General features: G+C 44.4%; 2 protein-coding genes across 10 annotated transcripts; one reads left to right on the top strand and one right to left on the bottom strand.

The window, feature by feature from the left end:
* Positions 1-21,961: 21,961 nt before the first annotated feature.
* Positions 21,962-82,544, top strand: CCDC73 (coiled-coil domain containing 73). Of its 9 annotated transcripts, XM_075567351.1 has the most exons (19): positions 23,180-23,280; positions 25,390-25,428; positions 29,295-29,441; positions 54,163-54,234; positions 55,938-56,009; positions 56,767-56,802; positions 57,751-57,825; positions 59,145-59,183; positions 63,125-63,260; positions 64,680-64,759; positions 69,474-69,602; positions 69,787-69,846; positions 70,236-70,340; positions 73,834-73,944; positions 75,195-75,335; positions 75,835-76,042; positions 76,898-78,457; positions 79,568-79,698; positions 81,536-82,544. In XM_075567351.1, the coding sequence occupies exons 3-19, from the start codon at positions 29,307-29,309 to the stop codon at positions 81,830-81,832; spliced, it is 3,387 nt and encodes a 1,128-aa protein (XP_075423466.1). In that variant the 5' UTR covers positions 23,180-23,280; positions 25,390-25,428; positions 29,295-29,306; the 3' UTR covers positions 81,833-82,544. The 9 variants fall into 9 exon arrangements, with proteins under 9 accessions (XP_075423465.1, XP_075423472.1, XP_075423464.1 ...); XM_075567350.1 differs by lacking the exons at positions 23,180-23,280; positions 25,390-25,428 and adding an exon at positions 21,962-22,009; XM_075567357.1 differs by lacking the exons at positions 23,180-23,280; positions 25,390-25,428 and adding an exon at positions 21,993-22,009 and having other exon boundaries at positions 29,295-29,355.
* EIF3M (eukaryotic translation initiation factor 3 subunit M) lies at positions 82,185-94,142 on the bottom strand. The gene is made up of 11 exons (XM_075567359.1): positions 94,014-94,142; positions 92,425-92,557; positions 91,952-92,090; positions 91,343-91,466; positions 90,041-90,135; positions 87,965-88,048; positions 87,168-87,267; positions 86,868-86,949; positions 83,524-83,667; positions 82,976-83,036; positions 82,185-82,517 (listed from the first exon to the last, which is right to left on the bottom strand). Exons 1-11 carry the CDS (start codon positions 94,053-94,055, stop codon positions 82,397-82,399), a joined length of 1,125 nt encoding a protein of 374 aa, XP_075423474.1. The 5' UTR covers positions 94,056-94,142; the 3' UTR covers positions 82,185-82,396.
* Positions 94,143-128,027: the final 33,885 nt, after the last annotated feature.

Below are 128,027 nucleotides of genomic sequence, written 5' to 3'. Positions count from 1 at the left end.
CCGTTCTGTGGCTAACGAAATGCTTTTATTTGTGTGAGCTCTCGAGATATACTGATCTCTTCTTCCGGCGATGTTACAATGAATGAAGCAAAAGGTATACTTAAAAACAGTGTCTCTTGGAATGTTATCTGTGCTGTTCCTTCCCCCAGTGTGGATGTGTTTTATGGCTAGAGGTGTTAAATGGTTACTGAAAGCAAGTGAAGAAAGAGTGTGTTTGTGTATCAGTGTGAATGAAAATGAATGGAGAGCCCACAGTATATACAGTGCTTTACACAAGGTGTGTGTGGAGTGGGACTGGATATAAATGGTGTGGGTGGGTGTGGAAATGTGAGAGTTTGTAGCACAACTAAAAGTGGGTGTGGATACTTAGTGGTCCCTATTGGTGTATAGGGATGGAAAATAAGGAGTATTAGTATGTGTGAGAGACAGCTGTGTGTGCATACATATAGCACAGTATGTACAGACATGGCCTTTAGCGCTCATGGGAAGAGAGTTCGCTAGTGTCAGTAATGACTCATAAAATTTCGATCTCTGTTTAGGACACTGCTAAGTGTCCCGAACAGTTGCATAAATTTGTATTCATGCAACCGTCTCTCTTTCGGGGTTTTAAGATTACCTTTGAGTATGGCAACCCTCAGATCGTTTATCTTATGGCCAGAGTCAGAGAAATGTTCGCCAACAGGACTGTCTCTTGTACCGCGTGTGATGCTGTGGCGATGCAGGTTCATTCTCTTGTTTAGCCCCTGCCCTGTCTCACCTATGTAGTAGCAGCCCCCTGGGCATTTCATGCACATGATGAGGTACCTCATCAGGTACCTCATCATGTGCATGAAATGCCCAGGGGGCTGCTACTACATAGGTGAGACAGGGCAGGGGCTAAACAAGAGAATGATCCTGCATTGCCACAGCATCACACGCGGTACAAGAGACAGGCCTGTTGGCGAACATTTCTCTGACTCTGGCCATAAGATGAACGATCTGAGGGTTGCCATACTCAAAGGTAATCTTAAAACCCCGAAAGAGAGACGGTTGCATGAATACAAATTTATGCAACTGTTCGGGACACTTAGCAGTGGCCTAAACAGAGATCGAAATTTTATGAGTCATTACTGACAGTAGTGAACTCTCGTCCCATAAGCGCTAAAGGCCATGTCTGTACATACTGTGCTATATGTATGCACACACAGCTGTCTCTCACACATACTAATACTCCTTGTTTTTACATCCCTATACACCAATAGGGACCACTAAGTATCCACACCCACTTTTAGTTGTGCTACAAACTCTCACATTTCCACACCCACCCACACCATTTATATCCAGTCCCACTCCACACACACCTTGTGTAAAGCACTGTATATACTGTGGGCTCTCCATTCATTTTCATTCACACTGATACACATACACACTCTTTCTTCACTTGCTTTCAGTAACCATTTAACACCTCTAGCCATAAAACACATCCACACTGGGGGAAGGAACAGCACAGATAACATTCCAAGAGACACTGTTTTTAAGTATACCTTTTGCTTCATTCATTGTAACATTGCCGGAAGAAGAGATCAGTGTATCTCGAAAGCTCGCACAAATAAAAGCATTTCGTTAGCCACAGAACGGTATCATCTATTTATTTTTTGATTATTGAAGCTCGGCTAACACGGTAGTGATACCTCTATATGTGTGTGTGTGTGTGTGTGTGTGTGTGTGTGTGTGTATATATTCAGACTAACAAATTTTTTATTCGGACTAACAAATTATGTCATAGGACAAACTTTCGAGAGTTCTCTCTTCCTCAGGAGATCCTTCGAAAACTTGTCCTATGACATAAATACTAATTTAAGTACTCATAAGTACTCATTTAGCCTGCACATACATTATGTATATATATATAATCTGAAAGTAACTATGCACTTGTATCTCAGAAGATAAGTGTGTTCGTCACAGACTAACCTTAACCATCCGATCCTCTGTGCGTCTCGCTATGTCGTCAATGAGTTTTGCGTATGGCTACGCTCCATCAGGAGATGTTCCCATTCCTCTGTTTGTGTTCCTTTCTACTTCTGTCTTAGAGCGGTGTCGGTTTCTGTGACTGGGACTTTGCAGAATCCTCTTCAAATAATCCTGGTGTAGGCAGGTTGTTTTTCAAAGCATTGCTTTTGAGCTCATTACGGAATGGTCACAGGCCTGGTCCTTGCTATGCAGAAGGATCTGTATGAAAGTTTCCCGGTTGAAACACTGCAGCCAAAATAAAGCATCAGATTATATCAAGGCAAAAAATCCCATTGTCTTGTATGTAGTAACAACGGAGGGAGAGGGAGTAGGGGGTGTGATACCTTTTTATAGGACCAACAAGTAGTTTATATGTTAAAAGCTTTCAGACCTCTCGGAGTCCTACCCTACCCTGAGAGAAACAAAAGCTTGTAACGTGTCACCTACTTGTAGGTCCAATAAAAGGTATGATACCTACTACTCCCTCTCCCTCCTTTGTTACTACATGGAAGAAAGGACCAACACGGCCCCCCGCCCTTCTTTGTTACTATTCTAGTGTATGGGACCTTTTTTATTCTGCGAGAGCTGGTGCCATTTCTTTGTTCCAGTTTTGCAGCTGGGAGACTTTCATACATAACTCCCATTGTAATGTATTCTTATTTATACAGCACCAACCATGTACACAGAGGTAATAAGGTAAGTGTCCCATGGGGTCCAAAAACGGAACACAGCAGCATAAGAAATGGGGGCCAAAAACCAGCAGAAATAGTTAAAAAAGTTTATAAAATAACAAGTGGGGGGAACAGGGCCACTCTGACGCGTTTCGGGAACAAGTCCCTTTGGCCCCCATTTCTTATGCTGCTGTGCTCCGTTTTTGGACCCCATGGGACACTTACCTGATCTACACTGCTGGCGTGATGCACGCACCACCACAGGATGAGCTGCTACATTTAAGTGAGTACTTACCTGTTTACTCCATCATGTAACATGCATAACAAACATGCAGTTTGTTTCTCTGAGTAGGTGTACATGACCCTTATGCAATATATATAGGTCTGCCACCCTCTCTGGGACATTCAATCACTGCCTACATATGTATCTATTGACAGGAGTTCCATATATACAGGTGCTCATTAAGTCTCACGTAGCTTGGATTTTAGCTCTATTTTCCTGTGTGTGATTTCCATTTATGGACTTTATTCATGTGCATGTCATGACTATTACTGAGCCCTGATATTGGGACTAGTTCCCTAGAACTCTATGCACCGAGGTAATAATATATGATTGAAGCCAAAATACAGGCGATAATTAGACAAATAGGTTCACAATACATAAAACAGAACACTGGGTGATTTCACTCCCCTACAGAGCTTACAAACTAACTGTAACAGGGGTCTTATCCCTGTTCAGAAATGTGCCTCTAATCCAGCAGTGTGGTGGTTAACTGCTAGTAGACAATTAACCAACACCACCTGGCTGATTACAGGTGTCAAAAAAGCCTGACTCAGAGACAGGAAGGGAGATTTTCCTCAGTACACAAGGGTGCTGACAAGAGGAAAGAGGTCTTGAGCAGAAAGGCTCTGCTGAAATCAAGACACCCAAAGACCTATATTCCTGGGCACAGGGGACCCAGGAACCTACCAGAGACTGACATGAAGGGCCACCTGCTTTAAGGTATCTCTTGAGACTTTGGGGAATAAGGTGGCAATGGGATTTTCCCTCCAGCCCTGGAGAAAGGGACTGGGGAAGTAAGTTAGCCCTTAAACAGGTCTAGGCGTTTGTTGTTTTCATATGTTTTGCGGTGTTAAAAGGGACAGGCGCAATAAAGCCTTATTTTAATTTCACCTTAAAAACGGTCTCCATTGCATACCTCTGCACACATCTCTTACACTAACGCTGTAGGAAATGACACTGCTCACACTATCGGACACACGCGGGCAGCTGTACTTGACATAGGACTGCAGTTATGCCAGCTGCAGAGAGAGGGCACCTGTCCATGGCGCTATGGCATAATAGCTACATCACATGCGCCCCTGTGGAGCGCTGAACGCAATCTGGCCGTCTGAGGAAAGGAAGAGAACTTCTACCCTTCCATCATCAGCAATGCCGTGATCGCGTGACGCTCACCCGAGGATCGTAAAGTGCTGGAGGGGCTGCGGCACTCGAAGGGTTAAGCCAGGTTACTAAGGACATGGTTAATCGCAATGAAAGGGAAGTCCCACCTGGGTGAAAGTGAGGCAGGAACAGTGGCATGTTGTAATAGATCAGGGGTGGCCAACTCCAGTCCTCAAGGGCCGCCAACAGGTCAGGTTTTAAGGATATCCCTGCTTCCGCTCAATCAGTTGCTCAGAATGATTGAGCCACCTGTGCTGAAGCAGGGATATCTAATATCTGGCCTGTTGGTGGCCCTTGGGGACTGGAGTTGGCCACCCCTGTAATAGGTTAGATGTCGCCGTCTTCCCCCTTTCAAAAGAACCAGGCAGGTGTTTTTTTTACAAATTTTCCAGGTTAAACCAAAACTTTGGCCTTTATTTTTCAATCTTTAAATGCTTTTTGGTGATATGATTTTCACTCTCCAAAACTATAGGTGAATTGTTTTTATTTTGTCCATTGTTTGTATAGTAATTATGAACCCAGTATTTGTCAAACAGATAAACAAAAGACCCGAGGAAAATATGTATTCCACTTTTCACAGGATACAGATTGCGTTACAGGAAAGGTGATTTGAATCTTTCTAAGGCTTGTTATATGTGCGTGCGCTGACGTGCGCATGCGTGTCAATGATAACTAACTGGGAGGCTGACATTGATACAGTTGAGATGCGCGTGTGTACGGCCGTGAGCGGTGGCAGATCAGAGTAAATACAAGAAATTTGTATTTTCGCGCTGCTGCCGCGCCACGTGACGCGGCAAGCCAATCACAGCGCGGCCTACCGCTGTGACATCAGAGCCATGCCCCCTAGCCTCGTGCATCACAGCTTGCAACATATAAATAAACGCGCCCACCGCTGTGCATGCGCACTAGTGCGCTTTATATTACAGCCCTTAGGAAGCAGACTACGCTGATAATTTGTCTAAAATACGTTGTTGTTTTTTTACCTGCTACGTGGCACTGTTCTATTAATTGTTTGACAAACAAAGCATAAGTATGCACAAGTAAAGGTTTGGTGTTCTGAGAAATAGCCATTTAATTCTTATCGTTCACTTCTAAATAATCCATTTCTGACTCTTTGTACGATTTCCAATGAAGTATGATTCATTTGTTTTTGGCTTTGATAGGAAGCCAAAATGAAGAATGAGGCCAGCCTAAAACCACAAAATATTATCCCCATAAAATATTAGGTAAACAACATAGTTGACAAATGTTACTCACACATTCTACAATAAATGCTGCAATTTGTCATCATTGAGCGAGAAACTGAACTGAACAGGATTAGCCACTTGTAGCTAGATCTTTTCCATAGTTATTTGTCTGGGAACCAGACATATGTATCAGAGAGGATTCTGGGTATCCTTACTTTATCCTAATCCGACCACTACTGACCAGGGAAAAATAGGCTGCAAATCCCAAAAGGTCAGTTCTCAAAAAATGCCCACGGTTTATGAGAAACAACTTAAGAGACTGATGCTGAAAAAAAATCAATATTATAATGCAATAAAATATGTAAGTCATGGGAAAAAATCATTTTGAAGATGAAATGTGGTGAGTGAACAGGTCTGACATTCGTTCAAACGCAGAGATGTAAGTCAGCTGTGAGCATATAGCAGGGGGTGTAACTAAGCTGAAAAGCCAGGACCCGCTGTTTAACCAACAAGCCCTGGGTTAATAGCCAGTACCCCTGAAATGCTGCTCTGGACCACTGGATGAGCCTTTTGAAAGGAGCTTATCTTCAAAGAATAAGGCATACAGTATATGAGTCCAGTATACAAAGAATCAGATCACTGTATTTACACTCAATCCTTGCACCGGAGGACATCGAGAGTGCACGTCCAGCCGTGAAGTTAATAGACCGGAGAAAGCGGAGCACTGTGGAATCAAAAGCTGGGAATGTATCCAAAATGTAAAAATATGTCTTTAACACCTGCGATGAGAGAGAGGTGGAGACAAATCACTAACGCGTTTCGCGCCTGCAAATGGCGCTTTGTCAAAGAACAAATACTGATAAAATCAGCGGTTAAATAGCACACCCATCCTGCAAGTTCCGCTCCTTGGGCATGCGCTAACACTGCATACCTGGCCAGGTAAGGGATAATGCATAAGCAAAGACCTGTAATCACATTCAGGAGGGGAGGCGCCAATAGCTGAACAAAGAATACAACGTGTAGCAGGATAAAACCCAATGTAGATACACAAATGTATGAATGATACAATGTTGCACCTTAACTATAGTCATTTAATGACATCTCCAATGCATTGTGTGTAACAATGTCACCAACAATAATAAATGTAAAAAAGAACAATGATTATGTTTGCTGTACTGACATAACGGGATCACAAAAAAAAGGATCCCTTTGGACATCAAAACAAAAAAGGGGGTCGTGAATATGTGTAATATGTCTAAAAATCAAAGCGGAAAATAGAGCGATATTGTGAGAACATGAGCAATGATATTGTATGGCCAAGTATAGAGTAACGCAGCGGTGCGCAAAGTGGGGGGCAAGAGATTTTTCTAGGGGGGGGGGGCGCGGCGTTGCAGGGGCCCTGCGCTCTTATTCCCCCCCCCCCCACGCCCCAAGGCATTTTAATTAAATGCCGGGGGACCGCGTGAGGAACCTGCAACTCTAAACTTACCTTCACTCTACCGGTGTCAGGACTCGTGTCCATGGCAACCCAGCGTCAAATGATGCCGCGTGGTCAGGTGACGTGATGTCGCGGGTCACGTGACGTCACATGACCCCGCTGCGACATTTGACGCCACGCAAGGTAAGGAGGGGGGAGGCGGGCGCACCACCGAAGCAGAACAGGCAGAGGGTTTGGGCGTCCCTGGAGTAATGTATTCAAAGGATACCAATGAGGAATTGTATTCCAAATAAAAAATGAATATGTATTAATTAGCATTGAAAAAAACTAAAGTATAGAATGTCTATCAACAAAATAAACATGATAAAGGACATTAATAATTTAAGGTAATTCGTAATATTTGTTTTGATGTCCAAAGGGAACCTTTTTTGTGATCCTGTTATGTCAGTACAGCTATCAGGATCATTATTCTTTAGTTCAGTTCTTTAGTAAAAAAGACTGAGCCTCTGATTGAGCCACCTGTGCTGAAGCAGGAATATCCTGAAAACCTGACCTGTTGGGTAGGGCTTGAGTACTGGAGTTGAGCCCTGCAGTACTAATCTTATATACCTCCATCTTTCCAGCTGTCAGAAAATATATCTTTCATTTGTTTTGGTGTACAAGATGTCATTTCTATCTACCAAAAAATATTTCTATGCGCCCCAAAATAGAAACAAAAGTGCATAAAGTATACGCCAACTTCAAGATGTGTAAACCCTAAAAAAATGGTGTAAATAGTGTTAGCGCAGAATTAAGTTGCTATGTATAAACTCAGAAATATATTTGACACAACACGATGTTTCATCCTATGTCATATATCAATTGTATTATTCTCACAATATGACTATTACAAATATTACACAAATCCTTTATATTTATTAATAACCCACAATTCTGTTTTTAATTTAAATGGTTTCTTTCAGGTATTCGACATGAGGGATGCGTCAAATCATTTCAAACAAAGGATGAGGCAGAAGAACGAAGTCTGAAAAAGTAAGAAATTAGCACATACATGTAACGGTTTTTCCAGGCCCACCCAATCTCACATTGGCCCTTGTGGTCTAACTGGTCCCCATTACATGTACGTATGTTGTGGTGCACCTGCTGGCTTACAGGACTCCTGAGTCTCCCCCTGGGTTGGTATGGAGATATCAGCATGACAGGCATCTGAGGTAGTGTGCTTAGAGTCTCCACCATCAGGATCTCTGCGGCCGCAGGGGGATGTATCTGATGAGGACCTCCTCTGTGGTGCCTCCTTCTATGCAATGACTCCACACATAAAAAGCAAGGGTCTGTTGAATCTGGGCATCTTTATTGTCATCATTCTAGCAGCCTGCCCCTCACAGCAGTCGTACTCAGCCGCTCATTCTTTTGCTGCACACCCCTTTCAGAAGATCTTCCCTCCCAATGGAGTTGGGTCACCTCTCCTCTCAGGGAGATCACCACCTGTGTCAGGTACCTGATCACAGTGCAGATACTATTGCTTATATCTGACAGCCTTAACTGCTGCAGACCTCCAGAACTGGACCATAACAGATCCCTAGCTTAACACTCTCCAATCACTACGGAACACTTGATTAACACTAACTTTAGGCAGTTCTGTGTCTTATATAGACTCAGAAAACAGCCACACCTCTTGTGTCACTAATAGTGGACACAGAGCATGTTACCACTCCCCTTGTGTACATATAACACCTCACCAGGGTGTGAGGGCAAACCTCCATGATTGATGCTGGCAACCCTGCATACTTACCAGGTTTTACTGCCAGCATGAGAAAGAGATGTACACCATTTTTATACATGGCTACATACATTTAACCCTTGGATTCCCAGAAGGGGCAGCGGCACCAGCGTGACCACAGACTGTCCGGCAAACCGCAGTCACGTGACCATGGCGTCCCTTAGCCTTGAAACAATGATCGTTAAAACAAAATTATTTATTTTTCGTGTACCAATAGGTGTTGCAGGCCCTCCTGGCAGTGAAATGGTTAAAGTACGTTGCAAGCTGTAAACCGGGGCGGATTGGCCGCTGGGAAACAGGGCAAATGGCCGGTGGGTCCATGGGCCGGTGCCGGCTTGTGGAGCTTGCTGGCGGCACCGGTTTGCGAGCCTTGATGAAAGTTACATACGCCGCCGCGCTCTTCCCTTACAACAATTAAACTGATTGCCAGGAGCCTCTGTAAGTGCGTCTTGCCTGAGCGGCATCTCTTCCTGCTGCTGTGCGGTGAGGCGTTTGTCACGTGGCGCCGCGTCATAGGAGGAGGGCCGGTGAGACAGAGAACGCCCGGAGACAATATCTGTCTCCAATCCGTCCTGAACGTAAATATGTAATATAATATTGTGCGAGTCTGGGAGCCTTCGGCTAGATGGCAGCAGAGGGGTTTTATTGTGTACGTTACATTACAAGCTTTATATCAATGTCTCTATGTATTTGTGCTTGTCTTTTCATTTAGTGCTGTTTGGGTTAGGAAAAATGTGTCTGTTACTAGTATTATTGTTATTACTATTATTACTACTGTTGTTTAATTGTAAAGTGCCAACCTCTACAGCGTGGTACAGACAATTAGCAACACGGACAATTAAATAATTACTGAGAAAACACACACTAAACGTCGGGTGACGTTGTGTACAAATATTTGCCGACTCTCCTACCTACACACACAGCCCCTATAAGCTCAGAACCGAAATGCACATCATGCATAATGTGTCAAAAGGATCCATTCACAGGTACTTAGCAAGAACAGCCAGTAAATGTCCCTTGCTCATGAGAAGATAAACAGATAGGTATATAACTATATCATTTGTGAAGTTGTAGATGTAGCACAGGGGATTTTTGTCTTTCGTTCGACTCTTCTAGCTATCTGGTTTAGGCCAGGTCCCCGCTGCCTGCTGCGGCGCTCGCTATGTCGTGTGCTGCAGGGACAAGAACCACCTCTCTTTGCGGCCGGGCCCACTACCTGTCTGGGCCGCCACGCGACCAGATTTTTCTGAAGACTGTAAAACTGTCTGCAGAACTGGCGACGGAGCGCTGGCCACGCCCCCCAGCGGTTCAACCAATGAGGGCGAACATGCTAGGTGACGTCACGGATGCGCCCCCAGCCATGTCCCCCCCCCCCCCTGTCTTTTCCCCTGCTGCTCTGCACAAACCGGGGATCAAAGCTGTACACGCCTCCCCTTGTAATTATATACCTTTTGAAAGTATATCCGTTCTAATTACAGTTCAAATCAGTGAATCTTCCACTTATTTCATTTCTCCATCACTATACAAGTGCTCCCTTATGTACACAGATGAATTCTAAGGTATTAATTAGTGCAGACTTTTTTAGAAACACATGTTTTTTATTAAGAGTTAATGATGCGGGGTATATTAAGATACAGAGGAGTAGGGGGCGGTACACTCCTGAGGAAGCCACGCACCGTATTGGCGAAACGCGTAGAGTGGTAGCCGCCCAGAGGAGGAGAGAAGCAGTGTCAGAGATTGCAGACCCAGGACCGGAAGTGACGGATCGCGGCCAACCGGAAGTGACATATCGGAGCTAACCGGAGGGGACAGGACAGCACGCCTTAGAGGGAGCTCCAGGGACAGAACAGAGCGGCGTCCAACTCAAGGACCGGAGCTGACGGGACCAGTACACCCCACAGGGATCTCAGGAGGTGGAGAGTCCAGCGTAGCGTCGTCCCACGCAGGGTCCACAAACCGGAGGTGGTGGGTGAGCCAGAAGTCAACAGCAAACTCTCTTCGGTCACAGTATTGTGATACATGCATTATTTAAAAGTTTTTATTGTAAGTGTTCAATTATAAAACCCCATAAAGTTACGTTTTTTATGATTGGTCTGCACTATGGATATCTTTTCTCTTCTATATACACCGCTGCTTTGCTGAGAGTGGAGGTCTCCATTATTCATTGGAATAGAAGTCCTTCCCGCAAAGACCACTGTGCTTTATTGCCCGTTTTTGACCTGCATCTTGTGAGTAGGCCACACATACTGTATGAGCCAAGACAAATCACTGAATTAACCCATAAGTTATCAAACTGTCTACACTTAGATTGTATTTTGTTTTATCTCCCTTATATGCTCCCCCTGGATTGCAAATAAAAAAAAATGAAATGCATGCTTGCTAATGCAAGAAGCCTAAGGCCCAGGACATAGTGAACTCAGCGTCGATGAGCTGTGCTGAACAGATGCACAAAGCCCCTGCATCTGTTATCAGCGCGGCTATAGTTTCTCCCTCCGCATGCGTGCTGATGCGTGCGGAGGCTGAGAAAATTCCCCGAGACAGGCAAATTTGAAATTTGCCGCTCGGGGAAGCGGAGGAGCTCCCATCCAATGGGTCTGCAGCCGGTCCGGCATTGTAACTACCAGACAAGACAGAGGCAGCAAAGAGGTGTATGTGTATGTATGTATGTATGTGTGTGTGATGTGTGCATGTGTGTGCGCGCGCGTGAATATATTTATCAAAGTTGCACAATGTTAATAAATAATTTATTCTCACATGTCTTTTTTTTTCATTTTTAAAATATTATATAATACACACACACATATACACACACACACACAGGTTCCCCAGTGACACACAAACACACAGACCACTTCAAAGTGACACACACACTGACAGCTACCAAGTGACACACACACAGTGATACCCGCCTCCCAAGCGCGCTTGCTGTCTCCTCTGCCAGGACAGCAAAAAGCTCCTGGTAGAGCAAGCAGCAGCAAGCAAGAGCGAGCAGCAGCACCTAAGCGCTTACTATGTCCCAGGCCTAACAGATAAAATGGGGGAGCTTGAATTAATAGCTGCAAGGGAGCAGTATGATATAATAGGCATTAATGAAACATGGTGGGATGAAACTCATGACTGGGCAGTTAATTTAGAGGGTCATTCCCTTTTTCGGAAGGATCCAGCAAATAGAAGAGGAGGTGGAGTTTGTTTTTAAGATAAACCGGATCTAAAACCTATAATAATGGAAGATGTTTATGAAGGGAATTATGAAAATGTAGAGACCTTGTGGATAGAAATTAGCAGTGGAGGTAAAAGTATTAAGAAAATGTTTGTAGGGATATGCTATAAGCCACCAAATATCTGTGAGATTAAGGAAGCTAAAATACTTTTGCAAATGGGTCAAAACTGGGTCATGTTTGATTTTAATTATCCAGACATAGACTGGAGCAATGAGATTAGCATTACAACAAAAGGAAACAGGTTTTTGGGGGTGCTTAAAGACAATTATATGACCCAAATTATTGAGGAACCAACCAGGAGGGGGGCAATAATGGATTTGATCATATCAAACACTGTAGAATGTAATTATGGAGGTAACTAAGAATTTTAATCAGTTAGTGTTAGGACCTGCGATATTTGGTCATGCCTTGGTGTGGCTCGCAAGCTTAAAATGCTTTGGCCATGTTAGGGTTTAACTAAATTACCCTTTTTCAAGAGATATACAGGTATTTCACTGTGTATTTTTGTCATATTGGATGTAGCTCTGGGCTTCTTTGTTTTTTGTTGCATACATTTTGGCAAGTCCAGTATCACTCCTTTTGAGGTGTGTGTGTGTGTGTGTGTGTGTGTGTGTGTGTGTGTGTGTGTGTGTGTGTGTGTGTGTGTGTGTGTGTGTGTGTGTGTGTGTGTGTGTGGAGGTATCAGTACCGTGTTAGCCGAGCTTCAATAATCAAAAAATAAATAGAAAAATAAATAAATAAACGGTATCATCTATTTATTTTTTGATTATATATATATATATATATATATATTATTTTTATTTTTTTTTAAACAAAAAGAACGATTCCTGCGCTCCTACCAATTAGGCTAAAATAAAATAATCTCATGAAAAAGGGTATTTTGTTAAACCCTTTGGCCAAAGCATTTGTAAGCCTGCACGCCACATCAAGGCATATAAACATTATGAGGTATTTGTTGGGGTTCATCAGAGCTTGCTGGGTATATGTGTGTTTATACTCTGGTGCAGGAGACAGGAGAGGGCGACCGGGGGGGCGTGGCCGTGAGTGGCTCGCCCTCATTGGCTAAACCGCTCACGTGCCACTGATGTCACGCGACGAACGCTGAAGAAGTAAAAATCCTTTGACTTCCAGCGATCGCAACGACGTGACTTCAGGCCATTATGGGCACCCACGACGGACTTCATGTACTTGCTATGGCGCTGCGCAACGTCGCAGTCACCATAGCCAGTACTATAAACGCAGCCTAAGGCTTTGGTTCTGTGTGCCGCGCGGCAGCGGGCCACCAGCCCCTTTCCTCCAGTCTGGAGGTCCCCGCTGGCTCCTGCAGACTTGGCTGACTGCGTGCTGTGATGCGTCAGTCAGCCGATGCTGCAAGCTCCTTGTGATTTGCAGCTCTGACGCGTCACGTGGTGCGGCAGTCAGCCAATGAGGAAGGAGGGGAGGGAAGGAGCTGTGGGAGGGATGCGGCCTGTTGAGCTGTGTGTGTCTGTGTCATTTTTTTTTTAACGTTTGGTCGGCTTCATTCGGGAGGAGGGAGCTGGGAGGAGGGAGGAGGGAGGAGGGAGGAGGGAGGAGGGAGCTGGGAGGAGGGAGCTGGGAGGAGGGAGGCGGGAGGAGGGAGGCGGGAGGAGGGAGGCGAGAGGAGGGAGCTGGGAGCTGGGAGGAGGGAGGGAAGGAGGAGGGAGGAGGAAGCTGGGAGGAGGGAGCTGGGAGGAGGGAGCTGGGAGGAGGGAGGAGGGAGGGGGGAGCTTCCTACCTATGGCTGCGATTCTTTAACATGGGAAGCCTGAAACGCTGGAAGGTGAAAAAAAGACGTGGTCTGGCCATAAAATACAGTACAGGGTCACTTTTATGTAAGTTTGCCAAAAGGGACAAAAAACAGGACGATTTCAAACTGTGACACAGGATAGAAGCATATTAAAAAAATCTTTGTTCCTCCTCCATTGTGCTGTCATGTTACTTAGCTTTATAGAAATTGCAAACAGGAGCACCCGACCTCTTTGTTTCCACCTGTCCCACCTAATTAATTAAGCGAGGAAGTTACCTTACATTTTTCTGTGCTATTTGCTTTTAGATGTGGAGTCACTGTAGCATTCATATCTCAAACCACGTACCCCCCGCCCCCGCTCCCTCTCCCTACAGACCGCAGATAGCGGTCAAGGGCGTCTCCACGCGCCGCCTGTCTGCAGTGCGGGCGCGTGGTCTGAGGCAGTGGGGCCTTAGCCTTATGATGACAAATACATGGTTACAAATACATTGTTACATTAAGTGAGCAAGGTTACACATTACATACAAGACATGGTGGTGATGTATTCACAGATTTCCCCAGCATACATATACAGTAGGGCCCAGCTTCTCGATGCCCCCGCTTTCCGGTGATCCACCGATATGGCGGAACCGAGAAGGGGGCCGCCATGTCTGCGCATGCACAGAACGGGGCCGTCCGAGGTGGCGCTTGCGCAGAACAGGGGGTGCGGATGTTGCGCATGCGCAGAACGGAGGTTGCGCATGCGCAGAACGGGGGAATTGCAGGTCTGCGCATGTGTAGATGCTGAAAATTGCCGGTTCCACTTTCTGGCGAAAATAGAACTGAACCCCTCCACATGAGCGGGGCCCTGCCTGTAAGTAATAACTTTATCCTTTACCTAGTGTTTCCTGGCGTCTCTTTTTGTATGCACCTTATGTTCAGTGGGGATTATAAGGTGTATATATAAATATATATTAATATATATCGCAATATTAAGGACATTGTGGTTACCCCATATCTAAGTTCATCACGTGGTACTGAACCTGTTGCTCTGTTATCAATTGTGAATCAACTATTTTTGTCTCCAATGGTGAGCATTGTCTTTTTTTTTTTTTTATACAGATTTAAAGAATATCAAGTTTTTTTTATTAATACATTTAGTGTGCGCTTTATATTTTTTCTTTTTAAACGTGTTAATATATGTAGCCTATTTTTGGGGGTGGGAAGTGAGTTACGGCAGCTTGTTTTTTGTTGTTTTTTCTTTTTTTTAAGGGTTCAACAAGAAGCCCCGCATTATAGTAATTTGGCAATGACTAAGAATGGGTCTGACATACTACCTGAGAGAGGCTAAAGGCTTTCTCTACATTTCTTTATTTCAATTATTTATTGTAGTTTAAATATAAATGAATTTCATTTCCTTTGGGATCCGGCACCTCTTTTCCCTACAACAAACGCGTGGATGCAGTCCTTTTTGCTGCTGGTTCTACAATTGCTGTTAGAAGCTACTCGCGTCGCCCTGCTGCTGCTATGCTGTGACAGTAAGGACTTGAGTCCTGCATTTTATGTACACATGCATTCAGCTGTTGTGACAAATGCTTGCGTGTCATGTGATTAAATGCATATTAGTGTTTGCCCAAGGCATTTGATTATTACCATCTTTACTTCATTACCACATCACACTCTGCGGCCATATATTTTATAGGATAATACCGACATCACTTTGCTGCTGATAGGAATTATTCTGTTCTCTGGTTGGTGTCCTTTAATTTTGCCTTTCATGGATTATAAAACTAGTTAATATCTGCTGAAGTGAATCACTGGAGAAGCGAATAAAGACGCTGGCCCTCGGGTCACCGTGTCATTTGTGATACTGGGGAATTTAACGGGCTCATTTCTCCGTGCACATGATTGATAACGCTATGGGTTAAATGGAGAAAGCTTGGCTTCCATTAAAGAATCATCATGATGAAGCCCTCCCACTTGAAAGTCAGGCGTGATGGGAACACAAGGAATTATCTACAGGTCAAATTAAATACCTTAAATAATTTAAGTGGAATGACAGTGTCATTTGTTTGTGCTGCGTTACGACTCTGACCCCTGTTGTGCAGTATAGACTAACTTCTCGATATACAGCAGTCTCCCACATAGACAAACAAATGTGTTTTAAACAATTTATCGGTGTAATTGGCTTCCTTGGGAAGATTCAGCTCCTTCTAAAGCAACATTTTGACCCATTTGCTTCTTGCGAAAAAGAATCAGTCATTTTCTATTTTCTCCAGGTCTGTTTAATGTGGGTGGTATCAGGAAATTATTACTCTTTATCTTTAATCTCTATAAACAAATTATGCAGCCATCATTCCTCCCCCCCACCCCCACAAAGAAAACCATGAAAGGGGAGAGGCGCAAGATGAGCAATCTCCCCGCGTATACAAAGGTTGGCAAATGAGATTGGGTAAAGAAGGTAAAAATGCTACAAAGCATCACAAGTTTAAAGGAATATTTAGTAAATACAAATACCACAAGGTCTGCAAACCTGCCTTTCCCCATTATCTCTTGGCATACAATAGTTCCACTGCAGCCAGGGATTCTGGGTAATGACATGCAAATGAGCACACAGAGTCACCTTTTGCTTCTTACCCATTTTAACATGGACCCCTCCCTCCAAATTTATGCACAGCCTGGGTTAAAGAAGTGTATGTCCAGTAAACCTACTCACTGACGGCTGTTTCGATATTTTGGGTCTCATCAATTGGTTGCGGACTATGCAAAGGAATATTTAATACTTCTACTTTGCTGTATAACAAAGGTGTTGATTACCTGTATTTACCTAGTGAACATTTCACTGCTATTAGTGCACTTCAGTCCCAGAATCAATTGCTACTTGAACTCATTTGCTTCCAATGGGACAATAGTAGCAGTAGGAAACAGTGCTGAATACAAATGAGAAGGATCTCAAAGGTAAAAACATTGTGGGACAGTGAGATAGGGACGGTTCCCAGCGCTCAGAGCAGATCAATGGAATAAATATGAACTCTCACAAAGTCAGTTGTAGCAAAAATAGAAAGTTTATACATGTGATGAAAGATACCCCCCAAAAAGTACATAGGAACAAGTGTAAAAATCACATCTTTGTGGAAATCTAAGTCAAAGTATCACTATAATCTTAGGTAAAGCACATTGACACCAGAAGGAAAAATATGTACAAGAGATATACAAAAATATACACAAATATGTACATACAACAGATATTTATCCACCATGTAGACTCAGGGAGATGGTGAAATGTACAATTGAAGTGAGATGAGGGTACTATAAGAATTGATAAAGTGTGAACCGGATAGGGAGTTAACCGAAAAAATCCCCCTCCCCCCCCCGCAATGAGGGAAAACGAGGGAGAAAAGAGAGTAAGGGAGAAAAACTGGTGACAATAGGAGAAAAAATTATTAACCATTATGGGACAGTATATCAGGTGCCAAACCAAAGTGATATGCATGTAAAGCATTATTCAACGTTTTCGCATATGGACCAGTATCTGAATCTAACAAATTTTGCTCAGCTCAGATATATGGAAATGGTTTTATGGAGTCAGGCAGGAAGGGGTCTGCTAATGTCATAATTATATAGGACTAGCTGAGAGACCCGGCGTTGCCCGGGATGTGAAGCGTGAATAAGTATGTGTAAATGTTGTATTTGAAAGTTGTAATGTCATGTGAATGTTATGTAATATTATTGAAAATTGTGTTTGTAAAGCAACAGCAGTAGAAAGAACATGTATATGAGGGCAATTTAGCGAAGTGTATGTTATTTGTTACGGTTGTTAGTTTATAAAATGTTATTATTGGAAAGGCTTGTTGAAATATGGTTATGTCCATTGTTGAGAGTAGTGTATTTAATGTCGATGTAAGTATAAGACTGGTTTTGGGGGGGGGGGGGAGGTCATGGTGTGTGTAGGTGTTGTGGGCTCAGGAGGAGCTGCGTGCGTTGTCGGGTGGTTATGTAAGTATGATAGTGGTCTCGGGAGGGGGGGGGAGGTTAATGGTGTGTGTGTGGTTTTGGCGGCCTTCGGAGGAGCTGCGTGCGTTGTCCTGTGGTTATGTAAGTATGATAGTGGTATCGGGAGGGGGGGGGGGGGAGAGGTTAATGGTGTGTGTGGTTTTTGCAGCCTCCGGAGGAGTTGCGTGTGTTGACTGTTCGGGTGGGGGGGGGGGGGGGGTGAAGGGCTGCGGAGGAGCAGCGTGTGTTGGCTGTTTGAGTGGGGGGGGGGGGTGAGGGGCTGCGGAGGAGCAGCGTGCGTTGGCTGTTTGGGTGGGGGGGGGGTGAGGGGCTGCGGAGGAGCAGCGTGCGTTGGCTGTTCGGGTGGGGGGGGTTAGGGGCTGCGGAGGAGCGGCGTGCGTTGGCTGTTCGGGTGGGGGGGGTTGAGGGGCTGCGGAGGAGCAGCGTGCGTTGGCTGTTCGGGTGGGGGGGGGGTGGGTGAGGGGCTGCGGAGTAGCAGCGTGCGTTGGCTGTTCGGGTGGGGGGGGGGGTGAGGGGCTGCCGAGGAGCAGTGTGCGTTGGCTGTTCGGGTGGGGGGGGTGTGAGGGGCTGCGGTAGCGGGAGAGCTGTGGCGTGCGTTAGTGGTGTGCATGAGGTTGTGTGGTTTTTGTGGCCTCGGGAGGAGCAGCGTGCGTTGGTTGTTCGGGTGGGGGGGGGGTGTGAGGGTCTGCGGTAGCGGGAGAGCTGTGGCGTGCGTTCGTGGTGTGCATGAGGTTGTGTGGTTTTTGCGGCCTCGGGAGGAGCAGCGTGCGTTGGCTGTTCGGGTGGGGGGGGGGGGTGAGGGGCTGCGGTAGCGGGAGAGCTGTGGCGTGCGTTCGTGGTGTGCATGAGGTTGTGTGGTTTTTGCGGCCTCTGGAGGAGCAGCGTGCGTTGGTTGTTCGGGTGGGGGGGGGGGGTGTGAGGGTCTGCGGTAGCGGGAGAGCTGTGGCGTGCGTTCGTGGTGTGCATGAGGTTGTGTGGTTTTTGCGGCCTCGGGAGGAGCAGCGTGCGTTGGCTGTTCGGGTGGGGGGGGGGTGTGTGAGGGGCTGCGGTAGCGTGAGAGCTGTGGCGTGCGTTCGTGGTGTGCATGAGGTTGTGTGGTTTTTGCGGCCTCCGGAGGAGCAGCGTGCGTTGGCTGTTCGGGTGGGGGGGGGGGGGTGAGGGGCTGCGGTAGCGGGACAGCTGTGGCGTGCGTTCGTGGTGTGCATGAGGTTGGGGGGTGGTGGTCGAGGGGGGTGTTTTTAAGAGGCATTGTCCGTCGGTATGCGCTGCGTGTTCGTGCGGTGTGTGGAGGTGATCGTGCGGTGTTGTGTGAGCGTGTGTAATGTTGGAGTGCTGAAAGCAATGTTTATATAGTTCAGATTCTGTACCTGATCTGTGGTAGCAGGCGGTGAGGGTTTTGTGGGTTGAGAGGTGGCCCCAGAGCAGTGAGGATTCGTTGCTTTGAAGCGTGGTCCCAGAGCAGTGAGGATTAGGTGCTGTGTAGCGTTCCCAAATCTCCCAGAGCAGTGAGTGTTAGGTGCTTTGAAGCGTTCCCAAAGGTCAGTGAGGGGTGGGACAGTGTGGCAGTGGTGTTGGCCGCAGGCCAATGAGAGTCAGTGAGGGGTGGGACAGTGTGTCAGTGGTGTTGGCCGCAGGCCAATGAGAGTCAGTGAGGGGTGGGACAGTGTGTCAGTGGTGTTGGCCGCAGGCCAATGAGAGGTGTGTGGGGGCGGGCATGGCCTGAGGCTGAGTAACAGGCCAAAGGTGCAATGTGATTGGCCCTAGGGACACAGGCCATGCAGACAAACATACAGTGCTTTCAGAAATATATAGTAGATGTATGTATGTATGTATACATTACTTTGGCTCATCTCCAATCTTGCAAAATGGACATGTTCTAATGGACCAGCAGGAGTTTGTAATAGTATAATATAGTGCAGTGTTTCAACTGGGGTTCCTAGGAACTCTTGGGTTCCCCGAGCACCCCTAATGGGTTCCCTGTAATTTTCACATAATTTGAAAAATGTACCAAATACAGAAGAATTTGCAAATGCATCTGATCTCAGACGCGCTATTAGAGCGGGTTGGGGTTGCTTACAATGCATCTGATCTTAGACACGCTATTAGAGAGGGTTGGGGTTGCTTACAATGCATCTGATCTCAGACGCGCTATTAGAGAGGGTTGGGGGTTCCTTACAATTAATCTGATCTCAGACACGCTACTAGAGAAGGTTGGGGTTCCTTACAATGCATCGGATCCCAGACACGCTATTAGAGATGGGGTTCCTTACAATTAATCTGATCTCAGACACGCTATTAGAGAGGGTTGGGGTTCCTTACAATGCATCTGATCTCAGACACGCTATTAGAGAGGGTTGGGGTTCCTTATAATGTATCTGATCTCAGACATGGTATTAGAGAGGGTTGGGGTTCCTTACAATGTATCTGATCTCAGACATGGTATTAGAGAGGGTTGGGGTTCCTTACAATGTATCTGATCTCAGACATGCTATTAGAGTGGGTTGGGGTTTCTCAGAATTTCACAACATAATTATAGGGTTCCTTAACCAAAAGAATGGTTCAAAAACCACTGATGTAGTGTATACCGGGCTTTTCAAACCTGGACACTGACGGCAGGCGCGTGCCATTTGGCCCATCTAATTTGCCCGTTCTATTTGTTACAAAATTACAGATTAAATCAGATGACGTTTCCTATTCGCTTAGGACTTTGTTTCCTATGTATCCCTAGTAGGGACAGGGCGTGGATGGAGGAGGTCCAGTGTAAATGCAAAACGAACTCGCTCTATTTATTGGGGCTACTGATTTAGGACGCCGGGATCAGTGGTGGGACTGAGCACTAGAGGAAACGTGGCTTTATAATTACTTGTGAGTATTGGGAGAGCATACAGAATACCCACAATCTCATATTGAAACCCCAAAATAACCACAACATATATATAAGCGTATAAGTGTCACAGAGGAGTGCTACTGAGCATGGCAATATACATTTGAAACCAGAGACGAACATGAAACACAGACAGAGCTCAATGCACATCCAGCAAAACTTTATACACGGTACAGTGTCTAAATATATATGTATAGATATCTATTAAATAAAATGGTCTTTTAGTTTAACATTTTGGCCAAAGTGTTGTAAGCCCCTGAGCCACTACACGGCAGACCACATCTCAAGGATCCCTAACACTAATATAAATTCTTAATAACCTGTGCATTACCAGGTAAAGACCATTTTATTTAATAGATATCTATACATATATATTTAGGCACTGTACCGTGTATAGGTTTCACTGGATGTGCACTGAGCTCTGTCTGTGTTTCATGTTCTGTATATATATATATATTATATATGTAATTTGCAGTGGGAGATAGTATCTAACTATGTTGCCATACATCCACTGCTACACTAGTTCTCCTGAATAGTAAATATAAGGATCCCAGGCAATTGGAATTCCCCTAGATAGGGGATGTAATAATCCCAAGTATATTGGTATAGGGCGTATTTAACGTTTATATGTTGTCATTTTGAGTTCATTATTGCCTTTATTTTAAATATATTTTTCAATAAGATATATTTTTTAATTGTTCATACCACAAAATGGTCCACACTGCACAATTCTAGCCTCTATCAAGAATACAAATAAGGGATTCGGTGCTCTGAAGCTGGCACCTTTTTCTTTTCCCGTTGCTAATTCTGATTATCTCGTTAAGCACCTCCCTGTTCATATCTATATTAAGGCTGGGGCCATAGAAGGGGTAGCAGGGCTGGACCGCGCTGACGCTCGCCTGTTGAAATCTGCGCGATTTCATGCCCATGCAGGCCAGCGGGCGCGATCGGGAGGCGAGACTGAGGTAGGCGGGGCAGTGACGTCGCTGGGCCAATCGCCCGCGACGCACCCACGTCAACGTCACGGCGCCGACACGCTGACGCTGCTCTGCGCTGATTGGATGTTTTCAGCTGACAGCGCTCTGAAAAACAGTTTGGCTGTCGGCTGAAAAATCCAGCGCCTCAGCACGCCTGCGGACGCTCGCGAGAGCCCCCTCTAAAGACATTCTCATGGAGGATGCAGGGGCTCAGCGCGGAGCGTCCGCACGGCTCAGCGCTGCTTGTCCTTCTATGGACTCAGCCTTATGCAGAACGAGGGGACATATAATATATATACGACACACAAATCAATTTTGTATTAGGTTTTATATATTTAGCACACACACATACACACTAAATATATAATACTCTGAGCATTAAAAATAACAGGTAGAAGAATCTATTTTAGGGCCTGTAGCAATGACTGGATAATAATGGCTCATTGTAATGGCACAGCTCCCTGCTTCACTGCAACCCTGGCTGGAGGTGTGAAAGACGTCAAAGGCAGCACGCGTGACTTCCGGGGCCGCCTCTCATCGGTCCCGCCCACCAGATCATTCCCCTATCGCCGCCGTGCTTCGGAGCGTTTGGGCGGGAAAACACCGTTGACGGAAGTGACGTAGCCGCATTGGAGAAGTTGCCAGCGCCATTTTGAGGTGCGAAGTAAAAATGAACTGCAGCTTGTGGTGGGCGGTGTTATAGGCCGAGGCGGTGTCGGGGAAACTCTTTTAATTACTTTGTCTTAGTGCTGGTGGGGGAGAGGGTCTGGCGGCCCCTCCATAACATGATACCTAAAATACCAGCAGAATTCTACATGTATGTGAACTGTAACGGCTAAATAACTACTATAGTTAATGGCACACAGTGAGAAATGTAATAAAAATTAACGTGACCACAGACCCTCCAACACTGTGCACTGTCAATGTGATATTCAGGAGTTTACAAGCAAGTGGGCAGCTTCTGTGGAGGCTTTGTAACACGTGCAAGTTATTATACACAGAATTTAGCAAACATTAGACGAGAAACCCAAAGACAGGAATTAGAATACCTTAGATATGAAGGCACTCGGGGTATATAACCAGAATTTGCTGCAGTCCAAATGTTTTTGCATGAGAAAAAGTCAGTGTATAAAAACAGCATAAAATCGCACACGCACCGAGTGGCAATGAATAATGATAATATAGCACATACCTCAATTGTTTAGTACGCCAGTATTCCAGTCCTGGAATAACTTAACGTACGTAGTACCCGGGTACACAATGGACTCAATCTAAGAGACGCCTAATAACACAAAATATATAAGAACAAGGTGTGCAATATTACCCATAGCCTAAGAAATATATCATCTGTAAATGAAGCGGCTGCAAGACCTGGCATTAAGAATTTTAAAAACAAGGGGGGATAGGGAGTGATCAACTTAAATCTTGCTAAATAACTTAAACAGTCATTCGATAATTATGAGTGGGTGCAAACTGTGAACTGAAAGTGAATCAGTAAAAAAGGGGACACAAAATAATTGTGTACCAAGGAAAATTCACTTAAATGCACACCTCTCTATTCCATAAAATTTAACCTTTATTGCTATTAATTTAAAACATATTATCGAGTGTTCGTGTAAGTGTAATAAAAATATATTAAACAAAATTAAACAGCAGTGACAATCCCTGAGATATATACTGCCACTCATATGCTTAATTAGCAATGAGATGGTAGGTAGGATGACCACCTGTCCCCCTTTTGCCGGGACAGTCCTGGTTTTTCGAGAGCTGTCCCGGGTTTCCTGTGTGTCCCGGAAATGTCCCGGGTTTTCCTCAATGTGTCCCCGTTTTTTTTTTGTCGCCGGCGGTGCGCGAGTAAGCTGCGGTGCGCTGTGCGCGGTGCACGAGTCTGCGGCGGCGCGGAGGAGGAGACTGCAGCAGCCCGGCTGGTAAGTATTTTTTTTTTTAATGCCAGGGGTTGGGCTTGTGTTACGTGGGAAATGGGTCTTGCTGATTTTATGCGGCCTGGCATTGTACAAAGCCCCCCCCCCCCGGCAGTTTCCTACCTTGTTGGCCAATCCCCTGCGTCCCGGCATTAAGCCCCGCCCCCGGCATCATCCTTCGCCAAGGCCCGGCATGTGGGAATGGATAGAAAGAAGGGTGCCGTGAGGGGGTTGGCAGGGCCAGGGTGCTTGAGGGGCGGGGGGCAGGGCCAGCGTGCCTGGGGGGGGTCGAGACCAGGGGGTGGGGCTTCCGCTTCCTGCGGCAGAGCACACGTGGTGTGTGTCTCTGCCCGCTCCTGGCTCCTCTGCGCGGTGTCTCCCCCCCTCTGCCCGCCCGGGGTGATATGAGGTGGGTTTTTAGTGCCTTTGCCTCCTGTCCTGGCGCTCTCTTCCCCTGCGGTCCCCTTGGTGCGGGAGATGGGCGCGGGGGCGGGCAGTGGTGTCTGCGCGGTGTCCCCCCATTCTGCCCCGGGAACCCGTGGCTGCCTGCCGGGGGAGGGGGGCGGCAGTTTGTACCTTTGCGTCCCGGCGCTCCCATCCCCCTCCTCCCCCCCTTGGTGCGGGAGATGGGGGTGGGTGCAGGGGGAGGCGGGGAGCCGCCTGCTCGTGGCTGCCTCTGTCTGTACTCCAGTGTGTGTGTACCTGTGTGTGTGTGTGTGTGTACCAGTGTGTGTGTGTACCTGTGTGTGTGTGTGTACCAGTGTGTGTGTGTGTACCACTGTGTGTGTGTGTACGTACCAGTGTGTGTGTGTGTGTCTCCCTGTATCCCCCTCTCTCCCTCTCCGTCTCCCCCTCTCTCCCTCCCCGTCTCCCCCTGTCTCCCCCTCTCTCCCTCCCCGTCTCCCCCTCCCTGTCTCCCCCTCCCCGTCTCCCTCTCTCTCTCTCCCCGTCTCTCCCTCCCCGTCTCCCCCTCTCTCCCTCCCCGTCTCCCCCTCTCTCCCTCCCCGTCTCCCCCTCTCTCCCTCCCCGTCTCCCCCTCTCTCCCTCCCCGTCTCCCCCTCTCTCCCTCCCCGTCTCTCTCTGTCTCTCTCACCCTCTCTATGTCTGTCTCTCTCTCACCCTCTCTATGTCTGTCTCTCTCTCATCCTCTCTCCCACCCTCTCTCTCACCCTCTCTCTCTCACCCTCTCTCTTCCTGTCTCTCTCTCCCTGTCTCCCTCACCCTCTCTCTCTCTGTCTCTCTCACCCTCTCTCTCCCTGTCTCTCACCCTCTCTCTCTCTGTCTCTCCTTGTCTCTCTCCCTCTCTCTCTCCCTCTCTCTCTCACCCTCGCTCTCCCTGTCTCTCTCTCCCTCTCTCACCCTCTCTCTCCCTGTCTCTCTCACCCTCTCTCTCTGTCTCCCCGTCTCTCTCTCCCCGTCTCTCTCTCCCTGTCTCTCTCTCCCTGTCTCTCTATCCCTGTCTCTCTCTCCCTGTCTCTCACCCTCTCTCTCCCTGTCTCTCACCCTCTCTCTCCCTGTCTCTCACCCTCTCTCTCCCTGTCTCTCTCCCTCTCTCTCTCTCCCTCTCTCTCCCTGTCTCTCACCCTCTCTCACCCTCTCTGTCTCTCTCACCCTCTCTCTCTGTCTCTCTCACCTGTTCTGTCTCTCTCACCCGCTCTGTCTCTCTCACCCGCTCTGTCTCTCTCACCCGCTCTCTCTCTGCCTCTCTCACCCTCTCTCACCCTCTCTCTGTCTCTCTCACCCTCTCTCTGTCTCTCTCACCCTCTCTCTGTCTCTCTCACCCGCGCTCTCTGTCTCTCTCACCCGCTCTCTCTCTGTCTCTCTCACCCTCTCTGTCTCTCTCACCCTCTCTATCTCTCTCACCCTCTCTCTCTGTCTCTCTCACCCTCTCTCTGTCTCTCTCACCCGCTCTCTCTGTCTCTCTCACCCTCTCTCTCTGTCTCTCTCACCCTCTCTCTGTCTCTCTCACCCGCTCTTTCTCTGTCTCTCTCACCCTCTCTCTCTCTCTCTCTCTCTGTCTCTCTCACCCTCTCTCTCTCTGTCTCTCTCACCCTCCCTGTCTTATCTTATCTGCCGTATACCTACACCGAAGTAACCTACCCTGCTTTCTTCCAGATCTGACTCAAGTTTCACGCGGGAGACCTCGGAAGACAGGTAGGGAACACCTCCCCTCCAGTATAGTACCTTGAGGGACTGCGGATCAGGTAAGATCCCAGGCGGGATTGCTGCTTTAGAAATTGTGAAGAGGCGGCATCCTGACACTGGTTAAGGGGTTCAGAATCATTCACATCTGTTTTTTTTTGTTCGATTAGTGAGGTCAACACACACACACACACACAACTATGTAACAAGGACTAATGGTAGTAAAGTATAAGTGTACTACAATAAATAAACTGTTATGTAAAAAAAAAAAAATGTTCCGGTTTTTCATTTTCAAAATCTGGTCACCCTAATGGTAGGGATAGAGACTGCAGATCAGCGAGGTGGAAATAACCACCAATATCAACAGTTGAACACAGTTTGATGAGGAAGAGCCAAATTGATCAAATAACTCTCAAAGTACATACTATGAACACATATTAAGGATCCTTGCTGCATTATATGCTGTGGTACTCCATTAGAAGTATATATTTATACATCAACCATTCACACACAGCGTGGTGTGGCCAATGCAACATCTTAGCATTGTGCCTTATTAATACTGTATTGAACATTAATATGTGTTCATAGTTTGTACTTTGAGAGTTGTTATTTGATCAATTTGGCTCTCCCTCATCAAACTGTTCAACTGTTGATATTGGTGGTTATTTCCACCTCGCTGATCTGCAGTCTCTATCCCTACCATCTCATTGCTAATTAAGTATAGGAGTGGCAATATATATCTCAGGGATTGTCACTGCTCTGTTTAATTTTGTTTAATATATTTTTATTACACTTACACGAACACTCGATAATATATGTTTTAAGTTAATAGCAATAAAGGTTACATTTTATGGAATAGAGAGGTGTGCATTTAAGTGAATTTTCCTTGGTACACAATTATTTTGTGTCCCCTTTTTTACTGATTAAGAATTTTACCAATAAAAATTTGATTTATTTGCATATACGTATATATTCATTAAATAGGGGGTAGTATTAGCTTCCTTTTAATAATCCGCTAAACATATATCAAATCATTCATTGATCTGCAAAGTGCTGTAATTAGCTGAAGGCGTCAAACAATGGCGGGAATCCAAGAAATAGATACAAAAGGTTCACCTGGTTTTAATAGGTACAAGACTTTAAAAAAATAGCGATAGTTTGGTTGGAGTGCGGCAGACATTTAATTGACAATACTGCTTATTGATCGGGACACTGTCTAATATTTGGGGCGCAATGTGAAGTTTTTACTTCCCTGTAAATAGAAGTTCCCACATGACATTGCAAGTTAAATGCCCATATTTAATAATCTTCCCTTTGCTGGAGAAGAGACCAGCTCCATTTCAATGAATGGGACCCAAATCTTCTCCGGCATGGGGAAAGCGACTTATTGTAAACAGGCCAGTAAAGAATCGTTCAGTTTACTCCCCAATCGGTTTCGTTCCTCCATCAGGACATGGGGTTCCCAATGAGGCAGACTTGGCTGTGCTCCGTGTCTACATCAAACAGATAACTCTGTCCTGTATTAAGGTTGATGTCCTCCGTAATGCCGGGAATTTTTTTATACATTGAAATAAATAAACTGCAGAAAGAAAAAAAGTTACAAGCGCAGTCAAAAAGGGGTAGTGGTAAACTAAACACTTTTAATTTTTAATCATGTCCTTAAGATCACAATCAAGGACAACAGCAAATTCACAATATAAATAACCAAAAACAATGTTGAAATAAATGATGATGTGCAAATGAAGCTGCTTAGCAATCTTCACTCAATGGGTCTCCAAAGGGTTAAAAGCGGGAGAATCCCGGTGGAAAGTCAGGGTCCTGAAAAACGTTCACTGCCCGGGCAACTGTCGGTATAGAGGGGTACCCCAGGGCTGAGCCAATACTCAATGTGCTCACCCTGAATCCACTGCTGGTCCGTGGGGGTCCGATGGCTCTCTCCAATCCCGCAGCTCACTCCGGTCACGCTGACCAGGTAAATGGCACCGCACAGCCCTCCGGGTGTCCGGGTCTGACGTCACTTCCGGCTATGATGCACAGACCCTTCCCGGTTGTCTCTGGGCTGTGTCTGGCCCACTCCGATCCTCCTCCACAGTAGTATTGGCCGATATACAGGCAAACAAGCCTAGAGCAGGTGCTGCTGCCAGGAGCCCAATTCGTGGTGTTGCTTGCTCCGCTCCACTGCACCAAATGAAAGCATAAACCCTATGCTCCTCCTACGCGTTTCACCATTAGATGGCTTCGTCAGGGATATCACAGCACCAGTCCAATGATGATTTATAGCCTTGCTAATTGCAAATTCTCAAATTGATCCTCATTAAACTTGATGACATTGATTAATTGATCCTAATATTGATACATATAATTGAAGTATATGTGGATAAAAAGTATGCTAGACAGATAAAAACACTTGTTTTACTATGTATACATATATAAACACCATAAACACTTATAGTTTAAACAAATGGAATGAGGATCGGAGTGGGCCAGAGTGAGGTGCGGGATTGGAGAGAGCCATCGGACCCCCACGGACCAGCAGTGGATTCAGGGTGAGCACATTGAGTATTGGCTCAGCCCTGGGGTACCCCTCTATACCGACAGTTGCCCGGGCAGTGAATGTTTTTCAGGACCCTGACTTTCCACCGGGATTCTCCCGCTTTTAACCCTTTGGAGACCCATTGAGTGAAAATTGCTAAGCAGCTTCATTTGCACATCATCATTTATTTCAACATTGTTTTTGGTTATTTATATTGTGAATTTGCTGTTGCCCTTGATTGTGATCTTAAGGACATGATTAAAAATTAAAAGTGTTTAGTTTACCACTACTAAGGCAGATCGGTTCATGTAAAAAGGATCCGGGCTCCCGTCCTCCTCTCTCTACCCCTCAATGAGAGCAGAACGCAACTTCCATGGTGGATCAATTCACCCCTTTCCCTATCTGTAATGTTCAGCGGTAGTCAGAAGTAAGATGTATCATATAGCTTTAACGATCATTTATTTATGGGATAAATGTTCATGTTAAATACCTTCCAGATTGTTATTTTTTTTTTTTTTTAGCATGAATTTAAGAAGTTAATGTCTTTTCCCTATTGTCAACAAAGAATCCCCAATGCATATCCAACACGACAACTTATTTAGTTAATTTCTATAGGGTTTTTTCTTCTCACAAGTGTAGGTCATCTAGTTCAGTCTTTTGGCCAAAACATTTAGTGAAAGAATTGAACACTAATACTCGTTAGTTAACCCTTTGAGTGCCCTAGGATGTAGCTATTATGTCATGGGGTCTTGCACGCTGGGTCCCCCATAACCTAGTAGCTATGTCCCACCAAAAAGGTTTGTTTTCTTAAGGGAGATCGCATCCGGCGCTCAGGACACGATCTGCCCTGATGACGAAACAGAAGGGGGATGACTGCTCCCCCTTCCGTTTCAATATCAGTGACGTAGCGATCACGGTACTGGTTATGTGATCGTGAGTGACGGAATGCCCCGAGACACTAGCCTTGCAGCCCCACTGGTTAAAGTGGCAGTCTCATGCAGCAGGCAACAAAAAGCACATCAAATTCAAGTACTCTTAAAAATATACGTCACCGCGTTTTTATTTATTTTCTTCTTTTCCATCATCAATAGTGATGCTAAAATAAGCATGTGTCACTCAAGCTTCATCCTGTTGACACGTATGGGGAAAATGGCAGCCATAGTCTGTGATTTTGGAGGCTGATATCTCTGAACTGCAACATCATCTTAAAAATAAAATGGCTGCATTTAAAATAAATTAAAAAAAGATAAGTACCCGGGACTGCACCTTTAATGCAGCCATTTAGGCAAACCTTGAGTAAATTATATACAGTAAATCACAGTTACTACTGCATTGTGTTTTGCAGATCATTAACAAAATGGATGAAGATGGTATAAAAACAGAGACGACTTCTTACACCTTCCAAGGTTCTTTTGAAACCGTGCTCTCCTTCCAGCTGTTAGAGTTTAAAACAAGTTTATTTGAAGCTGTAGAAGAACTACGTATGGGACGGGTAGGAGCGGCAGTTTAATTGCTGGAATTTTTTTGTCCCATGTATCCGCACCTTTTAATCTGCTTATGAATGAAAGATGTCTTAGTTATTTCATGTGTAAGAGGAAATGACGCAGCAGCACTCTGAATATAAAGCAAAGAACAAATAAATGTATTACTCGCGCAACAAAAATGCCAACATTTCAACCCCCTCTCTCGGGGTCTTGCTCAGCGCTGCTGCACTCTTGGGCTAGGCTTATAGTGCCAGTGACGGCGACGAAAGGCTACGGTCGCTGTATAAATCAAATTGAGATGACTTCCAGCGATTGCATCCAAGCCATCGCGCTTACTATAAGCGCACGCGACAGCAGCAATGCATTTGTTTTGACGCAACGTCGCGTCGCTTTCGCTAGCACTATAAGCGCAGCCTTACACATACATTTTAAGGGATTTGGGCAATCCCTGTGCAGAACTAGGACCCAACATTTGAATTTTCTTTTATTTTGATTGTCAAAGCTAAGCTCATTTAAACGGCTTCTGGGGGTAAGACACCAGTGACCTGCACTCTGAAACCCCCTGTAGTTTATGCAATGTAAAATTAATATATAGATTGAGTTGGTATAGCTAGCTAAATATGCATCATTGTGTTGGTTATATAATATTTGTTATGGGCACTGGAAGCTAAGATAAATGAATCTAACATTAATCGTGTTGCAGTATGTATACAGTAGGCCTACATATCCATTTGATAACTAACGAGAATAGAAATCCGTGAAGAAACTCAAGATTCTTTACAGATTGTAGAAACCTTTTATTAGACAAACGGGAAAACAATAAGCGTACAAGACTAGATAAACGATTTTCATAATACATTAATAATATAACTAATATGTATGTGTGGTTATAAGGGTAATCCAGTAAAAGCAATCACAACCTGCACAGAATTACATATCCGCTTAGACCTGTCAAATTCCAAGTAATTTTAATGTTCTAAGTTACGGCTGAAAATAAACAACTTTAAAGTGGAATGTTTATGTGAGCTATAAATCTGTGCTGTAAATAACTTTCTTTGTTACATGGGGAAAGTTGTTATATGTGGGTATCCATTTTATAGAGAGTATCTCCGTAATATATGAAACAGCCAGAGAGTGAAAGAAGGATATGATTAAGTAGTATGAGAAATAAGTTATTTTGTAGGAGGTAGAAGTTTTTTTTTTTTTTTTTTTTCTTCAAAAACACAAAAAGTAGCAATCAGCAGTTCTGGTTTTGTGAACATAAGCCATCTGTATTCTGTCCCTAAATCAGTTCAGGGTCAACAATTAAGGGGCCTGACCAATCCTCTGCCCAGCTTGTAAAACTACAGCCTGAAGCAAACATTTTAAAGAAGACTTGACACTTTGTAAAGGTTAGAACGGGTAAATAAACCATCAAATGACTCCTCTTTTATTGTTATGATAGTGTTTTTATAAAAACACTTAAATGCTTGTAGTCCTAAGGCATGTAATAAAAAATAAACACCATAAAGGTCTTCTATTCCCTGTTACTTTATTCTCAGCTTCCCCCGATTTTTTTTTTTTTTTGTAATGTAGTTTGGAAGTTTTTTTTCTTTACACGTCATCTTGCAGAGAAAAAACTTCTGAAGTTTAGAATACATGCATAATTTAACACAAGCAATAAAATCAGTTATTTGCATCAATCATGTAAAGTAAAATTATGTATTAAAGAGTAAACTTCCCGGATAAATGTGGACGTGTAAAATAACGCCGGGGATTCTTGATTATCTAAATTGCCTCTTTCATATATGAGGCTAAAGGGTCAAATGATGCCGCGGGGTCATGTAATGTCATGTCACGTGACCCGCAGCGTCATTTGACGCGTGTCACGTCACATGGCCCCGTGGCGTCGTTTGATGCCGCGTTGCGATGGACATGAGTGATGCTGGCAGAATCAAGGTAAGTATAGTGTTGCAGAGGCCTCACGCGATCCCCCAGCATTTCATTGAAAAGATTGGTTATGTTTGTATTGTTCTACTACTGCAGAGCTGTATATCATGTCACGAGTGTGTAATAATGAATTTAAAGTAAGACATTTGAAAAATAACCTCTGCTTTGTTAAATTGATTAATTATTTTTCCATGTATAATTTGTCTTCTTTGCATAAATGTGACTAATACTAGTAGCACATTTTAATAACATTTGGAAACAGATAAGATTCTACTCCCCCTCCCATTGAAAGTTAAAAGGCAGACAATATAATAAGCTTTGGTCATCTATGTAGTAAAAAAATTAAGATGCTTTCTGATTCAATGTTTGCACATCAACTTGCAATATTGCCCCCTCCCTCCACCCCAGGAAAAAAACAACAAAAAAGGAATTACCCGTCTTTTTCCCACAAATATAACTATATTCATTAACATTAATATAGCCAGAAATTCAGTGCAGTAATACAAATAATTTTCCTATAAATTGACATAAAACATTGCAAAAAATATTGCGGCACATTTATCTCTTGAGTTAAAATGTTATTAAAACCTTACATGAATGGTACGTAATAAGATTTCTTACAAAACCCTGACAAAAGTGCTATCTTTTATGTTTAAAAAGAGTGCAAGCATTTCACCTCGGAAGAGGTTATGGAGGTAATCAATAATTTGAAACCCTCTAAGGCCCCGGGTCCTGACGGATTCTCTAATCTTTACTATAAAAAATATAAACAACAATTGACACCTCATCTACTACGCATGTTTAACCAAGTATTGGAGGGAACCCCCTTCCCTCGACATATGCTTCAAGCGTCCATCTCAGTAATACCCAAACCGGGAAAAGACCTGCAGGATTGTGGTAGTTATAGACCAATTTCCCTGATTAATTCGGACATTAAAATCTATGCTAAATTATTGGCCAACCGTTTGAGTCTAGTCCTTCCCAGGCTGGTGCACCCAGATCAAGTCGGGTTTATCACGGGCAGGCAGGCAGCGGATAATACCAGACGAATCATTGATCTGTTAGAAATAGCCAATACAAGATCAATTCCAGTTATGGCGCTCAGCCTGGATGCAGAAAAGGCATTTGATAGGATAGACTGGCCATACTTAGAGGCTACGCTTGGAGCGTTTGGACTGGGGGAGAGGGTGACGAGAGCTATTTTGGCCCTATATTCAGATCCGTCAGCGAGGGTGACCCACCGAGGATTCGTCTCGGATCCCTTTTCAATTAGAAGCGGCACGAGACAAGGCTGCCCGCTCTCCCCACTTCTCTTTGCTTTGTGCATGGAACCCCTGGCTGCTCAGATTAGAGACAGTAGAGACATCTCAGGTATTGTCATTGGAAGCCAGTCGCATAAGGTGGCACTATATGCGGATGATGTATTCCTGAAAATCGCTAAACCCCTTACCTCTCTGCCAAACCTATTTGGCTTACTCGGGAGGTTTAACAGGATCTCTGGTTTCAAAATCAATCAGGCTAAATCAGAGGCTATGAACATAAATTTGCCAAAACCATTGGAGAAGCTGATCACCCTCAACTTTAATTTTGCATGGCAACAGAATCAAATTAAATATTTGGGAATCAACGTCACAAAGACAGCCAAGCTGCTATACCAGGCCAATTACCCTAAATTAATAAGCACCCTGAAAGGGGACATACGGCGATGGGCTACTCATAAAATCTCTTGGATCGGAAAGATCCACTGCATTAAGATGAACCTGCTTCCCCGCCTTCTTTATCTGTACCAAACCCTACCGGTGCCGATACGATTGAAGGAAACCCTCGCGCTTCAATCAGAAATAGATAAATTTATCTGGGGAGGTAAGAAGGCGAGAGTAGGCAAGCAGATAATGCGTAGACAAACGGGGGCAGGGGGGCTGGCGGTACCTTGCTTGTTCTCATATTATAAAGCGGCACAATTATGCTAAATTGTGCAATGGCACGCCGACCCGGACTCAAAACGATGGGTCGAGATAGAACAGGAGATTTGCTCCCCAATTGACTTGAAACACCTAATCTGGCTACCTAAAAAGGTGCGATCGGGCACCAAATGGCCGCTATCCTCAATGACCAACTCACTCTCGGTGTGGGAGAGTACAAGGCTTAAGTGTTCTCTGACCCATCAAAAATCTGGTATGACCCCCCTATGGGATAATCCATTATTTGCTCCGGGACTGAACGGTCCTAATTTCGCAATCTGGAAAGCTAACCATCTCAACCGATTAACAGATCTGGAGGGTAGAAGAGGCATACAAACTTTTGATCTACTAAAATCTGATAACAATATCCCGAATGCTGAATTCTTTAGATACCTCCAGATCAGAGCATTTTACCAGGCATATCAACCAATAAGCCCATTGACAAATTACGAAAAGCTCTGTCGCTCAGTGACAACCACTAAGGGACTCATATCGCAGTTATACAAAGAAGTGATGGGTTCGGGAGTAGAAGTGGCGGAAAAACTGGGTTATATGACCAGATGGGAGTCTGACCTAGGGGAGGAGCTGGAATTAGAGGAGTGGACAAAAATTACGACTGCGGTCTCCAAGAGCTCCATATGCACGACCCTACGGGAGAACGCATATAAAGTAATGATGAGATGGTACTACACCCCCACAAAATTAGCTAAATTTCTGCCCGGTTACTCCCCATTGTGCCCCAGACAATGTGGACAGCAAGCAGACCTGTTACACATGCTGTGGTCTTGCCCCAAAATAGTCGGAGTCTGGGAACAAATCAAAGATTGGCTAACTAGAATCCTAGGCGTTGAGGTCCCATTGGACCCATGGTTGTTCCTTCTGAACAGACCACACAAAGACCTATCCAAACATACCCATAAACTGATATCCCACTTTGCAACGGCAGTGAGGGGAGAGATCACAGCACGCTGGAAACAAAATACGATCCCATTAATAGCAGCAATTCGGAATAGAATCTGGACGGTCTGTCAGATGGAAAAACTGACCAGCCTCGTACAAGACACAGGCGAAAATTACCTAAACGTCTGGATACCATGGCTGTTCCAGACAGACATACCGGGGGTAAACAGGTCCACAATCTGGCAATGATAGAGAGAAATGCGTTCTCCCGTGGTAGTGCAGCACAAACACAAATAATGACACTAAAAATAAGAGACAGACGGGAGATATAGAGAGCCCCATGAGGGGGGCGCAGATGGAACCGGTGAGATCCCAGCCACCCCCTGTAAGAGATTGGCTGAAGGTGATAAGGCACGCAGCGGAACCACGGTAGAAGATACTTCCCTCCCCCCCTCCCCACCCCCCCCTGTTTACCCTACGCGTAGCTTAGAGATGTTTGTTTGTCTGTATGTCCCCCCCCAGTCTGTCCTGTGCATAGCTAGAATACATGGACACTGGATTTTGTTCTGATTTTGTGATGGATAACAATGTATGCAATGCCTGATGTACATGTGACCTTCTAACAAAACTTAAGTTGAAAAAAAAAAAAAAAAAGAGTGCAAGCTTTGAGGACCAGTCAGGTGCCATTTTCAGGCAAGTTTTTCCAAAATAAACTGAAATAGCATGACATATTTCTTAATGCCATATCAGTTTATGCTCTACGGGCTAATATGATATCATCTGTTGCTGTCAACTACAGTTACATAGTAGATGAGGTTGAAAAAAGACGTGCGTCCGTCAAGTTTAACCAATGCTAAATTTAGACAACAGATACTTTATCCTATATCTATACTTACTTATTGATCCAGAGAAAGGCAAACAAAAAAACCCATTAAGGGGAAAAATAAATTCTTTCCTGACTCCAATAATTTGCAATCAGATTACACCCTGGATCTACAACCTTCCCATGTTTACTTATTTGGTATATCCCTGTATACCTTTCCTTTCTAAAAAGATGTCCATTCTTTTTTTGAACACATTTATTGTATCTGCCATCACAGTCTCCATGGGTGATGAATTCCACATTGTAGATGCCCTTACTGTAAAGAACCCTTTCCTTTGTTGCTTGTGAAATCTCCTTTCCTCCAACCTTAAGGGATGCCCCCTAGTCATTTATACTGCCCTTGGGATGAATAGTTCATTTGAAAGCTCCTTGTACTGTCCCCGAATATATTTGTATATAGTTATCATATCCCCTCTTAGATGTCTCTTTTCTAATGTAAATTAATCTAACTTAGCTAGCCTCTCCTCATAAGATAGATTGTCCATCCCCTTTATTAATTTGGTGGCTCTTCTCTGCACTCTCTGTAGTTCCAGAATGTATTTTCTAAGGAGTGGTGCCCAAAATTGTACTCCATACTAAAGGTGTGGTCTTACTAATGCTTTGTAAAGGGGCATAATTATGTTTACTTCCCTTCCATCCATTGCCCGTTTAATATAAGATAAGATCTTGTTTGCCTTTGCAGCTACTGTATGACTTTGGGCACTATTGCTAAGCCTGCTGTCTACAAGCACTCCTAAATCCTTTTCCATCAAGGATTCCTCCAATTTATCCCCATTTAATGTGTAAGTCGCCAGTTTATTCTTGCATCCCAAATGCATAACCTTACATTTATCTGTATTAAACCTCATCTGCCATTTACCTGCCCACATTTCCAGTCTCTCCAAGTCCTTCTGGAGAGAAATTACACCCTGCTCTGATTCTACTACCTTACACAATGTATTATCATCAGCAAAGATGGAGACTTTGCTCTCGATGCCAACCTCAAGGTCATTAATAAACAAGTTAAAAAGCAGGGGTCCCAGTACCGATCCCTGAGGTACTCCACTCACGACTTTAGCGCAACCTGAAAAAGTTCCATTTAGGACAACCCTCTGTTGTCTATCTGTTGTGTTCTCACAGTGGTGAGAAAAAGTTTGTGAACCACTTAGGATTTTCACATATTTGAAACCTGAAATGTTATTAGATCTTAATCTAAATTCTAATAATAAATAAAAATAACCTGATCCAACAAATTAAATATTCAATATCCATGTGTGAAAAAGTATGTGAACCTTTAGATTCAGTACCCCTTTAGCAGCAATGACTTCAACTAAGTGTTTCCTGTGTTTCTTTTATAGATCAGCTTGTATGTTTAGGATCATTGGCTTGCTGCATGACACTCTTTCGCTTCAGCTTCAGCTCACAGACGGAAGGCCTGACATTCTCCTTTAGAATATTCTGATACAATGCAGAATTCATGGTTGTGTCAATGATGACACGTACAGGTCCTGATGCAGCACAGTAGCCCCAAACCATCACACGCCCACCACCATGCTTGACAGTTAGAATGAGGTTCTCCTGTTCGAACGCAATTGTGTTTTCGCCAATTATAGCATTTCTCATTGAGACCAAAAAGTTCTATCTTTCACTCGTCTGTCCAGAGAACATTGTTCCAGAAATCTTGTGGATCATCTATGTGCTCTTTGGTGAACTTCAGATGGGCAGCAATGTTCTTTTTAGAGAGCAGTGGTTTCCTTCTGGCTATCCTTCCATGAACACCATTCTTGTTCAGTGTTTTTCTGATAGTTGAGTCAAGAACACTCACATTAGACAAGGCGAGAGTGGCCTGCAGATCCTTGGCTGTTACTCTGGGGTTCTTTGTGACTTCCTGGATGATTTGCCGGTTTGGTCTTGGAGAGATTTTAATTAGAAAGTGAATATTTAAAACTTTAAGTGCAAGTATTTATATCACCATGTAAGGGAAATGCAGCGGGTTGAAGGGTGTTTCTCAACAGCCCTTAGGTAGACACCTTCAAAAAGCTCCAAAGTGCAAACTTCCCTCAAACATGTAAAAAGAAAATAACATAGTGCAAATGTGTAACAAATTTAAAATTGAGTTATAGCTCTTATGAAGGCTCACTCACGTGGTGGAAGCGATATTTAGGCGTTTGTCAGATTGTATCTGGTATGGATCATGAGTAAGTGTAGCAGGAAATCTCCAGATCATAGAACAAAATAGAGGTGTTTATATAGTGTAAATCAGTTTTATAGTTAAATACAAATGAGCAGTGAGCCCATTCAACTCACATGCTCCAGGTATATAATAAGCCTTTGGACCACTCGGGGTCTAATGGTGTCGGTGTCCCGAACGTCCATGGCTGGCTCCAGTCTCGTAGTGTGTCTCACTTCTGGGTTCCTCGGCGGATGACGTGACGATGACGATTGGGCCAATGGAAACCTCCGATTCCAGCTTCTTTGATGCGAGTGACAGGGGACGGCTCGGCTGCGCTTGTAGTACTCACGGGTTTCAGTGGTCCCTATCACTCAATTTAAAATTTGTTACACATTTGTACTATGTTATTTTCTTTCTTTTTACACGTTTGAGGGGAGTTTGCGTTTTGGAGCTTTTTGTGCTGTCTGACTGGAGACTGGTGCTCTCACGGGGGGCTGGATCTCTCACCGGAGACTGACGCTCTCTTTTTTTGTAAATTCTTTATTTATAATCCACAATTTTATAATATTTAACATATACAAAACAATACAGCATAACTTAAACCATGTCAGGGTTTTTACCCTTTCCACTCTGCGGTCTACAGTCAGCCATACTTGGACTTATTGTATAATATCGTATCAACTAATCAGAGTACCGGATATACAATAACACATAAACTGACAGCATTGATACTAATAAAAACAAGCATAAGACTAACAATCTGACAAATAAAACATTAAATAAAATAATTAGTCAAAAAAAAAATTAAATAAACTAGAACAAGTCAATCCCATAAATAATAATACGGGTTTGTGAGGATCCTTGACGCCCGGCAGCCACGCACGTGTTCTTGCGCGCCTGCGAGCACGCGCGGGGCATCAGTTGGCCGAACTTCGGATCGGGTTCGCACGTGACGCTGCGAAGGTGGGCATTGGATCACGTTGCGCGCTCCCAGTGTGATGGCCCATGCCCGTGACGCGTGCGCGATGCTCCCGAGCTCCGTGGCAACAATCGATCTGCTTTTACAAGCTGCAGCTGTGCTTCAATCGATCCACCTATCTCAGGTTTCCGCTGAGGCCGCGCCTCCGCTCCACCCCCATGGGGATTGGCCCAGCCCTCTATATATATGGTCGCAAAAGAATGATCCCAGCGGTCACTGCTAGCCCTCCGTAAACTCAACCAAGCGTTATTGTATCAAAAAAACTTTATTGGTTCAAAATAGTGAACATGGAAGAACCTCTAACGCGTTTCATCCCGTGAAGGGACTTTATCAAAGAATTTTCTTCTTGGTGATTTACTCGGCGGTATGTGTTTCTATGTGTAGCCGTGTACTTCTATCAGTTTCTGCCTTATAACACCCACCTCGGTTTAGTCAATACACGTGTGCCTGGTTATACCTATATTCATTTCATATACTGCTGCAGTGTTGTGGTCACCTCCGTTAATCACCACACAGGATATTATGGGACTGTTTGCCTTATAGCAAGTTTTTGTAGCATCCGGACATTTGTGGGGTCATACCCTTATTTTCTACTGTATATATGCTTAGCTGAGCCACAGGCTCTTTGGCTGAGCATAGATTGTGTTACAGTGTTTACCACTCCTGTCTTGCCTCGCTCCAGTTTGTGCCTTGCTTCTAGTTAACCCTTCGTGTACCGACCCGGCTTGCCCCTGGACCATCTACTTTCTGGAACTCTGACCTTGGCTACCTCTGACCCTCCGCTCCTCACCAACCCAGACCACGGCATTGCACCTCGACCATCCTGCACTCTCCAAACCCGACCATGGCAAGTATTAACGACTACCCTGACCTCTCTACCCCAGACCCGGCTAGCACGACTACTCTACACTCTGGACATGATCCCCGTGTCTGTGGCTGGTGTGTTCATACTCCCATCTCAGTACAGGGGTCTTGTCTTGTTTGTGGTGAGCACAGCGTAACATGGTTATCCTTATTATCATTATTCTCACTATGGCAAATGTGTCCACTCTCAATCCTCTCACGGTGCTCTATTAGCCGTAAACTCTGACCATGGCAGCCAAATTGTTCAAATTTTAACCTAGTGTCAGTGGTTATCCTTGATTATTGTTCCATTTTCATGACCTTTCATACTCGACTCCCATTGTCCCATACTGGGTGCCTCCATTTTTTTCCAACTGGCCGCGATGGCACATCTTGCTGCATTTAGCATATGTATTAATAGAGATTTCCTAATTCTGTGCCCCTTGGCCCCTTCTCTGTTTAGCAATATAACACTCGGGTCGTTGGGGATTCTAATCTTGGTAATATTAAAAATCTGCTGTAATATCATATTCCAAAACCGCTCTATTATCTTACACTCCCACCAGATATGAAGCATTGTTCCCACCTCCTCACTTATTGGAAGTTCCTGAGTAGCATTCTTTCAGCTTTTGTGGTGAGTAGTACCACCTATACATTATCTTATATCCATTTTCTAGGATATTCATTTGATATCGAGGAAGAGCTAGCATCACTCCATATCTGTGTCCACTCGAGTACAGAGTACTCCCTACCCAGTTCTTTTTCCCAGGCTAGTACAAACACTGGTTTAGTTTCAATATTAATTTCTAGTAATGCTCTATAGATATACAATATATTGTGCCTGCCTGCACCCCGCAAAACCAGTACTGTTTCAAAAGGATTCAGCACCCTTAATATATTTTTTTGTTTTTTTTTCCGTTCATATATTGTAAAATGTGCATATATTGCCATCTCTCCCCTTCTTTAAATTCGACCTGGTCCTGAAAGTGTTTAAAACATCAGGTCTCCCAGGCTTATTACACCCTCTTGACTCCACTTTTTAATTATTCCGGAGTCGAGCCCGTGGGGGAAAAACAGGGTTCCAACATATTGGGGTTAGTGTTAGTGCTGCGCCAATAGTGGGGTGTTCGTAAAAACCTCTAGGGTGATCAGTCTTCTTAAGCCATGGAGCCTTATTTGTATCTACTGTATTTCTTTGCAATAATTCTTTTCAATTTTCACCCAGAGTTTATTTTTAGTACAGTGAAACCATTCAAAAAGGGCATTCACTTGTGTAGCGAGATAATATTTGTTGATGTTTGGTAGCCCACCTTGTGATTTATGTTTTTGCAATGTTTTAGTATTGGTCCTTGCCTTTTTAAATTCTCAAATAAATGTAGTAATTTTACTTTGAAGTGTAGTAATATATTGCTTGGAAACTTTCACGGGGATAGCCTGGAACAAATACATAAGCTTCGGCAATATATTAATTTTAATACAATTAATTCTACCTATCCATGAGATAATATTTTTATTCCACCTTTTAAATTGTTTTCTATTGTTTTTACTAATGGAGTATAATTGGCCTGGATAAATCTTCTACTTTTGGTGTTATATTTATACCTAGATATTTTATACTCTTATTTTTCCACTCGAACGGGAAGTTTTCTTTAACTTAGACCGCCAACTCTTACGGAAGACTTATGTTTAGAGCCTTTGTTTTTGTTAAGTTAATTTTTAAATGAGATGCTAGACTATATTTGCCCAGAACATTCATTATACTTTGAAACAAAACCAGAGGGTTGGTTATTATCAGAAGAACATCATCTGCATATAATGTGATCTTATGTTCTTTCTCACATATTTTAAATCCCACAATATCTGGATGATTCCTTATTGATTCTGCTAATGGCTCCATTATTAGTGCAAAGATGACAAAGGGCATCCCTGTCTCGTACCATTAAATATTTTAAATGAGTGTGAGACTTGCCCACTTACCTTGACCCTTGCTGACGGATTGCTATATGGTGTATTTATATACTACCTAAACATATCCCCGTTCCTATATGTTCCAGCATTTTAAACATAAAATTCCATTTCACTCTATCGAATGCCTTTTCTGAATCTATAGATAATATCATAGCTGGAGTCTGTTTTATTAATCTGGTTCGGTATATTTATAATTGGTCTAGTGTTATCCTTGGCTTCCCTTTTTGGTATTAATCCGGTTTGATCACTGTCACGTACGACACCCAGCTAACCCGCGACCTGCATACGGGACAAGGGTTAATACTGACGCTCGCAAGCGCTCCCACTTTTCACCTCCGCAAAGGTCCATCAAATGGACAATATCTCCTCTATAGGATCAAGGATCAATACACAACCCGCAAGCTGCCTCACTCTTCACCCCGCAAAGGTCCCTCAAATAAGTTGTATCTCTCCCCAATCTGTCCCAATATACCACCGCCACGAACAGCACACAAGTGAACATGTGACTTAGATATGCAACCAGGGTTAATACACAAGGCTACTCTAGCCGCCCCACCTTTCTCCTCCGCAAGGAAACAGTGAGTTAATATTAACCCCTACTTAATTGCAAATCATAACTATTCACTGCCACCACCTGAGGTATGCAAATATGATAAAAGATATCAGATTAATATTTGCCAGGGCCCCAGGTCCCTTTTTTTATATTAAAAAACTATGCACTTTAACACACCAAAATCAGTTGTAGCTAAATGTGTCTGAATCGTAATTTCTTTCTCCAGAGTGTGCAATCAGTTCACTCAGAGCCCAAAGCATTACTTTTTCAATGTTTTAATATATATAAAAATACAGTGCTTAGGTTACAGAAAAGGTATTACAAAAAAAACATACAGTTACCATATAAGGCAGAATAGCTTCTTAAAATAAAAGTAGAAAACAGAAACAGAAAATCCTATACTTTACCAAATGCTATGGATTTTCCCCAGAGAGGCCACTGGCTCAGAACAGGAGGTCTCACGTACTTTGTTCAAAGCATGCCTCTGGTGAGATCTGATTTTTAAAATCTTTTTCCCTGATTTAAAAACATTCTTTCCTCATGGCACCAGCATAAGCCCACCCCTTGTAGAGAGGCTTTGAAGCTCCTCTCCCCAGACCATGTCTATAAAATTTGATTAAAACAATTGACATCTTGAGTGGGCTATCCAGGATGGATCCCCGCCCCAAGTAAGTCCCTTTGAAGTTCAGAGTAGTCCAAAGAAACAGTCCTGACAGTAGAGGGATTCTGCCGGTTCGCACCGGCTCTGGAGAACCGGTGCCTAAAATTCTCTTAGTTCGCAGAACCGGCTACCTTCCCCCCTCCTCTTTAAGAACTCCGCTCTGTGTCCTGCTGCTGCTTAGACCCCATGTGGAGAAGCACTCAGCCTCCGTTCTGCCTCTAACACCTTCATGGCGCCAACTCGGGTATGGGGGGGGGGGGGGGGGGGGGGTCAGAGTATGCCCAGTTACACAAGCTGTTGAACCCTGGCATCACTCCAGCAAGAGCTTAAAGAATGATAGAACCTGCCTACTGCTGCTCCGCTGAGAACAAGTTTCTGACTACCAGGTAAGTGCTGCAGCCACTCAGTTGAACCACCGGGACACCCCTCACCCCCCGAGTCTCCCCAGCACGCTGTTCCAGCTGCCAGAAAAAAACTTCAAATGTTTCACATTTGTAATTGTGTTGCACTTTTGGGCATTGCATTGCACTGGGACCCCTGGTCTCTCTCCCCATCCTGGTCTCTCTCTCCACCCCTGGTCTCTCTCTCCCCCCCTGGTCTCTTTCTCCCCCCTCCCCCGTCTCTGCTCCCCTCCTAGTCTCTCTTCTCCCCCCCTGGATGCTTTGCTCCTCCCCCCCATGTCTTTCCCCTCCTTAGTCTCTTCCCCCCTCCCTGGTCTCTCACTCCCCCCTCCCTGGTCTCTCACTCCCCCCTCTCTGGTCTCTCACTCCCCCCTCCCTGGTCTCTCTTCCCCCCGTCTCTCTTTCCCCCCCCCCTGTCTCTTCCCCCTCCCCCCCCCCTGTCTCTTCCCCCTCCCCCCCCCCCGGTCTCTCTCCACCCTCGGTCTCTCTCCACCCTCCTTGGTCTCTCTCTTCCCCCCTCCCTGGTCTCTCTCTTCCCCCCTCCCTGGTCTCTCTTCCCCCCCTCCATGGTCTCTCTTCTCCCCCCCACCCCCCCGGTCTCTCTTTCCCTCCGTCTCTTTCCCCTGTCTCTCTCCCCGTCTCTCTCCCCCTGTCTCCTTATCACCCAGTCTTCCCCGCCTCTCCCCCCCCCCTGGTGAGAGAGGGCCTGTTGCTAAAAATTTTGAATCCCACCACTGGCTTCTGACATATATTGAGATAAGTTTCCTGAGTCTCTAAAAGTGTTAAACATGCCCTGAATATATACTATAAGAGAGTTTGCAAATGTTTTAAAGTATGTATGTGGTAGTCCGTCAGGGCCTGGACTTTTTCCATTAGGTAGATCTTTCACCACTTTACCTATCTCTTCCCACGTTATAACCGCATCAAGTTTATTCTCGCCTCGGGTATAATTGTTCTGGTTTGAATATCCTTCATAATTAATTCTACATCTTCCTTTATATATCCCTGCTTCCTATTTTGCATGGCTTCTATATTGTCTAATTTCTCATAGAATAGTCTAAACCAGGCCTGCACAACATACGGCTCGCGGGCCGCATGCGGCCCGCCCGGCCTCTCTGTGCGGCCCGCGATGAGATTTAAAAAAAAAAAAAAAAACTTAAAAAAATAAATAAATGGCGGCGATTCCCCGCGGTCCCGGGGGTGATGTGAGGTGCATTGGAGGTGAGGTGCAGGGGAGGTGAGGTGAGGTGCAGGGGAGGTGAGGTGCAGGAAGGATGATGTGAGGTGCAGGGGGTGAGGTGCAGGGGTGATTGGAGGTGCAGGGGGGGTGATTGGAGGTGCAGGGGGGGTGATTGGAGGTGCAGGGGGGGTGATTGGAGGTGCAGGGGGGGGGGGGTGATTGGAGGTGCAGGGGGGGTGATTGGAGGTGCAGGGGGGGGGGGGGTGATTGGAGGTGCAGGGGGGGGGGGGTGATTGGAGGTGCAGGGGGGGTGATTGGAGGTGCAGGGGGGGGGTGATTGGAGGTGCAGGGAGGTGATTGGAGGTACAGGGGGGGTGATTGGAGGTGATTCGAGGTGCAGGGGGGGTCATTGGAGGCGCAGGGGGGTCATTGGAGGTGCAGGGGGTCATTGGAAGTGCAGGGGGGTCATTGGAGGTGCAGGGCGGGTCATTGGAGGTGCAGGGCGGGTCATTGGAGGTGCAGGGCGGGTCATTGGAGGTGCAGGGCGGGTCATTGGAGGTGCAGGGGGGGTGATTGGAGGTGCAGGGGGGGTGATTGGAGGTGCAGGGGGGGGTGATTGGAGGTGCAGGGGGGGTGATTGGAGGTGCAGGGGGGGGTGATTGGAGGTGCAGGGGGGGAGAGTGATGTGAGGTGCAGGGGGGGAGAGTGATGTGAGGTGCAGAGGGGGAGAGTGATGTGAGGTGAAGGGGGAGAGTGATGTGAGGTGCAGGGGGAGAGTGATGTGAGGTGCAGGGGGGGAGAGTGATGTGAGGTGCAGGGGGGGAGAGTGATGTGAGGTGCAGGGGGGGAGAGTGATGTGAGGTGCAGGGGGGGGAGAGTGATGTGAGGTGCAGGGGTGGAGAGTGATGTGAGGTGCAGGGGGGGAGAGTGATGTGAGGTGCAGGGGGGAGAGTGATGTGAGGTGCCGGGGGGGAGAGTGATGTGAGGTGCAGGGGGGGAGAGTGATGTGAAGTGCAGGGGGGGAGAGTGATGTGAGGTGCAGGGGGGGAGAGTGATGTGAGGTGCAGCGGGGGAGAGTGATGTGAGGTGCAGGGGGGGAGAGTGATGTGAGGTGCAGGGGGGGGAGAGTGATGTGAGGTGCAGGGGGGGAGAGTGATGTGAGGTGCAGGGGGGGAGAGTGATGTGAGGTGCAGGGGGGGAGAGTGATGTGAGGTGCAGGGGGGGAGAGTGATGTGAGGTGCAGGGGGGAGAGTGATGTGAGGTGCAGGGGGGGGAGAGTGATGTGAGGTGCAGGGGGAGAGTGATGTGAAGTGCAGGGGGGGAGAGTGATGTGAGGTGCAGGGGGGGAGAGTGATGTGAGGTGCAGCGGGGGAGAGTGATGTGAGGTGCAGGGGGAGAGTGATGTGAGGTGCAGGGGGGGAGAGTGATGTGAGGTGCAGGGGGGGAGAGGGATGTGAGGTGCAGGGGGGGAGAGTGGTGTGAGGTGCAGGGGGGGAGAGTGGTGTGAGGAGTAGGGGGGGAGAGTGGTGTGAGGTGCAGGGGGGAAGAGTAGTGTGAGGTGCAGGGGGAGAGTGATGTGAGGTGCAGGGGGGGAGAAGGATGTGAGGTGTAGGGGGGGTGGGATGTGTGTGGTGTGCAGTGGGGTATTGTGTGTTTGTGGAGAGGGAGTATTATGTGTGTGGGTGAGGGGGAGAGATGGGGGTATGAGAGATAGATGGGGAGTATCGCAAAGGTTGATAGTGAGGGGTTCTGGGGGAGATATGAGGATGATGATGAGAGGTGCTGGAGGAGAGATGATGATGATGATGATTTTACCCGTGCGGCCCAAATTTTTTTTCCTTGGAGCATTTTGGCCCTTCTTGCTTTACGAGTTGTGCAGGCCTGGTCTAAACTCTTCTTTAATAACGTTTGGATCCTATGACACTACCCCATCCTGCTTCTGAATTTTGCTGATATTATATTGGCTCTGCTTCTGCTTTAACTGATTGGCTAACAGTCTCTCCATTTTGTTACCTTTCTCATAATATTTATGTTAAGCCAAGTCAATGACTTTTTTCTATTTTTTGAGTTGCTAACAAATTGAATTTTCCTCTTGCTGTTATTAGTTCCGCCAATATCTCCTTATCTGCTGCCCTCTTATGTTTTGTTTCAAGGTCTTGGATTAGCTTGCTTAATTTTATAATTTCTCTTAGTTTTTTCCTGAGGGAGGCTTGCTGAATAAACACTCCCTTTATAACACTTTTATGAGCTTCCCACAGTATTGCTGGCGAAATATTCCTTACATTATTTTCTGCGAAATAATTTTTAAGAGCATCCTCAGTCACTAATACTACATTACTGTTTTTCAGTAAAGACTCATTCAATCTCCATGTCCACTCACCTTTCTGTATAGACCCCCCCACCCAAATCAATTTCTAGAGTTACTGGTGCATGGTCTGACCATGTAATATTACCAATATTGACTTTCCGTATTTTACTCGTATTGATCAGGTCTCTAAAAAGATAATCTACTCTAGAGTAGCTATCATGTGGGTGTGAGTAATACATGTAATCTCTTCCTGACGGGTTCAAAACTCTCCAGGCATCAACCAATGCCGGTTAATTCAATATTTTATTTATAAATGTTGTCTGTTTTTGCTCACTTTTGTATGTCCTTTAGAATGATCTAACACCGGGTTTAGTGCAATATTAAAATCACCACCCAGATTTATTTATTTATATTTATTTATTTATAAAAAATGTTTTACCCGGAAGTAATACATTGAGAGTTACCTCCCATTTTCAAGTATGTCCTGGGCATGGAGTTATAAAAAAAATACATTGTTACAATAAGAGCACATAGTTATACAGTGAATTCACAGGCATTTCATGGACAGATAGAGTTGGAGAATTGGGTACAGGGGATAAAGGGTTTGTGAGTTTCAGATTGAAATAGAGCAGCTTTAACATCACCAAACATCAGCAAACGGCTCACACCCTTTGGCTGCCCTTCGGCTGCACCAAAGGTTGTCCGCCTTTGGGGCAACGCAGATGTACACTGGGGTGGATATAGAGCTCCTTCTCTAAACACATCAGTTATTGCCAGCACTTCCTCTAAAAAATCTGCCTGCCCAACGTTGGGGGCATATATATTTGCTAAGGTAACCTTCTTCTCCTTTATCTTCCATTTGATCATTATATATCTACCTTCTATATATTTCTTCGTGGTGATAACCTGCAGCTTAAAATTCTTGCTACGCAGAATTCCCACCCCGTTTTTCTTATCTCTTGATGAGCTATAGAAATTTTGTACAATGTCTTTATTGATCATTCTCAGTTCTTTATCGCTTTTAAAATGCGGTTCCTGTATAAACATTACATAGTTTTTCCTCTTTTTTTTCTCTGCAAGGGCCCGTCTCCTTTTTACCGGTGAGTTTAGCCCCTTTACATTCAAGTGCCTATCCTATATGTCATGTTTGTTGTGGTGTTTGGGTTCGTAGTGATGGTTAGCAGCCAACCTCTGTTTGTTTTTTACTCCAACCTTCTTACCTTCTTACCTTCTTTAGAACCACCTTACCCTCGACCATCATCTGCCAAGTAAACTTTTGGATAATTTCTCCCTGCGATAGTTGACTTGTTATAGAAAAAGAAAAACAGTCAAAAATACAAAAATACAACGGTAGGGCGCGAAAAGTCGTGGAACCCCCATTTTATACACAACACAGTATGTTTCAAAGATTGTATTTATTTTACTGCGATGCTCAAAGTTACTATGCAACGTATGTTTTATTGTATTTCCTGTACAAATATCTCAATAAAATACAAGTTATAAAAAAAAAAAAAAAAATACATAAAAACACATACACATATAAATACACAATTAACCAAAAATTGGGATCAGCCTTTTGGTCCCCCATTTCTCGAGACCTCCCAACCTAACCTATTCTCTCGAAATGGGTGGCTCCGCTACTTATCTACTCAGATTGCTAGCAGACAGAACCACGTGCCCATACCAGTCCTGGTGTGGAGATATAGGAGGGGAGGCGAGTGCGCAAGCCCAGGCGGTCCAGCCATTCCTTGTCCACAGGGGAGGGGGTTGGGGGAAGGGTGGGGAGGGGAGGAAAAATAGGGAGGGTGTAGGGGGGGCAGCAAAATCAGTCTTCTATCTACTCTCTTTTTTTCAATTTCTTATCTTATCCCTCAAACTTAATGTTAAGGCGACATCGAACCCTTAATTTATTATCCATAATACATCTGTAATAAAATCACAGCATTACTATAGACATCTTCATAAACTAATCTAGAAAAACTTCGTCCTCCCATAATTATCTCTAATCTGAACTATCAACAGAAGAAAAAGAGGAAGAACCCTTTCTAAACCTGTGAACTGTCAGATACTATTACACTTTGTCTTTTGCTCTTGCAAAGGCATTTAGTTTGTTTAAGGGATCTATCTGAACATTCAGGATGAATGTTGACAGGAAGTGATATCTGGTCCAAAACTACCACAGCCATCTTGCTTCTTGCCAAATCCTGCCCTTACTCCCCTGACAGGAAACCAGCCTCTCTTTGATTGTTATTTCAAGCAGCTGCCTCTGGCATTTAAAAGACAGGCAGTTGCTACTAGTCTTTGCTCGTGCAAAGTACTGGTTACCTTGTCCTTTCTGAGCTCCCCCATGCCTTTGTTTTGCCTGCTGCCTGTCTTGACCTTGGAATTGAATCTGACTACCCCCTGCCTGCCGCCTGCCACGACCTCGGAAACGGACTTGACTACCCTTTGCCTGCCACCTGCCTCGACCTCGGAACGTACCTGATTACCCTAGCATCCCAGGCCGCTGATCCCAGGCCAAGGTTGCTTTATTACTCCCTACCTCTGCCCTGCGGGTCCGTATCCTGTTTGCAGTCAGCAACGTTACAGTTTGTGAGTTATAGTCATATCGGCATATGTCCACCACGTTGCGTAGTTCGGACCTCTAGTCTGACAGTCGGACATAAAAGTACATAGTCAAAAATCTCCATTATATTACAATAATTACTCTTCTTCACTCGGCGGCTCTGTTTCGTTCTATAGGCTCTTCCTGTCCCTGTTCTGTTGAACGCTGTTATCGTTGGGATTTTTGTTCTTCTTACTGCCCACGCCAACCCATTGTTGTCCTCTCCGCTCTGGGTGGAATCGGGTGGTTCCTGGCATCGCGGAGTCCTGCGATTCTTTACTTGCTTTGGGTCCTGGAATATTACTCTGCAGGGTTAACTTGGAGAGATTGTTATGCAGCTAGATCTTGGCCCCATCAAAATCTATATTGTTAATGTCTCTGGCCTTTTGCACAATGACCTCCTTGTCAGTAAAGTCTTGCATTTTAATTACAGTGTCTCTCGGGGGATCTGATGGTCTGGGTCTAAGCGCTCTGTGTGCCCTGTCCATCTTCCAGGTCCGTTCCTGTGATTCATCAGTCCCATGGGAGAATAGCTTTTGTAGGTATGGGACCAGCTCTTGGCGTTCTACTGTTTCGGGTATTCCCCTAATACTTATGTTAGAACGTCTCCCTCTATTATCCAGGTCCTCTATATGCAGGAACATGTTTTGCATAGTCTCTTCCTGCTCCTGTACTTTATGAGTTACATACTCCTTAACTGTTGAGACTGTTGGGTCTGGCGCTCTTATTGGGGCTGGCACTCACACTGGCGCTTTCACTGGGGGCTGGATTTCTCTCACTGGAGACTGGAGGTTTCTCACTAGGGGCTGGTGCTCTCATTGGAGACTGGAGCTTTCTCACTGGGGGCTGGCGCTCACTCGGGGCTGGCGCTCTCACTCAAAGCTGGCGCTCTGACTGAAGACTAGTGCTCTCGCTGGGGGCTGGATCTCTCACTAGAGGCTGGCGCTCTCTCACTGGTGGTAGATGCTTTCTCACTGGAGGGCTAACGCTCTCTCTCTCTCACTGGGGTTGGCACTCTCTCTCACTGGGGGATGGCACTCTCACTGGGGACTGGCACTCTGACTAAAGGCTGGCGCTCTGACTGGATACTGGGGGCTGGATCTCACTGAGGGCTGATGCTGTCACTGGGGGCTGGCACTTTCTCACTGGGTGTTGGCACTCTCTCACTGAGGGCTGCCGCTCTGACTGAAGGCTGGCGCTCTCACTGGGGGCTTGCACTCTCTCACTAGGGCTGCCGCTCTGACTGAAGGTTGGCGCTCTCTCACTGGGGTCTAGCACATTTTCTGCATGTCTTTTCTCTTTTCCTCTTCAGTATTTGTTTGTTTGAATATTTTTTTTCATATCTATGTTCTTTTTATTTGTTTCATGTTTGTCTTTATTTCCCTTGTTATCCTTTTTGATTGGGGTTCACTTTTTTTGTTCTGCCTCACTTCCCTGGGAATGATACCACCTTCCTCTTTTCTCCTGTGCCCCCCTATGCAGGCTGATTCAGATAGTTATGGCATTGGACAATCAAAAGCTAACCCAGCACAATCACAACCAAGACATCAAAAACACCTTAAGTAAAAAAAAACCCTTCAAATGGTTCAGAGAGAATCTTAACACTCTGCTTGTCAACATCAGAACAGGAATAATAGTGTTGTGCGTGCATATGCTGCAACACTCTACTCATGTTCAGGTTTAAAGATCAATTGTATGATGAGCTTAATAGTGCTATTATTATGATGCCCAACACAGAAGATTTATATCTCCTAGGAGATGTTAACGTCAGGGTTGGTGCTGACAGAGAAGCCTGATCAATCTGCTTTGGTCCACACATCATGGTTAGCATGATGGACAGGGGTTACTAGAATTATGCGCCTATCATGGCCTGAGTATTAACAACTCTTTTTGAAGACTAAGTATGCCATAAAGTATCATGGAGACACCCAAGATCTGGCAACTGGCACCAGCTGGACTTCATCATCACCAGATGGTTTCACATCAATAATGTGCACCATTACTTGCACATTTCACGGTGTAGACTGACCATTCACTTATAATCAACAAAAGTAATTCCAGATTAAGATATTGTCTAATATCAAGCGCAAAAGCATTGCCCATATTAAAGCTGCAGTTCAGTCAATATCCTGCATGTGTGTTTTTTTTTTTAATAAATCAGTTCTGTAGTAAGAAAAAATACTTTTAGCATTTTCTGTTTTTAAAAAAACAACTTTGAAAGACCAATTTTCTTGTATTCTATTTTAACAAGCATTTACTAAGGCACTGCCCCTTCATGTCCTGTCACACCCCTTTGTGAGCCCTGCCCTCCCTCTTGCACATGTCAGTGCAGGAGTGCTCATGAATATTCTTGAGCTTCCACTGACTGACAGAAGCAGATGAAAAACATATCCCATATCTAAAGATGTCGCCAAATTTCGCCGATCAATACATGGAGAACGAATTGACTGGCAGCTATACAGTTCTTTAGGTAATTAGAGATTGCCCACATGTATCTATTGAATTAAAAAAATAAATAAAAAAAAGACTGAACTGCAGCTTTAATACAATGTGTACAAATATTCATGTGAAAACTCTTTGTATGGAGGCTTTAGAAGAGACCATTGCTGATCTACCCTTATGCAAGACTGCAGAAGAAAAATGGGATAGTCCGAAAACAATGATCCTTAAAAACCGGACTGGTTATAGGCGTCCTTACATGAAATTACACCGCTTATCAAAGCAATACAAACTTCTCTCCTTCAGTACAAGAAGAACTTCACAGACCAAATGTTTCTTGAACCGTGGAAAGAAAAAAGGTGAACTTCAACAGACCTCAAGACGCTGTACTAACAACTAATTGTTGAAGCTATGCACACAAATACAATCTGCATCGGACATAGGATAAATTAGAGGAATATAGGATGACCTCAAAATAGCTATAGGCCCAACTCTAAAGATAACACCCTGGAAAGATGGGTTGTGCACTTCCTTGGGATCTACCCAAAGGAATATAAGGTCACTGAAACAGCTCTCATCACAAACTATGCAATAAATGCAATACATTTGTCTATATGACCACATAGGGCAGAAAGTTGCTGAATCGCTTCCTTGACTGTGTGGTCTGCCTGCTTTATTAGGCCGTGATTATACCTAAAATCGCCCGGTGGCGTCGCAGCTAAAAAGTTCATAAATCCAATGTAACCAAACATACCTATCGCGATGGGCGCGCAGCGCCGAACTGCAGGGCGGCAAACTGGAGAGGAGACAGAGGAATTTATTCTTGGCAGGCGACGGCCGCGTCACGTGACCGGTTCAGCTAATTAGGCAGAACCGCTCATGGCCATGCCACCGCCACGACTCCCTGTCTCCTCCGGCTGCCTGCAGTCTGCAGTTCAACTTGCCGCTTTGCCGGATCGTAGCGGTGATGTCACAGCATCGTGCTGCTGCCCAGCAGCTCCTATATAATCGTTGCCTTATCTCTACGTATGTACTTCGACCCAGGGGAAACTCTTTAGACAATTAGCACATCTATAAAATAGGAGGAAACCTCCTTTACAAAGTGAGCACAGACTTTTCTTACTACTCACAGAAACTGCTCAATAAGGTTATTGACAATCTGGAAAGTGGAAAGAAAGATGGGAGTCCAGCAGAAGTGATCAAGTGTGGGAAGTCGGTATTAATCCATCAGTAACACAAACTTCTCATCCTCTGTTGGAAACAAGGAGTAGCGCCACAAGTTATGCATGATGCGAACATTAAAACACTGTATAAGAACAAAGGCGACCGAAGTAACTAATAGTAATCATGGTATTTTGCGTCTGAGCACAGTTGGAAAGGCATTTGCCCATGTTGTACTCTGTAGACTATGGATTCTGCCAGAGTCCCAGTGTGGTTTCAGGGCTTCTAGATCTACCATTGATTTGGTGTTTTCAATCAGACAATCTGCATCGAACCCAGGACCTTTCACATACTAGTACCAATTTCCTACCTGCTACGCCACAGGATTGGTGTGATGAAACAGACTCTATAAATATACTTAACATCTACAGTACTGTATGTTAAGTTTGTTTTTAGAGTCTGAGACATCACACAAACCTCTCTCTCTCTCTGTCTCTCTGTCTCTCTGTCTCTCTCTCTCTCTGTGTCTCTCTCTCTCTGTGTCTGTCTCTCTCTGTATCTGTCTCTGTGTCTGTCTCTCTCTGTCTCTCTGTCTCTCTCTCTGTCTGTCTGTCTGTCTCTTTTATATATATATATATATATATATATATATATATATATATATATATATATATATATATATATATATATATAGTCCAACAAGAAAGTCTCTTATCTGTATCTGTTGTTGCTGTAGGGGAAGGCCTCTCTGTTCTCCTTGGTCAGCATGCTTGTGTCCAGGTATAGATGTCTTGTCCCCTTGTCTTGCTGTCAGCATACAGTCCTTCTGTGTGCATCAAGACACCATCTTTTCCTCAGGTCAGCCCAGTTGTGGGCTAAGGAAATCTGGTCTGTCCTCCTTCTCCTTATGTCAGCCCAATTGTGAGCTAAGCAAATCTCTCTTCTGTTTCTCACATCAGGCTTTTCTCCTAATCAGCCAGGTGGAGTCTGGTTGATTGCCTATGTGCAATTAACCAGCACGCTGCTGGATTTATAGGCAGTTTCTCTCAAACAGTGATAATACAGTGCCTTTAACATTTGTATGTATTTAGCAGTGTTGGTTTGCTGATCAAGTGAATACATTAATTTAAACTCTAGCTTCTAAAATTCCTAGAGAAGATAGACATGCAAGAACAGCGAAGGGACTATTTAATGCATTACTAAATGTGTGTGTGCAGAGTTTTTGGAACCTCACAGTTCGGTTTTTCATGCTTGGGGGCAGTAGCCTATATTTACTAAGTGGTGCTATTCAGTAAGACACCTTCGGGTGCCGGAAGACTTGAATGAGCCATAAGGGTCTTTCAAAGCCACAAAGTTGCCATATGGAATCTGTCACCACTTAATAAATATGGGCCCGTGAGTTTTGAAAACTGCTGTACACCAACTGATCTTTTAAAAGGTGTTAATGACTACAAAAAAATCAGCACTTGTCTGTGACTAATGTGGTTACAAGAACTACACACTATTAAAAGTAGTGGCTAGAGCTTCGGAGATTAAGGAAATGGATCTAGAAACTTGATAAAGGTGCGTAATTAAGACACGGTATCCACATTTTTTTTTTTATATATATATATATATATGGCAATTCACACATCATTCTGAATGGCTTGACTGAGCCAAATATTGTCAAGGAAAGCTTTAGACATACCTAGAGTTTAGTAAAAACAGTTGATAATTTCTGTATAATGCTTTAAATTTACTCTATAAAAAGCATATGCATATATGTTAATGTACAACCTGTACTAATTTACGTTTCTTTGTTACCAGGTTGCTAAAATTCAGTACGAGGAACAAATCAGTAAAATTCTGATGGAGAAACAAGAGCTTGTGTGGCAAAATGTGCGTGTTAACTCTTACCTAAATTTAAGGCTTATGCATATGAAAGGGTGACTCTTGGGCTGTAAGATGTCTTCTTGTGCCGAAAGATGTCTCATGGCAAAGCTATGCTTAGTAAATATGGCCCTATACTGATTTTTCAGAGACAGTTTTCAAATGTGTCAAATATTAGTCAGTTTGATATGTTTTTAATTTGGGAAATGTGCACAATTATATTGGCCTTATTACAAGACAGTGAGTTCAATAATGCTGTGTATAAAGCAATAAAAACATCATTCTGTGCGGCCTTTTGTTAGGCAAGGTTGTATTATCTGTAGCAAGGGTGGCCAACCCTTTTTTCAGGCGTGCCATTAAACGGGTACAATTTGTTTAGAGGGCCACTGTCCTACTGCCCTTCCGCCTCACTCTACCAATTCCACCCCCCCTTCTCAATTTTCCTCTCCTCCTCTCACTCAATTTCTCCCATCCTCCTCTCACTCAATTTCCCCCATCCTCCTCTCTTCCTCAATTCCCCTCCATCCTCCTATCTCCCTCAATCCCCCCGCATCCTCCTCTCTCCCTCAATCCCCCTCCATCCTCCTCTCTGACTCAATCCCCCCTTCCTCCTCTCTTACTTAATCCCCCCTCCATCCTCCTCTTTTACTTAGTCCCCCCATCCCCCTCTTTTACTCAATCCCACCATCCCCCTCTTTTACTCAATCCCTCCTCATCCTCCTCTCACTCAATCCCCCCTCATCCTCCTCTCACTCAATCCCCCCTCAACCTCCTACTCGATCCCCCCGCCATCTTCCCCTCTCACTCAATCCCACCTCCATCCTCCTCTCTCTCTCCATCCCTCCTCCATCCTCCTCTCTGACTCAATCCCCCCTTCCTCCTCTCTTACTTAATCCCTCCTCCATCCTCCTCTTTTACTTAATCCCCCCCATCCTCCTCTCACTCAATCCCCCCTCATCCTCCTCTCACTCAATCCCCCCTCATCCTCCTCTCACTCAATCCCCCCTCAATCTCCTCTCACTCAATCCCCCCTCATCCTCCTCTCACTCAATCCCCCCTCATCCCCTCACTCAATCCCCCCTCATCCCCCTCACTCAATCCCCCCTCATCCTCCTCTCACTCAATCCCCCCTCATCCCCCTCTCACTCAATTTCCCCCATCCTCCTCTCTTACTCAATCCCCCCTCCATCCTCCTGTCTCACTCAATTCCCCCTCTATCCTCCTCTTTTACTCAATCCCCCCTTCTCTCTTACTCAATCTCCTCATCCCCCTTTTACTCAATCCCCCCCATCCTCCTCTCACTCAATTCCCCCTTCATCCTCCTCTCTTACTCAATCCCCCATCCATCCTCCTCTGTTACTCAAACCCCCCCCATCTCCTCTCTCATTCAATCCCCCTTGCTCCTCCTCTCTCATCTCACTCTATTGCCCCTCATCCTCCTCTGTCACTCAATCCCACCCCCTCTAAGAATTTTACCTTGGGCGGGTGGGAGGAGGCCTCGGGTCCCACAGCGGAGGGGAGCTGGGGCCCCGCGGACAGATACGGAAGTTGGGCCTGACTTCCAGTGGGAAGATTGCGGGAGGATGACGGGCCATTCCAAATGCCGTCATGGCCCTGCGGGCTAACCACCCCTGGTTTAGAGTAATACTTACCGGGAGAAGCACACTTTATTCTCACTCTCCAGCTAACTTCATTTTTGTCTTTTTGAGCAGGAAACATTATCACATCAGTCAGAAATCTTAGACAAGCGACACAAAGAAGCCCTAGCAGCTTTAAAAAAGCAGGTACCACACAATGATTGTTGCTACAACTTCATTAGATTGTAAAGCTGAGTAAAATTGCTTTGTGTTTGCTGCATCACATTGACTTCGGCAGGAGCCAACGGCAGTTTTGTTTTCTTTCCATTAATAATCTTTTTATTTGATTTTCTTGAATCCAGTTCAATGCCAGTTTATGAACCACCAGAAATTAGGCCTATTGCAGTGGTTACTTTTTTTTTTTGCATGAATGCAATAATGTGGGGATTGCTTATGCATACAGTATACATAAAGTATCTGTCACCTTTCAGCTGAAACACAATAATATGCAATGCTACAGTATATATGGAGAAGCATTGATAAGTGACTTAAGGAACTTGATATAAAACAAAAAAAAACACAAAAATGTAATGGGTTGCAGTATGATTTGAGGAATAGCATGAAATGCCCAAGCAGCTGTGAATTCATTGTTCATTTGCATTGGGACATTTTAATGTTCTGGCTTGTTTACTATCACCCACAATTGATTGGTGCTAAATGATTGTTTCTGGTGACATCATGCTAACAGCTGTGGTCAGAATACTAGTATTCAAAACCTGTTATTTTTATGAACAGGTCTATTTAGAAATATAGGCTATAGTTAAACTGTTTCTGTTTTCCTTTACAACTTCCAGACTATTCAATGTAAACACATGAAAAGTGACCCATCATTTTAAAATGTGCTTATCGGGAAACAAGAGTAGATGTTCTGAGCTTGAAACATGTTTTCTTTTTTGATTTAAAGTTGCAGGCAAAGATGTGTGCCACCGAAGAAGAAAAGGTACTGTGCAGAATTAACCTGTGTGTAATTCAATCTTATTACAAATTTGTGTCGGTTTAACGCACCTTTTTATCTCTTCATTCATTTATTCTGGCCAATCATTTTGGTAGATTTTAAGGACTTTTAGCTAAACAAAAACAATGAAATGTAGACATAATTAACAGGAACAATATGACAGCATATTACAGTGCTGGAGGGTCGTGCCAAGTCCACCACAGACCCTCCGGCACTACCGCATCGCCTGACACATTTTCTGTTCCCACTGTCAGGCTGGATGTGGGCCCTCTCCTTCAATTTCCTTAAACAAGTAGTAGAGGCCAATGATACACGTCATAAGTGCCGCTGGGTGCCATTTTTCTTGACGTACACCGTATGTCATTAAAGCACTGTAGGGGTTAAAAGAGCAATCCTCCTAACTTGTTTTTTTGTTTTTTTTAACCCTTCCCCCCTTTTTTTAATAGGATGGTTCCCCAAAACAAAACTGCGCTATTGCTAGGTTCCATGTCCCTCGGGTTCTTGAAATACTTACTAGGGAAGTTACAGGGTTTCAAACTCCCTCCAAGGGAAACACAAGTGCTGCTATATTTCAGGCCAATAGGACGCTGGAACATCATCTGTTGCGGCTTCCCATTGGACGGCCATTTAAATCCCCTTCAAAAATCAGGAAGTAATAACAATAACTTCACCGGTAAGTAAATAGGGAACAAGGTGGTGTCCCCGGAGCTGAAAAGAGCGGGGTTCAGCACCCCAAGTTCAAATATTGAAAAGAAAATGTTGTTGTTTTTTAGGGGGGCTTTAAAGTATTGTCAGAGTGCACTTGGGTAAAAACAAGAAGGCACGGACCAAAAATAAATAACAGAAGAAATTGATGACTCGATTACTTTTTATATTATTTTTGTAATTATGATTCTATGTTGTTTTTTTATGTTTTAATTAAATTCAATGAAGGGACAATTTCAACTTGCTGCAGAAATTAAGGAAAGGGAGATTGGTGGCCTGAAAGAAGATTTGAAAACATTACAGGTGAAATCTTTATTTATTAGGAATAAGATCTCAGTATGAAACGTTTCTGTACACATAACTTACTTTTTTTAATTGCATATATTTGTGAAGGGGGGCTAAGTTCATTATATAGCAATACAACCTATGGTGAGTAATCCTATACTAGGATGTTCTACATTCTTGGTAAACTATTTATACAAATATGGCCATTAAGTCGTGTGTCTAAGTATTTTAATTTCCCTGTCAGGGAGCACAAGTGTATAAACAGTATATATTGTATAGGGTAAACAGGGCTAAATACAGAAGTAATAGGAATTTAATTTTGTAGCTGTGTTCACATTCCATATCCTTTTTATTGTATGCATTAAAGTATATTTATTCAATGTATGATCAATGTATCCATGTTAGCAATGCTTCTACATAATAATTATATTGTTAGTTTCACACTATGCTACAATTGGAACATTATTGGGTTTTAATGTAGTATTGTTCAGATCTGTCTCTGATATCCAATGTAAGTGAAATTGAGGGAAATAACTTCCTTTGTGGTCCTATAAGTACAGATAATTGGACTTGTGGTATGTTATGCATTTGATTCTTATTAAAATTCTTTCACAAATAGATTGTTTTCCCTGTCAGTGTCAGCATGCTTAATCATCTGCTTAATGCTAGTTGCATTTTGGAAGCAAAATAAATTCCCCCACATGGCTGACCTTCTGTGTGAGATCAGATGGGATTTGTTTTGCCTTGTTCAGTCCATGACACAGCAGCGGTGATGTATAGCGTATCTCATGGTCCACTGCTCATGATACATGGGCAGATGAGAAATTGAAGGGCATTATGGTATTTTCCAAGTTAAAGAATGACATTTTATACTAAATGATATTATGACCTATGGAGAAAGGAAATACTAATACCAGTTTCAGATGTAAGACTGTATTAACAGTGTAATTGTAAATAACTGTTCTATCACAGATAGTGTTGAGTGAAAATCAAATATTAAAATAAAACGGTATGTTGAAATTTCTGGTTATATTACCCTACATGTAAATTAGTTACGAAACTGTGAAATCGGTGCTACTTAAAGGTGTCAGTGTTTTTTTTGTTTAAACCTGTACAATACATTTGCTTAGTTCCTTTTGCAGTGGTGTTTTTTGTTGTTGTTTTTTTTTTACTAATGCCAGTCATATTTCACTAGTGTGGATGTTTTTCACTATACTTTTTACAGCGTTTAGAATTTGAACAAGTAGGATTCAGGGTTTTCCTCAAAACTCTGTCATTTTAAACAAGCCATTATTTCAAGACCAATCTTTTCTTTACTGTGTGTTTTGATCTGATAGATGTCAAAATACAGCTTACAGAAGAAACTACATGAAATGGTAAGGAACTTCTCAAAATGTACTCTGATTTGATGCTAAGTAAGAGAATTTCATTTGATTGATTTTCCATGTAATTTAATTAACCGTGCCTGTTTTTTCTTAGTCACTTGGAAATCCAGGGTATGTAAAATAGTTTGTCATTAATTAAGTGGACCAGTTTATCTTTTGACCAATGCTACATTGTGAGCACATTATCTGCACCCATTCAATAACATGATGCATCCATGAATTTGGAGTGGTTGTTGATCTATTTTCCTCATTAAAATATTTGTATAAGTGGGAGCCATTTGACATGATTGGTCCATGATCATGTACAAATAATGTGTCTACAAGGAGTTATATCTGTGGACAGATCTCGTGAATAATGTTCTGTAAATTGTTCAAAAACTGTACTACCTGTGCTCTGAATTGTGCATCTGGTTTTATTCTTTCCCGCTCTGCTCTTTGATTGTAATCATTTTTATCAGTGATTTGATTTAACTACTATGGAAACAGCAGACATCACTTTATATGACAGTTTCATAAATTGAAAAGTATAGTGAAAGGTGGTTGTCATGGTAAACATACAATTTTACAAGAAATGACAATTACCACCAAAAAATTCAGTTTGCAGACATTTGATACCAGAGTGTGGTAAATATTACACCCATTTGTGTAGAAATATAATTGTACAGTAGCAAGAAGATTTTTTTAAAAATATTTAAAAAGACATGAAAGACAAGGCCTTTCGGTGCTCTTTTGTCTAATCATTAAAGCTAACTGTAGAATGCAACTGTATCTGAGTGACAATAATACATTTCTGTATAGCATTTTAATGGTTGCTTTCACGATTCGCCAGTATAGTTTAGAACTCTTACTGTACAAGGACAAGAATTGAAAGAAGACAATGCTTTCCATGAAAACCCAACAAGTACGTAGGTCTTTTACGGTAATGAAGGATGTGACAAGCAATGCTGTAAAGAAACTGCCAAGCTTGATTGAATAAAAGCTGTGAAAAGTCTGCTTCTGCTCAGCTGGAAAGAAAAACGATAATATTGTCAGACTATTATAAACGGTGATTTTAATTAACCAGCTCAAAAACAAACATCTGATTTAGCTTTAAGTACCCTGACATTTGGACAGAAAATCATCTTTACCGCTACAGTGGTTTTACACAAAATATGGCGAAATTGAATAACGTGTCCTTTGACCTGAGGAAAAGAATGTAAGTTAAACATCAAAAGGAATATAAACATGTCTTACGTGTTAATAATTTCAGACAAATGTTATTGCTCAAACCAAAATTTACATTTAAAAAATGTGAGCATCACAGTTACGTTTATACTCATTAATTCTCCGACATCAACGTTTGCGTTACGCTTTTATATTCTAATATTAGACACATTTACTAGTGATTTAGCCATTAAACATATATTCCTATGTTTGAACTCTCTTTCCAGTACCAATATAAATATTAATGTAAAGTTATGCATATTGTAAAGAACGTATCCCTGTTTTTGTTTACTCTGATACTCTGGACCTTCAATTTGATGTTTCCAAACCAGTCAGATTCTTTTTTCAAGCATGTCCTAGCTGGATACTTTAATCTGCTCTTGCTGTTAAATTCACATGTCATCACATTGGATTTACACATCTGTTCTAAACATTGATCTACATATGCACCCAGATTCCGCAATTCTGATCTTGTGAAATACTGTAAACTTATGAGGGGCAAATCATGTTTCAACACTGGAAGAGTAATTATCAGCAAGTAATGGAGAAATCTTCACCCGTTGAGACATTGTGTTCTATTACATGATCCAAAATGAAAAATAATACCCCAAAAAAAACACTTCTGTAAAGCATTACTGGGACTTTCCACTAATTCCAAAACAAACTTCCTCACCCATTTCATACAACTCAACCATGGCACCCGCTTTTTAGCGATACATATTGGCTAGATCGCCTAAAGTAACACAGAAGTCTTTCTTTATTATTTTCTGGTAGCTCAATTTATGTTGGAACACTCAATGCTTCTTTAAACATCTTCCAAGTTGTTGAGACATCTGATATCTGAGCTACTATAATCCAAAGCAAGGCTGTGTGAGACTTTTCCTAACAAAAACAAATATCCATATTGTGAAAAGCACTTGGAAAAGCTCTAATTTATATTAGCTCATAAAAGCTCATTACCAATGCGTGTGATTGAGGGGTACAAACACTCCCATAAATTTTTAATGGTCTTAGACAAAACTACCAAAATGTAATAACGCACACACGAAGCTTCCTTCTTTTTGAATTGATAAATTAAACTTGAACCTTCAGTGATTTCTGCAGCTGTTCAAAAATGTTCATCAGTGCAATATCTAAATATAAACATTTTTGAAAAGGTATGAAAAATCAGAACATTTTAACCAATTTTTTTTATTTTTAAATCATCTCATGCACAAGAGGCAGCAACATTATTACTTTCTGTGAGATGAAAGGAGCAACATGTTTTACACTCCCGGTAAGCATTTGAAATGCTAGCAAATATATCGAAAGGGCTACAGTATAAATAGGTGTTAAATATTAGTTGGTAAAATCATAATGGCTACGATTAGCGGTTAATGCTATATAGTCCGAAGCTTTAGCTCGGGACGTTTCGGCCCAAAATCCCCGTAGACTTCCATAGGGATTTTCTGCTGAAAACTAACATCCTCTTCTGACTATTTACAATTGACCCCTAAGTGTTGGCGTATGATTTAGTGAGCAATAAGCAAAGCTAAATAAAGCTGTGGTGTACAAAAGAGAAATAGCGGCTAAAGTGTGTTTAACGCTCCATATTAACATATATTTTTTGCTTTTGTTAGCAGCATTTCTGTAGTTGGATGCCACAAAAGGATAGTTGATAATATTATGTCTTGAAGCACTGCCCTAATATTAATAAAACGTTCCCGTTTATTACTCTGCAATAAAGCTTAATTGTATGCATTTCTCTAAACAAAAAAGAGAGCCACCTTAAGATGATAGGTGAATTTAGAACTACATTACCAGAAAGACTAACCCATTTCCTAGATGTTGTAATTACTCTAAGTATTCTATTACTGATTTTATTATGTAATTAAAGATTTGTAAATGAGAACAGAGTTAGGGAAATTCTCAGACTGAGTAGCTGGAAGTAATTTTAAAATAGTTGTTATTTCTTAACTTATTATGATATTCCATTTATTCTTCTGTGTTTAATTTCATACCTTATAAAACATGAAAAATGTGTATTGTATATTCTATCTTGCTCGTGTTATCTTGCCCATTTCTTTTGATTACTGTCACCTTTTATTACTTGCTGATGTTTATGCATGTATAGCACTTTAAGCCTATGAAAGTGGAGTACAAGAGAAATAAAATATATTTTCTTTAATGAAAATGTAATAGAAAATGGTGAGTGGTGCATATTAAGTATTGGAGTAAAGGGAATTAAAATTAGATCGTAGAGTTATTTTTCAAGATCGGAATATAAAAATACATGAAATTGTTGTGTAGTAAGGTTAGAGAGGGTGAATGTGCTCACTTTCTTCACTGTGGTTGGAGTACTTTGTGTTTATTTTTTAATTCAGTATGCGTTTCCTTATTTAAAATGTGTCAATGTCCCTTGACTGATACATATTTTGAGCAGTAAATACGTGTATGTTTATAAGTCATCTTAGAATCTAAATAATGCTGCAGTACTGTGTGCACCTTTTAAACGTTGGTATACATATTAATACCCTTTTGATCCAGTTACCAAGTTTTCAACTTTAGTGCTAGGTTAGCTGCAGGTTATGATACATTTGAATGGTCCAACATTTTCATAGGTGTAGATAAGCTTCAGAAATGTCACATTTTTTGATATTTTACACATTTGTTGTCTTTTATCAAAGATTCGGTTGGTTTCTTCATTAAAGTATCATTACTCAGCTTAGTTTTATTTTTCTACCAAACAGGAGCAGAAAGCGCAATTGCATATGTTAGCTAAGGAGGACCACATGAAACAGCTAAGTGAAGTTGAGAAATGCTATACAAGTATCACACGTCAATTTGGAATGGTAAAAGAAGCGCATGAAAAACTCCAACAAAATGGTAACTATATGGGCACGATTCAGCAAAATACATAATGTTGCTTTGTACAAACCAAGTGTGTTTATTATCTAAACACCATATCGTACTACAGTGTATCACTGTAACGGTGATGATACATTTCCTAAAGCTACGTACACTCCCACTAAGCGATATTCTGAAGAAAGACTGTCTGCTTTTATACATTTACTTACAAAGAATAGCCCCAGGAGCTAAGTATTAAGCAGTACGCTGAATTATTTAGTCTTGGAGTATATCAATGATTTATACATTTTATAGAAGTTTCAGTGTGCAGAAAAGGCCTGGGATATTTTTGTCATTAACAAATGGGAAAATATGATGCAAAATAAGGTAAACATTTATACATTCTATTCTGACATGTGCCTCAAGTTACACCTCCAAACACCTCTCATTATTCCTTCCAACCACACTCTATGTTGCTTTCTGAAGCAAATGGCTTTTCTGAAGCAAAAGTAGGCCCCCCCCCCCCCCCAAAAAAAAAAATACATAGACATTAGGACTTGCACATATTAAAATCTAAGGGTCCGAAGAGGAAGTTTCTGTCGGATTTTTCACAAAAAGATTTTTTTTTAAACTGCCGAAGCTCTTTTGGGATATATATATATGAAATGTATGACTCAACGTTTCGGTCCCCACTGGGACCTTTCTCAAGAGCCAGTGGGGACCGAAACGTTGAGTCAATATAGGAGTGCCTGTCCCTTTTTTCCCTTTTCTGTATCTTTTTGGACAGTATGCACCCTCCCTTTACCGCTGGACACTCAGCTGCCAGCTATTTCGCCAATTTACTTAAGGTAAATTTACTTAAGGGGTTTAGTGGTTAGCGTATGGGTTAACGATAGGGGTTAGGGGTTAGGTTTTCAGGGTAGGGAAGTAGGGTAAGGGGTTTAGGTTAAAGCCTTAGGGTAGGGGATATGGGTAAGGGGTTTAGGTTAAAGGCTTAGGGTAGGGAATTAGGGTAAGGGGTTTAGGTTAAAGCCTTAGGGTAGGGGATATGGGTAAGGGGTTTAGGGTAAGGGGTTAAGGTTTTTAGGGTAGGGGGTAGTGTTATTATTAGGAGTTAAGATTAGGAGGTTTTAAGGTAAAAGTTAAGGTTTGGGGCTTCGCTTGGGGCAAAACAGCCGGTGGAGAGATGTCTCTACGGCAAGGTGAGTAGCGGCTACACACCACGACCAAATGTCCTAGACCATAGAATGTAGGCCTAAGTGCCACATTTAGCATCTTTATGACAACAATACGCCCCATCATAGTAGCCCTTGATGACCAGAACAGAAAACGTCAAGAATACATATTTATGGAAACTGTAATAATTTGGAACTGCTAACCATATGTTGTGAGTTAAACCCTACGCATCTTAAATACCTTCTATAATTTCTAATAATTTGTGGTGCATTATGCTTAAAGTACAGGAAGCAATGCAACAGAATACAAAATTGAGGGCTGAAAACACAGAAAGGAGGTCCGAGTCTGATCGTCTTAACGAGGTATGTTTACACTAAGTAACCTTTACAGAGCATGTAGGAGCACTGCATACATGGACTATTAAACCTTAGGCCTAGTAGCCGCGCGTGACAGAGCTCATGGCGTGTCAGAAGCGACAGGCTCGGACGATTGCTAAACATAGTGGTTCAGGCGATGGGGAGGCATGGCGGAGGTGTGGCCGTGATCTCAAAGAGCTGGTTCGGCCTCATTGGCTGAACTGCTCAAGTGACGCGGCCGTAGTTTGAAAAGACAACATTTTTTTTGTCTTTCCAAAACGCCATCGCGCCTCATCGTGTACACGGTCACGGTGCACACTATGGGCGGCATCATAGGATTGAGGTTTGTTCGCGCGTCGCGGTTACTATAAACGTGGCCTTAAGTTAAACAATTGTGAAACAATTTCTTCAATCATGCAAACTATCTATGACGTTATTCCAATATTGAAGAAAATAAAGATAGTTGAGTATTCATCAATCCGTTGATTCATCTATTGAATTTACAGTAAGGTATTTTGGGAATGTAAAAGATGGAAAGGCTTGAATAATTATTTCTGTGAAAGAGCCTTCTTTAGTACGGACGTCTCTGAACTTGTGATTCAGGGTCTGTATGAGCTTGTGAATTGTTGAACTGGATTCCACATCTTAATATATAAAATCGAAAGGTTAGTGCTACCTGCGGTGAATCTGATTGGTCCTCAGCCTCTGGCCAATCTGATTGGTGGCTCTGACGTCACCCAACTGCCACTCTCTTCCCCCTCGGACACACACACACACACACTCTCTTTCCCCCCCCCCATCACACTCACCTCCCTCCCCGGCGCTCACTCACCTCCCTCCCCGGTGCTCACTCACCTCCCTCCCCGGCGCTCACTCACCTCCCTCCCCGGCGCTCACTCACCTCCCTCCCCGGCGCTCACTTCCCTTCCTCCCCGGCAGGGGGACAGGCAGTGGGGAGGCAGCCTCCGGAAGGACCCCTGCTCCCCGGCGCTCAACCACTTCCCCCAACCGCCCAGAGCACGCTCTCTTCGGCTCACCCCCCACCCCCACACGCCGCTACCCCAGTCAACATCCCTGAGGAGCAGGAGGAGGGCGGAAGGGAGTTGCGGCCGCGCAATAGCTCCTTTGTGCCACCGGGAGTCGCCGGAGGCCACGAGGGGGGAGAGAACCACTGGCAGGCCGAGGAGTGCGGCATTCTGCCAGGTGAGGAAATGCAGGGGGAGGAATCCATGCCTTTTACGCCCCCCCTGCCTTTGGCGCCCCCCCCCCTGCCTTTGACGCCCCCCTGCCTTTGATGCCCCCCCCCTGCCTTTGACGCCCCCCTGCCTTTGATGCCCCCCCTGCCTTTGACGCCCCCCCTGCCTTTAACGCCCCCCCCGCCTTTGACGCCCCCCCTGCCTTTGACGCCCCCCCCCTGCCTTTGATCCCCCCCCTGCCTTTGACGCCTCCCCCCTGCCTTTGACGCCCCCCCTGCCTTTGACGCACACCCTGCCTTTGACGCCCCCACCCTGCCTTTGACGCCCCCCCGCCTTTAACGCCCCCACCTGCCTTTGACGCCCCCCCTGCCTTTGACGCCCCCCCCTGCCTTTGATGCCCCCCCTGCCTTTGACGCCTCCCCCCCTGCCTTTGACGCCTCCCCCCTGCCTTTGATGCGCCCCCTGCCTTTGACGCCCCCCTGCCTTTGACGCCCTCCCCTGCCTTTGACGTGCCCCCCCTGCCTTTGACGTGCCCCCCCTGCCTTTGACCCCCCCTGCCTTTGATGCCCCCCCCTGTCTTTGACGCCCCCCCATTGCCTTTGACGCCCACCCCCCTGCCTTTCACCTGCCCCCCCCTGCCTTTCACCGCCCCCTCCCTGCCTTTCACGCCCCCCCTGTCCCCTCCCTGCCTTTCACACCCCCCGTTCCCTCCCTGCCTCCGGGCAACGCCGGGTATATCAGCTAGTTACTAAATGAAACAAGATTTATCTAAATGTTCTTATGTATTAATTATTTTCTTCTATGAGCTTTGTTATATGCTCTTTGTTCCACATTAAAAAAAATCGGTAGAGTGTGATTTGGCTCTGCTTTTTTTTTAAATAAATTGTGTAAAAGAGGCAAAATGCAAATTAGCATGCAAACATTCTCAAATATAAGTATTTATTACATATTCAATAGGCTCCAAAGAGAATTTTTTAGCTATGTGAACTGTTCGATTATCACTAAACTTGTTTCGGCAGCTTCCCTTAGGCGAAAACACTTTAAAAATAGTGGAAAAGACCCTTAAATGTGGAAATGTTTCATTAATGTTGAAAAATGACGGGAATACTGTGTACCAAATACAGTACTGAATAACAAACAGAAGATGTAGTTGGATTACCTCTGTTCTTGATAAAAAATAATCTGTTGTTATTTTGTAAGTAATACTCTTAAGCAGCAGTCCTGCTGTGTGAACCCCCGTTTATTGTTACAGGATAGCAACCAAGGGGTCTCCAGAACTGAGCCACCCTATTTTCAGCTCTAGAACCCCCTGGTTTCCGAGGTAAAGGTACCAGTATCACTTCCTGGTCTTGTGCTGTCCTCCCAATAGGAAGCAGCAACGGATGACGCAATCGATTTTAAACAGCCATTTTGTTTCCCTTCACCGTATCTCTGTAACCGGGGAATCACCGGAGCTGCAAATAGTGCAGTTCAGCTGTGGGGACTCCCCGAATTTCCCATCCTTTAAAAGAAAAGGGGACTGGGGTAAACCTCTCCCCCTCCCCCTGAAAAACGAGCAGCCATGATTGCTATTTTCAATGTTGTTTATTTTCAAGTTAGACCTTTTTTTTATCACTTACATAGAAAAAAGTGTATTACTTACACATTCGTGTACAAAGGTAATGTTAGTAAGTGTAGTTTGAACAAAATTGTGTTTATACATTTCAGCCATTGGATTATCTTCATTTTTCTTTATATCATTATTTGATTTTGTCCAGAACAGTTGAGCCACAGGTCTGTGATAAGGCGGAATTCCAGTTTTGTGGAGAAAAGTTAAACAGACCAAACTTAGTGGCTAGATAAAACTATTACTACACTAAATGCTTGGTTTACCACTATGGCATTATGAAGAATTCTTGATACTATCGTCAAACAGCATTCATAACCTCTGCTATTTGTCTGGATGAACGTCAGAGCACTCAAGGAGAGAGAGATATTAAACAGACTACCCCTGTGAGAGAAAGGAGAGGGGTGAGGGAGAAAGGGCACAATATTTCTGTCTGTAGAATCTATTCGTTATTTAATGAGATGAAAACATCATCTGTCCTAGAATCTTTTCATGAACTTTATTTTTCAAAAATCCTTTTGATCCATGCTGGATACGAAACAGTCATTTCAATAAATATATTGGGTATACAGTTATAATAAAATCAGGTTATTGTTTAATATGGATTTGTGACATTAAATCGTGTATTAACTGACAAATTCTCTGAGGTAAATTAATGAGTACAAATCTAATCAATCCCAAAGAAAACATGGAAAACTAACAAGTATATTTAAGTAAAGAAAACTCTAGGTTGGATTTTTTTCCTTTTTTTACATAAAGTACATTTCTTTATTTTTCCATGTTTTTTTTTCAAGATTTGGATGAGTATTTTTCAGTGTTGTGTAGATGCCACTAGCCAATCTGACAGTGCAGCCACACAGAGGCTAAAAAGTAGAAGGTAGCATACAACTAATTTGAAAATGTAGTCCAAAAACTTTGCAGGACAAAAGAATTAAAAAGCCAGCCGAGGCTCAATGTTCACAGCATGAAAAAAGACAGTGGGGTTATGTAGAAAACGTTGCTATAAGGGATTTTGTCGTCAAACACACACAAAATAATACAATGTTACTGTGTCTCAATGCGCCAATGTATAAAACCAATTTTTATTATGTGCTGTGTGTGCGTCAACACCTTTTTCACATACACATAATGATGGTGAGGGTGCAGCCAGAGGCGGAGTTTGGATGTTGTCTGTAGTGCACACATGTAAATAATATGTTATATTAAACTACAAGCAAACGCCACAATTGTACGCCATAAATGCATCAAAATTGTCCATCAAGTGTCTCTTAGCATAAAATATAATTGCAGAAACATTTCTTAGTGTATCCATGCTGTATGTATGAACATAATGCTCTGTTGACGCTTCAGTCTGCAATTTTTCCCATTAAAGAACTTTGCATTTGATTGTTATTCATGTAAACGTATCCATTCAATATCTTTGAAATTAGGTTTCATTAGGGCTTGCTTTGTATATATATTTTAGCATGACACACACCATACCAGTGCTAATAAAACGTGAGCCAAATGTAAGAACACAAATAATGACATACCAACATATACCGCTAATGGTGAATACATTATTTTTACAACACAATGTGCTCTTTCAATCTGTTTGGAAAATACACGTTTTTATACAAAGCTCCCAGTTATCACTCCCGAGCAATCACGTGATGGCTTCCTGTTTCCGTTGATGTAAGGGGAAGGGTCCTCTCCTTCCGTTTAGTTTGCGGTCGCCACGTCTGTGCAGTTCTGATCACGAATGCTTCCCCGAGAGCCAGCAGAACCCTGATAAATTGCAACATACATCATAGGGGCCTTGATGAGTACATTATACGTCTATAGGACACTGAACGTACAACGCAATGAAAGTTTTGATTCTGGTACACCGTTCCTGAAATTTTAGATAAAAAATAATTCTAGTTTCTTTTCTTTCAAGGAAGTAAAGAAATTGACTTTGGACTTGATAAGGGCCAATGTGGCATGTCAGCAGATGGCAGGCGAAGAGAACATCAGCCTTGTTGAAAAAGACCAGCAGCTGATGGAGCTACAGCAAAAACTTCATATGGTAAGTTTCGAAATGTCTATTCATTATACTATCACAGGAGCATCACTCTCAGTAGATTTCAATGCATTTAATGTTACGAGTCATCATGGGTATAGTTCTCATATTTCTGCTATGATGAACACTGCAGGTGGATTATTTAAAAGTACGTTGTGTCGCTTTTGTTTCCCGTTATGTCATTGTCAAGGAAACGGAAATCAACAAAAAGCTTTATGAAGTAAATCGCAATACCACAGAGGAGAAGCAGGTAATAGTCCCATACTTTTCGGATATGTAGTCATTTTCTCAGTTCACAAGTTTACGAAATACATAAAGAGCCTTTCTGCAAACCACACTCTTGCATTGTGCCAAGTCAATGTTTTCATTGAGCTTCTAGTTGTAATGCTCATTTTCGCTAATGTTTTGATGTTACCAACTTTAAGAATATAGTTTTGTTCCCCCAAGGATAAGTAATAGAACCCTATACTGCAATTTAACTCCAATATTCCTTATAAAGGTGCCACCTCGAGGTAAAAACTAGTGCAGTTTAGTCACCGAGGGATTAATTATATAGCACACTAGGGTATGTCTCCTCTATTGTGTAAATTATTGTGAAATTTGAATGCCTAAAAAGTCTTAATTTTGCTCCTTTGTTAGGAGGTTATGAGGTCTTTGCATCATGTGCAAGAGCTACTTCAACGACACACTCAAACCATCCTACATGTGGAAAGTCAGCTGACTACACTCAAAGTGGCACATCAGGTCATATTCCTTATTATTACCCCATGCCACAGCGATGACTTTAGATAATGTGTTTGGAGCACAGACTTTATCTGTCTCCTACAATAATTAACTAATCTTGCACATAAGGATTGGTAAAACATGCATGCCAACTTTAATCCAGTTTCATAAAGTGCACAATTACAGTGGTGGGAAAAAAGTTTGTGAACCTCAATGATAATTACGGACATGCCATAGTTTTTTCCATGATAACCTGCTTGAATCAAAACCAGGCTTTTCTTAAATATCTAATAAGGTTTATATTAACCAATTCCATGACTTTTGAAGCAAAATTATGTATGAATTTGACAAACAATGAGTAATTAAGAGTCAGGGTATGTGCAAAAGTAAGTGAAACCCTGGTTTTATCAGCTAAATTAAAGGGGATAATTAGAATCAGGTGTTTAAATAATTAGGTAGATCTTAAGGTGTGAGTTTGGGAGCCCCACCCTATATAAGGATCAGAAACTTTGTGAGTTTGGTCTTTACCATACAGGTGTGTGGAAACACGTCATGCCACGATCAAAAGCAATCTCTTAGGACCTCAGAAAAGCCGTTATAGATGCTCATCAGTCTAGAAAGGGTGAACACAACCATTTCTAAGGATTTGGGGTTCCAACAATCCACTGTCAGACAAATGGAGAAAGTTCAAGACCACAGTCACTACCCAGGAGCGGTTGTCCTACCAAAATCTCTCCAAGAACAAACAGGCAAATCATCCAGATCACAAAGAACTCCAGAGTAATATCCAAGGATCTGGAGGCCACTCTCGTCTTGGCTAATGTGAGTGTCCATGACTCAACTATCAGAAAAACACGAAACAAGAATGGCGTTCATGGAAGGATAGCCAGAAGGAAACCATTGCTCTCTAAAAAGAACATTGCTGCCTGTCTGAAGTTCACCAAAGAGCACATAGATGATCCACAAGACTTCTGGAACAATGTTCTCTGGACAGACGAGTGAAAGATAGAACTTTTTGGTCTCAATGAGAAATGTTATATTTGGCGAAAACCAAAACTGCGTTTGAACAGCAGAACCTCATTCCAACTGTCATGCATGGTGGTGGGAGCGTGATGGTTTGGGGCTGCTTTGCTGCTTCAGGAGCTGGATGGCTTGCCATCATTGACACAACCATGAATTCTGCATTGTAGCAGAAGATTCTGAAGGTCAATGTCAGGCCATCTGTCCGTGAGCTGAAGCGAAAGTGGGTCATGCAGCAAGACAATGATCCTAAACATACAAGCAGATCTACAAAAGAATGGCTGCAGAAGAAGAAGTTCTGCGTTTTAGAATGGCTTAGTCAAACTCTGGAGCTAAACCCCATTGAAATGTTGAGGCAGGACCTGAAGCGAGCTGTCCATGTAAGGAAGCCCTCAAATGAGTTGAAGCAGGTCTGTAAGGAGAAATACAGTACAGCAGGGCCCCGGGTATACGGCGGGTTCCGTTCCAGGGGTCTGCCGTATAGTGAAAATCGTCGGAAAGCGGATCCGGCGATTTTCAGTTCTGCGCATGCGCAAACCGGCATTTTCGCCATTCTGCGCATGCGCGACCTATGATCTGCGCGCGCAAACTACGATATGTACGCGCACACTGCGGTCTGCGCATGTGCGCCGGGCGCAACCGCCCGTTCTGCACATGCGCGACTTAGGATCCAACAGGGCGACCCCCTTCTCGGTGCCACCGTATCGCCGAAAAGCGGAGCACCGAGAAGCGGGGCCCTGCTGTAGGCCAAAATTCCTCAAAGCCGATGTGAGAGACTGACCAGCAGTTACAGGAAATGCTTAGTTTAAATAATTGGGGGGGCGCCACCAGGTTCTGAATCTAAAGGTTCACATACTTTTTCCACACATGGATATTGAATATTTAATCATTTGTGGATAAATAAATGTTGAAAAAGTATCATGTTTTTGTGTAATTTGTTTGATCAAGTTATCTTTATCTATTATTAGGACTAATATTTTAGGTTTGAAATATGTGAAAATCCTAAGTGGTTCACAAACGTTTTCTCGTCACTGTATATACATTTGGCTATAGAAACTTGGGCACATTGTACAGATAAAAGAGTAAAGACAGACGGATAAAAGGGGTACCTGTCGAAGGGATGTTCATTCCACCCCAAAAGTTGTGTTTTTCTGTTGTTTGTGCATCTATATTGAGGTCAATACATTAGGCACCAAGCTAGTAAAATGGCACAACCCTTATGCATCTTAAATTGCGGGCGTTCTGCTTGTGTTCTGGGACCTCTGTGCATTCGACATATTGTACAGGTAGCTATCGAAGGTGTTATATACGATTGCCATTTTTAGGTCGAGTATTTTGGACAATACAATTTAACTATTACATTATGTAGCATTCCAATTAATCTGTTGATAAATTGTGATTTCCAAACTTATATTATTTAAATGTATTTAATATACACATATATTGCTTTTCAAATTGAAATAAAGTATAGTTTTGAGTCAGCCTTGTGATTTTATTGCTTGTAACATTCTTCCCATGTAGTTCAGATGTTTCTAAAAGGATGCATTAACCAAAGGGTTTTTTAGACTTGCTGTAACAATTGTTAAATTTGAATCAAGAAATCGTCCAACAGTTTGTAGCCAAAAGGTAAAGAAGAGAGGAATGTGGTTACACATTATGATTTCATACTTGACTAGTTGCTCTGAAGTGGGTCCAAAAACAAAGCAAAGGCTCATAAATATAATTGATTCTTTTGTTACATGCATTGACATCTATTGTCTGCCTGCACTGTTTACATTTTGTAAAGGTTGGAATTAGTTCATTGTCATGGATTCAAGTCTTTCATCCTTCCCGCTGAAAAATATGATTAAGTAAAAATTCCAAAAGGACCTGAATGTGTGTGAACTGTTACTGTTGATTCATACAGAATTACGTCAATTTATCAACATGACAGCAAAGCTAGTGTTGAGTAAACGCAGAAATAATGTTGCTGCTTTGGCAGTGTTAAACTCATGTTGTACATCATAACAAAAACTTCTACTGAAGTGTGCTTTCACATTCAGTATCTTACAGGAAATAAATGTAAATAGCACAACTGAACATAGTGAAGCATCTATGTAAATAGTCTATATGGCACACCAAAATAATTATTACCTTATTTTTCCATTCTTGCCCTTATTCTAAGATTTCAATGTGCTACATTTCAGATTTCCCAGCTCTGCCTTCTATATTACCTTTTCAACACATTAAAACGTATGCAGTGAAACTGAGTAATGGCAAGTGTTTTTATACCCTTTTATAGCCATTTCTTTTCTATGCACTCCCCCCTGTTTCCTGTTAGCTAAACTTTAAGCACCTTTCTGTTAATTTATGAAAATTATTGTTGATGGCACATTATCACTGATCTGTGTGGCACATCTAGCATGTTAGAAACAAAAGGTCCAAGCAACATAAAACACATCAAAATTCATTAATGTGGTATTGATTATTTTTTGGATAATTAATTTTATTGCAGACTCTTGGAAGAGATAATGAGCTTCAAAGGGCAAAGGCAAAAGAAAATGAAGAAAAGTTCCTTGCTCTCCAGAGACAGCACGAGACAGCATTGGGAACTTGGAAAAAACAAGTAGGCGTATCAGCATAAAGGTCTTAATCTTTGATGGGTCAACAAATACTGTGAAAATAGTCAAAGGCAATGTGTCATGTCTCTCTCAGCATCCTTCTTTAAAGATTGTTTATTCTTTGTGTGTTTTGTATAGATGCTCCTGGGTACATTGATTCACACACACACACACACACACACACACACACACACACACACACACACACACACACACACACACACACACACACACACACACACACACACACACACACACACACACACACACACACACACACACACACACACTTTTAAACATTACCTGTATGGGGGAGTGGGGAGGGGGGCCTCAGAGCAGTCGCACAGCTTTCTTACCACTCGGTGCTCTCGAATTCAGAAGATATCCGCTAGTTACAGATAGGAAAAATGGCCAATAGCTGCAGCGGATAATGAATGAGAGGATCTCTGCACATCACTACAATCGGCAGCCATTTTGATTTTTATAAACCGTGGGGCTTTTGGTGATAAGAACCTTGGACTCAACTAAGAAACATAACGTATAGATTATTTTTCAGTTGTTGTCTCTCACGGTGAAAATATTTACATCAAAATGTTGATTGCCTGCTACTTTCAGTTTGGAAATCTTTTATGTGTATTGCAGGAAGAGGATAAACGAAAAAATGGCTGCAAACAAGGTGTTTCGGAGGGCAGATGGGGGGGGGGGGGCAAAACCCAAACTGACCCTTCGTCAGGTCTACCTTTCCCGTTGGGGCCATCTATTGTCTCTGCATGGAGGACTGAATAAGGCTGTGTCCCCACTGGCGCTGACCATGCTGTGCGCTTGCCGCTTTTACTTATTGCAGTCTTTATGTGGAAGTCCCCACTCACGCGGTGCACGCACACTCACCAAAGCTTGGCACTTGAGCAGACAAAAAAACTGACTTTCAAGCGCGCTCAACTTGCCTGCAAGGCCCCCCCGTCCGCGCTTGCAAAATAGGCAGGACACCCGGCGCTCATGCTTAGAGAGTTGGTGACGTCACCACTCCCAAGCATGAGCGCGGTCAGCGCCAGTGGGGACGCAGCCTTATTGCGTGGAGATATCGCGGAAGTGGTTAAATCCCTTGTTTGCAGTTGTTTTTCATTTAACCTGTATACTAACTAGGTGGTCATTGGACAGGGCGACCATGGACTAGCACAGGGAACCGAAAGGACACTGCGAACGAAGGTGCTGAGATATCCTGTGAGTGTGCCGAGGTAACCTTCTTTTATTGCAGGAAGAGGACATGAATTTAGGGACGGATGCAATAAGAGTTGAGTTGGAATCAATTAAGGAGGCATATAAACACCTCCAGCAAAGCCACAGTGAGCTGTCGTGTCAGATACGTCAAGATATAGAAAACGTTCAACTGATAAAGGTAAAGGTTTAGTTTAATCAAAATGGCTGCCAAATCTTGCAGGTCGGATGGGCCAATATGAAGCTGCATCATCATCATCATCACAGCAGGGATGACATTGCAGATTCCTATTGGACAACCATTTAAATGTCCAGTAAGTAGCACCAGCAACTAAATTGGTAAGTTTCCTGGTAACCAGAGGGTATCCGGATTTAAAAATACCATATCTGGAGCACCACCTTCAAATCATGTAAGAAAACCCAAATTGAAACTTTGCGGTACTGCTGCTGTGATATCATAGTCAGTGAGTCACTGCTGAAATATTGCATCATGCAAGGTTTTGGAAGATTTATTGTTTTGGTCTAAATAGTTATTTTAAATGATCAGTTGACCTTTTAAAATGTCACCAACTCTTAACTTTAAATAACAAGATGTCAGCTCATACCTTTTTTGTTATTGCTTTAAAATGCAAATTACTTGAGCTGTTTTAATTTCTAATGTACCTATTTTCTGTGCAAAGAATCAAGAGCATCAGAAAGTTAACGAGGAGGAAGGTAAACAGTGTGATATGGAATACGGTAAAGTTGAAAATAGACCTGTACATGATCCAGAGGTAAAAATGGCAGAACCAGATATGGAAGATTGTTCATTAGATGCTGCTATTGTCCAGGTGAATGGTAAAGAGATGCTAAGCAAAGAAGGAAACAACAAGGAAACGGTGTCTAACGGTCAGTAAAATAGGGTTTATAAATATCATTATTTTTCCCCCGCCTAACCTAATATATTACATGTGTAAGCCTAAAATTTAGTGTGTTTACGTTATGTACAATTAATGGAAATCAATAGCTGTTACAGGATCAATATAGGTCTTTTGACAAAAAATTGACAGCGTACAGTAAACAAAAACCAGTGAACAATGAAGCTCAAAGTGTTTGTGCTATTTTGTATACCTAGCAGTATTCATTTATTTGCTAAAATGTTGTTTCTTGGTTGATGCGTAACACCCTATCGTACCAGACCCAGCAGTGCCTTGAATGAAAGGGAACGCCGGATCGCGTGTAATATACTCTGTCGGAATGAAGGCATCTGCTTGTATGTGAAAGTGAATGCTGGGGTTCATTTTTAATGAAACATAATAAATATTCACATGCCAAAAAATATATTGAAGCCCATGCCTATAAAAAAAATAAAATTTGGCAAAGTTATTTTAGTATATGATTACCTATAATAATTATTATAGCATGTTCTTGTATAGCGCTGCTAGTTTTACGAAGCGCTTTACAGACATTTTGCAAACACAAGTCCCTGCCACGTGGAGCTTACAATCTATGTTTTTGGTGCCTGAGGCACAGGGAGATAAAGTGACTTGCCCAAGGTCACAAGAGGCTGACGCCGGGAACTGAACCACTCCTTCTTCCTATACCTCTTCAATGTGGTATATGGTGTTCACATCAGTGCTTCCAGAATAACAATTCAGCTATGGAGTAAACCAGTTGTGTGTTTGCAGTATGTGAAGTTTGATTACTTAAAGCTTTATTGTAATGTTTCCTTAATTCAACATGTCAACTGTATTTTAAATGCAGATGTAAATGGGCTTCAAAATGTTTACAATGTAAGAGATAAGACAAGTCTTTGTGAAGAGCAGAAACACGAGTCCAACTTAAGTAGAGAGACAGCTAACTTTGTAACTGCTCAAGAAAATGGAAAACAAACATGTAAGGAAAAATGCAGTGAAGATATCCCAGTTGACAGCGCATGTTTGAATAAAAACGATGCATGTGAAGAAATATATTCTCAATGCAGTGCTGGTATACCAGCACAAATCTTTGTGGAATCAGAGAAGATGCTGCTAGACAATAATAAACCATCGGCTGTCTGCAGCGGAGATGCAAGTCAGCAGACAGACTCCAACAGTCATAAATTTGGAGATGCTACAAGTAAAGTAGTTTATAATATACATGATAAGGCAGACACTACAGAGCACGACAAAGGTGTCTTAATAAATGAGCCACACAAGCAAGAATCCAAATTGTTTCCTGAAACTAGAGAAAGACTAATAAACAAGCACATCTCAGATAAAGAGAATTCTACAGCTGGAAGCAACACTGCCTGTCTGGCCCAGGCTGCAAGCAGCTATCACAGCCATGTCCAGAAATGTAGCACACTGGAGTTCAAAACAGTTTCTTCCTATAATGATCAAAATAAACAATATGAAACAGAACAAATACAGCTGGTAAAAGAAAACCCTACTGGATTATGTACGAATTTGCCTCCATATAAACAGACTTTTACAGATGAGCAAAATGCAATCACCGTTGATGAGGCAGACAAATCCAGTGAAAAACGTACAATCGTCAGTACTTTTATTACAGATTGTAAAGATTCTTCTAATTTTCCTGATGTGTCTTGTGATACAACTAATAACACTACCTGTAAAAAGGGAATGGAGAGCAAAGCCTTCAGTCCAAAGCAAGGCTCTTCTGCATTTCCAATGTCGATTAGTCCTAGTTATGACAGTGAAGAATTACGTAAAAGTATATATTTGCAAGTCGTACCAACAGCAGACGGTCAGGATTCTCGGAAATTAGAAAACTATAATAATGTGGTTGGTACAACAGTTAACATATCACATGTAGACTTGGAAAAAACAAATCCATCAGAGAATGAGAATTCAGACACAGGTAGGCGAAATCCAAGCGATATAAACCAAACAGAATTATACGTTGAAGGACACAAAGTCAGTGGTAGTCAGATGTTGAAACAAACCAATGAACAGTTAAATGTGAAAACAGACAATTTTTATGTTCAGAAAGAAGCCAAGGAGCCCTTTATCTATAAACCTAAAGAAAACAGAAAAGCAGCAGCATTGGAGGAGTCTTGTCCAACACTACTCACGTTATCTGGTAGTAAACAAAACATAAGCGCTAATACAGAATCAGATTCTGAAACATTGAATGGTAAAGAGATAATAGATGTATGTGGTAAGCTTCTAGCAAGAGTAAATAGAAGTGACACTCAAACTGTAAAAGTCTTCATGGATAAACTACCTTTTACTCCAAAAGACATACATGAATACCCATCGGAAATCAAACCTTTTTTGCCTAACGTGATGTATCAAAATGTACGCACCAAAGCAGAACAAGGTAAGATGGATAATCCTTGAGTTATAATTGGTTATTCCTATACTATTCAATCATGTAGTGGCTTAAAGCAGTAATTATCGTCTCTCCCATTTACTTTTATATAAACCAAGGAGTTCTTTGCAGTAGAACAGCAGCATTCACACCATGATTACCAAGATTTTTTTTTTACTTTTGCCAGTATTTGCAAAGAAAGAAAAAATATAATTGCGGGGGTCACCCAACTCGGGAGGTGCAATGTCATCTCATGATGTCACAGCTTTCTGCTGGCCACCCGAGTGAGGCTTACCCCAGTGACCATATTGTTTCTCCCAGGCAAGAATTAGTGCAGAGGAATTTAAATATCAAACATTTCAGGAAAGAGGGGTGGGGATCCCCATAGCCTAGCGTGCCATGGTTCAGCTGCAGGGGACTGCTGTTTAAATAATTTAAAAAAAGAAATAATTACCAAATATATTTAGAAAATACACATGCACCCCAGATTTCTGCTTTAAAGCTGTAGGCCAAGCAATAGCCTACATGTTTGTTTAAATAAATCAGTTCTGTACTATGAGAAAATATTTGTAACATTTTATTTTTAAATAACTCTGAATTACATTTTTAATGTATTATAATATAACAAAGCATTTTTTGTTTTTATAGCAGCCATTTACAAAGTCACATCCCCTGCCTCTTCTGAAACAGGCTCTGGCACACCCCTGTTTGAGGCCCTTTCTCTAGCAGTGCACCAATTGTATCTAGTGACTGTCAGGTCACATGATCGTCCCCACAGAACTTTGTCATATTAATATGCAAATGCATTCCACTGACTGCAGGATACTCCTCTGCAGTCCTTTAGGAGAACCCGAGCCGCATCAATCACAGGAGAACGGATCGATCAGCAACTCAGTTAATCATCAGCGTGGATTGTATTGATGCACATATTAAGAGGGAATTTCTTTTTTTTTTTTTTTTTAAACTCTTCAAAGGCTTCTGAAGATCCCTTGTGAAAGGCATTCAGAAAATAGATTCAGCTAAAGCGTTTTTTTATTTGAGGAAAAACAGAAGTTTTATTTCATGATTTTTAGTAGCCAGGGAATATACTAATGTTCCCATTTCCGGTTTGTCAATCAGGTTCCATCAATATGACACAAGTGGCTGACACCTTGACTGCGCAGAACCATCCAGTCCCCGAGAGAGATCACAGTGCAGAATGGAATGCAGTGGCTCAGACATTACAGAATTCCTCTTTTCCAAAAGAACAAGTAAGTCAATGCAAAAAAATACTGCTGAATAGATTGTGAGTGAAAGAACGCCATTGATATGGACAAGCCAGTACGCAGCTGGATGCTTTAAGACTTGGAGGATCCCAGAACACGAACACCACGGCCCCGTTTTTCTCAATTATGGCCGACACAAACAGCAGGAAGAGACCTGCAAGGGATAAATAAGGCAGGTTCTATCTGGCTAGTTTTGGTAAAAGGATTGTGGTTCATTTTGTAGAGTAGATTTAAAATGTATTTCATACAATTTCTATAGACCAAGGGACCTTAGTGCGATAGTGAAGGTGTGAAAATGCTCAATTACAGCGACAGAAATCAAAACATGCATATCTCCAAACATTAGGCAGCGTTTCATGCAGCTCAAATTTTTTTTTTTTTAGTTTGTTTTTTTCTCTTGCCCCAATCCTGAAGACTTTTGCAATTAGCAAGTGCTAAAATGTGATTTTATATATTTTCCCAGTATCCAACTACAGATCAATGTAGGAGGATCATATTGATTTATCAGTACTTGGTTCAACTCACTCACCACTCACATGTATCTCCCTGCCGCATCTCACAGTTAAGAGTGCATGCTAGTGGGTCTTTCTCCCTTAACACTAAAATATATGCATTTATCATGCATCCACATCTTTACCAAAGTGTAATGTGAAATGTGCACCACCTTTTTGTCATAGTTCCTGTACACTCTTCAGTGCAGCATGTACAAGAAATCAATGTTTCTGCATTTATGTTGAATTATATGGAAAATGTGAACTTTGATCCACCTTTGCACACATCAAAAAGTGATTATGGGGAGGTATGTAAACAAAAAATTGTGTGCTCAGCACGTGCATTGTAAGTGAAACTTTTCTGTTTTGTAACAGAAATTGTATTTGTGATAAATTAAAAACATTAAGATACGAGTATAATTTGTGTTGAAATTGTCATACTATCACTTGGAATACATGATATAATTGACTTATAACTAAAGTAAGATACATATTTTGGACAGTCAAGTAACTAAATGCCTTTACTCTCAAAAGTATTTAATTCAATGTAAATCATAATAAATCATAATAAATCAAAACACGTCAGTGACAAAACCCAAAGAAGTTTGACTTTGGATGCACATGCTAGGCACACCGTTTTTTTTGTGTGGAACATTTCTAAAATCTTTGCTATGTGCACTTCTATATTTATACTCGCTGGGAATTCCTCCAATAACAGTGGTGTAGCCGCCACTGCAGCACCCGGCGGCCGCTTCTGCGCATGCGTGCTCATCAGTAGCCCATGATGTAACTTCCGTTAAGCATTTTTGTTACCAGCAAACAGATTTTTCCCATCAACTCTGTAGGTGCCAAAAAAGTTAAAAAAAAAAAAAACTTTTTGGAAGTTAAAGGATTTCCTAGCTTCCTCTCTATTCTTTCAACGTGTTAGCAGAACCTGCTTGAAACTTACATTTTATTTTTTTTTAAATGAAAGAACAGAATCTTAATATAAATAAAATAGAACAAATAAACTTCAGGTATCAATACAAGTTCTTTATTAGTTCACTTAAGACTACTGTAACTTTTCCAATGCTCAGAATATTTTTTGTTCCCTGCCATTTATGCATTAGGAAAGCATTTTAAACGAGTATCCTTCATCAGAAATTCAGTGGGCCATAGCACCGTTTAAATAATGGTGTGCAGCCCTGTGCACATCAGCACATACATAACTTAAAATAAATACGCGCGGACGCCTTCTGGTCTACAATGCACAATGTTAAATATAAACCTGTTTAATGCCAGGGTGGCCTGAAGTGCAATGCAATCATTTTGTCTCATTTATTTCTATTCAGGCACAGTTGGAAACAGCGAGAAAACTAAACCTATCTGTGCCATATCCAAAACCATGTTCGTCCAGTGGTATTCCAACAGGTCATAATCACGAGCTCATTCAAACGCCTTGTGAAAAGCAGGCTAAAATATTACCCGAGTTACCATCTGTTGAAGAGGAGTCTCCGCACTCCAGCTTACATGATCAGATCAACGAAATTGAGAAGTTTTTAAGTTATCAAAGACTGAGAAAGCCAAAGAAAAGAAAATTGGAAGAAAGCACCCAAACAAAGGATGCAAAAGAGAACTTTGTCAGTTAGCACTCTTTAAAATGTTCATTTGGTTGCACACACAATGTTTTTGTCGTTAACTAATACACGGGATTAAATATACATATGGGTGAGTACGGGGAGATATTGTACCCATGGTCTCTTACACCCCCACTGACGCACCTGGTTTGTATAAATGATGCCTTCTCTATGTAACCCACCCAAAGCCGCTGATCATTAGAAAACAAATAAAAAATAATGTAGCCCTATATTGCAGAAGATTGCAATTTAGTTCAGTGCCGTATGCCATTTACATGCATCAAAATATACGTGCTGATACAAAAACAGTTATGTACCAGGCTACTGCTACACAAGATCGAAATATGACAAATCACAACAAAGCTTTCATATCTCATGTTTATTTCAGATGGTATACAAACAAAGTCTTAGTTTAGGTGGCCTTTTTAACTGCTAGGAATTGTATGGGGCTTTTAACTTAAAACCAGTTTCAAAAAAAAAATTGCCAGTGGAAGTAAAATTGAATGCTTTATCAAAATAGAGTCCGAAATCTTTACTGTCACTGCTAATTTGGTTAAGATAACAGGATAAAAAGGTTTACTCGTCAGAAATACTATGGAGGCTGTTTTTCACTTTGTTTAAGTTCTGTTTCCAAGAGTTGAGAATGTCGTATAACTGTTGCCACTGCTGTTTTCCAAATGTCCTGTGTGTGCTATGACTAAGAAAACAAAAATAAATGTTATAACGCACACCAGTAATTCTTTTCATTTACCTCACATTTATTAGGTTTATTAAAAAAATAAAAATGTAAAAAAAAAGCAAACAAAAACAAACAAGATTCCACACTGTAGGAACAAAATATTTATATACAAAAAGAAGGTTCCCATTTTTTTAATCCTTGGTTTGGTGCTTGATGCAGACAGGCAGGTCATTAGCATTCAAGGCGTTACTATGGCCATTAAGTGAAATGTGCTGGAAAATAGGACACTTTCATTAAATAAGCTAATCACATTCAGGTCTGGGCTTTAATAAAATGCTTGCCAGTATTTAACTACAGGCAGACAATGGGAACTGTCCTTGCGTATTCCTAAAATATTAAAACAGACATGTTGAGTAAAATAATTAAAAACATACTAAATTGCCATGCAAAATGCTGCACATAATTAAGTGCCTTACCTAACAACAACTTTCTTCTGTGTCTGATCGATTTTGCAGTACACCATCTTGGTTTTTACAGCTGCAATTAAAATAAATATTAACAGTCACTGGAACAAATATTTTAGAGACTGAACATAATGAAATATATATTACACATGATTTACAGTGCAACCTGTCCACTAAACTTTGTATTGAAAGGCCACAGAAATAGAATTGGTTTGGTTGGTTAAGAGTTTGCAAATATACTGTTACAATTCAGTGCAAAATGCAGCAAATATTTTGAAGGTGAAGGTTAAGCATATTATTTGTGCCCACACACTAAAGCCTTTGCAGTTTCACAAACCCGTATCACTTACTTTTAGCACTCTGCCCTTTTTAATTAAAAGGATAAAATACCCCCAATCCCTGGATAAACACTGCAAGAAGATTAAAAACAGAACTAGTAGTGTTCATACTTAAAGTCACCTCTAAGTAATAATACAGATTATTGTATTACATGGTCTATTGACTGTTCCCAAATGCAAAATGGGCTGCATACAAATTAAGATACAAAGAGGATCACTTGCCATCAATTACAAAAGCTTCCACCTCGTCCGCCCCAATCTGCAGCTCCTGCTGGATAGTATCAAAAGAAATCTCTTTGTTTTCCACCGCCATCCCCATAAAGGTAAGGAGACGCATTTTTGCCATGTTTTGATCATGAGCCAGACCTGCAAAAGCACACGATCCTTGGAGGTTAAATATTTAGATACTGGAGGAAAACAACATTTATTTAAAAGACTTCCACATTCAAAACTTTTATATAACCATTCAGTCAAAAAAAAAAAAAAGAAACTTCACTTGCGCCTGAATATTTCTAATTGTATTTAAGAGATATCTTCAACTGACATTTGGGCCAACAGACAGGGAGGTGGTGAGTAAATCACAAGAGAAAGAATATATTAAAAATGCTACCCTAATTAGGCACAACTTTCAGAACTGCTCAGATTCTACTTTTACCTTATGAAGTACTGAACTTCCGGAAACAAATGCACTTATCCATAACTTCTGCACTACTAAAGGGCAATTATCAGAGTGGCCTGAAATATTTGCACCTAAAACATTATGGGGTATATGAATCAAGGCAAAAGTGGTAGCAATTCTGGGGCACAAACAGTGAAGGTAAAAATCCTGTTGATTAACAGGATTTTGTTTCTTTGATAAATGACGTTTCAGATTAGCACCAGTTTTGCCTTTATATACAAGTCCCTTTATAAAAATTTACTCAGTCGTGTGTTGGAAGGCCATTTCAGCTGTCTGGCATTAAAGTAGTTAATACAATGCAATTTTGTACAACCGCAGTACTGTACAGCAGAATTTAAAGGGAAATGCTAAGTAACTAGGAAAGGCTGGTATTTCGGAGATCTGCCAGTTTCCTTTCACTGCTACAAATGACATCGTAAACAAGTATAATTTAATGTTTGTAACGCTCGTGTGTGGGTAAATAAGTGGGTAAAAACAAGCAGAAGAAAAGCAGTCGATCAACATTAAGAAATGTTTTATTTCCCTGGGAACATATGCAAAAGTTTCACATTTACCGCACACAATGACAAGCGAATCAACACCACATGGTGTGTTAATTAGCAGCAATTATGAGGTCTCATTATTTGGCAGAGATTCAATGAAAAAGTGCTCATCGTAATTAAAATCAACGAGGTACACCCAACTATGGTCAAATGGCTTCAACAAAAATTATCTACAAGCAAATAAAATTAATTAGTACACATTACCCCAATTAACAAATAAGAGGCTAATTAACTTTTTACAGCAAAAAGGTTGCAGTGAACATGGGATAGTGGGTGCGTACATGTTAGGGCGAGTCAGATTAAAAATCGATAGCATAACTCTTTCTAATTGGTAACCAAGAAAGAAAACGTTTGCCATATTGGTCTTGTTCCTTCAGATTAAAGCAGCAATCCTGCCTACATGTTTTATTGATTGATTTTACCTCATGTAAAATGGGGGTTTGGGGGTTCCTCCGTAGCTGAACCTCACTATTAGATTCAGACCCCCTCGTTTCCGGAGAAACTTGCCAGTTTGGGTGCTACGGTTTCTGTTCCCTCTCGTGAAATCAAAATGGCTGCTAAATTCTGCAGGTCTTGCGGGCCAATAGGAAGCCGCAAATGAGGGGTGACATGGCTGTTTCCTATTGGATGACCGTGGGCACCATCTTTGAAAATGCAGGAGGGAACGAACACCAGCAACTAAACCGCTAAGTATCTCGGAATTGGCTGCCTCCCCGGAGCTAAATATATACTGCTGTTCAGCTCCGGAAGACACCATGGACCAAATGCCGTAAATAAAAAATAAATAAATTATATAGAAATCTGTAGGTAAATAAAACATTTAGCATGAAACTAGATGACATCTAGAGCAATAGTGATAGGTAATAGTGTTAGTAGTATGTGACTCATTACGTGCCTGGACCACATAACCGCTAACTGTATGTCCCTTCTTCACAAAATACAGAACATTGTTGTATGCTGGTGTTTCGGTCATTACAGAATGGCCTTACAATGCACTTTTCCCTATAGCCGGTAAAGTTAAAGTTTTTCATTTTCCTGAAAGCGTGCGTTCAATTTTAGCCATCAGAATCTAAATGCAGCAATACAGAAACGCATCATTTAACATGCCTGGCATTGGCTCTGACCCCCGGCCTAAAAAGGGGCGATATGGAAAATGTAATTTTAATGCATGCAATAGCTTATGGACCTGTGCTCCTTTGCAACAGTCAATTACACATGAACGGGGGAGTGTCAAAGTGTTAATTACAACTCCCTTATCCCTTAGTGTGTAAATAAAGGAGGTTGCTGACATTAACATTCCATCAGGCAGATTCATGCTATGAAACAAATTAACAGGAACAGCCTGGATTGCAAAGTTTATAATGGGAATACAATTTGCAGCACTTTAAGCTTACTTGACTTCACTTTCATTCTACTGATACGGTGCTTAATCTCACGCTGCAGAATGTGGCAACACCTACTCAATATCACAATCAGAGAGATATAATATATACATACATACACATATATAACCACTTATTGCCTTTTCTTTTCTCATGACATTCCAATGTTTTTCTAGACTTCAAAAATGTGGATTTTTTTGAACGGTTTAAAAAAAATAGCTGCTCATATGATGTTACCATTGGATGTTTTCATAATATGAAGCGCTTATAACCAGCTTATCTATATCTATTTAAAAAAATAAATAAATAAATATTTAAATAAAGTATGTTTAGTACTAATTTGAGGTAAAGAATGCTACAGAAATAACACAAGTTCAGTGTTAGAACTTCTGGTTGAGAGCAGCAGTCCAAGCAACATTATTATTGTTTTAAAATGGGATTGAAGCAGGAGGTCTTCTCCAGAGCTGAACCACGTCGATTTCAGCTCTGGGGACCTCCTGCTTCCCGAGATACTTACCTCCGTAGGTGGGGGTGGGGGGTGGGGCTGGTAGCCGCTCCGTCTGGGCTAGTTGGGGGTTATTGAAAGGGCGGTTTAAATGTCCGGCATCACACGGGCCAATAGGAAGTCGTGATGTCATCGCTTGTGTCTTCCTATTGGCCCATGTGACCAGGAACTTTAAGCTGCAGATACAGGCAACCCCCTACAGGAGGCAAGTATTTCGGGAAGCAGGTGGTCCCCAGAGCTGAAATTAAGATCTAGAGACACCCGGCTTCAAACCCATTTAAAAAGTAACATAAAACAACCCTGCTGCTTCAATCACACTTGGAGCAAAGCAAATATAAAGCTTAGTTATCTGCAGTCACTAAATCTAGAATTTCACATTATATACTACATGTAACATTTCATTGTACAACAATAAGGACGACATTTTGTGATGTGCTAAATGTGAATGTTTTGCTTACCCAGCGAGTCGATGAAATCTTTGTTGTTCTGGTAAAATTTGACATACGACGACAGCTTTGCACTGACAAATATTGTCAAGAGCTTCAAGACAGAAACAAAAATTTACTTTCCAATTTGTCACTAGTTATTACACTTTAACATGTAGAACGGCGATTCCCTATTTTAATACATGTCCATATTTTCATAAGATAAATTCCCTGCAGCTTACGTCATGCGTTACCCAACAAATACAACTGAAATAAAGACCAATTGCAGTAAAATATAGCCAAGTGGGGGGAAATTATATAATTGCTACTTACATCATGAATAAGTTCTCCCTCCAAGAATTTCACTGGTTTTAAAGCAAGCAGGTGGTCAATCAAAAATGTTTTTGGATCTTTTAATGCCCTCACAATGCACCTAAAAAACAAGAAACGACGATAGATACCCCTTAACGAAAAAAAAGAGTGAACAAGTGATTTTTCATGTCCGTCGACCTCATAAACAGTGTTAATCCAGTAAGATGCACCACGTCGTCAGAATACGGGAGAGAGGCTTTACAGAAAGGTATACTTCAGTTTTGCATCAAAAAGGACATTGATGTATATTTAAGCAAAGACTCATTCATTGCTTATGTATTTGTAAAAAAGTCAATGACCCTTTTCATCTACCATTTAGACCAGGGGCAGGCAACTCCAGTCCTCAAGTGCCACCAACAGGCCAGGTTTTAAGGATATCCAATCGTTGAGCCATTTGTGCTGAAGCAGGGATATCCTGAAAATCTGGCCTGTTAGTGGCCCTTGAGGACTGGCATTGCACACCCCTGCTTTAGACAGTGTAGTCTGGTCATCCATCAAAATCCTCCGGTTTCATAACTTGATACAACGCACCGCTTTGTTCGGAGCAGGTATATGGCGGAGGCAAACCAAGACAAAAAGGGTTCGGTGGCAGGAGAGAAAGCCGCAGCAAAGGAAAGCCAGAGCACAAGACTTGTGCGGAGAAAACTCTTAAGAAGAGGTTACCGGCAGGAAACAAAGGCCCACACGGTGTAGAGCACATGAAAAAAATGCACAAATCTGATACTCTGCAGTAAAACGGGGAAAGAGGAAACAATTACTTGTGAGCATCTACGCGGGCCTGGGAGGCATTGTCATCGGTGTAACTTCCCAACAGCTCCACCATTACCTTTGCTGCGTCATCACTGTTAAGGAGAAATTATTTGCATTAGTGTTGATGCAGATACAAATTGCTTTGTTTTAGAGATTCAACATAAACTGGACGGGATCTGTGCACATCAATGCCAATAAAAAATAGCAAATACTAGAACAGGAGCGGCCAACTCCAGTCCTCAAGGGCCACCAACAGGGCAAGTTTGTAGGATATCCCTGCTTCAGCACAGGTGGTGCAAGCTGATTGAGCCACCTGTGCGGAAGCAGGGAAAACCTGCAAACCTGGTGGCCCTTGATGACTGGAGCTTCTCACCCCCCTGCATTAGAGGTACGCATATTTTCCCACATCCTCAGAACACGCCATTTTACACTGCATAGCAATTTATCGCGATAGATCAGTTGCACGAAATTACCATATTATAAATGAGGCATAAGACCGCAGCGTTAACCATCCATATGTAGTAACAAAAAATAGAAACATTTAACCTGTGTTAGCTCTGGTTACAATTAAACATTTAATGTGGATGACCGCGCAAGTGAAAGTTATCAGAATCCTTTTATTACTACCATTACTCAGAAAATCACGGTCAGTCAGAATAAAGAATCGGTAATGACTCTAAAGCCCCTTACAAAGATGGCCATTTTCTCTAATGAGTAGAAAAATACATGCATGCATGCATGCAACCATTCTTTAACCAGAGACAGTAATAAGGGTCAGTGACAAGCAGAAACGGATGCCTCAGACTTATGGGTATTTTGGGGGTTCAGTGTTATTCTGGGGTTTGCATGATCCTTCAGCAGCGTACAGGTTAAACACTGGACAGTTTACACAGACATTACTTTAGCTGGAATGCTGCTGTGGGATTCCCAGAGGACCGTATCCAATGATGCAGGAGACTGAGCCAGGGCCAAAGGGTGCAAGTCCTTCTTGTGGCTTTAGTGTTCTTACAGAGCCCCAGACCTGTGACTGGCCCCTCACTTGTTACTGTAACAATGCGGACGTACCTTTTTATTCTCCCTGCCCATGTAATGCTTCCCATCTTGTGAACCCCGTTTTATACTTAACATCTCCCTATTCCCTGTAACACAAACACATTGTGGAGCAGCCACAGCCGCCTATAAAACCAGTGTCTTGAAACCCATTACTGTATTTATTACTGGATACACCCGCATAGCAAGCTCTGCAGAACAGGGATCCATTGCGTCAGTAACTCTGCGTGCGTTTGTATGGGCTGCCCATTACCTTTATTCAGTGCTAAAAGAGAATCCCTAACCCACTGTAGAGACATGTGTCAGTCAGGTGACTATAGTGCAAAACACGTTAAAGGAGCAATCCCCGATTGTCAAACTTGTTACAACGTTTCTATGTTGGCTATCTAATGGTCTTCCTTAAACAAGAGTAACCATGCTTAAAGGAAAGGTTTGCCTGCTATTGTGTCCTTGGAAAACAAACTATTTTTCTGCGAGGCCTCCGAGTGGGGGGTGTATTTGTCAATAAAGTGTATCCCCTACTCCAAGAGCGGCCAACTCCAGTCCTCAAGGGCCACCAACAGGTTTTGAAGGATATCCCTGCTTCAGCACAGGTAGCGCAATCAGTGCCCGTCAACGATTGAGCCACCTGTGCTGAAGCAGGGATATCCTTTAAACCTCGCCTGTTGGTGGCTCTTTAGGACCGGTGTTGGCCGCTCCTGCTCTAGTCTGACCCTATAATGTCCTTAACAGAGATGGTAGAGAAGAGAACAAGGTTTTGCCCATGAAAACATTTGTTAAACACAGTGACAGAGAAAAGGGAGTAGCCAGACCAAACCAAACCCCTTCAAATTATCCACTCACCGTACGCATAAACTTAAAATAAATAAAACATTTTTAAATAAACTTATAAATTGTATGCTTGTGATTAAAAAATAATAAATCCTGTTACTGCCTTTAGTACACTAGATAAAAGCAAGATTTTTAAGATGGAGTGCACAGGAAGTTAGGGTCAGAAACATTACATTATTTACATCTGGAATTAGAGAAAACACCTTTTTTTGCACTCAACAAGTGCCTCATAAAGAAGTCTTAGAAGGGTGTGTTTCTTCTCTGTGCTGAGGCTCCAGTCCGAGATCCATTTTCGAACCTGCACAGAATCAAGGTCAGAGGAATACGTTTAGTAAAAAAAGGAATGTCTTAAATCAGTCAGATACCCATGTTGGTCGCAAAACGTTTTCATACAATTAAAAGTATCATGTGACACCAGAGATATAATTCATTATCCTAAACGTGTTGGTGTACAGGCAGTCCTCGTTTTACAACGCTTCGCTTTACAACGAATGGCTTATCCAACGCTATGCAATGCATACCTATGTTCATTTTTACAACGCCAAAATGGCTTATCCAACGCTCTTACGACGCTTTGCAACGTTGTGTATGTGTGTATATATATACACATTCACATAAACAACGTTGCAAAGCGCCGTAAGAGCATGTGTGTATATATATATATATATATATATATATATATATATATATATATATATATATATATATTATACTATATAATATATTATTTATTATGTTATATTATATATATAATACAGTATATACACTATATAATTTATGTGTGTGCTGCATATCTTATTGCCTGCATAAAATATTTGGTGTATTTTAGTGTTAAAAATGCCTTCAGGAACGGAACCTTTCATTTAAATAGTGTTCCTATGGGAAAACGTGTTTCGCTTTACAACGTTTCGCTTTACAGCGCCATTTTGAGTAACGCATTGTGTCGGATAACCGAGTACTGCCTGTATTTGAATGTGTTCATTTCTTGCATTTCGTTAGTTAAAGAGACACAAAGCATGGAGTGCGGACAGTAAAAGGAAAACAAATCAAAGACAAACGTGACAAACACTACGTATTAGCAAGAATGTTAGAAACCTTCCGTACATAATACTGATAAGTCCCATGGAGAAGTGATATAAAAAAGGTAGGATATGCAAGATTCTGTGTTTAATTCCATAGGGATCTTGTTTCAAAAGATCTCCATGAACCTCATGTTGCCAAACTGCGAATAAGAAACATAACTGTCCCCTTTAGAGGGTGTGATGATCGGTACATTTGTGCCCCAAAAGTGGAATTGCTTACTCATGTCCATATAAAGTACATAAACAATTCACTGCTGGGCCCTTTGCCAGACTAGGGGTTAACACAACCAGAATGACGTCTTTGAATAAGCTGATGTAGCTGATTACATTTGCTCTGCCTTCTGCTGGGGTCACTAGTTTAATAACTATCTGTTTTCCACAGCCAGAAGTTCCCTGACACCGAACAACAATATGATCACTTACCTGATCCAGATCGGCCGGGATGTATGCGATAGCCACGCAGGTGGCTGCCACTTTTATAAGGGCACAGTATACGGTGTATCTGACAGGGGTGCTCTTATCCATGCCATGGAACAGGTTACTCAGCCTAAAAATGGGTGCACAAGTCATTGTTAACATCATTGCACAGAACACAAAATATATAGTCAACCACCCAACTCTTCAGAACCACATTTACAGCTCATGACGCAGCAAAAGAAGATGCCACAAAGGTATTATGTGGTCACTTCTGTGGCTTTGTTACATTTATTTTATGGTTCCCTATTTCCGTGGCTTAGCCCAGAATAGGTAGAGATATGTATATATTATGGAGGAGCATGCAGTTCTACCAAAGAAAAAAAACAAAAAAAAAAACTTGTTTTGTATCGGATGGATATTCTCTGTATGCAGTGGCATTTCATTATTTGCTCCTTCATGGGTAGTTACACTCCTGTAAACTAGATCTCCGCATGCTATGCTCACATTGACAAAGGCCCAGGAAGTTTCCTGTTCATATGAGGAGCATATATACAAGCCTTACAAACTCACAAAGTAATCCCCTCCCCATTTATATTAGGAATAAGAAACACTTACAGCTGCAGCCTCAACAATGGACGTTCACCTTCCCGAGATTTGACCAACTTCTCACACAGGTTTTCAATTAACGCTTCTTGTTTGTCAGGTTCCAAGATCAGGAGGAGGGAGACCACGCTGTTCATAACGCTCTCAACATCTGAAAAAGTCAAATTGCAGAGCGTCGGGATTAGGTGCGTTAAAACAGAAAAGCTCTATATGAGGACAGTCTTTACTGCCATACAATTATATGAGTAATGGGCCTCAGTTTCAAAGAAATGGGGGAAACTGTTTCAGCATAACAAATAAATATATAATTCTTAGCATGATACATTACACCAGTCACCAGTTCTAAAGAATATTACATAAAATCTAAACTGGCTTCTTTTACAACCTGGATATGGGTGCAGCTTGACAGACAATGGGAAAAGTTCCAGCTCAAACGTCGAAAAGCAATGTTGTGCAGTTTCTTTTTTTAAATTGTAAAAACAAACCTTTATCATCGTCCTTTAGACAGACATCACAAGCCTCGATTAACTGAGCCAAGTCTATATGGAGACCGCCTTCAGAGTTCTCTTCTGAAATCTCAGCACCTTTAGACTTCAGGAAAGCCCGGAGCTCTGCAGCCTATAAGAAAGAAGTTTATCATTTATACTGCGAGAACAATAAATAAGGATTCACATTAAGTGAAATGGGTAGAGTTGTGTTTACTAATAACATGTATTCACAGCGGACTGGTCTCACTTATAAACCGTCAGGTTTAATCAGTAGAGAGCAGATAGCAAGGGAAGCAGGCAGCTGGTTCAATGAATGGTTATCACATCTACCAGAAGGATCTGCAATACACTGAAAAGCTCCGCAAACCTCAGGCATCCAATGGATTAAAGCAGCAAACCCCATCCCTAATATATCACTGACTGGCTGTTTCCTTTCATTCTAAAACTGTTTTCTTACTGTGTTTGACCTGTTTTGTTCCCAAAATATTATTTCTGTTGCATCAAGGGTAACAATAGAAACTGGTTTTCCTTAGCATTTGAGCGATAGCCGGCAGCTTTCAAAAATGTCTGAGATGCCCAGTTCACAACTACACAAGAGGCAGAAACAACTGGATCCCTCCATACGCAAAAGATGATAATTTCCTTGCCCCCTCCCCCCAGCATGCAGAAGTTGGGAAGGTTTGCACAGCTTAACCCCCCACATGCCGGACAGGCCCAAGGAGGCAACCTTGCCCACATGAGACTTCAATAGCAACCACGTGTCAAAAGTTACATTATTAGTCCATAATAGGTGCAGTCACGATACCAGGTAACAAAACGTGACGAGTGCACAGCAACAAGGGTCCTGCTGCATTCAGAGTCACACGTAGATCAGTGATAGAAAGAGGCTCCACTGGGCTTCCAAAGATTAGAAAGTTTATTGCACAAGCAGCAATGTTTAAGTCCGGTGGCAAATTTATGTAATACATTTTATAATCTCTGGAAGATCAGTGGAGACTCTTTTTCTATTTTTTTTTTAAAGTGTCATAACATCAGTTCGGGAAGTGTTTAGAGGGGAGAACACAGTAAGGGGGGCAGGGAGAGACTGAACAAGGTAGAGGCGCAAAAAGGGGACACCACACCACTTCTAAAGTGTGTATTATTCGCATGTACTGCCAAGCGTTCTAAAGGTTAATGGGGCTCAGTGCCTCTGCTTTCCTTAACCCACCTACAGCTCATCACATTATTATGGACAATGGGGCCCAGAACCACCCTCTTTAACATGATAATTTGTTTATTAATACTAAAGGCCTCTCAAGAAGTAGTAATAGTGAGCAATGTTCCTCGTGTGTGAGCGAGGGGAGCATACAGACCCGGGGAGCATACAGACCCGGGAACCCTCTGCTCCCCCAAGACCAGCCTCCCCCCCCAGCTTCCGCTTCCACCTCCTTCTCTCCGGTTCCTCCTGTAACCCACCAAGCTTCCACCTGCATTCCCTCGCCCTCTCCAGTTCCCCCTTCTCCCAGGTTCCCTCCCCGGTTCCCCCTTCTCCCCAGGTTCCCTCCCCGGTTCCCCCTGCTCCCCAGGTTCCCTCCCCGGTTCCCCACCTGATCCTCCTCCGTCACATCGATAAAAGCCGGCACACTCATGGCGGAGCCTCCTCACACGCCGCCGCCGCTGCACCGGAAAAGGAGACAGCGCGAGCGAGCGCTTCCGGGTCAAGTCCGGCTCCGGTGACATCATGAAGTGAGAGAGGGGAGGAGGGAGTGTGCTGCTCTGTAGCACGTGACACTGCCCACCGCGCGTGCGCGTCGAGAGAGAGAGAGAGAGAGAGAGAGAGAGAGAGAGAGAGAGAGAGAGAGAGAGAGAGAGAGAGAGAGAGAGAGAGAGAGAGAGAGAGAGAGAGAGAGAGAGAGAGAGAGAGAGAGAGAGAGAGAGAGAGAGAGAGAGAGAGTACAGTGTATATACAGTGTATATATATATATGAGCATACAGTTATATTTGCATATATATATATATACATCCATGTGTATCTAATACAGTGTGTGTGTATATATCTATATATCTACTCCCATGTGTATCTAATATATATTATATATATTATATGTATATATTATATGGCGGCACTCACATAGAATATAAAACTTGCCTGGGTGGATTGTATCATAAATGTAACTGGAAAGTCATCAGCAAGCATTATCCTATCTTAAAAAAAGGTCCTTGGAGGGACCGAAACGTTGATAGTTTTCTAATAAATCCCTTTTCACCTATATTACTGTCCTGTGACATAAATTAGTACTTTTCCATGAGTAGGATTACTGGCTCTGCACTTCTGTAACCCAGCCTGTGCCAGGAAGCTCTGCAAGGCGACACGCATGTGCTTGCAATTAGATTGTAAGCTCCTCGGAGTAGGGACTCCTCTTCCTTAATGTTACTTTTATGTCTGAAGCACTTATTCCCATGACCTGTTATTTATATTATTTGTTATTTATATGATATGTATTACTACTGTGAAGCGCTATGTACATTTATGGCGCTATATAAATAAAGACATACAATATAGGGGTTCATGTTACAATGGATTTGAAACAAAAGGTGAATTTTGCTCATTTGCATGCCATTTCCCAGAAGCACTGTATGCTAAGAGATATTTGTGGGAAAGCCGGGCTGCCTGAGATGTGAATGTGCTCACGTTATATTTTTTATTAACTTTTTCCTTAAAATGCTGTTTTTTTCTCTCTCCAGAATGGCAGGTCTCGCTCATTTAGTTACTTTAATGTTGACATCTCTGTATCTCACAACCTCAGTAAACAACAGAAAGGAAAAGTAACAAGAAAGAAGCAGCAATAATGAGTGGTAACAACTTAAACAAATGGGTTTTTGAGTGTTTCTTTTTTTATTTAGCAAATAAAAATCTCACGTCTGAGCCCATTCACACATTTTACACAGGTCTGCAACCCTGCCTTTCCCCATTATCTCTTAGGATACAGCGCTTCCACTGCAGCCAGGGATTCTGGGAAATGACAAGCAAATGAGCACTCGCAGTCTCACCTTTTGCTTCATGTCCATTGTAACAGGGATCCCTATAAGCGTATGCCTGCTGCATTAGGCCGCGTTTATAGTGCCGGCGATGGCCACTGGCGAAAGTTAAACTTTAGTTTTAAGCGACGTCGCTGGCGACAAGGCCAGTGACGTCACCAAGGAGGAGGGCAGTGGTTTCGAGACAGTCGCATGTGGCGACTGTCTCTAAAAAAATTTCACTGGCTTCCAAATTTTTGGTCGCGACGTCGAACCGTGGCTCAGTCGAGCTTACTATAATCACATGCAACAGATTCCATGGATTAGTTTTGGAGCGACGTCGCATCGCCGGGCACTATAAGCGCAGTCTTGCACAGCTTTCCAGCACATCCTGGCTTACAGAAGTGCAGAGCCAGTAACCCTGCTCACAGACAGCTGAGTCCACCTTTGGAGATTCTTACAAATAGTTGAAGTTAATCTAAGTTCTCTTCTTTAGGGGATTAAACATCTGATGGACCGACTTGTGCAGTCTTTGTACAGTTTTCTCAGCGGAGACCTGGCTAGTAAAACAGCACTGCTCCACCACCCCACTGCACACGGTGAAGTCACTCCCAACCTAGAGCTTTCTTACTAAGAGCTTGGAGTTGTCCAGTGCCGGGAAGGCTGCAGCAGCAGCTGCGATGATGACTGTTTTTTTATATAGGAATCCCGAGGCTGGTACGGCTGCCCTGTTTCACATTTGTTTACACAAGAAAGTGTGAATCAATCTGCAGATCTAACGCTTTGTAAATACTTCTAGCTGGTGTTGAAAAAACAAAATGGGGAATTTTACATGAGATATACGCACGGCTTCATGCTAGAAGTTAAGTAAATAAACCTATTCCCCATTCTTTTTTTATCCTTTCCATCCCCCCCCCCGCCCACAGAAGAACCAGCAACACATTAAATACCGGAGATGTTTGTTATAAAATGGAAATCCTGCTAATGAGTTTGAGAACAGTGGTCATAGTATGAAGGTGATGATATTAAACATGTTGATATTTCTAAGGGGAACTCAAACCATGGACCAATGTGCACTCCTGGCATTGGTACGTTTAATGGTTAAATCTAGAGGATTGAGACCATTTTTGGCATGTTTTACCTACTGTAACCTCCCTGCTGGCTCCCTAGGGAGGTTACACCGAGGTAGCTGTGTGTTTGCCATCAGCACAGATTTACCTGGTCTCGGTGCTGGCTGTCGTCGGCCGGGCAATGGAAAAGATGGGCGACAGGAGGTTTTATAGTACAACTTCAATCTTTATTCATGTTCCCTGCTTGGGGACACTGCAGACACAGTTACAATAAGACTGACAGGGTTGCAATTTATTTAATCCACACCGTTATCACTCTGGACACATTTCTTCCCTTGGTGCCCACTCTCAACACTCATGGGAGGTACATTTACTTGTTACTGTTCTGAGTTCATCTTGTGGAACGGGCCCCTGCTCAGATCCTGTCCTGCGCACGTTACTGTTAATCGCAAGCCCTGTTCTGGAACGGCCACTTCCTCAGGGGTAATGAAGACTGTAGCTGAGGATCCACTTGATGGGATGATCCTCTGCTCTACCCACTGTGGCACGTGTTCCCACTCTGGGACAGGCCCCTCTCTTATGGCCATGCTATAGGATCCTACCTTAAAGGGCACTGTGCCTAACTGCAACACTGATCTATACTATAACTGTGGGAACTTATCCCCTACCTCTACTCCCCAAGGCTCTGCTCTTCCTCTCATGCTGGAACCTCATCTCTAGGACATTCCCTCTCTTCCTATACCCCCTACTACATAGTTCTATGTGTGATCACAGGTAGGATTGCCAGGTTTCCAGTTTTGAACTGGACTGTCCTGTATTTGGACACACTTTCCAGTAAAATCTTAGCGGTAATACTGGACATGTATGTGTATACCGGTATTACCTCTCTGGATTTAGTGACCTGGCCGGCTTGGGGAGGCCATGGGATTTCCCAGAGCAGGGAGAGAGCAGGACTGTTGCTAAGGGGCTGGGCAGCTTCCTTCATCCTGATTGGCTGCTGCTGAGTAATGCAGCCAATCCGGAGGAGGTTTGGGGGGTGGAGCCAAGGAGAGGAGGGAGAGGAGGAAACATCATGGAGCAGAGAGAGGCGAGGGGGGTGTGTGTGTGTGTCTCTGTCTTTCACCAGTGTGTCCAGTATTTTTGGAGATGCCACCTGGCAACCCTAATCACAAGGTGGGGCCTATCATCCACTGCTTACCATTAACTCCTTAGCTTACTTTAGTAACCAACACCGGGGAGGGGGGGGTGTTACACTACTTTAAAGTGGCAATCCAAGCAACCCCCCCCCCCCCATTTCTGTTTATCTTTTTAAACACAGGATTGAGCAGGGGGTCTCAGGAACTGAACCCCATTAATTTCAGCTCAGGAGATCGCCCTGCATCCAGAAATACTTGCCTTCATAGTGGGTGCCGGTAGCGTAATGGCGGATTTTCAGAGAACCCGCGCCGTGATGTCTTTGTACGGCTTTGTATTACGCTGCATGGAAGCTTTAAACTTTGCTGACATACCAGCACCACCTTCGGAGCTAAGGATCTCGGGAAGCAGGGGGTCCCCGGAGCTGAAATGAATGAGGTTCATCTCCGGAGACCCCCGGCTTCAATCATTGGAGATCTCATAAGAGATCTCTTCTTGTCCTTTTCCATCACTTCGTGCAGGAGATACAGTATACGCGTTAGGCTGAGTCCCCGCTGGCGCTGAGCGCGCTCATGCTTGGAGAGCGCTCCAAGCATGAGCGCCGGGTGTCCTGCTTGTACGCGAGCGTGGAGGAGGGGGGAGGGGCATGGCGGTAGTTGAGCGCGCAGGTAAGTATAGGTTTTTTGTTTACCTGAACGCGGGTGAGCGTGTGTGCCCGCGCACGAGCGCCGCTCGCACCGCGTGAGCGGGGACTTGCATATATCTATATATGCAAGTCCCCGTCGCAAGCGCCGCCCGCTCAGCGCTAACGGGGACTTAGCCTAAGAAACATTACGTATCTGGGAGGTCAAAAATGGTGCTCTCCTCAGAGCCCAGGGTAGTCTGACGGTTACCATGGTAACTTCCCAAGCATGAGATTAATCATGATTTTAACAGTTAAACAAAAAACCTTAAAGTCACTGGGAGGGATTGCAGCTTTAAACTATTAATGTCTCCATTGTAATCATGGAGGAATTTTCCGACCTTCCTCACTTTTGGGGGAATTGTGCAGAATCTTTGAACTGCAGGCAATGCGTGAATCCGCACTTGTTGTTTTGTTGTTGTTGGCCATTGGAAGTAATCGTGTCGCCATTATTATCAAAACACCGAAATAGGGAGAGCGACAAGTAACGGGTCAGATAAGAATTGCAGTGTCCACCTTAAAAAGAGCAGAGCATTCAGTAAGTAAAGTGTGACTTTAAAGGAGCCACTCACACCGTTTCAATTTTTCAAACAGGATTGAAGCAGGGGGTCTCTGGAGCTGAACCCCACTAGTTTCAGCTCCGGAGACCCCCTGTTTCCAGAGATACTCACCTCCGGGGTAGGTGCCGGTAGCCGCTCCGGCTGAGCTAGCTGGGCTTTAAAGTTTAAAGCTCCCGTGTCATGTGGGCCAATAGGAAGCTGAACCTGATGACATCACAGCTTCTTATTGGCCCACAGGGTGCGGGAGCTTTGAAACTCCGCCATAATGTGAACCATGCTAGCCAAGCAGAGCGACTCCTGGCACCTACTACAGAGCTAAGTATCTCCCGAAGCAGGGGGTCCCCAGAGCTGAAATTAAAGGGGTTCAGCTCCGGAGGCCCCCCTGCTTCTATCCAATGTTAAACATTTTTAAATTGAAGAGAAAAAAAACGTCATTAATTGCGGATTTAAAGGCGATTACATCTTTCTAAGGAAGCCAGTTACACGCGTGAGTTTTTTTTCTTTTCTTTACTAAGTGGAACTGCCCCAATCAGTAGAAAGAGAGAAATTCATCAGCGCTTATAAAAATGCGACATCACTAACAAAGACACTGGCGATTTATATTGAGATGTGGAGATGTAATGAGACCACGGTAAGGTTATTACACTTAAATGGAAGCGGATGTGCTTGTTTCACGAAATTTCCTTTCATGAAAGATTCTATCAATTCTCATTAAACATCCCATTTGATCATTAAAAACTTCCTTCTTCATATAACTCACTGGGTACACTTAGTATCAGGCTTCAAAGAGACATGGTGCTTGATATCCATAAATTTATGTATTTAAATTTTTTTTTTTTTTAAATTGTCGTAACCAGAAACAAAATGTATAAATAAAGTAGAGGAACAAAAAGCTGCTGGAAAAAATGGATCAGAGACTCGAGCTTCACATCAAATATAGACATTTCTGGATTAATTATATATATATATATATATATATATATATATATATATATATATATATATATATACTAGCTGAGAGACCCGGCGTTGCCCGGGATGTAAATGCGTAATAGGTAGTATTATTTATAAATCGTGGAACAATAGGTGACTGTTTGTTGTAAAGGTTGGATAATAATATTGAAAAGAAAGATGGAAGAAAATGTAATACGATGTTGTATAAAAATGGTTTATTGTAACCACACCACAGTACAATGTATATTTTGGTGGCATAAGTGATGTAAAAATCTGAGTCGTGTGTCCTGCTAGGGTGTGAGGCGGCGGGTGGCGCGTGGGTTGTGAGTGCTGTGTGCGAGTGGGGGTCCTGCTAGGGTGTGAGGCGGCGGGTGGTGCGTGGGTTGTGAGTGCTGTCTGTGAGTGGGGGTCCTGCAAGGGTGTGAGGCGGCGGCTGGCGCGTGGGTTGTGAGTGCTGTCTGTGAGTGGGGGTCCTGCTAGGGTGTGAGGCGGTGGGTCAGTGATGTCGGTGCGTAGGGGCGGGAGGCAGCAGGTGTGTGTGGCGGCAGGTATGTGTCGAGTGTGGCGGGTGTCTGTTGAGTGCGTGCAGCGGCTGTGAGGCGGTGGGTGAAAGGCAGAGGCGGCCGGAGTAAGGGCGGGTGAAAGGCAGAGGCGGGGGTGGGGAGGCGGTAAGGCGGGCATGAAGGCGAAGGGCGGCGGGAAGGGGAGGAGGGGGGTGGAGGAGGGGGGCAAGGGGTGGAGGAGGGGGGCAAGGGGTGGAGGAGGGGGGCAAGGGGTGGAGGAGGGGGGAAGGGTTAGAGGAGGGGGGGGGAAAGGGTTAGAGGGGGGGGGGGAAAGGGTTAGAGGAGGGGGGGGAAGGGTTAGAGGAGGGGGGGGGGAAGGGTTAGAGGAGGGGGGGGAAGGGTTAGAGGAGGGGGGGAAGGGTTAGAGGAGGGGGGGGAAGGGTTAGAGATGGGGGGGAAGGGTTAGAGGAGGGGGTGGAAGTGTGGGAGGGGGTGGGAGGGGAAAGGGGAAAAAGAGGTGGAGGGGGGGGGAAGAGGAGCGGAGGGGGGGTGGAAAGGGGAGTGGAGGGGGGGTGAAGGGGAGCGGAGGGGGGGGAAGGGGGGGGAAGGGGAGCGGGGGGGGAAGGGGAGAAGTGGTGGGAAGGGGGAGGAGGGGGGAGGTGGTGGAAAGGGGGAGAAGGGGGAGGTGGTGGAAAGGGGGAGAAGGGGGGAGGTGGTGGAAAGGGGGAGAAGGGGGGAGGTGGTGGGAAGGGGGAGAAGGGGGGAGGTGGTGGGAAGGGGGGAGGTGGTGGGAAGGAGGAGGGGGAAAGTGGTGGAAAGGGAGAGAAGGGGGGATGTGGTGGAAGGGGGAGGAGGGGGAAGGTGGTGGGAAGGGGGAAGGTGGTGGGAAGGGGGAGGAGGGGGGGAGGGGGGAGGTGGAGATGGTGGAAGGGGGGGAGGTGGTGGGAAGGGGGGGGGGTGGTGGGAAGGGGGGGGAGGTGGTGGGAAGGGGGGGAGGTGGTGGAAAGGGGGGGGAGGTGGTGGGAAGGGGGGAGGGGTGAGGTGGTGGGAAGGGGGAGGAGGTGGGAAGGGGGAGGCGGAGGGAAGGCGGGGGGTGGGAGGCGGTGGGAAGGCGGGGGGTGGGAGGAGGTGGGAAGGCGGGGGGTGGGAGGCGGGGGGATGGCGGGGGGTGGTAGGCGGTGGGATGGCGGGGGGTGGGAGGCGGTGGAAGGGGGGGGAGGCGGTGGGAAGGGGGGAGGGAGGCGGTGGGAAGGGGAGGGAGGCGGTGGGAAGGGGGGGGGGGCGGAGGGAGGCGGTGGGAAGGGGGGGGGGGCGGAGGGAGGCGGTGGGAAGGGGGGGGCGGTGGGAGGCGGTGGGAAGGGGGGTGGGAGGCGGTGGGAAGGGGGGGTGGGAGGCGGTGGAAGGGGGGGGAGGCGGTGGGAAGGGGTGGGGGAGGCGGAGGAAGGCGGGGGGTGGGAGGCGGTGGGAAGGCGGGGGGTGGGAGGAGGTGGGAAGGCGGGGGGATGGCGGGGGGTGGTAGGCGGTGGGATGGCGGGGGGTGGGAGGCGGTGGGAAGGGGGGGGAGGCGGGTGGGAAGGGGGGGAGGGAGGCGGTGGGAAGGGGGAGGGAGGCGGTGGAAGGGGGGGGGGCGGAGGGAGGCGGTGGAAGGGGGGGGGCGGTGGGAGGCGGTGGGAAGGGGGGTGGGAGGCGGTGGGAAGGGGGGGTGGGAGGCGGTGGGAAGGGGGGGAGGCGGTGGGAAGGGGTGGGGGGAGGCGGTGGGAAGGGGGGCTGGGAGGCGGTGGGAAGGGGGGCTGGGAGGCGGTGGGAAGGGGGGGGGAGGCGGTGGGAAGGGGGGGAAGGGGGGAGGCGGTGGGAAGGGGGGAGGCGGTGGGAAGGTGGAGGGAAGGGGGGGGAGGCGGTGGGAAGGGGGGGGAGGCGGTGGGAAGGGGGGGGAGGCGGTGGAAGGGGGGGTGGAGGGGAGGTGAAGGGGGGGTGGAGGGGAGGTGAAGGTGGGGGGGTGGAGGGGAGGTGGAGGGAGGTGAAGGGGGGGAGTGGAAGGGAGGTGAAGGGGGGGGTGGAAGGGAGGTGAAGGGGGGTGGAAGGGAGGTGAAGGGGGGGGGGTGGAGGGGAGGTGAAGGGGGGTGGAGGGGAGGTGAAGGGGGGGGTGGAGGGGAGGTGAATGGGGGGTGGAGGGGAGGTGGAGGGGGGGAGGTAAATGGGGAGGTGAAGGGGGGTGGAAGGGAGAAGTGGAGTGAGGGGAGGTGAAAGGGGGGTGAGGGGAGCTGATGGGGGGTGAGGGGAGGTGAAGGCCGCTCACTCACCCGTCCGGCAGGTCCCACGTGGATCTGAGGCGGGAGGCAGCGTGTTGTGGCCGCTCTCCCGCTGTGTCCCGGGCGCTCGCTCGCTCCCCCGCTGACTGTTGCGGCGCCGGGGGGGGGGATCGGGGAGACACTGACACTGGAGGGGAGGGGGGGGTGGAGGGGAGGTGATGGGGGGGTAGAGGGGAGGTGAGGGCCGCTCACTCACCCATCCGCAGGTCCCACGTGGATCTGAGGCGGGAGGCAGCGTGTTGTGGCCGCTCCCCCGCTGTGTCCCGGGCGCCGCCATCTTGGGCACTCGGCGCCGCGAGGCAGCCTGCCTGGCCACTGGCTGTTCCCCCGCCGGGGAGGGGTGAGTTGTAGCGCCGGGGAGGGGGGGGCATGTATATGTGTGGGGGGGGGAGAGGTGGGAGATATAGAGGGGGGGTCTCGCACGGCCGCTGACACTGGGTGGGTGGGGGGGGGGGCGCTGAAGGGGTAATAATAGTGTGTGTCCCCCGCTGACTGTAGCGGCGCCGGGGGAGGGGGGGGGTCGGGGTGAAAGCGCGGGAGACACGGGGAGAGGAGGTGCGCGCGGGTGCTGCTAACACTGTGAGCCCCGCTAATGTATGTAACAGTGTGTGTGTGTGTGTGTGTGTGTGTGTGTGTGTGTGTGTGTGTGTGTGTGTGTGTGTGTGTGTGTGTGTGTGTTGTGTGTGTCTGTCAGTCACTGTGTGTGTGTGTGTGTGTGTCCCCCTGTGTGTGTGTGTCCCTGTGTTCCCTTTGTGTGTGTCCCTGTGTTCCCTGTGTGTGTGTGTGTCCCTGTGTGTCCTTTGGCCCGTCACTCCGCCTCAGGCCAATGAGAGGTGTGCGGGGGCGGGCGGGCCAAGGGACCAATGAGATTTCCCCTAGGGACACCGGACATCCAGGCAGGCATGCAGGCAGGCAGGCAAACATACAGTGCTTTCACTAATATAGTATAAGATATACACACATATATACACATACATACATACATACATAGAGATATATATATATATATATATATATATATATATACACATACATACATACATACATAGAGATATATATATATATATATATATATATATATATATATATCTCTATGTATGTATGTATGTATGTATATCATATAAATATATATATGTATGTAACTGTGTTTCCCCCACCCGGTGGGAGATTTGGCTATTACTGGTCGTGTGGTGCAGGATACCTTCTGGTAACAGGAGGGCTGAGTCGTCCGCCTGGTGGTAGTGGGGACACAGGACTAGGCTTCTCGGGTTCATACCTTACATATGTCTTTAGCAGTGCAGCGCCTCCATTCATTGTTTAGCTGAAAGCCTGTCCTGTTACAGCTCTCAGCAGCGCCTCCAAATGTAACAGTGTTTCCCCCATCCGGTGGGACATTTTGCCATTACTGGTCGTGTGGTGCATGATACCTGCTGGTAACAGGAGGGTTGAGTCGTCCGCCGCTGGTAGTGGGGACACAGGACTAGGCTTCTGGGGTTCATACTCTAAATATCTCTTTAGCAGTGCAGTGCCTCCATCTGCCGTAGGCTCCAGGGAACTGCAGGTGATCTCCCACGGTAGAACGATTACCTCTCCCCCAGTAAGGTCACGCACCAGGCAGGAGGTATATGCAAACAGGAACGGGTTTATTGTCTTCTGTACAGCACAGTTACACGGCAGGCTTCTGCCCAATGCAGTACTTCTCAGCTACCACTGAAGGATAATCCCTGTACCGCCACTACAGGCTAAGGGCACCCGCAGCTGTCCTAGCTCTTCCCTGCTTCCCTAGCAGAGGCGGAGGTATAGTCACACTCACTCTTCCCCCGGAGGGAAGAGGACTGGAGAAGGCCCAATAATCAGCCTCTCCAACCACTAATGTGTGACCTGCCTTCCTCAAGTGGGGAAAGGCACTAACGAATTTGGGGCGGTACCTGCTCTTAACGTATGTACGTATGTATTTCTTTATTTATATAGCGCCATTAGTGTACATAGCGCTTCACATTAGAAAGTACAGCCAGTAGGAGGGCACCTGGTCCGACTCATGATTGGTCATGCCCAGGCCTGATTGATGTCACCGCCTCACACTGTCACTCAAGTGCAGCACCAAGGAGGGGGAAAACACCATATCAACTACTGGCAAGGCCTGCTTATACCAGGACTTACTGCCAGGAGGGAAGCAAACAAGGAGGGAGAGGGAGAGAGGGAGAGTCAAGTGTCAATTTAGGATGCAGGCCACGTAGATACAGATGAGTATCAATCATTGATCAAAAAAGGCCAGCACACCATAATGCAGAAAAATCTATTTTTAGGTAATATGGAATACCTGCCTTGTTTGCTCTCTCTCGCCATCTCTCCCTCCCCCCCTCTCTATATATAATAACACAGAAAAACTGACCCCTTTTCCCCCATAACGAAGGGGTTCCGTTTAAAACCCCCAAACCCTGCTGCTCAACTTAATCCTCTTTGATGTACAGCCATTTGACAGCAACAAGGTTCATAAAAAAGCTTCTTTGCAAGCAGCGATTTGCTGAGCTGGAGTTGAATCCTGGATGCAAATTTGCTGTAAAAGGTCTGCGTGTTATCTTTCGCGCATTGTATCAGTTCGGTGTATGATTATTCTTTGTGTCTCAGAAGAATTTGGGGGAATTGTGTATACCTCATGAAATCCCTCTCCTGGCTTCCGATCAAATCCCGCATCTCACACTCCATTCTTCTCCTCACGTTTAAAGCTTTACACTCTTCTGCCCCTCCTTACATCTCAGCCCTAATTTCTCGTTATGCACCATCCAGACTCTTGCGTTCTTCTCAAGGATGTCTTCTTTCTACCCCCTTTGTATCTAAAGCCCTCTCCCGCCTTAAACCTTTCTCACTGACTGTCCCGCACCTCTGGAATGCCCTTCCCCTCAGTACCCGACTTGCACCCTCTCTATCCACCTTTAAGACCCACCTTAAGACACACTTGCTTAAAGAAGCATATGAATAGCACTGTGGATAATACTGGACACATGATATAAAGCTTAGCCCCTGCAGAAGCACTTACCAGAACTCCCTCCTACTGTCTCTGTACATTCTCCCTACCTACCAATTAGACTGTAAGCTCCTCGGGGCAGGGACTCCTCTTCCTTAATGTTACTTTTTATATCTGAAGCGCTTATTCCCATGATCTGTTATTTATATTATCTGTTATTTATTTGATTACCACGTTTATTACTACTGTGAAGCGCTATGTACATTAATGGCGCTATATAAATAAAAACATATAATACAATACAATACCTCAATAGTGCTTTTGCTGACCATGTTAGTTCGGTTTTTCGGTTGACATTGAAGATGGGGGTTTGCTCGACTTTTGGGTCTATGCCTTCTATTTACAGGAGCCGCTTCGCCTAGGTTTTCTTTTTCTTATAGGTGGGAAGCCTAGGGGGTCTCCGGAGCTGAGTCGCATAAATTTAAACCCTGGGGACCCCCCGCTTTCATGATACTTACCTCCGTAAGCGCTGCAGATAGCGTCCCTGACCGGGTGAAGAATATAGCGCAGGACTGGCCAACTCCAGTCCTCAAGGGCCAACAACAGGTTTATGTTTGAAGTATATCCCTGCTTCAGCACAGGTGGCTCAATCAGTGGCTCAGTCAAAGACTGTGCTGAAGCAGGGATATCCCTAATACCTGGCCTGGTGGTGGCCCTTGAGGACTGGAGTTGGCCACTTCTGATATAGAGGCTTAAATCTCCCGTTGTACAGGAATCAACAGGAAGTCGCAACGTGATCCGGCAGCATCTATGGCGGTACGTATTTAGGTGCTTCATAGCTATGGCGGTACGTATTTAGGTGCTTCATAGCTATGGCGGTACGTATTTAGGTGCTTCATACCTATGGCGGTACGTATTTAGGTGCTTCATAGCTATGGCGGTACGTATTTAGGTGCTTCATAGCTACGGCGGTACGTATTTAGGTGCTTCATACCTATGGCGGTACGTATTTAGGTGCTTCATACCTAGGGCGGTACGTATTTAGGTGCTTCATACCTAGGGCGGTAGGTATTTAGGTGCTTCATACCTAGGGCGGTACGTATTTAGGTGCTTCATACCTATGGCGGTACGTATTTAGGTGCTTCATACCTATGGCGGTACGTATTTAGGTGCTTCATACCTAGGGCGGTAGGTATTTAGGTGCTTCATACCTAGGGCGGTACGTATTTAGGTGCTTCATACCTATGGCGGTACGTATTTAGGTGCTTCATACCTGGGGCGGTACGTATTTAGGTGCTTCATACCTAGGGCGGTACGTATTTAGGTGCTTCATACCTAGGGCGGTAGGTATTTAGGTGCTTCATACCTAGGGCGGTACGTATTTAGGTGCTTCATACCTATGGCGGTACGTATTTAGGTGCTTCATACCTATGGCGGTACGTATTTAGGTGCTTCATACCTAGGGCGGTAGGTATTTAGGTGCTTCATACCTAGGGCGGTACGTATTTAGGTGCTTCATACCTATGGCGGTACGTATTTAGGTGCTTCATACCTGGGGCGGTACGTATTTAGGTGCTTCATACCTAGGGCGGTACGTATTTAGGTGCTTCATACCTAGGGCGGTAGGTATTTAGGTGCTTCATACCTAGGGCGGTACGTATTTAGGTGCTTCATACCTATGGCGGTACGTATTTAGGTGCTTCATACCTATGGCGGTACGTATTTAGGTGCTTCATACCTATGGCGGTACGTATTTAGGTGCTTCATACCTATGGCGGTACGTATTTAGGTGCTTCATAGCTATGGCGGTACGTATTTAGGTGCTTCATACCTATGGCGGTACGTATTTAGGTGCTTCATAGCTATGGCGGTACGTATTTAGGTGCTTCATAGCTAGGGCGGTACGTATTTAGGTGCTTCATACCTATGGCGGTACGTATTTAGGTGCTTCATACCTATGGCGGTACGTATTTAGGTGCTTCATACCTAGGGTGGTTTTTATTTAATGCTTTAAAAAGATTTCAGCAGCATTTAAATTCATGCATTTTAAAGCGGCAGTCCCACCTACCCGCTCACAATTTTTGGTTTTCCTTACCTTAACCCCCAGGGGAGCCCCCAGAGCTGATCTGTGGTACCCCAACTGCACCAAGGTTTGTCCACCGGGCAGGAATATTTTCCACACAGCAGCCAATATTTGTGTGTCAAAACCGGCACAACAAAAACTAAATGTCTCGGGAACCAGGGGATCCCTTGAGGTTGGGTGACCACTTATCACCTCTACAGAACCCTGAATGCAGTGTCAAATTTACCATTAGGCCCGGGCCTAAGGCGGAATTTTTTTGGGGGCGGCAAAGATGTCGGTCTCCATTAGCATTCGCCGTGTTCCCGGGCCAATCAGACCTAATGGGAAGAGACTTACCTGTGCCGGCCGCCTCCGTTCTGCCGCCCTGCTTCTGCTTCAAAATCGAGCGTTAAATGACGCCACATACGTCACACAGTGTCTTGTTGCCATGGCAACCGTGACGTCGCTACGTCAAATGATGTCATGACGCCACGCTAGCATGGTAACGCGACGCCGAGCGCCATCACGTTGGTGACATCGGCGGCATCATTTGACGCTGGATTGGGATGGGGAAGCATGGGGTGGCGGGCACAGGCGGCGGGTACAGGTGGCAGACACAGGCGGGCACAGGTAAGTTCCTGAATGTATAAGTGTGCCACTGATCACAGGACCACACCTGTCGCCCAGGTGATGTAAATGGAACATCCACGCCATGATGTGCTCTGTATGTCATACAGGCACTTTAGGGTTCATGTATGTATGTATGTATGTATGTATGTATGTATATAGCGCTAATAATGTACATAGCGCTTCACAGCAGTAATACACGTGACAATCATATAAATACCAAACAATACAAATAACACAATGGCAAGAAGCGCTTTCAGGCATAAAAGTGACATTTAGGAAAAGGAGTCCCTGCCCCGAAGAGCTTACAATCTAAAGTACTTTGCTCCAATGTTTTCCCACGTGCGCTGCCTTGATAAGGAGAAGTGTCAGTATGCGAGGTTACCCAATAAACACGATACAATTCATTTACAAAATGCCCACTTTTCTCTCCGACATTACCCCGACTTGCCTCCAGCATCAATCTTTAACCCATTTATTGCCTGAGAGGTTCATAAATAAACATCTCCACCAGCAGGAGGCTTTGTTGAATTCAACTTGCATTTACCGTTATTATATTTACATTTTTTGTTCCTTTTATAACAGGCATGGATTGTAGACTCGGGTGGCTGGAGATAACAAGAACAACTCGTCTTTTTAATTTTTTTTTATTTTTTAAGGAAATTAATTTTTGAATAAATAAAAATGATTGATCAGCAGTGTTTAGGTTTCTAAGAAAGTGCCAGGGAGAGCCGTGATGGAAAGATTACTAAGAAGTGCTATCTGGTTTCAAGCATCTACTGTAACAGGGCTTTGCAAAGTCCTACTGCTGAGTGGAGGATGGGAAACATGTAACTTTCAGGCCTGTCTTCCTAAATACAGTATTTCCACGTAGTTATATTCGTTGGCGTGATTGTGCAGTTTACTCTGGATCAGGGGGTTCCCATCTCAAGTCCACAAGAACACCTAACACAGGAGGTCGTCAACTTCAGTCCTCAAGGGCCACCAACACGTCAGGTTTTAAGGATATCCCTGCTTCAGCGCAGGTGGCTCAACCAGTGGCTCAGTCAATGACTGCACCACCTCTGCTGAAGCAGGGACTAATGTATCCACCTGTGCTGAAGCAGGGATATCCTTAAAACCTGACTTGATGGTGGCCCTTGAAGACTGGAGTTGGCCACCCCTACTCTATACTCTGCGACAAGACTTGACCAGCTGTGGCGTCTGACTCGTGATTAGCTGTTTGTTTGCTACACGACAGATTCCGGCCTACCTAAACTACGAACCATGACCAGGATGTCTAGCCAGCTCCGCCGTGGGCGCCGTGATCACCATAGCTCCTCTCGGATGAGGTGTCAGCTGTACAAGCGAAGAAGTCTCGGCTCATGTAGGGTGACCAGATTTACAAAAGTAAAAACCGGGACACAGTAAAAAAAAATATTTATAAAACAAATGACAACACCAACTGCGCTTTATGTCTCTCCACCGCTCTCTGTCCCCCCTTCTTAGGCCTCGGCCATGTTTACCGCTTGCTGGCGGAAGCGTGCTAACGCACGCTCCCACTCAGCACTGAGCCCCTACAGCCGCAATTAGAGCGGCTTTAGTAGGGGCTCACCTGCGCTTCCGCGGGCTTGCGGAAGCGCAGGTCTTAGGGGAATTTAAAATTCCCTCGCTTGCCGGCGCGACAGGCCGGTCACGTGAGCGGTTCACCCAATGAGGGCGAACCAGCTCCGTGACGTCACTGGCCCGCCCCCGGCCAGTGACGCGCCCGCCCCCTGACGGCCCGCTGACAGCGCGTGCGGTAAGCAACCGCAAGGCCAGGGAAAGCACCCGCTTTCCCTGAGCCTCAGCGCGCCTCAGCGAGCAAGCAGGGAGCATGGACTCAGCCTTAGGCTGAGTCCCCGCTGGCGCTGAGAGCGCTCATGCTTGGAGAGCGCTCCAAGCATGAGCGCCGGGTGTCCTGCATGTACGTACGCGTGGGGGAGGGGGGGGGCATTGCGGGTAGTTGAGCGCGCGGGTAAGTATAGGGTTTGTGTTTACTTAAGCGTCGAGCGCGGGTGAGCGTGTGTGTCCGCGCACGAGCGCCGCGCGCATAGCGTGAGCGGAGACTTACATATAGCTATATATGTAAGTAACCGCCGCATGCTCAGCGCTAGCGGGGACGCAGCCTTACACACACCCATTCTCTCTCCGTCCCATCCCTCCATTGTCGTTCCCCCCATCACTCCATTCTCGTTCCACCCTTCCCATTCTGTCTCTCCCCCATTCTGTGTGTGCGTCTCTCTCCCCCATTCTGTGTGTCTCGCTCTTCCCCATTCTCTGTGTGTGAATCTCTCCCCATTCTCTGTCTCTCTCTCTCCCCCATTCTCTGTGTGCGTCTCTCTACCCCATTCTCTGTGTGCGTCTCTCTACCCCATTCTCTGTCTCTCTCTCTCCCCCATTCTCTGTGTGCGTCTCTCTCCCCCATTTTCGGTGTGCGTCTCTCTCCTCCCCCTGTGCTGCCTCTCCCTCCCCCCCCATGCTGCCTCTATCCTACCCCTCCATGCAATCCCACCCCATGCTACCTCTATCCTCCCCCCCATGCTGCCCCCCCCCCCAGCCCCCCCATGCTGCCTCCCCCCCAGCCCCCCCATGCTGCCTCCCCACCAGCCCCCCCATGCTGCCTCCCCCCCCCCCCCCCCCATGCTGCCTCTCCCTCTCTCCCCCCATGCTGCTTCTCCCTCTCTCCCCCCCATGCTGCCTCTCCCTCTCCCCCCCATGCTGCCTCTCCCTCTCTCCCCCCCATGCTGCCTCTCCCTCTCTTCCCCCCATGTTGCCTCTCCCTCTCCCCCCCATGCTGCCTCTCTCTCTCTCCCCCCATGCTGCCTCTCTTCTCCCCCCCATGCTGCCTCTATCCTGCTCCCCAGCTGCCTCTATCTTCCCCCCCATGCTGCCTCTATCCTCCCCCCATGCTCCTCTATCCTCCCCCCCATGCTGCCTCTCTCCTCCTCCCCCCCCCATGCTGCCTCTCTCCTCCTCCCCCCCATGCTGCCTCTCCTCCCCCATGCTGCCTCTCCTCCCCCCCATGCTGCCTCTCTCCTCCTCCCCCCCATGCTGCCTCTCTCCTCCTCCCCCCCCATGCTGCCTCTCCTCCCCCCCATGCTGCCTCTCTCTCTCCCCCCCCATTGCTGCCTCTCCTCCCCCCAAGATGCCTCTCTCCTCCCCCCCACCTCTCTCCTCCCCACCCACCCCCTTCTCTCTCCCCCCATGCTGCCTCTTTCTCCCCCCCCCCCATTGCTGCCTCTCCCCCCCCCATGCTGCCTCTCCCTCTCCCCCCCATGCTGCTTCTCCCTCTCCCCCCATGCTGCCTATCCCTCCCCCCCCCCATGCTGCCTCTCTCTCCCCCCCTCATGATGCCTCTCTCTCTCCCCCCCATGCTGCATCTCGTGTGTGTCCGTTCTGGTCTCTACCTGCCTCTGTAGAACATTGGGGGAAGCCATCTTGAACCCAGGCAGCAGACACCGAGGCTCCCACTGTCTCACTGCTGGGGCTCCTCTGCCTGTAACCCCGCCCCCACACTCTGCCTGTAACCCCGCCCCCACACTCTGCCTCTAACCCCGCCCCCACACTCTGCCTCTAACCCCGCCCCCACACTCTGCCTCTAACCCCGCCCCCACACTCTGCCTCTAACCCCGCCCCCACACTCTGCCTGTAACCCCGCCCCCACACTCTGCCTCTAACCCCGCCCCCACACTCTGCCTCTAACCCTGCCCCCACCCTCTGCCTCTAACCCCGCCCCCACACTCTGCCTCTAACCCCGCCCCCACACTCTGCCTCTAACCCCGCCCCCACACTCTGCCTCTAACCCCGCCCCCACCCTCTGCCTCTAACCCCGCCCCCACCCTCTGCAGCTACCAGACCGGCCTCTGCTCTTCTCCCTGCATTCTCTGCTCTCTGCTGCCCCCCTGCTCTGATGGCCAAAACCGGAACAGCCACAAAAAAACAGGACATTTTAAAGAATGCAGTGCAGCCCGGACAACCATTAAAAAACCGGGACAGGCATTAAAAAACCGGGACTACCCCGGCTAAACCGGGACAACTGGTCACCCTAGGCTCATGGGAAGTGACTTGCAGTTATTTGAAGTTCTTGACAGAGCAGATTATCTGAGAATTGAGGCTCCGATCCACAAAAGGGATCGTACGGTTGCCGGGTGTCCAGTATTGAACTGGACTGTCCTGTATTTGAACCCTCTGTCCAGTAAATAATGAGAGGTGTAGCACTGTTTCCCCCCCTCTCTGGAAGATGTACTGCTGCTGCACGTGTTTGTGGTGCTTGCATACCTGTGAGGGTCCAGGAGAGCTGAGTGGTCCGCGATGTTGTGGGGAACAGGACAGGCTTTTGATGATCTTGATGTTCAACTCAGGGTGTCAGCGCCTCCAGCTTCAGTGGGCTCCAGTATTCCCAGAGACAGTCCCCACCAAAGCAGACTTCTTTCACACCCCTGCCCAATAGACTGTAGACTCAGGCAGAGCTATAGAGAAAGGGATGCTTTATTTGGCAGTCACTGCAGAGGGTATACAGCGGATGCAGATTGATGACAGAGGGTCCCAGGCCTCTGGATGGTGCTGGGCTCTCTCTTGATGCCTCTGATCTCTCTTGGCTCAGTCAGCCCAGGAGGGACTGACTGGCCTGGCTCACTCCCAGCCGGGAGGAGCAGAACTCACACGTCTCACCCCTAGGAGGGGAAGCCCTGGACTAACTACAATTTAGCACTTCCTCTCTGAGACTCCAGAAGGGGAGGGCATAAGGTCTGTACTATGATTGATTGTACACAGACCCTGAGTCACCACCACTTTCGTCACTCAGAGAGTCAGGATGAGGGGGATCAATGCTCACAGGATAGCCTGTCACAGCCTGTAGCTACTAAGGACTTATGTGACAGGGGGTAGAGAGGCAGTCTGGGCCAGCCATGCTACAGAGGTAATACGGGACGTGTATGTGTCCGGTATTACTTCTCTGGGCGTGTATGTGTATACGGCATTACCTCTCTGGACATAGTGACTTGACCAGCTTGGGGGGGGGGGGAGGGGGCACAGGATTTCCCCGAGCAAGGAGAGAGCAGGGCTGTTGCTAGGGGCAGGGCAGCTTCCTCCATCCTGATTGGCTGCTGCTTCTGGGTAAAGGAGGTGTCAGGAGCCATGGGGTGGGGTCAAGGAGAGGAGGAAACAGCATGGAGAGAGGTGATAGTTACTGTAGGTAGGTTGCGCATCTCCAGTATTTTTGGAGAAACCGCCTGGTAGCCCTAAACTAAAGGGGTCGGGGTAAAGGCAGGCTAAAGCGTAGCACCCTATTGTGGATATGGGCCCACGTTGGCCTATTTGACCGCAAGCGGCGGACATAGAGGCGCCGGCGGGAAGCGGTGATTCTTGTCTCATGCAGCGCACTGCAAAGTGGCCGCAGGGTTCGTCACATGGTTAGTTGGGCCGCAGGCGAGGCCCAATAAATTGAGTCAGAGACCGCATGGTGTTTGCGGGATTACATGACTACAGAAGTGGCGGGGGAGGGAAGGTATGGCTGTGATAAGCAGCGGATTATGTGAGTCAGCTTTACTACTACTATCTGACCGCAGGGGCGGCGAGCGGGGAATAACGCATTTTAATCGCAAAATTCTTCCCATCCGGGTCTAAGTCTGATTCTCATGGATTAAAACCTCTCTGAAAACTCAACTGTTTAAGGAAGCCTATCTGGCATGCTCCTAACATCACTCCCCCTCCCAACCCCTAACCCCTAACCCCACGGGTACCATCTGTGCGGCTGGACCAATCTCCATGCTATCTAACACCCCCTAATATCCACACTCCCAAACCTTTATGGGACCAGCTGTGCAGCCAGACCATATTCTGACCTGACTGAGGCAAGTCTCCCCTACTGCTGATCACTGCGCTATGCGGGAGAGGCCTGCAAGTCTCCCCTACTCCTGATCACTGCGCCGTGCGGGAGAGGCCTGCAAGTCTTCCCTACTCCTGATCACTGCACAGTGTGAGAGAGGCCTGCAAGTCTCCCCTACTGCTGATCACTGCGCAGTGCGGGAGAGGCCTGCAAGTCTCCCCTACTGCTGATCACTGCACAGTGCGGGAGAGGCCTGCAAGTCTCCCCTACTGCTGATCACTGCGCCGTGCGGGAGAGGCCTGCAAGTCTCCCCTACTCCTGATCACTGCGCAGTGTGAGAGAGGCCTGCAAGTCTCCCTTACTCCTGATCACTGCGCAGTGCGGGACAGGCCTGCAAGTCTCCCCTACTCCTGATCACTGCGAGTGTGAGAGAGGCCTGCAAGTCTCCCCTACTCCTGATCACTGCGCCGTGCGGGAGAGGCCTGCAAGTCTCCCCTACTCCTGATCACTGCGCAGTGCGGGAGAGGCCTGCAAGTCTCCCCTACTCCTGATCACTGCGCAGTGTGAGAGAGGCCTGCAAGTCTCCCTTACTCCTGATCACTGCGCAGTGCGGGAGAGGCCCTGCAAGTCTCCCCTACTCCTGATCACTGCGCAGTATGGGAGAGGCCTGCAAGTCTCCCCTACTCCTGATCACTGCGCAGTGTGAGAGAGGCCTGCAAGTCTCCCTTACTCCTGATCACTGCGCAGTGCGGGAGAGGCCCTGCAAGTCTCCCCTACTCCTGATCACTGCGCAGTATGGGAGAGGCCTGCAAGTCTCCCTTACTCCTGATCACTGCGCAGTGCGGGAGAGGCCCTGCAAGTCTTCCCTACTCCTGATCACTGCGCAGTGCGGGAGAGGCCTGCAAGTCTCCCCTACTCCTGATCACTGCGCAGTGTGAGAGAGGCCTGCAAGTCTCCCCTACTCCTGATCACTGCGCAGTGTGAGAGAGGCCTGCAAGTCTTCCTACTCCTGATCACTGCCCAGTGTGAGAGAGGCCTGCAAGTCTCCCCTACTGCTGATCACTGCGCAGTGCGGGAGAGGCCTGCAAGTCTTCCTTACTCCTGATCACTGCACAGTGTGAGAGAGGCCTGCAAGTCTCCCCTACTCCTGATCACTGTGCAGTGCGGGAGAGGCCTGCAAGTCTCCCCTACTCCTGATCACTGCGCAGTGCGGGAGAGGCCTGCAAGTCTCCCCTACTCCTGATCACTGCGCAGTGCGGGAGAGGCCTGCAAGTCTCCCCTACTCCTGATCACTGCGCAGTGCGGGAGAGGCCTGCAAGTCTCCCCTACTCCTGATCACTGCGCAGTGTGAGAGAGGCCTGCAAGTCTCCCCTACTCCTGATCACTGCGCAGTGCGGGAGAGGCCTGCAAGTCTCCCCTACTCCTGATCACTGCGCAGTGCGGGAGAGGCCTGCAAGTCTCCCCTACTCCTGATCACTGCGCAGTGCGGGAGAGGCCTGCAAGTCTCCCCTACTGCTGATCACTGCGCAGTGCGGGAGAGGCTTGCAAGTCTCCCCTACTCCTGATGTGAGCAGTAAATTGAACGTGAGTGTATTTCCTACAAAGATAATAGAACATTCCTTGTCTAACCAGTAGATTACTCAACTATGGAGAGATAAGATGACATTATTTAGATCTGCGCATCTGCAGTACATACAGAGCGGCTGGCAGCGCAATGCAAAGCTTAAGATAAATCTTTTGCTCCTTTATATCAAATATTTCATTAAACAGACGAGAAAAATAATAATAAAAATATATATATAATATATATATATATATATGTATATACACACAACAATTGAGAGAACAAACTAGCATTCAACAAACGGAAAATATTTTTTCGTATACAATAAATATGTACAAAATGTTTATATATGCAAATATAAATTGTATATTACAAAAAAATCATATATGAACAAAATATAATCGTTTGTTAAATGCTGGTTTGTTCTCGGAATGGAGATATATATACATACTATACCTTTTATATTTATCTTTAAATTCAACATTTATTACTAATGAGAATAATATCATCAAGTAGTACAGTATTTTGTTTAAGAAGAAACTAAAATCTGCAATGAAATGAATTCAGCAGGTGGGGTTTTTTAAACCTATTTTTTCGAAGCAAAACTAGAAGTTGAGCGGAAATGAGAACTTTTTATTTAAATTTCCTGAGATTAGACGGAGAGCGCTTTGCCAAACAACGTCTCTTGACTTCAAAAACTCTTGTCCATAAATTATCAGAGGAGACCTTATTAAATGTCTGTAAAAAAAAAGCCCTAATAAGAGCAGGGCATTACAGTTTAGACCAGGGACGCTCAACGTCAGTCCTCAAGACCCTGCCGCAACAGGTCAGGTTTTCAGGATATTCCTGCTTCAGCACAGGTGGCTCAATCAGTCCCTGCTTCAGCACAGGTGGCTTAATCAGTCTCTGCTTCAGCATAGGTGGCTCAATCAGAGGCGCAGCCTGTGACTGAGCCTCTGATTGAACCACCAGTGCTGAAGCTGGGATATCCTGAAAACCTGACCTGTTGGGGGTGGGGGTCCTGAGGACTGGAGTTGAGCCCCCCTGGTTTAGCCGATGAGAGGTGTGTGTGTGTGTGTGTGTGTGTGTGTGTGTGTGTGTGTGTGTGTGTGTGTGTGTGTGTGTGTGTGTGTGTGTGTGTGTGTGTGTGTGTGTGTGTGTGTGTGTGTGTGTGTGTGTGTGTGTGTGTGTGTGTGTGTGTGTGTGTGTGTGTGTGTGTGTGCTTTTCTCTGACCTGCTACAGCTGTCACCAAGAAATATACTGTCAGACAAAAGGTTTTATTTCCTCAGCAATAAATTATTGGAGTGACACCCCGAGTAAGATAAAACTTTCACTTACGTTTGAGTGGATGGAGATCCCAGTGATAACTTGTTAGGAAATCTATAAAAAGAATATGAGAACGGGGGATCTTGATGGCTCATTCGAATCAGACTTCCTTTGCATTTTCGGAAAAAGCCATTTACTCTGAGACAGGAACGGGGGATAGTGAAATCTGCAAACCTTCCACATTACAAAGTGATTAAGTGAAAGGAAACTCCGGCGATGCGATTTGTTATTTATAATTACTTCTCTTTACCATAATAACCGATAAACCGGATGGAAACGTTCACCACTATGTATGCGTGCATGTATATTTTTATTTATATCGCGCACTGTATATAGCACTACAGTGGCTCAGTAAGTAAAGACACTGACTCTGTAATCAACCGACACTGAGTTTGCAGCAGGGGAGCCTGGTTCAATTCCCGGTGTCGATTCCTTGTGACCTTGGGCAAGTCACTTTATCTCCCTGTGCCTCAGGCACCAAAATCATAGATAGTAAGCTCATCTGGGTAGGGACTGTGTCTGTAACAGTGTTGTACTGGGTCCTAAATTTCCAAAAACCGGGTAACGGGTACCCAGGCAAAATGAACCATCACAATACCCTGCAGGGTGGGGAAGACAGACTCTTTGTACATCTCTGGTCTTCCTGGATGCAAATATGGAGCACAACAAATGCAGCTAAAAAGGTCCCGTAGGAAACAGGATTCTTTGCTTTTGCCCCAGTTGTGGTCAGGTGACTGTAGTACGATCCCCCATAATGCTTTGTCCCTGTTTGCTGCTGGTGTTATACTAGTCACAGAGTGGTAATGTTACTGCCCTTAAAGTTGCTTCAAATCCGTGTATCGGCTCCCAGGGACTCCGGTCAACTCCCTTTATCGTCTTTGCTTCAACAACAAAAAATAGAATGTAAGCTCTTGGAGGCAGGAACTACTGCATAAGTAAAAAAACATTACTACCAGACCCTCCAACATTTGGCACATAAAGAGCTACCACTGTAGTTTCGCTACTTGTGCCGGATGGTGGGACTTCTAAGCAATCCCTGGGAAGTCCCATAACTTACACACAAAGTACTTCGGTTTAACAGGTGCCGCTGGTCTTATTGGACCCAAACACATGTAGCGACCCTGCTAAATAGCTGCCGTTGGAGGGTATGTTATTATTGTAGATTATAAAGTGCGTAACGAAATAGCATGAACTTTCACTCACCCTGTCTAACACAGTTCAGCTAGAGGTGCTGTGATCCTGCATCTACACCGCAAGATGAATACAACTACACAAAAACCCAACTGGATCAACACTCCAAAGTAATAATGCCGGACTTACGTTTTATGTACCACGGTGAGACCAAAATCAAAACGGAGATCCATCATTGTTATTTTTGAGTGCTGATCCAGTTTGTTTTTTTTTTTTGATGATCAGGTGTGTGAAATTATATCTGTACCGAAATCAAAACCTTCCAGGATGTTTTAGAATCCAAACCGAGTAGTAAGATAAATAAATGCTGCACACTAATAAAAAAATCAAAAGGGGGTACAACTACCGGAGCTCCTGGTTCAGGATTCTCGGTGTCAATCCAGGGTTAGCGAAACGAAGAAAATCAGGGCTCCACAATTTATTGCCAATAGACTTGACATAGTTTTGGCCACACAGGCTTGTCTGAGAAAGGCCTGTGTGGCCGAAACGTCAAGTCTATTGGCAATAAATTAGTTTTTGGAGCACATCCGTGGAGCCCTGATTTTCTTCATTTCGTTAGAATCCAAACCCCCAGATTATTCCCAACCAGAACACCATGGCCCAGTGGCAATCTCGAGGTGTTTCTCGACATATCTTGTTTACAATTTTAGATGTTTCAGTTACATTGTTGTAGTGTCCTCATTGTACGCCTTTTTATGCTCTATTATGCTATTTTAGCACATCCCGGCATGTTTTCAGTTTTTATTTCAGTATTTGGTAAAAATCCCAAAGCAGAACCAAACGAATTGCATTTTGGAAAAACCAAAAGGAAATCAAAACATATATATATGTGTGTGTTTTGCTTTCCTTTAGTTTTTATATATATATATATATATATATATATATATATATATATATATATATATATATATATATATATATATGGTTTATATATAGATATATACACACTGTATATAGCAAATGGAAATATTACTGTATGCTCATTTGCATGTCTTAGACAGGTCTGCAACCCCACCTTTCACCATTATCACCCAGCACACAGCGCTTCCACTACAGCAAGGGATTCTGGGAAATGACATGCAAATGAGCACACAGTGCCACCGTTTGCTTCAAAACCATTTAACATGGTCCCCTATAAGCTTAAGCTTGCTGCATGGTCACAGCTTAGAACACACACACACACACACACACACACACACACACACACACACACACACACACACACACACACACACACACACACACACACACTAAGCCAAAACCACTGAAAACCAAAACATTACTCATTTTAGAACCAAAACACGAGTGAAAGTGCCCACACTTACTATAAAGTAACATTATGGAGCGTCTCATCTATTTTGCTCAACAGCAGAATTGGACATATACAGTATGTTTCCCCCCGCCTGGCATATTGGAATTGTTAAAAGGCAATAAATCACTTAAACAAGGTCACAAGACACAAAGGCCAATGCGGGTTCAGAGTTTACAGGTCCGTGCGTTTACTGGTTCGAAATATGTTACTTTTCACTCTTTCATAAAATATCCTTTTATAAAAAGCTATCTGTCTCGGTGTGCCTGCTTAAGCCATGATTTCTGAAATGAAAGCAATGAATGATGACACTATATAAAACATTTTTTTACTTTTATGAGTTGAAATGCTGCAGGACCACCATGGATTTCACATGAGTTTTCAATTTGCGCAAGGATGTTACGGGTTTTGGGCGTGCTAAACTCCCACTATTTTACTAGGTGAACTATCAGACGGACTTCGGCGTAAAATACAACTCGTTTTGCAGTGGATTTGGGGTGTGATTTATGGCCCCGATTGGTCATTTACATGCAAAATTATTTTGTGGGGTTAAATGTCACTTCTGTAAATTGGTTTTCTAAAACAAAATGACAAGTGTGTGCACTTATTTAAGGCCCCTGGGCGGCAGAGGGGGTTGCACCAGGGGTAGCCAACTCCTGTCGTCAGGAACTACCTACAGGTCAGGATTTCAGGATATCCCTGCTTCAGTACAGATGATGCAGTCTTTGACTGAGCCACCTGTGCTGAAGCAGGGATATCCTGAAAACCTGGTATGTACTTCAGGACTGGAGTTGGCCTGTTTTAGCTCTTGAGGACTGGAGTTGGCCTGTTGCTAGCTCTTGTTGACTGGAGTTGGCCTGTTGGTCGCTCTTGAGGACTGTAGTTGGCCTGTTGGTAGCTCTTGTTGACTGGAGTTGGCCTGTTGGTAGCCCTTGAGGACTGGAGTTGGCCTGTTGGTAGCCCTTGAGAACTGGAGTTGGACTGTTGGTAGCTCTTTAGGACTGGAGTTGGACTGTTGGTAGCCCTTGAGAACTGGAGTTGGACTGTTGGTAGATCTTGAGAACTGGAATTGGCTACCCCTGGGTTACATCATATGTGTAATAGGTTACCCAATGTATATGCTGATCTATACACTCGGACATTGAGAGACACGAGCCATATAAACCATTTAGAAGTACTGTTAATCCAATAGTGCATATTTTGATTATGAGCAGAGATGGGCGAACCTATCTGAATCCGACCTGTGGATTTTCACTAGGTTTATTAGACTAAATCTGATCCCCACCCCCCACAAAAATCTGAGCAGATTTATCCAAATACCCCATTGGATACAGTACAATCCTGCCGGATTCTCAAGAATCTGAACTGGTGTTCCATACAGAGTCTGAAATTTAGCAACGGATTGCTAAAAATCCATACTCGGTTTGAATGAGAATGTGTCGCTCTCGGATTTACAGGGGTAGAAAAAAACATCAGATTTGCCTTTTTGAGACTGATTTGTGGAATTCTGAAGCTGACGGAGCTGCCCGTCTCTAATTACGAGTCTACTAAATGTGATGCTTTAATAATAATAACAACTTTATTTCATATAGCGCTTTTTTCCCAATGGGACTTAAAAGTTATTGTATAGTGGCGGTACGCAGCACATAGGAATGTTACAGACACAGTCTCTGCCCAGTTGAGCTAACAATCTATGTTTTTTGTGCCTTTCCTAAGGTCACAAGGAGCCGACTTCAGGAATTGAACCAGGTTCCCCTGCTTCACACTCAGTGTCGTTGTTTACAGAGGCAGTGTCGTTACTTGCTGAGCCACTCATTCTTCTACTCACGTTTTCTACTTATCATCTGCAGCTTTAATACAAATATAATAAAGCAATCACATTTTAAAAATCAGGTTTTTAAGGTTTAGAGGTCTACACAGTTATTTCCTCTAACAGTATTAGTGTTACAGTCATCGGACACGTATTTCTAACTCAATATAACCTATTGACCATCAGAGGGAGAGATTTGACCTGGCAAAGCTGCGGAGGAAAGAATGTATCCAGGCTAATAATAATAATAATAATAATCCACAATAATTAGCGCATTTCGGAAATATAAATTAACGTTATCCGCGAGACGAGAACGATATACATATATCGTATGCAACCCGGGAAATAATTTTAAAATACCTCCGGCATCTCTAGGGTTTTAGCAATTAGTTCATTTGAACAATCAATATCTGCATTTGGTAAAATTATATCCATTGCCAATATCTATTTGTGGATTTCTTTTTTTTGCCACAAGAAAGCATATTTTTTACTCCGAGAATTTTTTGTGTCACCCAGGGATTATTTGTGGTCAAATTCAGACCCATGTGTCCCAAATTGACAAAGCGCAAGCTATTTACAGGCTGATTATATACAGTATATATTTTTACACTTGGTGGGAACCCCGAGGAGGACATTTAAAGCTGTAGGAAGAGACTGTAGGTAGGGTTTTGTACAGTCTTGTATTTCAGGGGAAGTGGCAGGCCAGGAGATGGCTTAATTGGGCTTATTAGGACTTTTCATCTCAATCTATAGGCTACACCAAGGGATATATTTTCTCATTCTAAAATGGATTTTTCAAGTTATTTCCCAGAAGTCCTGACGTATTTCTACATGAACACATCCTCTTTGGGCTAAAGATGCTGTCTGTGGGATCGTTCTGCATGGCACTACCCAGTGGCGTAACTAGAACTCTATAAACTTTGAGTCTTTGACTGAGCCACTGATTGAGCCACCTGTGCTGAAGCAGGGATATCCTGAAAACCTGACCTGTTAGTAGCTCTTGTGGACAGGAGTTGGCTACCCCTAAACAAGATCTTGTTTTAGCTCCATCGTGTTAAAGATCTCGACCATAAACCCGTTTTTTTAGAAGCATATGATTTTCCCTCTCTGTAAATCAACGTGTCTTTTAAAGGTCAAAGAGCAACTACTAGAAATTAAAATCATCTTTTGGCAATAATTCCAAAGAGATGTGTTTTGCCGGCATGCCATTTTTTTTTCTCTCTCTCCAAAACGTTGAATGCTTCTGTTTGCTTTACATAGTTTCGTAACCCAAAAAAAAAAGCTCTTAATTCATTCAGTTGAACTTTTTTTTTTTTTTTTTTGTACTATTAAGTAAAAACAGCTGCGGCTTTTTACATATGACAAGTATTAAACATGGGAGAGAAGTGCTTAGACATCTAGGATAATGCCATACGGACAGCTTCAGCGTTCAGAAGAACTCCGGGATGTGGAGAGGTGATGCAGTTCGGCTGCAGTTGAAGTCAGCAAATGCAGTGCCTTTTATTTTTAGTTACAGCACCCTGGGGAGCGCAAGATATATTATGCAGAGAAGCACTCTGCCAATCAGCAGATACTATCCAGCAGACTATACCGTAGGCTCGGGCCCTTGGGAGATGATACCTCTCCTTCCCACTGCCTTGCTGGCCTCTGCAGTGCTGAATGGGTTAGGGCAGTCCCAGCTAGGACTGTGTACTATTGGGGGGCATGTTTAATATCTAGGTGATTGGTGCCATAGTAATGTAATGCTTTGCTGCACTTTGTAGAGGCAAACCAAGCCAGCGGTTTTTTTTGTGCAATTTTGTTGTATTTTTTTAACATGAGATGGAAGCAGGGGGTTTCCGGAGCTGAACCCCAATAATTTCAGCTCAGAGGACTCCCTGTTTCCCGAGATACTTACCTCCGTAGGGGGCGCCGGCAGCCACTCCGCTCGACTAGCAGGGTTCACGTAACGGCGGCGTTTCAAAGCTCCCGTTCTCTGCCGGCCAATAGGAAGCTGTGACATCACCCGGTGCGGCTTCCTATTGGCCCTCGAGACGCGGGGGCTTTAAACTTTGCCGACATACCAACACCCCCTTTGGAGGTCTGTACACAGGGGTCCCCGGAGCTGAAATGAATGGGGTTCAGCTCCTGAGACTGCTCTGTATAACTGTATAAAAACAGTAAAAAAAATTAAAACCCCCAATCCTTTAACAATCATTATCTCATTTCTTTTGTGCTGAGAACGTTTCTGGATGTACAGGTACACTGTTACTCTCTTCCATTCTTTGCCTCACACCATCATTATCCAAACAGATAAAAGTGCAAAGCAATAAAGATCTGACAAGCATGTTATGTTAACGTTGACAAGACCTGGTACAAAATAAAAATCTATCCATTTTACACAGCACACACACAAATACAGCTCAACCCCGTTATAGCGCGATCCGTTACAGCGCGAATCCGCTTATAGCGCGATGCGAGCGTGGCTCCCAATTTTCGTATTTATGAATACTTTACAACACGATTGTTGGTATCTTAAATACTTTATTGTACACTGCATACAATTGTACATTATTTCTAATGCGATCCTAACGCGATCCGCTTATAACGCGATGTGATTCTTTGGACCCCAAGCACAGCGTTATAAGGGGGTTGAGCTGTAACAGTTTTATTTGAAGGAGGATTTAACCTATTGATAAGATGTTTTTTTTTATTATTTTTTGTCCATGACTTTATAGCAGGGGTCTCAAACTCAGTCCTCAAGGGCCAGCACCGGGCCAGCTTTTATGGATATCCCTGCTTCAGCACAGGTGGCGCAATCTGAGGCTCAGTCTTTGACCCCTGCTTTAAGGGAACAATTTATGTTTGCAACAATGTAAAATATTTCCTACTTGTCAGGTGTAATATGGTTTAGGTTTATAGTAGGCATTTCCATAATATAAAATTGCAGATTATCCCCTCTCCCTCTGGGCTAATATAGCAGTACTTCATAGAGGCCGTTTTACACGAGCTGTTGATATCTCACAAACCTTCGGCATCATTTCAGATGTCAATGGAGAGGGCCGAAGAGGAGAGGCAAATGATTGTGGGGGGACTCTTGCTGTCGGAATTGGGATATGGCCGGCGTGGCCTCATTGAAGTTTACGGGACGTCGACATCCAGTATGAAAATGTGACGTCATTATGAGGGATGAATGATTCGCGAATGCTTCGGTCCGAGCGGTATCTCCTGCTTGACCACAATATTCTTTGGTTTGTATCATCTCTGTGCTTGGCCGGACGCGGAAAGACGCGTGCTGAGCTAACAAGTAGCGGTGGGAGACAAGGTAACGTCTATAGCGGCGGGTGTCGCGGTATTATGAGCTGATCGGGCAGTGTGCTAAGTTTATTATTCGAATAATTTAGTAAGGTGGCAGTTATCGGAAAATGGAACTGTTACACTCAAGTAGAAATGTATTATGTTTTTTAGGACTGGTTTCATTACTATCATTTTACGCTCAGGCATTTCACATCAAGGCGCTAAAATACGGGACAATTATGCGTCCCGACCTTTCCGGACTACGGGACAAGTCAATGAAAATAAGGGACAATCCCGTATATACGAGATGTCTGGCAACCCTATTTATGGTACAATTTTTTTTTGTAAGGGATCAATAAACTCTCGTGATTCTGAAATGATTAGGAATGGGGGTGGATGCTGACGGGGGAGAGGGGAAGGGCTGTTTTCCTGCCACATTTCTTCATTTAAAGTAGAAATATTTACTGTAGTTCAGATATAAATGTGTTTTCTTTGCTTTGGCCAAAGAGATATGTCAGGCCTCGTAAACAAACGTGCAAAACAAAATCTTGGGTAAACAGAAGATATCCCAGCTCTTATTTACTTGGAAAACAAATGAGATATTAGTTTGACGTTATTAACACTTGAGTTGAATCATAGTTACTAGTTACATAGTTACAGTACTAATATGTGTGGACTTTGACTTGCGTATGCCATTAAGTATGGTTCTCCTCACATGGGAAGTAAGTATGGTTCTCCTCACATGGAAAATAAGTATGGTTTCTCCTCACATGGGAAGTAAGTATGGTTCTCTTCACATGGGAAGTAAGTATGGTTCTCTTCACATGGGAAGTAAGTAGGCTTCTCCTCACATGGGAAGTAAGTATGCTTCTCCTCACATGGGAAGTAAGTATGCTTCTCCTCACATGGGAAGTAAGTATGGTTCTCCTCACATGGGAAGTAAGTAGGGTTCTCCTCACATGGGAAGTAAATATGCTTCTCCTCACATTTATTTATTTATAAAATATTTTACCAGGAAGTAATACATTGAGAGTTACATCTCGTTTTCAAGTATGTCCTGGGCACAGAGTAAAACAAATAATACATGGTTACAAGTACAGTTACATAAATGAACAAGGTATACATTATATACACGACATTGCGTGCACAGTTAAAGAAAATATATATTATGAGCGTATGAAACAGTTACAGACCAGATTAAAGTGTGAGACAGCCTTAGATTTGAAAGAACTTAAGCTGGTGGTGGATATGAGAGTCTCTGGTAGGTTGTTCCGGTTTTGGGGTGCACGGAAGGAGAAGGAGGAACGTCCGGATACTTTGTTGAGCCTTGGGACCATGAACAGTCTTTTGGAGTCTGATCTCAGGTGATAGGTGCTGTATGTGGTAGGGGTGAGGAGCTTGTTCAGGTAGCTGGGTAGCTTGCCCAGAAAGTATTTGAGGGTGAGACAGGAAGGTGAACTTTGCGCCTAGACTCTAGTGATGACCAATCTAGTTCTTTGAGCATTTCGCAGTGATGTGTGTTGTAGTTGCATTGGAGAACAAAACGACAAATTGAATTGTAGAGGGTGTCAAGTTTGCTAAGGTGGGTTTGAGGAGCCGAGCCATATACTATGTCTCAATAGTCAATAATTGGCATTAGCATATGCTGTGCGATACGCTTTCTGACCAGGAGACTTAGGAAGGATTTGTTCCTGTAAAGTACCCCTAGTTTGGCATAGGTCTTGGTTGTCAGGGTATCAATGTGCATCCCGAATGTTAAGTGGGATTCAAACCATAAGCCCAGGTATTTAAAACTAGTGACGGGTGTTAGGGTGGTGTTAGCGTTGGTTCTAATCAGGAGCTCAGTCACTGGAATCTTTACAAATTTAGTCTTGGTCCCAAAATACCATTGTTACAGTCTTGTCAGTGTTTTAAAAACAGTTTGTTTTGGGAAATCCAGTTTTCGAGTCTCAAAAGTCAGACTGAAGTATGTGTTGTAGGTCAGAGAGGCTATGGCTGTGTGCATATAGGATTGTGTCATCTGCATACATGTGTATTGAGGCTGCCTTACAAGCTGTGGGAAGATCATTAATGAACACTGAGAAGAGTAGGGGCCCCAGAACAGAGCCTGCGGGACACCACAGGTGATATCCAGGGGGTTGGGAGTTAGAGCCTGAGATGGACACATGTTGGGATCTTCCTGATAGGTAGGACTGAAACCAGTTTAAAGCATGTTTCCCTATTCCAGAGCTCTGGAGTTTGTTAAGCAGGATAGCATGATCAACTGTGTCAAAAGCCTTTGCAAAATCTAGGAATACTGCACCAGTGAGTTGTCCCCGTTCATTCCACACTGGATTTCATTGCAAACTTTTAGCAGGGTAATTACGGTGGAGTGTTTGGGACGAAACCCAGACTGGAATTGGCTAGGGAAATTTGTCTTGGTGTAGAAATCGCTTAATTGGGAGTGGACACATTTTTCCATTACTTTGGATAGAATTGGGAGAAGTGAGATTGGCCTGTAGTTTGAGACAGTGTTTTTGTCCCCACTTTTGAAGATTGGGACAACTCTGGCAGTTTTCCAGGTCTTAGGGATATGGCCTGCAGACAGGATAGAGTTGACTATGGGACTATGGGAAGTAAGTATGGATCTCCTCATATAGAAAGTAAGTAGGGTTCTCCTCACATGGGAAGTAAGTAGGGTTCTCCTCACATGGGAAGTAAGTAGGGTTCTCCTCACATGGGAAGTAAGTATGGTTCTCCTCACATGGGAAGTAAGTAGGGTTCTCCTCACATGGGAAGTAAGTAGGGTTCTCCTCACATGGGAAGTAAGTATGGTTCTCCTCACATGGGAAGTAAGTATGGTTCTCCTCACATGGGAAGTAAGTACGGTTCTCCTCACATGGAAAGTAAGTATGGTTCTCCTCACATGGAAGTAAGTACGGTTCTCCTCACATGGGAAGTAAGTATGGATCTCCTCTCATGGGATGTTTATTGTACATCCTTGGCAGATTCAAGTCATTCATGATTTCCACAAAGGTGTATATGAAAGTGAACAGCTCATCTTCATTCTTCTTATTTCTTTGCGCCCCCCTGCCTGCTCTCCCCCCTGCTTGCAACCCCTCCTTCTCTCTGGCATTGGCGGCGTCTTTACAAGTCACAACGTCAAGTCGTTGCCATTTCACCAGTGGCGGCATTTGATCAGGGTAGTGCTGTCCCACGAGGACCGAAACGTTGATCATGTTTGTGCTATGTTTATTTTTGAATACAAGTTTTCTTACTTACCTTTGAGTGCTGTCTTGTGTCTGTTCTCTTTCTCTCTCTCTCTCTCTCTCTTTCTCTCTCTCTCTCTCTCTCTTTCTCTTTCTCTCTCTTTCTCTCTCTCTTTCTCTCTCTCTTTCTCTCTCTCTCTCTCTCTCTCTCTCTCGCTCTCTCT

This window comes from Ascaphus truei, chromosome 12 (assembly GCF_040206685.1).
Source record: "Ascaphus truei isolate aAscTru1 chromosome 12, aAscTru1.hap1, whole genome shotgun sequence".
Classification (NCBI taxonomy): domain Eukaryota; kingdom Metazoa; phylum Chordata; class Amphibia; order Anura; family Ascaphidae; genus Ascaphus; species Ascaphus truei.
This window is presented reverse-complemented; position numbering and strand designations above follow the sequence as displayed.

What these genes read in the sequence shown, in the direction of transcription:
- EIF3M (XM_075567359.1), bottom strand. Translation starts at nt 94,055, where the DNA reads ATGAGTGTGCCGGCTTTTATCGATGTGACGGAGGAGGATCAG. An exon ending in AGGGAGAACTTATTCATGAT is followed by an intron (nt 86,950 to 87,167) that starts GTAAGTAGCAAT and finishes TCTGTCTTGAAG; the next exon opens with CTCTTGACAATATTTGTCAG. An exon ending in AGATTTCATCGACTCGCTGG is followed by an intron (nt 83,668 to 86,867) that starts GTAAGCAAAACA and finishes GTGCTTTTGCAG; the next exon opens with GTCTGGCTCATGATCAAAAC.
- CCDC73 (XM_075567350.1), top strand. Translation starts at nt 29,307, where the DNA reads ATGGATGAAGATGGTATAAAAACAGAGACGACTTCTTACACCTTCCAA. An exon ending in AGTCTGATCGTCTTAACGAG is followed by an intron (nt 64,760 to 69,473) that starts GTATGTTTACAC and finishes TTTTCTTTCAAG; the next exon opens with GAAGTAAAGAAATTGACTTT. An exon ending in TGGGAACTTGGAAAAAACAA is followed by an intron (nt 73,945 to 75,194) that starts GTAGGCGTATCA and finishes CTTTTATTGCAG; the next exon opens with GAAGAGGACATGAATTTAGG.